General features: G+C 43.8%; 4 protein-coding genes across 10 annotated transcripts; 2 read left to right on the top strand and 2 right to left on the bottom strand.

The window, feature by feature from the left end:
• The first annotated feature begins 34,740 nt into the window (after positions 1 to 34,740).
• Positions 34,741 to 43,510, top strand: LOC115194295 (tumor necrosis factor ligand superfamily member 12). The gene is made up of 6 exons (XM_029753909.1): positions 34,741 to 35,510; positions 37,156 to 37,237; positions 40,448 to 40,504; positions 40,730 to 40,753; positions 41,792 to 41,922; positions 42,080 to 43,510. The coding sequence occupies exons 1-6, from the start codon at positions 35,310 to 35,312 to the stop codon at positions 42,344 to 42,346; spliced, it is 762 nt and encodes a 253-aa protein (XP_029609769.1). The 5' UTR covers positions 34,741 to 35,309; the 3' UTR covers positions 42,347 to 43,510.
• Positions 43,511 to 48,397: 4,887 nt separating this feature from the next.
• On the bottom strand, positions 48,398 to 108,957 carry chd3 (chromodomain helicase DNA binding protein 3). 6 transcript variants are annotated; one of them, XM_029753908.1, is made up of 39 exons: positions 108,622 to 108,957; positions 106,465 to 106,601; positions 106,085 to 106,264; positions 105,847 to 105,971; positions 105,305 to 105,594; positions 104,819 to 104,982; positions 98,547 to 98,679; positions 98,133 to 98,314; positions 94,332 to 94,604; positions 93,957 to 94,160; positions 93,512 to 93,729; positions 93,083 to 93,214; positions 92,757 to 92,853; positions 92,385 to 92,576; positions 92,037 to 92,237; positions 91,725 to 91,862; positions 84,740 to 84,861; positions 84,027 to 84,200; positions 83,643 to 83,784; positions 80,968 to 81,099; positions 80,733 to 80,850; positions 80,384 to 80,508; positions 77,420 to 77,651; positions 76,903 to 77,120; positions 76,325 to 76,502; positions 75,881 to 75,967; positions 75,338 to 75,426; positions 71,424 to 71,557; positions 71,043 to 71,187; positions 70,488 to 70,686; positions 67,614 to 67,771; positions 67,135 to 67,516; positions 66,835 to 66,972; positions 63,931 to 64,039; positions 63,400 to 63,532; positions 61,558 to 61,753; positions 60,845 to 61,008; positions 59,725 to 59,851; positions 48,398 to 48,907 (listed from the first exon to the last, which is right to left on the bottom strand). In XM_029753908.1, exons 1-39 carry the CDS (start codon positions 108,785 to 108,787, stop codon positions 48,804 to 48,806), a joined length of 6,438 nt encoding a protein of 2,145 aa, XP_029609768.1. In that variant the 5' UTR covers positions 108,788 to 108,957; the 3' UTR covers positions 48,398 to 48,803. The 6 variants fall into 6 exon arrangements, with proteins under 6 accessions (XP_029609768.1, XP_029609764.1, XP_029609762.1 ...); XM_029753904.1 differs by lacking the exon at positions 48,398 to 48,907 and adding an exon at positions 56,594 to 56,864 and having other exon boundaries at positions 106,465 to 106,598; positions 108,622 to 108,945; XM_029753902.1 differs by lacking the exon at positions 48,398 to 48,907 and adding an exon at positions 56,597 to 56,864.
• A 1,243-nt stretch (positions 108,958 to 110,200) lies between these two features.
• Positions 110,201 to 112,556, bottom strand: cyb5d1 (cytochrome b5 domain containing 1). Its single transcript, XM_029753899.1, has 4 exons — positions 112,231 to 112,556; positions 112,087 to 112,163; positions 111,764 to 111,982; positions 110,201 to 110,509 (listed from the first exon to the last, which is right to left on the bottom strand). The coding sequence occupies exons 1-4, from the start codon at positions 112,349 to 112,351 to the stop codon at positions 110,279 to 110,281; spliced, it is 648 nt and encodes a 215-aa protein (XP_029609759.1). The 5' UTR covers positions 112,352 to 112,556; the 3' UTR covers positions 110,201 to 110,278.
• Positions 112,557 to 112,805: 249 nt separating this feature from the next.
• LOC115194292 (N-alpha-acetyltransferase 38, NatC auxiliary subunit) lies at positions 112,806 to 115,277 on the top strand. 2 transcript variants are annotated; one of them, XM_029753901.1, is made up of 4 exons: positions 112,812 to 112,882; positions 113,440 to 113,603; positions 114,339 to 114,516; positions 114,811 to 114,950. In XM_029753901.1, exons 2-4 carry the CDS (start codon positions 113,571 to 113,573, stop codon positions 114,933 to 114,935), a joined length of 336 nt encoding a protein of 111 aa, XP_029609761.1. In that variant the 5' UTR covers positions 112,812 to 112,882; positions 113,440 to 113,570; the 3' UTR covers positions 114,936 to 114,950. The 2 variants fall into 2 exon arrangements, with proteins under 2 accessions (XP_029609760.1, XP_029609761.1); XM_029753900.1 differs by lacking the exon at positions 113,440 to 113,603 and having other exon boundaries at positions 112,806 to 112,882; positions 114,811 to 115,277.
• The last annotated feature ends 4,415 nt before the right edge of the window (positions 115,278 to 119,692 follow it).

Below are 119,692 nucleotides of genomic sequence, written 5' to 3'. Positions count from 1 at the left end.
ATAATGACAAAGTGAAAACATGGTCAAATATTTTTGGGCACATTTCTTGAAAATGAAATATCTCATTTTCATAAGTATTCACACCCCTGAGTCAATACTTTGTAAAAGCACCTTTGGCGGTGATTATAACTTTGAGTCGTCTTGGGTATGATTTCCTCCCATTCTTCCTTGCAGATTTTCTCAAGCTCTGTTAAGATGGGTAGTGGCGGTGAACAGCAATCTTCAGGTCTTTCCACAGATTTTCAATTGGATTCAAATCTGGACTTTGATTGGGCCACTCAAGGACTTTTACATTTTGGTTCATTTAGGTTAGGCTATTTGATCGGAGAAACCTGCATAATAAATAAATACATTGTCATACATTTTATCTCCAGCCTGTAGGCTACAGAAGGGGCCACATACTCTTTCTACCATATACTATATCTGCTACATGATTTATGTTAGATAAATATTTTGGACGGAATGTTGGTGGAGCTCTGCAGAGTTGCATCTCTCCAACAGCACCCTGAAAGGCGTGGTGGGAATGGACAAGAAATATTTTGCGTCCCTGCAAAATCCCTGCGTCCCTGTGAGCGGTATCAGTGCTCACCTAAAAAGCCCATATGTCACTGGTTGAGAGAAATTGTAATTGTTTTTAGGCAGAATTATGTGAGGTTTTATGTGTTGTCTTGACCAGTTTAGCTCAGAAAATGTCACCGTAGGCGGCAGCCTAATCCTGCCTAATGAGCAGGCCGGCCCTGCCTCATCACAATTCTATTTCGGAGATCTATAGACAGTTCCTTGGACCTCATTGTATAGATTCTGCTCTGTCAACTGTGGGACCTTTTATAGACAGGTGTGCTTCTTTCTAAATCATGTCCAAACAATTGAATTGGCCACAGGTTGACTCCAATCAAGTTGACTCCAATCAAGGGTGAACAAAGGAAATTGGATACACCTGAACTCAATTTGGAGTGTAACAGTAAAGGGTGTGTGAATACTTATGTAAATGAGATATTGCTGTATTTCATTTTTTCATAAATTAGCAAACATTTCTAAAAACATGTTTTCGGTTTGTCATGATTGGGTATTGTGTGTAGATGGGTGAGAAAAACAATCTATATAATACATTTTCTAATTCAAGCTGTAACAATAAAATGTGGAAAGGTCAAGGGGTATGAATACTTTCTGAAGGCACTGTAAGCAACTGCAGTAGCCTAAGCCCATAAGAACATCTGAAAACCACTACTGCTAATCAGTACATTGCGTCACTCATAGCTGGTGGTGTATTGCTATAATTTTTAGGTGCGGGAGCGGCAAAAAAGTACATTATGCCATCATTTCTCAATCGAAGTTTGTACCGACAGATGTAGCCTATTAAATATTATTATAGAATATGCATAAAATGCATCCTCCAATTGCATAGTCTGCCTATGCCCACACGTATTGTTTCTAGCACTCTCATTTGTCACTGTCAATCGTGAATGAGAATTGTTCACGTTTTACCAGTGAAATGTCCAAACTGCATCTCCGGGCCAATCATTTGATCTCAATCAGTTACATGGGAATATGGATTCAGATCTTCTTGAATGTCTGTTTGGTGAGCGAATCAGAGCAGATGGTGTTAACAAACTATTAGCGTTCTTGTATTTTGCTTCAATCAAAGCATATGTCCTGTCTAGTGATGCGCGCAGTTGAGTTTTGGACGCATGAGAAACGAAATGTAACTATTCAGCTTACCATCCTAAAATCTCACTAGAAATGAGTAGGTGTTTTTGGTGTAACAGTAACGTTGTATGCCTATTAGGCCGGTATTCGGTTCTGTTTTGTAAAATCCTCATTCATCATTATGTGATCTTGCGGGACACGGATTAAGATTTAGATATTTTTTTCTCCAGAAATAGTTTCACCAGCTCTGTGTATTCTCAAATTGCGCCGCTCCCTCGCCCTCGGTTAGCACTACAATCCTGCTCATAGCCTCTTGCTAATGTGGGTCGTTAACCCTAGTTTCTCTGTTCTATTTCATCTGTTTATGTTGGGGGCATGAAGGAAAACACTAAACGGTTCCGTGTGTGTGTGTGTGTGTGTGTGTGTGTGTTTCAGAGGGGAACAGTGTGCCCCTGTCTAATTTGGGTTTGGCCCTAATTTGGTTTTGGCCCAGCAGGAACTGTTGAGGTTTGGACGTCACACCAACCAAAGTACCTTACAGAACACAGTGGAACTATTATTGTGTACCAATGACGCAATGTGCCAACTACCATCGTATGCCTATTTGCCTATCATAGCAAAGTGGGCGCTATTATTGGGCGCTGATATCTCTATGTGCCAACTACCATCGTATGCCTATTTACCTATTTGGCTCTCATACCCACCCAACCAAACTAACAGGATTTAAGCTCTATCAGGGAAATAGAGCAGAACTAGCTAGGCTGTGAATTGACAATCCGAAAAATAGGGGTGTACGTAATGGGTGAAAGATGATCTTAGTGGATCGAAGCTTTCAGGAAACTCACACCAGAGTATTTGCTGGTTGAGGCTGGTTGCGATGGGTGGCTAAATCCATCCTGAGACCCTGTCTATACTGTAGTCAAATGAAGGTGAGTAACCTCTGTTTTTGTTTCCATCTCTTATCAGCCGCTTCTTCCTGCATCTCTGAAGAAGAACATAACAAGATGGAAGATGGCGGTATAACAAGAAATCTCAGACTTTTTTTTGTTTAGCACCACATTGTGTCTCATTCTAGTGGAACAGTATGTTAACAAGACGTGTAGATAAAAACGAGTCCCTTCGATGCCTACGGTAGCAGCAGTGAACCCAACAATCTAGTAGGCTGCTATCTCATGCCCCTATCGATACATTGTTGGACATCAGTGCATGAAGAACATACCAAGATTGTTGACAGAAGGGAACAAAACTGTAGCCTCGTAAATGCCAGACGGATTACCGCTGCGCTTGCAGCAACATTCATGCAAGCTCGAAGGATCAGGCAGGTTTGCGAGGCTAATAAATCTAGCCCTAAGTTTTATCCCAAATCCACATATTTGGGACAATCAGAGCATCCTCCACCCTTTTATGCATTCAACGTCCAGTTATCAAGTGGAAGTTTGATCTCAGATGTTGGCTTTTGGGAAAGGACAGGGAAAAATATCGCAAACAAAATGGAATATACATTTGACCTGGGCACAATGGCACTAGTTTAGTTGATGTGGTAATTACATTTCAGTTGATTAAGAATGACTTGAGATAAACATTGATTAATGTGTGAATTGACACACCCTGTTAAAATAATCAATGATTTCAGTTTAATCATTGTACTTCCCTACCCATCAACAGCCTTTTATGACAAACAAACACTACTTTCAGCAAAGTCATCATGTCAACCAATAGCAGTCTAGAATCATGTTATGGTTCAGTTAACACAACACCATGTTCCCACCATGCATGTTTTCTTACAAATGAGTTACTGAAAAGGGGAAGTTTGATAAGGCTCAGAGGTGGAAACAGCAATAGCCACTATGATTTGTAACACAACACACCATACAGTGACTATGTGTTTACTTATCGCAAAGTGTGTGTTGATAGAAAATGTTCTGTACTAGGTGGTGTGTGTCACAGGAGGCTGCTGAGGGGAGGACGACTCATAATAATGGCCGTAACAGAGCAAATGAAATGGCATCAAATACCTGGAGACCATGTGTTTGATGTATTTGTTACCATTCTGCTCGAGTCATTCTCCACAATTAATACACCACCAACTTCCTGTTGTGCGTGTAAAAACACCTGTGTCAGACACCATACAATTGTTTTACCTTTATTTAACTAGGCAAGTCAGTTAAGAACAAATTCTTATTTTCAATGAAAGCCTAGGAACAGTGGGTTAACTGCCTGTTCAGGGGCAGAATGACAGCTCAGGAATTTGAACTTGCAACCTTTCAGTTACTAGTCCAACACGCTAACCACTAGGCTACCCTGCCACCCTGATAATATAGGTTGTTGTAATGTTGCATTACTCTGCTCTGCCCTAAACAGAATACACAATGTGTCATGCCCTGATCTGTTTCACCTGTCCTTGTGATTGTCTACACCCACTCCAGGTGTCGCTGATTTCCCCCAGTGTATTTATCCCTGTGTTTCCTGTCTTTCTGTGCCAGTTCGTCTTGTATGTTTCCAAGTCAACTGGCGGTTTTCCCGTTCGCCTGCTTTTTGCATTCTCCTTTTTCTAGTCCTCCTGATTTTGACCCTTGCCTGTTTCTGGACTTTGCCTTGACCACAAGCCTGTCTGCCACTCTGTACCTCCTGGACTCTGATTTGGTTTTGACCTTTTTGCCTGTCCACGACCATTCTCTTGCCTACCCCTTTGGATTAATAAACATTGTAAGACTCCAACCATCTGCCTCCTGTGTCTGCATCTGGGTCTCGCCTTGCGCCTTGATACTATGTTCATGATGTGTTTGAGATACTATGCATTTAATGACTGGAGGAAAATTATCATGGGCCACAAGTGTATGTGTGTATTCACTCAGCAAAAGAAGAAACATCCCTTTTTCAGGACCCTGTCTTTCAAAGATAATTCATAAAAATCCAAATAACTTCACAGATCTTCATTGTAAAGGGTTTAAACACTGTTTCCCATGCTTGTTCAATGAACCATAAACAATTAATCAACAGACGGTAGGCAATTGAGATCACAGTTATGAAAACTTAGGACACTAAAGAGGCCTTTCTACGGACTCTGGAAAAACACCAAAAGAAAGATGCCCAGGGTCCCTGCTCATCTGCGTGAACGTGCCTTAGGCATGCTGCAAGGAGGCATGAGGCAATAAATTGCAATGTCCGTACTGTGAGACACCGAAGACAGCGCTACAGGGAGACAGGATGGACAGCTGATCGTTCTCTCAGTGGCAGACCACGTGTAACAACATCTGCACAGGATCTGTACATCCGAACATCACACCTGCGGGACAGGTACAGGATGGTAACAACAACTGCCCGAGTTACACCAGGAACGCACAATCCCTCCATCAGTGCTTAGACTGTCCGCAATAGGCTAAGAGAGGCTGGACTGAGGGTTTGTAGGCCTGTTGTAAGGCAGGTCCTCACCAGACATCACCGGCAACAACGTCGCCTATGGGCATAAACCCACTGTCGCTGGACCAGACAGGACTGGCAAAAAGTGCTTTTCACTGACGAGCCGCGGTTTTGTCTCAGCAAGGGGTGATGGTCGGATTCGCGTTTATTGTCGAAGGAATGAGCGTTACACCGAGGCCTGTACTCTGGAGTGGGATCGATTTGGAGGTGGAGGGTCCGTCATGGTCTGGGGCGGTGTGTCAGAGCATCATCGGACTGAGCTTGTTGTCATTGCAGGCAATCTCAACGCTGTGCGTTACAGGGAAGACATCCTCCTCCCTCATGTGGTACCCTTCCAGCAGGCTCATTCTGACATGACCCTCCAGCATGACAATGCCACCAGCCATACTGCTCGTTCTGTGTGTGATTTCCTGCAAGACAGGAATGTCAGTGTTCTGTCATGGCCAGCGAAGAGCCTGGATCTCAATCCCATTGAGCACGTCTGGGACCTGTTGGATCGGAGGGTGAGGGCTAGGGCCATTCCCCCCAGAAATGTCTGGGAACTTGCAGGTGCCTTGGTGGAAGAGTGGGTTAACATCTCACAGCAAGAATGGGCAAATCTGGTGCAGTCCACGAGGAGGAGATGCACTGCAGTACATAATGCAGCTGGTGGCCACTCCAGATACTGACTGTTACTTTTGATTTTGACCCCTCCTTTGTTCAGGGACACATTATTCCATTTCTTTTAGTCACATGTCTGTGGAATTTGTTCAGTTTATGTCTCAGTTGTTGAATCTTGTTATGTTCATACAAATATTTACACGTTAAATTTGCTGAAAATAAACGCAGTTGACAGTGAGAGGACGTTTCTTTTTTTGCTGAGTTTATATTTACACTACCGTTCAAAAGTTTCCTTGTTTTTGAAAGAAAAGCACATTTTTTTTGTCCATTAAAATAACATCAAATTGATCAGAAATACAGCGTAGACATTGTTAATGCTGTAAATTACTATTGTAGCTAGAAACGGCTGATTCTTTATGGAATATCTACTTAGCGTACGGTGGCCCATTATCACCAACCATCACTCCTGTGTTCCAATGGCACGTTGTGTTAGCTAATCCAAGTTTATCATTTTAAAAGGCTAATTGATCATCAGAAAACCCTTTTGCAATTATGTTAGCACAGCAGAAAGCTGTTGTTCTGATTAAAGAAGCAATAAAACGTACCCTCCCAGGCCCACCCATGGCGGCGGCCCTTCCCAGTCATGTGAAATCCATAGATTAGGGCCTAATTAATTGATTTCAATTGACTGATTTCCTTATACGAACCTCAACTCAGTACAATTGTTCAAATTGTCGCATGTTGCGTTTATATTTTTGTTTAGTATATACAGTATCAGTCAAAAATGTAGACACACCTACTCATTCAAGGGTTTTCCTTTATTTTTTAAATGTTTTACATCGTAGAATAATAGTGAAGACATAAAAACTATGAAATAACACATATGGAATCATGTAGTAACAAAAAAAGTGTTAAACAAATCAAAATATATTTTAGATTTTAGATTCTTCAAAGTAACCACCCTTTATCTTGACAGCTTTGCACACTCTTGGCATTCTCTCAACCATCTTCATGAAGAATGCTTTTCCAACAGTCTTGAAGGAGTTCCCACATATTCTTAGTACTTGTTGGCTGCTTTTCCTTCACTCTGTGGTCCAACTCATCCCAAACCATCTCAATTGGGTTGAGGTAGGGGGATTGTGGAGGCCAGGTCAACTGATGTAGCACTCCATCACTCTCCTTCTTGGTCAAATAGCCCTTACACAGCCTGGAGGTGGGTTTTGGGTCATTGTCCTGTTTAAAAACAAACGTTAGTCCCACTAAGTGCATACCAGATTGGATGGCGTATCGCTGCAGAATGCTGTGGTAGCCATCCTGGTTAAGTGTGCCCTGAATTCTAAATAAATCACAGACAGTGTCACCAGCAAAGCACACCCACAGCATCACACCTCCTCCTCCATGCTTCACGGTGGGAAGCATGAATTTGAGCAAGAATGAGTTTTTCCCCACAAAAGGGCTTTTTTTACAGACAGAAATACTCCTCAGTTTCATCAGCTGTCAGGGTGGCTAGCCTTTGACGAACCCGCAGGTGAAGATGTGGAGGTCCTGGGCTGGCGTGTTTACACGTGGTCTGCGGTTGTGAGGCTGGTTGGACGTACTGGTAAATTCCCTAAAACGACGTTGGAGGTGGCTTATGATAGAGAAATGAACATTCAATTTCTGGCAACAACTCTGGTGGACATTCATGTGTTCAGCATGCCAATTACACGCTCCCTCAAAACTTGAGACATCTGTGGCATTGTGTTGTGTGACAAAACTGAACATTTCCGGGTGGCCTTTTACTGTCCCCAGCACAAGGTGCACTTGTGTATTAATCATGCTGTTTATTCAGCTTCTTGATATGCCATGCCTGTCAGGTTGATGGATTAACTTGGCAAAAGAGAAATGGTCTCTAACAGGGATGTAAACAGAAAAAAAGCTTTTTGTGCGTATGTAAAATTTTCTGGGATCTTTTATTTCAGCTCATGAAACATGGGACCAAACACTTTACATGTTGCGTTTATATTTTTGTTCAGTATATATATATATATATATACACTGCTCAAAAAAATAAAGGGAACACTTAAACAACACAATGTAACTCCAAGTCAATCACACTTCTGTGAAATCAAACTGTCCACTTAGGAAGCAACACTGATTGACAATAAATTTCACATGCTGTTGTGCAAATGGGATAGACAACAGATGGAAATTATAGGCAATTAGCAAGACACCCCCAATAAAGGAGTGGTTCTGCAGGTGGTGACCACAGACCACTTCTCAGTTCCTATGCTTCCTGGCTGATGTTTTGGTCACTTTTGAATGCTGGCGGTGCTTTCACTCTAGTGGTAGCATGAGACGGAGTCTACAACCCACACAAGTGGCTCAGGTAGTGCAGCTCATCCAGGATGGCACATCAATGCGAGCTGTGGCAAGAAGGTTTGCTGTGTCTGTCAGCGTAGTGTCCAGAGCATGGGGGTGCTACCAGGAGACAGGCCAGTACATCAGGAGACGTGGAGGAGGCCATAGGAGGGCAACAACCCAGCAGCAGGACCGCTACCTCCGCCTTTGTGCAAGGAGGAGCAGGAGGAGCCCTGCAAAATGACCTCCAGCAGGCCACAAATGTGCATGTGTCTGCTCAAACGGTCAGAAACAGACTCCATGAGGGTGGTATGAGGGCCCGATGTCCACAGGCGGGGGTTGTGCTTACAGCCCAACACCGTGTAGGACGTTTGGCATTTGCCAGAGAACACCAAGACTGGCAAATTCGCCACTGGCGCCCTGTGCTCTTCACAGATGAAAGCAGGTTCACACTGAGCACATGTGACAGACGTGACAGAGTCTGGAGACGCCGTGGAGAACGTTCTGCTGCCTGCAACATCCTCCAGCATGACCGGTTTGGCGGTGGGTCAGTCATGGTGTGGGGTGGCATTTCTTTGGGGGGCCGCACAGCCCTCCATGTGCTCGCCAGAGGTAGCCTGACTGCCATTAGGTACCGAGATGAGATCCTCAGACCCCTTGTGAGACCATATGCTGGTGCGGTTGGCCCTGGGTTCCTCCTAATGCAAGACAATGCTAGACCTCATGTGGCTGGAGTGTGTCAGCAGTTCCTGCAAGAGGAAGGCATTGATGCTATGGACTGGCCCGCCCGTTCCCCAGACCTAAATCCAATTGAGCACATCTGGGACATCATGTCTCGCTCCATCCACCAACGCCACGTTGCACCACAGACTGTCCAGGAGTTGGCGGATGCTTTAGTCCAGGTCTGGGAGGAGATCCCTCAGGAGACCATCCGCCACCTCATCAGGAGCATGCCCAGGCGTTGTAGGGAGGTCATACAGGCACGTGGAGGCCACACACACTACTGAGCCTCATTTTGACTTGTTTTAAGGACATTACATAAAAGTTGGATCAGCCTGTAGTGTGGTTTTCCACTTTAATTTTGAGTGTGACTCCAAATCCAGATAATAAATTGGATTTCCATTGATTATTTTTGTGTGATTTTGTTGTCAGCACATTCAACTATGCAAAGAAAAAAGTATTTAATAAGATTATTTCATTCATTCAGATCTAGAATGTGTTATTTTAGTGTTCCCTTTATTTTTTTGAGCAGTGTATATGTATATGTGTGTGTTATATTTGACACCTCAGTAAACCTATACTTCATTTGGAGAGTGGTTAGAGAGAAATGGGTTAGAAATGTATTGGTGTCACACGCTTATGTTGATCCGCCAACTCAATCCCAGAATCCTTCTGTGATATAATTACAGTAGTACAGGACATTGGTATTGAGTGACCCAGGCTTCCACTGACACAAATTATGCCTCTGACCACCAAGGTCTGTTGAAGATAAGAGTGCAAGTCGGGTTACCAGGTAGCCATGCAGGATAACCAATTAATCAGAAAGGTTTGCCGGATAGTGAGTGTGCCTGTGTGTCCATGTGCCTGTGTGTTTTAAAAAAAGTTTTTTTCCACCCCTTAAAAACTAATCTCAGTCAGTTTCTACATTGACTTCAGTGATAACTGTTACGAACCGGCTCAGGATTCGTAACAAAAGGGAGACAACGTGGAGACAAGGTGTATCAAAAATATATATTTATTAAATAAAGCAACTAAGAAGATAACAATGGCATGTGTAATCAGTAATCAGTAGTGTAAGTGAGTGTGTTGCATACTTGAATGTAATAATGCAGAGTGTTGAAAGGTGCCAAAGCAAATAACCAAGAAAACCACAAAACTACACAACCAAAAACAATAAGGTGTCTGTGTGGAGAGAGTCTCCTCAATGAATGGGGAAGAGGTCCATTTATCCTGGGAAACACCTGAGCCCAGGTGTTTCCCCTTCATCTGACGACCCTTCCAACTCCGCCCACCGGCCTCCTAATAAAGAAACAAGGACAAGAGAGAATACGGCAGACAGAGTGGGAGGGTCGTCACACCCCCCCCCATAAAACCGGGGACCAACAAGGACCCCGGAACAACGCACCAGCCTCTGCCTCCCAAATTGAAAAGGGGTTACGTGTTCACAGTTCCCTCTGTTACAACCAGCCTCCTCCTCCCTAGACCTCAGCAACCTTTACACAGGAAGCAACTTTTAAGAGGAAAGAAAAAAACGAGACCAGGAGGAAACAGACAGGAACGACAGAACACGACAACACCAAACAACGGTCAGTCACATAAATTTTCAGGAACAGGGCGCACGAGAGAGCGCATCAGCAATCACGTTATCAGTTCCCCGGATATGCCTCACATCTAGATGGAAGGATTGTAAAAATAAACACCATCTCATTATCCTCTGATTAGGACACATCATGGACCTGAAAAAGGTGAGAGGGTTATGGTCGTTGTAGACCACAATAGGTACTACTCCTGACCCAACATACACTTCAAAGTGTTCTAGCGCCCAAATGAGTGCTAGCGCTTCTTTTTCCATGACCGAGTAGTTCAACTGATAACGGTTAAACTTTTTGGAAAGAAACTAACAGGGCTCTTAACCCCAAATTTACACAGACCTCTGCGTCTCAAATTTACAAGAGGTTATATGTTCACCTTCCACTTGCCCCAACCAACCTCCTTCTCCCCAGTCCTCAGCAACCTTTATATATAAGGGAAGCAACATTTAAGAGGAAAGGAGAACACAAGACCAGGAGGGAACAGACAGGAAAGTTAGAACATGACAACCCCCAACAATGATCACTCACATAACACTCAGGAACAGGGCACACAAGAGACCACATTAGCTACCAACGCAAACAACATTTCCCAACGATTCATAGTCCTAAACTCATAACGAATACGAGTACAGACTAGAGGATGTAATAAAGTCAAAAATGTCATATGCCCTACTCGTCAGTGGCCCCTGCCAATGGCACAATAACCGTTCAAATTTGCTCACAACTTAGCTGCGCCGACTTGATCAACATCATCCTCCATCTAAGGAAGAGGAAATTAATCCGGCTTAGTAACTCCGTTTACATTACGGTGGTCCGTTCCATCCGTTTTACTGACCAAGATACAGGGAGAAGCCCAACTAGAGAAAGAATGCTCTGCTATCTTACTCTGCAGCATGTACCTGACCTCAGCATCCAGACAACGCAGTTTCTCTACAGAGACTCTATAGCACCGCTGACGAATGGGGTCAGCATTTCCAGTGTCAATATCATGCTCTATCAAGTTTGTACGTGTATGTGTCACAGAAAACAAACCTGGAATTTTCCGAATCAGAACAACCAGCTCTTTCCGCCCATCAACAGGTAGCTGAGTGAAAGGGCCATCCAAAATATCCAGTGTCTCAGAATTTTTTTTTAATCTACCCTGCAGTATGCAATCATCGGGACTAGGAACATTTTTTTCCTCATGCACAGACCTAGTATTAACAGAACCAAGGGAAGCAATGTTATCAGCCAAACGAACAGGTTTACCGTCCCCTATAGACACCAACTTTCTCATCAGAACATCCTCTTGGGGAAAATAACCATGTGCGACATCTCCCAACTGTTCCACAGGCACAACTTGGTCACGCAACTCTTCTAATGTGTGGTCCATCCGTGGCGCATTGTTTAGATCGGAGATGAGTACAGACAACGGAATAACAGGGAAAACAGTGAGAGACTTCTTTGTGGTATTCACATTTACCGGAGCAGGGACCATGTCACCATGGCTCATAGACCGCGTCACTGTACCCGCAGAGAACACCGCTGGGAACCTCTGCTCACTCTCATCAGGAATCCCTACAAGTGACGGTTTAGTGGAAACCACTAGAGATGGAAACACGACAGGCCACACACTCTCGCCAGCCAAGTTATTCCCAAGGATAACGTCGATACCCTCAATAGGCAACGAAGGACGCACTCCCACAACAACCTCACCTTTCACCAGTCCACAATCCAACATTAGTCTATGCAATGGAACTGACAGATTGTTCAAACCTATTCCCCTAATTAGAACACTATTCCCAGAATCAGACTCAGCAGAGAAGGGTAACACAGATTCCAACACAAACGATTCCGAGGCACCTGTGTCTCGTAGGATTTTTACTGGCACTAGGTTCTTACTTCCTAACATGGACACAAAACCCTCCGTAACGAAAGGTAAATAGCCTGGGTCAATATGAACTTTCACATGGCCCTGGGCCTGAGACAATGTTTCAGGAGTAAACTGATGTGGAACAGACGCAGCTAACGCCGTAGGCCTAGATTTAACGTTAGCACACGTACTGATTTTACCCCTAGACCTGAGAACCGGACATTCGTTTTTCCAATGACCAGAGCCTTGACAGTAGTGACACTCTTGACCAAAGTCAGTTTTACCACGGGAATCAGGCTCAACCCTAGTTGAATAAAACTCTGCCCGTGAACCAGAGTATCTCTGTGAGCGTGGTTCAAATCTCTCCGAACGCCCCCACTCACTCCAAGTACGGGGTTCTACAAAAACACTTTTGTGAGTCAAAACATATTCGTCTGCCAAAACCGCAGCTTCAGCGACAGTCTTTACTTTGCGTTCGTTAATATACGTCGCTATATAATCAGGGATTGTGTCCTTAAATTGCTCTAGCATAATCAGATCACACAGCCCTTGAAAAGTCATAACCGCAGAGGCGGAACACCAGCGATTAAACTGTGAAGATAATTTTCGCGCAAACTCAACATGAGTCTGCTTATCATCCCTTTCTAAAGTTCTAAATCGTTGGCGGTAAGCCTCAGGAACCAATTCGTAAATCTGTAACACCGCCGTTTTAACCTTATCATAACTGACACTGTCCGCTACACTAAGAGCTGCATATGCTTCCTGAGCTTTACCAGTCAGCACACACTGCAACATCAAAGTGCGATCAGAATCAGGCCAACTCCTAGCGTTAGCAACACGCTCAAACAACAAAAAGAATGTCTCAGGATCCCTTTCATTAAACTGAGGCAACAACCGTAAATTCCCAACAATGTCAAATGTGTCCGGGGCACGACCAAAAAAGGAACGATTCCTAAGTAATTCTGGGTCACCTTCCCAGAGCAAACTCTCTCCTGAGAGCTTTCCTTCCCTAACCAACTCTAGTCGCTCTTGTTGCAGCTTGATTTTAGCACGCTCGATATCCTGTTTAAATTCCAATTCCTTTTCATATTTTAACCGATCAGCAGCCAATTCCTTTTCATATTTTATACGATCGTACTCTAGCTGTAACAGAAGCAGCTCTTTCTGCTGTTCAAAAAGAAGATTACTAGGACTAACCGATGGAGCGGTAATTGGGACATATCGGGGAGACGGCGAGTCCTCAGCAGAGGCTGCCCCAGTGGTAACGTCAAGAATACCACTCTCCATCAGATTGGCCTTCAATATTAACCTAATGGAATTTTTTAGACGTTTATCACTAATTTCAATTTTGTAGTGTTCAGCAACCTTCAACAGCTGTTCTTTAGTACATAAGTCTAACAGTTAGACGCCATAGTCAGAGAGAGAGAGGAAAGGGAGAAAAAAAAAATCTCACTCAACCCCTCTGAGCACATCAGACCACAACAAGAGAAAAAACAATCACACTGGTACCACAGAAAAGAGATGAGATATGGAGCTTCCCCAAAACCTACAATAACTCAACCCTAGTCTTCATGCAGATTTGCGGTGGGTAATTATGCACTGTAGCCCGCTGGCGAGGAAGTAACCCCCCAGCACGCTGGTAGATTCCACCAAGCCACGGATGTGCTCCCGAGACAACTGCTCAGTCCACAGACACCACACAAAAATAACAAACATTAACAATGCCCAACATATTCCAAAATGAAACACGTCGCTAAGCCTATCAGGGGAAAAAGACTATAGCTCCAGGTAGTAAGTTTCACTACCCTATCCAAATCTCCCACCGAGGTACACAGCTGATTCTACTCACCTCAGACCAATGTTCCAACAGCGAGTACAACAAGTGTTTCCAGGCTGGGCAGAGGCCTGAAAACTAACCAATGTACTCTCTCCAACGCAGCACACAAACAAAACAACCAAAGGCAACCAGTACTGAGCACCAAACTCAAACTAACAAACAAAGCACCTCAAGTTAACATACCTCCACGTTTTCTCCCAAACACAAGTTCAAGATCCCGGATGAGCCCCCACTTGTTACGAACCGGCTCAGGATTCGTAACAAAAGGGAGACAACGTGGAGACAAGGTGTATCAAAAATATATATTTATTAAATAAAGCAACTAAGAAGATAACAATGGCATGTGTAATCAGTAATCAGTAGTGTAAGTGAGTGTGTTGCATACTTGAATGTAATAATGCAGAGTGTTGAAAGGTGCCAAAGCAAATAACCAAGAAAACCACAAAACTACACAACCAAAAACAATAAGGTGTCTGTGTGGAGAGAGTCTCCTCAATGAATGGGGAAGAGGTCCATTTATCCTGGGAAACACCTGAGCCCAGGTGTTTCCCCTTCATCTGACGACCCTTCCAACTCCGCCCACCGGCCTCCTAATAAAGAAACAAGGACAAGAGAGAATACGGCAGACAGAGTGGGAGGGTCGTCACATAACAATGTCCAAGGGATGGTATTTGAGATGTCTTTCTTAAAGAAAACAAAAAGTTCCCGCTCACCCAACCGAACACTCCATTCAGCAGAATACCAAGCTCCCAAAACTTCCTTATGCCTTCCCAGAAGGAAATGTTATTTTGCTTCCTGAGGAATGAGCGTAAAAGCAAATATTTAAACCATTGTTTCACAACACTTATTGTCATGTTTTTATGTTAGGCCTATTGGTCAAAACATTCAAAGGACCCCAAAAACACTCAACCTCAGAAGACAGTGTTATCTCATATTTAACAGTCAGAGGGTGTTATCTTTGTTATGGTTCCCGATACTCCCCACTTAGTTGCACACCCGTCTCTGGCCTGCATCCAAGATGGCCGCCTTTGAAGGGTATTTACTGTGAGCTCTGTTATGGAAAACTACTTCCTCAGGATGTCGCTATGCTATTTGCACCCTGGCTGTGTTCTGTGTGTTGTAACCTACAATTGTATTACTGTACGTGCATATATCACAGGCAGGCTCATTGAAATGTTTACTTCTGGGAATAGCAAGGGGGCTCTGTTTTTTGTTTAATGCTGCGTTCGCAAACCAACTAGGAAGTGGGAATTTACAACATACGACTGGGAAAAATCAACTTGAACAGCCCTCCAATTGGTAATTACTAGTGGAAACTCATCTTTCATCCTGAGCTCCCACTTCTCCACATAATGCTCTTTGACGTTACCTACTAAGGAAATCATTTTCGGCAGTTAAATGCAACAACAAAACATTATTTATAAAAAGCCATCTATTAATATGTTTTTTGAACTCTATAATTTGTTTACAAGCAAGATAGCTGTACTTTTAGTTTATGGTTTTTAGTTTAGCCAATGAGCATTTCTCAATTAGTTCAAAGCATGTGAATGCATCCAACTGGTATATATGACTTCACAACTGGTAAATTCCCACCTCCCTCTTGGAAACAAACGCAGCATTACTAACACAATCATATGGGCCACTGTGAGGCTAGTGGGAGGAGCTATAGGAGGATGGGCTCATTGTAATGGCTGGAATGGAATAAATAAATACATATAGAAACCACATTTGACTCGGTTCTATTTATTCCATTCCAGCCATTATAATGAGTCCGTCCTCCTATAGCTCCTCCCACCAGCCTCTGAGTAAATCAAATCTAATCAAATTTTATTGGTCACATACACATATTTAGCAGATGTTATTGCGGGTGTAGCGAAATGCTTGTGTTCCTAGCTCCAACAGTGCAGTAATATCTAACAAGTAACATCTAACAATACACACAAATCTAAAAGTAAAATAATGGAGTTAAGAAATGTATAGCTGTTAGGACGAGCAATGTCTGAGTGGCATTGACTAAAAAACAGTAGAACAAATACAGTATATACATATGAAATGAGTAAAGCAGTATGCAAACCTTATTAAAGTGACCATTGATTCCATGTCTATGTATATGGGGCAGCAGCCTCTAAGGTGCAGCGATGAGTAACCAGGTGGTAGCCGGCTAGTGATGGCTATTTAACAGTCTGATGGCCTTGAGATAGAAGCTGTTTTTCAGTCTCTCGTTCCCAGCGTTGATGCACCTGTACTGACCTCGCCTTCTGGATGATAGAGGGGTGAACAGGCCATGGCTTGGGTGGTTGATGTCCTTGATTATCTTTTTGGCCTTCCTGTGACATCAGGTGCTGTGGGTATCCTGGAGGGCAGACAGTGTGCCCTCGGTGATGCGTTGGGCAGACCGCACCACCCTCTGGAGAGCCCTGCAGTTGCGGGCAGTGCAGTTGCCATACCAGGCGGTGATACAGCCCAACAGGATGCTCTCACTTGTGCATCTATAAAAGTTTGTGAGGGTCTTAGGGGGCAAGCCGAATTTCTCCAGCCTCCTGAGGTTGAAGAGGCGCTGTGGCACCTTCTTCACCACACTGTCTGTGTGAGTGGACCATTTCAGATTGTCAGTGATTTGTACGCTGAGGAACTTGAAGCTTTCCACCTTTTGCACCATGGTCCCGTCAATGTGGATAAGGGCCTACTCCCTCTGCTGTTTCCTGAAGTCCACAATCAGCTCCTTCATTTTGTTGACATTGAGGGAGAGGTTATATTCCTGGCACCACTCCGCCAAGGCCCTCACCTTCTCCCTGTAGGCTGTCTCATTGTTGGTAATTAGGCCTACTACTGTTGTGTCGTCTGCAAACTTGATGATTGAGTTGGAGGTGTGCGTGGCCACACAGTCATGCATGAACAGGGAATACAGGAGGGGGCTGAACACGCACCCTTGTGGGGCCCCTGTGCTGAGGATCAGCAAAGTGGAGGTGTTGTAAACATTTATTGAAAATGTTGCAGCTATTGGCAAAACTGGTAACATAGCTTCACATTGTAAAACTGTAGGCCTGTCTTAGTTCCTATATTCTTGAAAAATACTTTTCATCAAGTCATATACTGTATACATATTCATTAATATGTTTATATATACATGCTGACAACAATCTACAGTTGTGCCTTTTGTTTCCAATGGCAACAAATTCAGATGCATGTCCATGTTATCTGTAAAGACATTTTGCCTTCTTTGAGATATTCTTCACCTTGTGCCTTATGTGGAGGTGGCCCCAGACTATATATAGGCTAGGCCTAAGTCAAGGCAGGAGGGGTGACACAGACTTTTATCAAATAATTATTGGAAGAAGGCCTAGTCTACATTTCTATACAGCCAATTCATTAGAACCTTGGCCTGTTCAAGGGCCAAATTTTAGCAACAAATACTTTATGGAAATGGCCCTGGATACATGATCAGATATACCAAAACAGGACTCACTGGGTTATTGTTTAATTTTCTCTCTGAAAGTCCAGTGTGTCAGACAGGAAGTGACCTGACCTTCTTGAGCCGCGAAGGCGGGCTAAATAAACATTGTTCGTTGCCTCTCACCCTATAGTAGGCTACTGGAGTGACACGTGACAGGACGACTACACATTTCCTAATACGGTTTACAGATGAGAGTTTAAAGTCTGTGGAGGAGAATGAGTAACTAGTGTGTGAGATTATGTCAGCTTTTTTTCTTCTCTATTTAGCCTATGTTCTCTTCGTCTTGAGACAGGGTTACATCAGGCTCATGATGATCTAATTTCCTATTTTTCCACCCAGACTACCAGACAAAGTGGTGACTGTTTTTAAGAGGGGGAGTTACAACATTTGAATAGAATAGGCTAGACTAGACTAGATTAGACTGTAATTTGAGGAGGGGTTTAAGGGGAATTCCTTCACATGAAATCACTTTTTTTTGTAATAGGCCTGCAGTAGAAATCCCTTGTTTTTTTGTTTTTATACACTCCGTTATTTCATGGCATACTCTACTGTGCTGTTTTGATCTGCCCTGAACAAGTCATCATCTATTAAATAACATTCCAAATAATAAACTATTACATTTCCCATCGGTCTATGGTAGCCTAACTCTGGTAGGAGCAATTTCATTGAGAGAGAGAGAGAGAGAGAGAGAGAGAGAGAGAGAGAGAAAGAGAGAGAGAGAGAGAGAGAGAGAGAGAGAGAGAGAGAGACTCTTGTTATGTAACAGCCTTGAGCAGAATAAATCATAATGGTCCTTTAATGGGTTCCCTTGTGGCCATTCAGTTGTATGAGAAGAACCGCCAGCCTACACAGATACACACACCAGAAGGCGTCTAGCCTCTAGAATAGTTCCCTTATCACAATGCTCCTATGTTCCCACAGTGGGCTATGTTGCTCCAGACCATGCTATCTATCCAGAAATATACTTATGGCACAGTAGGCCAGTCTATATTTAGGGCCAGGAGTTTCTCTTGTGAACCACATGACCAGACCAGGAAGGAAACAGTCTAGGCAAAGAACAAGGGTCCAGAGTTGTTCCTGGTGAGGGCACATGGTCAGGAAAAACACCTTCTTTTTCAGTTCCGCTTCCTAGAGAACGAAAAACACCTTTTCTGAAGCATTTTATGGTGGGTGGCCCTTGGACAACCTACAGTATGGTTGTATTTCATTCGTTATGAGTTATTATAAAGTGTTATGGGTAATTTAACCAGGATCCACTTTTTAACAATTGCCACTGCTTTCCAGGGAATGCTGTTATCCAGAGTGATATGACCAAAATTGGATGGAAGGAATACACAGGGGCAAGGGTAAAAATGATGTATCTATCAACCTTTCATTTGGACTAGCTTATTGGTGCCCCCTCTTTGGCCATTGTTAGATATATGTTATGACGAGGTTTAGTGATGGTGGTGATGACTGAAATGTCATGAAAATACTCCTCACAGCCCAATCCCGGTAGACTAAACAGGAAAAGGAGGCAGCTTCCTGTGTTGGCCTAGAAGGGCTCCCAAATGACTTGTGAGCGCATCAAGTCACAACACCAGACCATTCAAATAGAATAAGAAAAATCTCTTGGAAGTCAAGTTGCCCATTACAAGACAAAACATCATACGTTATTTCTGCTCAGTGAAATCAAGAATGACTATGAATGTAATTAGATAAATAGGTTTCGTTCCCTATCTAAATGAAGGGTTCTGTGCCCATATTCACAAAGAGTCTCAGAGCAGGGATGCTATTTGGATCATTGTGCTTTCAAAGGCTAAACTGATCCTAGATCAGCACGCCTACTTAGCCCCAGGACTTGGAAAGCAGTTTCAGCTCTGGGTGGGCTACATTAGTGCCCCCAACCACCAAATGTCCTGTTTTGAACAGTGCCCAAAATAAGTGACTTCTATCAGGCACGGTATGTGTAATGTGTACCTTGATTATGAGTGCAGTGAGTGAGTGCACACATTTAGTGGATTTGGCAAAGTTAAGAATAAAACCTTAAAAAAATGTAACCTAAAATCGTTTTCCCACATTGACATTCAACAGTTTGGCATTCAGGAAGCCCCAATGTTTCCAAAACGCTTTATTAGAAGTGTTAATAATGTGAACCTTATATAACGGTTGGTTGGTAGTTGGCACAGTATAAGTCTCGCTTATGAAACACCGAGGATGACGTCATCTCTACAAATCTCAGAGGAATTCATTATTTGGCCTTTTAAAATATCTACAAAAAGCATCACAAACTTCTGGGAAATAATTACTCTCAATATTGTATCACACCTATATTAGACAATATGTATTATATATTTACTATATCTTCATTACATTTGAATTAATAGTAGGCATACAGCGAAAAACAGTACCAGTCAAAAGTTTGGACACACCTACTCATTCAATGGTTTTTCTTTATTTGTACTATTTTCTACATTGTAGAATAATAGTGAAGACATCAACACTATGAAATAACACATATGGAATCATGTAGTAACCAAAAAAATGTTAAACAAATCAAAATATATTTTAGATTCTTCAAAGTAGCAACCCGTTGCCTTGATGACGGCTTATATGCCAACTTTCTACACTGAACAAAAATATAAACGCAACATGTAAAATGTTGGTCCCATGTATCATGAGCTGAAATAAAAGATCCCAGAAAAGTTCCAGTCACACAAAAAAAGCATATTTCTCTTAGATTTTGTGCACAAATTTGTTTACATCGCTGTTAGTGAGCATTTGTCCTTTACCAAGATAATCCATCCACCTGACAAGTGTGGCATATCAATGAGCTGACTACATGGCATGATCATTACACAGGAGCATTTTGTGCTGGGGACAATAAAAGGCCACTCTAAAATGTGCGGTTTTGTCACACAACAGATGTCTCAAATTTTGAGGGAGCCTGCAATTGCCATGCTGACTGCAGAAATGTCCGCCAAAGCTGTTGAATGTTAATTGAATGTTAATTGCGCTACGTAAGCCACCTCCAACTTAATTTTAGAGAATGTGGCAGTATGTTCCAACTGGCCTCCCAACTGGCCTCACAAACGCAGACCACGTGTATGGCGTCCTGTGGGTGAGTGGTTTGTTGATGTCAACGTTGTGAACAGAGTGCCTCATACAGTAGGTGGCGGTGGGGTTATGGTATAGGCAGGCGTGTTCCAGTTCCCGCCAATATCCAGCAACTTTGCACAGCCATTGAAGAGGAGTGGGACAAGATTCCACAGGCCACAATCAACAGCCTGATCAACTCCATGGGAAGGATATGTGTCGCGCTGCATGAGGCAAATGGTGGCTGACTGGTTTTCTGATCCACACCCCTACCTTTTTTTAAGGTATCTATGACTAACAGATGCATATCTGTATTACAAATCATGTGAAATCCATAGATTAGGGCCTAATTAATTTCTATTTTATTCCTTAAATGTACTGTAACTCAGTAAAATCTTAGAAATTGTTGCATGTTGCGTTTACATTTTTGATCAGTATAACTCTGTCCATAACTTTTGGACTTTATAGCACTCCCAGAAGGCATGAACTATTGAGTCATTGTTAGTTTACACTTAAGATATGACTCTGCCTTGAGCTGTATAATTTTTTTCTCTCTCTCTTTTATAATAAATTCTATACATTAGTTTATACTGGATTAAGCGTAGATATTCGTTAACTGTAATTTTGTTAGTTATGTTCCAACACTCCCTCCATCTTGAGCCAACCCATTGTTCCTCGATAGTGCATTTAACAATATGTCTGAAGTAAAAGCCCTGGGTGGCAAGTTGATACAATTAAAAGTCTGGAAGGTCAAAACCACCCTCACACTTAGGGAGATGTAAAGCCTTACTTTTTATTCTGAGTATTATTTGCCCATATAATGTATTTTATACTTTTTTTTAAAGAATGTCTTCAGTGGGGTAATTGGTATTACCGAGAATAACGAAAGTCTATTTTTGCTTTAGGATATTTATATAATATTTGTATGATTTTTTTTCCCAGCTGGAAAGTTGAAGGCTTCCAAAGTTTTGAATAGAAAAAGCCATTAAGGATGGTCGAAACCCTTTTCGGCATAATTTAGCGTATTGTTTTATACTGATTGATATTCTCCAGACTTATTCTGGTAGGCTACTTTTCATTTTTCTTCAATCCGATCCTGACCTATTATTCATTATGACTTACTCTGTATCCCACGGAAAACTCCCCTTTTTTCTTTCTCTCAGTCTTCTTACTCACTGTTCATACCCGTATTCTTTACAATGTTTCCATTTCTAACTGCCTGACTTCTCTAAAGTACGTCTATACAAACCGCCAAGGGTGTCGAGCGCTCGTCATCAGAGCAGGGACCAGAGATACTGATGAAAAGTGGCAAGCCCTGCTTTTGCTTACGTCGAGTGAAGAAAGAGCCGTCTAGTACGTCTTGTGTGCCAAACCGCCTCTCTGGCTTGAATGTATGTATCATTTTTAGACACAAGTCAGGGTAGAATCTTGTAATGACGACTTCGAAGCCTGCCACTCCCTCTTACCCGTTTCCTCCCCGTACTCCTTATTTTACCTTTATTTAACTAGGCAAGTCAGTTAAGAACAAATTCTTATTTACAATGATGGCCTACCAGGCCAAACCCTAACCCGGGCTACGCTGGGCCAATTGTGCGCCGCCCTATTGGACTCCCAATCACGGCCAGTTGTGATACAGCCTGGAATCGAACCAGGGTCTATAGTGACGCCTCTAGCACTGAGATGCAGTGCCTTAAACTGCTGCGCCACTCAGGACCCCCAAAATGTCCTGGACTGTGAAAACACTCCAAATCTATTTATAGCTCCAATCACCAACCCTTTTCTATTTTTAGGGCTTAAGTCACTGTACTTTGTCACTGTTATGGTCCTAATATTTAACCAGGTGATGATATGCCAAGTGGAAGGGTTATAAAATTACTTTATTCTATAACCTACTGAACAGGTAATGGCACTAAAAATCACCACTAAACATTGTTGATATTTTTATATACTTCATATTTGATACACTTCTTGTGAGAATGAAAACTGATGGCATTGCACTTGTGTTGCACAAGTTAATGGATGTCTCACCAGACATGGAGAGAAATTTCCCATGCTAGTTGGAGTCCGTTAGAGATTGATGAGATCATTTTATGGGTTAGCCTATTTCTGGCACTGAAGGAAGTCACATGGCTGTTTTGTGCGTCATTACAAACTGTTTGAAGAAAATCTAAAAGAGAAACGGTTCTGTAAAATGCAAGGCTTATTAATTGCCATAATATCATAGACATAATATCAGCAGAGCCTTGTCTGGCAGCGAAACAGTTCAGTCCTCATTTACTGCCTTTAAAAAAACCAGCTGATTTGGTTGACTTGCAGAAATGTTGTTTCTACTGACTATTGAGATGTACAAATTATTGCATAAGGGGACGACGAGTGGAGAAGAGGCAATCCGTAATCGATGAAGACATTAATGAACGAGCTAGAACGGACATAGTCAATATAACTATTTGTTCAGCACTTTTTAAATGTACAGCAACAGAATTCAGAACATGGGCCGTTCTTACAGTATTCTCCCTGAATACACAAAGTCACAACAGTAGGATAAATAAAGGGGGTATATAAGCAGACAATGAAAGCTCTTACAGTATAAGATGATTACATTTCTCTAAAAACAGCCTATAGGCTACATGTGCACCACCAAGTCAGAACAGTAGGCTAAGTTATGAGGAGGAACGGGACCAAATTGTTAGGGTGAGGCACATGGACTACTAACAGCTTACTACACAACATACACTTAGTATTACTTTCTTAGCTACAGTATACATATCCCCCTGACATATTACATCATTTATGCAACTGCATACACAACATTTTTGGACTCACCTTGTTGTGCCGTGCTCACTTGAACAGGAAGGTGGCGCTGCAGTCTTTCTTGTGGGAACATTTTGTCATCAGAGTCTGGCATTCTCTGGATGTATGGTGCTTTCAAGACACCTGGGAACTCGGAAAAAAAACAAGGTCCAATCATGATGTCAGTGACCTTCAGGTCGGAGCATTAGAAAGAGGCCCGAGTTCCCGACTTGGAATTCTGAGGTGGCTGACCGTCCAAAAAGTATTTTCCCAATTGGAGCTCGTTTTTTAAAAACATATATACAGTACCAGTCAAAAGTTTGGACACACCTACTCATTCAAGGGTTTTTCTTTATTTTTTACATTTTCTACATTGTAGAATAATAGTGAAGACATCAAAACCATGAAATAACACATATGGAATCACGTAGTAACCAAAAAAGTGTTAAACAAATCAAAATAGATTTTAGATTCTTCAAAGTAGCCACCCTTTGCCTTGATGACAGCTTTGCACACGCTTGGCATTCTCTCAATTCAATAATTTTTTTGACATTGTTTTCAAGCTGATGTGTGGCACGTCTTAGTGACAAAATAATATGCAAAGCAGTCAGAAAAAAAACATATATACACTACCGTTCAAAAGTTTGGGGTCACTTAGAAATGTCCTTGTTTTTGAAAGAAAAGCACATTTTTCTCCATTAAAATAACATCAAATTGATCAGAAATACAGTGTAGACATTGTTAGTGTTGTAAATTACTATTTTCATGAAATAGTACCCGCAAAGCTCAGTCCCCTCCTGTACTCCCTGTTCACCCACGACTGCATGGCCAGGCACGACTCCAACACCAAAATTAAGTTTGCAGACGACACAACGGTGTTAGGCCTGATCACCGACAACGACGAGTACGTCCTGTTCCTGCTCCTCACACTAGCCTTGTAGTGCGCATTCCCAGTCCAGAGCCTCCGGCGACAGTTCCCCGTCCTGAGCCTCCGGTGACAGTTCCCCGTTCAGAGCTTCCGGCGACAATTCCCCGTCCAGAGCTCCCGGCGACGTTTTACAATCCGGAGCCTGCAGAGACGGCCTACAGTCTGGAGCCTCCAGCGACGCTCCTCAGCCCAGAGCCTCCAGTGCTCCCCCACAGCCCGGTCTATCCTGTGCCTCCTCCACGGACCAGACCTCCAGTAGGTCTCCCCAGTCTGGTGAGTCCTGTGCCTGCTCCCAGAGCCAAGCCTCCTGCATGTCTCCCCAGCCTGGTGAGTCCTGTGCCTGCTCCCAGAGCCAGGCCTCCTGCATGTCTCCCCAGCCTGGTGCGTCCTGCGCCAGAGCCGCCCGCCTGTCCGGAGCTGCCAGAGCCACCCGCCTGTCCGGCGCTGCCGGAGACGCCCGCCTGTCCGGCGCTCCGGCGCTGCCAGAGGGACCCCGCTCTAGAGGCGCCACCAAAGTGGGGTGGAGCGGGGTCTGCGTCCCGCTCCAGAGCCGCCACCGCGGAGAAATGCCCACCCAGACCCTCCCCTATAGGTTCAGGTTTTGCGGCCGGAGTCCGCACTTTTGGGGGGGGTACTGTCACGCCCCAGGGTGTGATTTGGGTGGGCATTCTATGTCCCTTTTTCTATGTGTTGGTATTTCTTTGTTTTGGCCTGGTATGGCTCTCGATCAAGGACAGCTGTACATCGTTGTTGCTGATTGGGAGCCATACTTAGGCAGCCTGTTTTCCTTTGGGTTTTTGTGGGTAGTTGTTTTCTGTCTTGTGTTTTTCACCTGACAGAACTGTTGGCTTTCGTTTTTGCTTCTTTGTTTAAGTGTTTCGTCATTTATAATAAATTATGACCACTTACCACGCTGCATCTTGGTCCCCTCTTTCAGACGATCGTTACACCCGCCAACTCCTCTTTTACGCTACTGCTACTCTCTGTTCATCATATATGTATAGTATAACCATATCTACATGTACATACTACCTCAATCAGCCTGACTAACCGGTGTCTGTATGTAGCCACGCTACTTTAAAAGCCTCGCTACTGTATATAGCCTGTCTTTGTACTGATGTTTTATTTCTTTACTTACCTATTGTTCACCTAACACCTTTTTTGCACGATTGGTTAGAGCCTGTAAATAATAATTTCACTGTAAGGTCTACACCTGCTGTATTCAGAAGAAAGTCCTTTGTTTCTGGCCATTTTGAGCCTGTAATCGAACTCACAAAGGCTGATGCTCCAGATACTCAACTAGTCTAAAGAAGGCTCAGTTTTATTTGCTTCTTTTTTCAGGACAACAGTTTTCTGCTGTGCTAACATAATTGCAAAAGGGTGTTCTAATGATCTCTTTAGCCTTTTAAAATGATAAACTTGGATTAGCTAACACAACGTGCCATTGGAACACAGGAGTGATGGTTGCTGATAATGGGCCTCTGTACTCCTATGTAGATATTCCATAAAAAATAATTTGTTTCCAGCTACAATAGTCATTTACAACATTAACAATGTCTACACTGTATTTCTGATCAATTTGAGGTCATTTTAATGTACAAAAAAAATTGCTTTTCTTTCAAAAACAAAAACATTTCTAAGTGACCCCAAACTTTTGAACGGTAGTGTATATATGTTTTTTTCTAAACAGGTGGGGCTCAAAACAGTTTCTATCTGTCCGTGCTTCCACCCTGGAAGACCGCAAAGACATCGCGAAGATGATCATGGTGAGTTTACCTATGGACCTTGTAATATACACTGAGTGTACAAAACATTATGAACACCCACTCTTTCCATGACAGACTGACCTGGTGAATCCAGATGAAAGCTGTGATCCCTTATTGATGTCACTTGTTAAATCCACCAATCAGTGTAGATGAAGGGGAAGAGACAGGTTAAAGAAGGATTTTTAAGCCTTGAGACAATTGAGACATGGATTGTGTATATGTGCCATTCAGAGGGTGAAGGGGCAGGACAAAATATTTAAGTGCCTTTGAAAGAGGTATGGTAGTAGATGCCAGGCACACCGGTTTATGTCAAGAACTGCAACGCTGTTGGGTTTTTCACACTCAACAGTTACCTGTGTGTATCAAGAATAGTCCACCACCCAAAGGACATCCAGCCAACTTGACACAACTGTGGGAAGCATTGGAGTCAACATGGACCAGCATCCCTGTGGAACGCTTTCGACACCTTGTAGAGTCCAAGCCCCAACGAATTAAGGGTGTTCTGAGGGAAAAAGGGGAAGGCAAAGATTTGCATAACTAACCCAAGATAGACCACAGTCTGTCATTTCCAATGGGAGCAAATGAATCAAAGTGGGCAGAACAAGCAAGGAGTTGGGCAGAGCCAAGCATGAGCTAGCGAGATCCTATTGGCGCGTTCCAGCATATATTTGCATATTTCCATTAGGCAATGCCTATTCTGTGAAGTGCACGTGTGCAATAAATCAATTCCCCCCCCCTCCACTCCTTCTAAAGAACAAAATCTTTTTTACGTCTACATAACTTAGTCCACTCTGTTCATAACAGATTTTAGTTTTTGAAAACAATTTTTTAAAGAGATGAAATGTTTCATCGATGACAAAATTAGCAGAATGTCAGCCAAAATCCATCTCATTCCATCTTCTCCCACTGCCAGCCACTGGGCTTCCTCTCATCACCATATTTGGTAGTGAGTGGAAACGTCAACCGGATGCTTCACATTTATACATCCGGTGAAATATCTGGCTACAACTTAATATTCGGAAGGATTTCTTAATGTTTTGTACACTCAGTGTGTAAAGGCAAGGGCATGCTTGGAATTTGGTGAACAATGAATGACATTTGCATATAAATATTATGTCAGTATCTACATAGATCTCTATTCATCATCATGTGAAATTAAATATTTTGTTTGAAGCTGCTGTTACGTTGTGCAAATTCTTTATCTCGCAAAAGCTAGGCGTATCCTGTTATTCGATAGGCTGCAAAAGCCATGGTTGTACAGTTGGAGTGATACAAATGTTTAATCAAACCTGGGCCATGTTCAGTTGCCAAATGTTGTCGAAATACTATGAATAGATTCCTTGGTCTACATGTCAGAGAGGCATATTTGTTCTATATTACAGATTTCTAATGGAACGTTCCAAAACGTTGTGTCCTGCTGAACGTGCCCATGGTGTGAGATTCTTGTATACAAGCTCTCTATGATTGTCTCAGTGACCCTGCTGGTCATCTATCAACGTTTGAACATCTTGAAGAACAATCTGGCCTTATTGGCCATGTACTCTTATAATCTCCACCTGTCACAGCCAGAAGAGCTTGGTTCCTCTCTAGGTTTCTTCCTTGATTCCTGCCTTTCTAGGGAGTTTTTCCTAGGCACCCTCCTTCTACATCTGCATTGCTGTCTGTTTTGGGTTTTAGGCTGGTTTTCTGTATAAGCACTTCGTGACATCTGCTGATGTAGACATGCCTTTATAAATATATTTGATTTGATTTGCTAAATCAATGTTATTATGTTTGGAATCAATAACACTAATTACATTTTGTTGGGGCTAATGTGAATTTTTTGTCCTCGGGAACTGGCTGAATACGAGAAAGTATTGGACCAAATGAAAGTTACACAGAAAGGTAGAATAATTCAACCTAGCTATTAAAGAAATATCCATCCATTTTTTTTCTGAATCGATGTGCTATTAAATCAGTACTTTCTCCATCACTCAAGCCCCCTAATGATGAGTTCAGTTCTAGCTCTGTAAACAGTTTACAACGTTAACCCTTTCTGTCCTGTGTCTTTGTCAACTTTCCCCTCCAGATTTGGAGCAGGATGCATTCACACAAAAAAACATTATTTCACGGTATCGTTGCAGAAGTACCCGAACATCAGAGGGTGAGAGAACAACTAACCATCTTCTCAATCTATCCTCCCCATCATAGTTACCAGGCTGGCTCCATATGTTCATTCGCTCTCTTTCTGCTACTTAACCGTCAACCGTCAGTGCTGACTCTGCTCTCTCTCTGGCCACTCATTATGTAAGAGGCCTAACATATTTTTATGAGACCACCAGAATGAGAACATTATGCATTTCAACGACTGCCAGTCTCTCTTTTCCTTCCATGACACGTCTCTTTTTCCACATTCAGAGCAGAAGCCGCCTGGTTGCCGTTGGCCACCTGGTTAATATTCCTAACAGCCACCTCTTCACATCTATTACTCTGTCTTTATGGATTCTCTCTCTCTCTCTCCGTGTGTGTGTGTGTGTGTGTGTGTGTGTGTGTGTGTGTGTGTGTGTGTGTGTGTGTGTGTGTGTGTGTGTGCCTGTGCACATACACTCCCCTATGTATTTATTTGAACAGTGAAGGTAAAACTTTTAGTTTGGCTCTGTAGTCCAGCATTTTGGATTTGATATCAAATGTTTTATATGAACTGAAAGTACAGAATGTCACCTTTATATTTGAGGTTATTTTCATACATACACTACCGTTCAAAAGTTTGGGGTCACTTGTTTTTGAAAGAAAAGCAAAAAAATGTTTTTCCATTAAAAAAACATCAAATTGATCAGAAATACAGTGTAGACATTGTTAATATTGTAAATGACTACTGTAGCTGGAAACGGCTGATTTTTTATGGAATATCTACATAGACGTACAGAGGCCCATTATCAGCAACCATCACTCCTGTGTTCCAATGGCACGTTGTGTTAGCTAATCCAAGTTTATCATTTTAAAAGGCTAATTGATCATTAGAACACCCTTTTGCAATTATGTTAGCACAGCTTATAAACTGTTGTCCTGATTAAAGATGCAATAAAACTGTCCTTCTTTAGACTAGTTGAGTATCTGGAGCATCAGCATTTGTGGGTTGGATTACAGGCTCAAAATGGCCAGAAACAAAGACCTTTCTTCTGAAACTCGTCAGTCTATTCTTGTTCTGAGAAATGAAGGCTATTCCATGTGAGAAATTGCCAAGAAACTGAAGATCTCGTACAACGCTGTGTACTACTCCCTTCACAGAACAGCGCAAACTGGCTCTAACCAGAATAAAAAGAGAAGTGGGAGGCCCCGGTGCACAACTGAGCAAGAGTACAAGAACTTTAGAGTGTCTAGTTTGAGAAATAGATGCCTCACAAGTCCTCAACTGGCAACTTCATTAAATAGTACCCGCAAAACACCAGTCTCAACGTCAACAGTGAAGAGGCGACTCCGGGATGCTGGCCTGTCTGTTTTCGTGTCACAGGTAAAGGTATCAGGAAGGCACTCATGAGCAAAGTAGCTCAGGTAAGTGATGCTGTCCTGGTGTTGCATTTGTCATGAAAGTATGTTTCTGTTCTTTTGATGTATTGACACCGCTAAAGCCAGTTTTCTTCTCATGCTACAGGTGCATTATTGTTGTCATTCATGTACAGTGGCTTGTGAAAGTATTCACCCCCCTTGACATTTTTCCTATTTTGTTGCCTTACAACCTTGAATTAAAATGGATTTTAGGGGGGTTTGTATCATTTGATTTACACAACATGCCTACCACTTTGAAGATGCAAAATATTTTTTGTGAAACAAACAAGAAATAAGACAAAAAAACAGAACTTGAGCGTGCATAACTATTCACCCCCAAAGTCAATACTTTGGAGAGACACCTTTTGCAGCAATTACAGCTGCAAGTCTCTTGGGGCATGTCTCTATAAGCTTGGCACATCTAGCCACTGGGATTTTTGCCCATTCTTCAAGGCAAAACTGCTACAGCTCCTTCAAGTTGGATGGGTTCCGCTGGTGTACAGCAATCTTTAAGTCATACCACAGATTCTCAATTGGATTGAGGTCTGGGCTTTGACTAGACCATTCCAAGACAAATGTTTCCCCTTAAACCATTCGAGTGTTGCTTTAGCGGTATGCTTAGGGTCATTGTCCTGCTGGAAGGTGAACCTCCATCCCAGTCTCAAATCTCTGGAAGACTGAAACAGGTTTCCCCTCAAGAATTTCCTTGTGTTTAGTGTCATCCATCATTCCTTCAATTCTGACCCTTTTTCCAGTCCCTGCCGATGAAAAACATCCCCATAGCATGATGCTGCCACCACCATACTTCACTGTGGGGATGATGTTCTCATGGTGATGAGATGTGTTGGGTTTGCACCAGAAATAGCGTTTTCCTTGATGGCCAAAAAGCTCAATTTTAGTCTCATCTGACCAGAGTACCTTCTTCCATATGTTTGGGGAGTCTCACACATGCCTTTTGGCAAACACCAAACGTGTTTGCTTATTTTTTTCTTTAAGCATTGGCTTTTTTCTGGCCACTCTTCCGTAAAGCCTAGCTCTGTGGAGTGTACGGCTTAAAGTGGTCCTATGGACAGATACTCCAATCTCCGCTCTGGAGCTTTGCAGCTCCTTCAGGGTTATCTTTGGTCTCTGTGTTGCCTGTCTGATTAATGCCCTCCTTGCCTGGTCCATGAGTTTTGGTGGGCGGCCCTCTCTTGGCAGGTTTATTGTGATGCCATATTCTTTCCATTTAAATAATGGATTTAAATGGTGGTCCGTGGGATGTTCAAAGTTTTGGATATTTTTTTTATAACCCAACCCTGATTTGTACTTCTCCACAACTTTGTCCCTGACCTGTTTGGAGAGCTCCTTGGTCTTCATGGTGTCGCTTGCTTGGCGGTGCCCTTTGCTTAGTGGTGTTGCAGACTCTGGGGCCTTTCAGAACAGGTGTGTGTATATATACTGAGCTCATGTGACACTTAGTTTGCTCACAGGTTGACTTTATTTAACTAATTATGTGACTTCTGAAGGTAATTGTTTGCACCAGATCTTAGTTAGGGGTTTCATAGCGAAGGGGGTGAATACATATGCACTCGCCAGTTTTCCTTTTTTTTTAATACTTTTTTGAAATAAGTTATTTTTTCCATTTCACTTCACCAATTTAAACTATTTTGTGTATGTCCATTACATTAAATCCAAATAGAAATACATTTAAATTACAGGTTGTAATGCAACAAAATAGGAAAAACGCAAAGGGGATGAATACTTTTGCAAGGCGCTGTATGCTCTGCTATGTCTAGCTGAGTGTGTACATGTCTGTGATTATTTATGTGCAAACCTGTCTGTTTATTTTATCCTTTTTTTATTAGCATTTCCTCTTCAAGGGACTTTCTTTGACCTTTTTCTCTCTCTCCTCTTTTCCTTCGCACGCGCACACACACACACACACACACACACACACACACCCCTACCCATGTACTGTAGTTGGGCCTGGCCGCCAGCTGCACCCAGCTCAACGTTACTGTGCTGGACTGGAATAAACCATCTCTGGATTTCTACTTTAACCAGGGGTGTTTTGACATGTTAGCAGACATGGGGTACCACTACATGAGCTCTGAGGGGAACAACTGGAACAGCTAGGCCAGGGGGACACCTACCCTCTGCAATACTGAGGTCAACCTGGAACACGTGCAGGAATAAAGAACCAACTCAAAGTTCCCGCTCCAATAGTTGAAAATGTACCTTTCCTCCTTCTTCCCTGAACTGATCTAATATAATCGAATAGGATTGAGAAAATGTGAGATTTCTTTGCATCGTCCTCGTCAGATCAGTGATTACCTTCAAGGAAATGAGGAAGACAGGATACATTTCCTAAGTATTGGAACGAGGCCAATGCAATGTAAAATGGTTGTCGATGAACCAACAAGGCCCCGACCAGTGTTTTGACATTACTTGTGTGTACAGTAATGTTTACCTGTGACCCCGTAGCACTTCTCCCTGCCTAAGCTGTTGATATTATGTGAGAAATCTGGTAAACAGGAACCAAAGACACTAAACAATCACCTGTCTGAAACACCAGCCAGATGATGATTATGATGATTAAGTACTGTACAATTGTCTTCTTGATGAAGCACAATGTGATTTTTTTTTTTTAACTGATACTTGTTTCACCTTCAACAATATTGAATGCCTGTTCAGGTTAGTTTATCATTTCTGGATCTTAGGCTGCTACTTTAAGCAAATACGACAAACCAAGGCTTGCAATTTGCAATGGTGATTTATGAACAAAGTGTTTTATAGTAAATTGAGCTATTATGCCTTCTGGGGATCTGGCTTGGAGCCCAGTCCACAACATCATCATCATTACTCTACACTGGACAGCTCTCTAAGTTGTTACATATCCAGACGATCATCTTGGTACATTCATATAATAGGTAAGATTGATCTTTAATCTACTTGTAGCTTTATCACTGAACTGAATTGCTTTGCTTGATTGTTTTTGCTTGGTTTCTAGGTTGATGGTGAATAACGTAATTTATTGTTGATGGAAAATGACATTAACAGAACTGTGAGCGAATGCCATTTTTAGTTGACCTAAGTGTTATTGCACATCATCCATTCATCTCTAGATTTCAAAAAAATAAAGATCAAACATATTTTCATTCAAGAAATCTATAAAACATTGGCGTTTTAAACAAAATCCAGTCGTCCGTCCCCACTTCTTTTGTCACTAAGTAAAACTGTCAACCTGTTACACTTTGAAATCACCGCAAGAACCTTAGTGTTGCATTGCATACTACTTAAATAAGATATTTGTTGTGTATGTTACACACTATTGAATAAAGTGGTGTGCCAATAACTTTATTGTAAAATGGTTTTATCATTCTATATATTCTCATGGCCCAAATCCAGCTATTGATAAATACACTATATATATCCAGAAGTATGTGGACACCCCTTGAAATGAGTGGATTAGGTTATTTCAGCCACAACCGTTGCTGACAGGTGCATAAAATCGAGCACACAGCCATGCAATCTCCATAGACAAACATTGGCAACAGAATGGCCTGACTGACTTTCAACGTGGCATCATCATAGGATCCGATCCCACTTTCCAACAAGTCAGTTCTGCTCTGCTAGAGCTGCCCCGGACAACTGTACATGCTGTTAGGGTGAAGGGGAAACGTCTAGGAGCAACAGCGGTTCAGCAGCGAAGTGGTAGGCCACACAAGCTCACAGAATGGGACCGTCGAGTGCTGAAGCATGTAGCGCGTAAAAATCGTCTGTCTTCGGTTGCAACACTGACTACCAAGTTCCAAACTGTCTCTGGACGCAACGTAAGCACCAGAACTGTTCATCGGGAGCTTCACAAAATCAGTTTCCATGGCCAAGCAGCCGCACACAAGCCTAAAATTACCATGAGCAATGCCAAGCGTCGGCTGGAGTGGTGTAAAGCTCGCCACCATTGGACTCTGGAGCAGTGGAAATGCATTCTCTGGAATTATGAATCACGCTTCACCATCTGGCAGTCCGATGGATGAATCTCGGTTTGGCAGATGCCAGGAGAATGATACTTGCCCTAATGCATAGTGCCAACTGTAAAGTTTGGTGGAGGAGGAATAATGGTCTGGGGCTGTTTTTCATGGTTTGGGCTAGGCCCCTTAGTTCCAGTGCATGGAAATCTTAACGCTACAGCATACAGTTACATTCTAGACGATTCTGTGCTTCCAACTTTGTAGCGACTGTTTGGGGAGGACCCTTTTCTGTTTCAGCATGACAATGCCACCATGCACAAAGTGAGGTTAATTCAAAAATGGTTTGTCAAGATCGGTGTGGAAAAACTTGACTGGCCTGCACAGAACCCAGACCTCAACCCCATCGAACACCTTTGGGATGAATTGGAACGCAGACTGTGAGCCAGGCCTAATCGCCCAACATCAGTGCCCGACCTCACTAATGTTCTAGTGGCTGAATGGAAGCAAGTCCCCGCAGCAATGTTCCAAAATCTAGTGGAATGCCTTCCCAGAAGAGTGTAGGCTGTTATAGCAGCAAAGGGGGGACCAACTCCTATCAATACCCATGATTTTGGAATGAGATTTTCAACGAGCAGGTGTCCAACTACTTTTGGTCATATAGTGTATATTCCTTGTCATCAAATACACAATGACATAGAGTTATTCTGTAGAATAGGCTATTTTGACAGAATAGCCACAAATATTTACACCTATCTACTGGTATAATGGGCTGCTCACATTAGACCCTGTGGTATATGGTACTTGCACTCTACACCTAAATATATAGTTCCATTGATAGACAATCTATTTTTGGCCATGATACACACAAACACTCATTGAAGGTTGAGAGTGCGATCCAGAGGTATAACCACTAGAAAAGAAACATAATCAAACGGAACGAAACTGGGAGGGACCTACCTGAATTAGTCCAATAGAAACTCTTATTTTCGTTGCAAACACGCAACTGTTTGTAACGGTTTGGACTAATGACTACACCCCAGGTCACGTATAGCCTGCGGGTAGCACCTTGCCCTATACAACAGAGCCACCTTGTGGACACTTGGATTAGTTCAGTCCATCGGTATATTCTAATAGCCTACAGTTCTTCCCTGCCTGCAACAAGTTGATTCAGCTCGGTATTTTGATTTGGGCAATGAAGCAAATATAGTGTGACTAATGTTTTAACAGTTACTTAGTGGCTTTTGAGAGTGCATCCAAGTTGTGGGCTGAGGCTTTGCATTCGTGCGAGCGTCTGGCACACGACGGGTGCACTGCACTGAAATCTCTTTCCTGGAGAAGAAAAGCTCATGAGAAAGTGTGCAAGATCATACGTGGTCTATGCCAGAAATGACCCCCGGGAAGGCTGCAAAGGCAAGGGGAAGACAAGGAAGTTGACTCAACGAATCAAGTGGCAGAAGGATGCAATCCTAGTGGATGTAAAATACATATTTCGTTGCACCCTGGCTGCATATTACTCAACATTGCGCATTTGAATACGACCTGCAAGCCAGACAGTCCACGATATTTCGTCTGATTAAATGCATTGATTAAAGCAACATGAATGGCTATTTAATTGTTGATTTGAAACCCATGGAATGATTTAATCTTTCACATGACTTGAACTTATCAATAGGGCTGTTGAGATCTCATTTGTTACTGCGGGCAATAACACTTGCGCGCCTTGTCGAAAATGTGAGCATTTGGATTTGATTTCACCAAGAAGGGAAACATGTGAAGTTGAAGTTAACATGAACACTTCGAATAGTCTGCAATGATAGCCGGGGAATGTGGAACGACCATGCATCGAATTCTGCAGAGGAGAAAAGTGCGCAAACTTCGCTTCGTCTGGGTATTCATGGCCATGGTGGCTCTGTCGCTCGCCGCCTGCAGCGCACTATTTACGGCGTGGACCTGGAGACAGACGCTGGACCTGTCCCAGTCGGTTAAAACTCTGCAAGACCGATTGGAGCAAGTAAGTAGCCATGGCTATGTCATTATTATACTTTTGTACAATTTTACGAAGTAAATGTGCATTCCATGCTTTCCACACTATCATCGGTTATTTAAGTGATAATGCCCGAGAAGCCGGTGTTTGGAGAATATATTGTCACGGGTGTTGTTAGGCCAACATGTGTAATACATGTATATTACACATTCGGATTTTGTAGCAACGCTAACGTAGCATGTGTGCATCAATTCGTCTTGGTCTTGCCATTGTAAATTACGCACGCTCTCACTCTGTAGGCCTACTCCAAGTTATTATTTCCATAATAACAATTTGAAGCAGTTGAAGTGACTGTTACACAACTTCTTTGTCTCTGCTGACCGGTGGTTACGGGAACCCTCGTGGGGGCTATGGAAAATGCAAAGCCACAATTTAATTCCCCCCTCCTCTACGCCCAAGCTTTGTGGCGTTAAATTGTACACAAATAGCCGGTGACCTGGTGACCTGCGCATTCTGGGGACTGCGCTAGAGGCAGCTTTATTGCGTACAAATAAGTGTGCTCAAGCCGTGGAGTTATTGCTTATAGTTTCTCTGCCAAGTTTAATCGTTCTACTGCCAGTTGTGTTCCAATTTTAGCCCAATTTACTGGAATCCCTTGACTTCTTGGCTCGAGCGCGCATTATAGCCAACTGACTTTGCACTGAACTGAAGCATTTAACTGCGTAAAACAGAGTAGACCTTACTGTGGTTAAGCGATTTGCAACATGTAAAGCCTACTAATTGCAGGTAGGCTAGGCTACCACAGGTGGAAGAATTCTGCAGGTGAAAGTATTGCTTTCAAATGCATAGTACAATTATTTCTATACATCATTGTAATGCACCCTGCACTGGACTTTTAACACAAGTGGCTGATCTTTTCATTCATTCCAAACGCATCCTTATTAATAATACATTATGCATGTGCATCCTCAAATAGTCTACTTATGCACTCAATATCACTCATGGTGTGTCTGACAGTACTACCAGTGACCTGACTCAGCCATCTGTTCATGCTTTTTGCAAGCAGTCAATGAGCTGGCCTGGGACAGTTCAAGTCCCCAATAAATGTAACCTCTAGTCCAGGCAGACCTCCTCTGAGTACATCTAAACCACCCCATAGGCTGCACGCACAGACACACTAGCTGTATATTGAAACCTACTTCCTCCTCTTTGGCATATATATATATATATATATGGCAAGCCCCAGTACTTCATAAAGTACGAGTTCACTTTGCTAGCTTGACAGATTTTAGCACAGCGTTTTTTTTTCTTCCTGCTCAGTCTCAGCAGGGAAGTTAAGAAAGGGAGTTAAGAAATGTGAGGAATGCGGGCACTAAAAACACGCATTAGATGTCACAACCGGTTTAGGCGGAAGTGGTTGACCTATTCTAAGCCTTGGCGTTACAGCGTGATACTGCCAGATACTGGAAGACTATTTGTTTTTGTGGTTTTGCTGAAATCTTTTGTCTGTGTAAATTTGCAGCGGGAGCCAATTTGAAGACTCAATGGTCTCTCTGACGGTTCCATTCTCTCTCTCTCTCTCTTTCGCTTTCTTGATTTCTTGCTCTCTGCCTGTCTTTCTCTTTATTTATCTCGCTCTCTCTCCCTCTGTCTCGCTCTCTCTGTGCAACAGGTGAACACTCAGCGTAAGGCCATTGTCCAACTCATCATGGAGAAGAGAGAGTTGCTGGTGGGGCAAAGGGTGAAAAGAGATGGTACATGCCTGTGTGTGTGCGTGTGTGCTAGCGTGTCTGCATGCTGATGTGTGTGTGTGTGTGTGTGTGTGTGTGTGAGACTGTTTGAGCATGGAAGCAAAAAAAGGATCCAAATAGCACTACACCTCAATTACACTCTACTACAGACAATGCCTCTTTCTCTGCATCCCCATCATCATACATGCAATACGTAATCAACAATAACCAAACAGATAAGATAGATCTCATCGATGGTGCTCTGCTCTGTGTTTTTGCGGAGCTGGAGCAGCATTTAACTACAGCGACCAGACCAGGGGAATCTTGGCTCTGCATGGCACCTTGGTTAGGCCCTGTGGTCACTTGCTGCCCGCTGCTAAAAGTCGACACAGGAAACAGTAGGCAGCTGGATGACTGATGCAGAAATTACAGGTCTGCTCTGGACTGACGAGAACCTGGAGAAACCATCTGGCAAGAGGAGGGAGACAACGTTGCACGCTTCAGGGACTTAAAATGATTTTGCTCCTGACGAGACTGACAACAGCAATGATTTGGCGATTCTTTTATGATTGAGGAGTCATATATAGGCTAGGTAGTGCACATGTCATCTCTAAATAGTGTGTGTCATGAAATAATGCTGAGGATGGCCGATAGTAAACTTGGGTCAATTTGTTAGGAGTACTACTCAAGACTTAAAGACGTCCTCCAGTGATTTAGGAACTTTTCCTGTTGAGTATAAATACAGTATAATATAGTAAATGCAGTAAAGTACACACACTAAAGGGTAAAAAAAATATGTTTTGAGCAAAATACAGTTTTTTAGACAAAACTGAAAACTTCAAGAAGTAGTAGGACATTCAAGGAGTTGGTCTGATGGGAAGTTGTGATGTCATCCGCCTCCCCCTTGCTTGAGGAACAATAGAGGAGCAATAAAGATCCCCCCCCCACTTGTGCTATGTCATGACTTACCTGGACCACCTATTGAGATGTGCCTTTTCTTAAGTAAATCAGGTGTTGAATTCTGTGAAAAGGAGACTGGAGTGACACTTTAAGAGTTGATGTACAGTACCAGTCAAAAGTTTGGACACACCTACTCATTCAAGGGTTTTTCTTTATTTTTATTATTTTTGTGGCCTTCTGAGTGGCGCAGTGGTCTAAGGCACTGCATTGCAGTGCTAGCTGTGCCACTACAGATCTTGGTTCGAGTCCAGGCTCTGTTGCAGCTGGCCGAGACCGGGAGACCCGGCGCACAATTGGACCAGCGTCGTCTGGGTTAAGGGAGGGTTTGGCTGGCAGGGATGTTCTTGTCCCATCGTGCACTAGTGACTCCTGTGGCGGGCCAGGTGCAATGCACGCTGACACGTTTGCCAGGGGCATGGGGTTTCCTCCGACACATTGGTGCGGCTGGATTCTGGGTTAAGTGAGCATTGTGGCTTGGCTGGGTTGTGTTTTGGAGGATGCACGGCTCTCGACCTTCCCCTCTCCCGAGTCCGTGTGGGAGTTGCAGCAATGGGACAAGACTGTAACTACCAATTGGATACAATGAAAAAGGGATAATACATTTTTATTTTTATGTTATTTTTACTATTTCCTACATTGTAGAAAAACCCTTGAATGAGTAGGTGTGTCCAAACCTTTGACTGGTACTGTATGATAAGTTCAGAAGCATGATATATCAAATATCATCCCCAAATGGGCCAAATGATAAATGGCTTAAATTCCCAAGCCCCCCAGTGTTCAATGTTTGCTGTTTTTTCCCCCAACATAACTGATCCTATAGTGAATAACTTCTGTGAGTGAGTGAGTGAGTGAGTGAGTGAGTGAGTGAGTGAGTGTAAAGTCCAGTTCAGATACAACAGCCGACATGAGACTAGACAAAATACATTTAGAATTTTGTGTTGTACCACAGCTGATTAAAAGACAGGTCATTCAGATCAAGAAGACAAGACATGCAGTTGAGACCATTTCCACAGTAACCGTGCCTCTTTACAATGACTTGTTAAAACTATGAAACAAATTGGAGACTTGTTGTACCAAGGTGTTGTAGCAAACAAGTGTCATGAGATACATGCACCAAAAACATGGTACACTTTGTTACTTGTCAGATAAATATCAGCAAGCTAAGCTAGCTATGTGCAGCAAAATAGCTAGCTAGCTCTCTGTTTGTTTAGCTAGCTAGCTGCTTCGCTGAACACAGAACATTAGCGCACTGTTCTCTGATTGGCTAAATGGATCCTTCCATTCTCAAGACTTTAGCTAAAGATTTGACATGTGAATCTTGGAAACTCCAGCCGACGACATGAGACGTCCTAAAACTAGACAGTTAGGATTAAACCAACTTAGATCTAAAACTCTATAAGACCGTCACGTTGCGTATTGTCTAATGTAGTTGAAATGGGCTTAAGGCCTGGAATCACTCTCTGCAGGCCTGATACTGGCGCTAAAACAAACCTCTGAAGAACAAAAAGGCCTGTCTTACCCCTCGCCCTTCCTCTTACCCCCTCTTATCCCCCAGTTTTCAAGATAGATTTGTATTTATTGTATTTATTTGAACGGTGGCCATGGCTGTTGCTCTTGCCTGTTTTTCCTGACAGGGCCGTTACAATTAATTTGGGTCAAAGAACAGCCAAAGACCTCTCTCTATCTCTCTTTTGCTCTATCTTTCACCCTCTCTCTCTCTCCATCCCCCTTCCCTCTCTCTCTAACTCTTCCTCAGCTGTCTTCTGTCTCTCTCTCTTGCGTTCTCTCTCCTTCTTTGTGCCTCTCTTTCTATCGTCCCCCTCTGTGTGCCTCTCTCTTTCCCTCCATCGATCTCTTTCTTTCTCTCTCTCTCTTTGTCCCCCTCCATCTATCTCTTGCCCTCTCCTCCCTTTCTTACCCTGTTCTCTCGTTCTCTATGTTTCTGTCTTCCTCTACTCCAGCTGGCACAGAAAGTAGTGAGAACAGACAGAGAGAAAAGTAGACTACACTTACTGAGAACATGAAGTAAAAATGACAGATCAGAACAGAGCAGGAGAAGAGAAATGAAATCCTTCTCCATCTGTTAGAGCTGGTTGAGTATTCAGGTGGTGGATAAACAACCGCAAATTAATACATTATGGTCACCACGACACACACCACAGCTGTGACCAATGATTTTATCTCCTCTACTTGGAACAAAAAAAGTAAAACATCCCTCTGAATTGTTTTCTTCTGTCGTATTAACTCATATTCTTTCTTCCTTCCCTCTGCAAGGGGGAACTGGGAAAGGGAAGAGTGGAAATGGAAAGAAAGTGGCTTCTCAGTTTGAGAGTAAGTGACTTGGCAGATCCTCATCAAAGGTTGCATCCGAAATAGCACCCTATTCCCTATGGGCCCTGGTCAAAAGTAGTGCGCTATATAAGGTTAAGGGTGCCATTTCAAACGCACCCACAGTGTTATAATGTAGCATCTGTTGAAGTGGTTTCAATTGGACACCAAATACGATTACAGTTATAAAATCTTAATGACCCTTTTCCCTCTCTCTCTTTCCGCTAGTAACCAAAGAGTCTGTTCAGAAAGGTAAGCTTTATGAACGTAGATCAAATCAAATCACATTTTATTTGTCACATGCACCGAATACCTTACAGTGAAATGCTTACTTACAAGCCCTTAACTAACAACGCAGTTTTAAGAAAATGCTTTTTTTGTAACAGATAAGAATAACAAATAATTAAAGATCAGCAGTAAATAACAATAGCGGGGCTATATACAGGGGTACCTGTGGCTCAGTTGTTAGAGCATGGTGTTTGCAACCTCAGCATGGTGTGTGCAACGCCAGGGTTTAGGGTTCGATTCCCATGGGGGGCCAGTACAAAAAAATTTATGAAATGTATGCATTCACTACTGTAAGTTGCTCTGGATAAGAGTGTCTGCTAAATGACTAAAATGTACCTGTACAGAGTCAATGTGTGGGGGCACCGGTATTGAGGTAATATGTACATGTAGGTAGAGTTATTAAATTGACTATGCATAGATAATAACAGAGAGTAGTAGCAGCATAGAAGGGGGGGTAGCCATTTGATGACCTGTTCAGGAGTCTTATGGCTTGGGGGTAGAAGCTGTTTAGGAGCCTCTTTGACTTGGCGCTCCGGTACCGCTTGCCATGTGGTAGCAGAGAGAACAGCCTATGACTAGGGTGGCTGGAGTCTTTAACAATTTTTAGGGCCTTCCTCTGACACCGCCTGGTATAGAGGTCCTGGATGGCAGGAAGCTTGGCCCCGGTGATGTACTGAGCCGTACGCACTACCCTCTGTAGTGCCTTGCGGTCAGAGGCCGAGCAGTTGCCATACCAGGCAGTGATGCAACCCATCAGGATGCTCTCGATGGTGCAGCTGCAAAACCTTTTGAGGATGACAATTATTATAGAAAAGGGTCTTCAGGGTTTCTGGAATTGGTTTCGTATTCGTAAGATCACTGCCCCCATGACAATGATACAAACTGTACAAAATTCACCCTACACACACAAACCTACAGTATAAATAAAGAGAAAATAATATACTGCTATATTTATGTCAATGGGTGCAATGGTCCCTCCCCCTCAACATGTGTGTGTTTCAGTGGGAGCTGATGGCTTGATAAAAGGATGGACGGACTCGGAGCAGTTGAATATGAGCAAAGCGGTTAAGTACAACACAGACAGAGGCACCTTCACAGTGGAGAGAGCTGGAGTCTACTTTCTCTACTGTCAGGTGAGCCTCTGGAAGTTATAGTCCTGTGCCACCTGTCATCCAAAACTACCCGTCAAACAACACAGGCTCAATCAAACCCCCGATTGGTCTGCTCTTTTCTTCTACTTCTTCTTCTTCTTCTTCTCCATCTCTCTCTCTCCCTCCATCCCTCCCACAGGTGTTGTTCAATGAGAATCAGTCTCAGCTGGTGAAGTTGGAAGTGGCGGTGGTGAAGAGCGGCCAGCCGCTGAAGAAGCTGCAGTGCATGGAGGGCTATGGGACTACGCCTGCATCCGGATCCCACCAGTTCCACTTTCTCAAACCCTGCCAGGTGTCTGGCCTGCTGCGACTAGAGAAGGGGGCGGAGCTACAGGCCATCACAGGCGCCGGCTTCAGCCTCCACACCACGGGGAAGCACTACTTCAGCCTCTTCAAGGTCAACTGAGTTGCCGGAGAGGATGGAAATATTGGAAGGAAGGAGGGGGTGGAAAAATGTTTGAAGGAAGCTTTTTGTCCTACTCCGACCTGTATTAATGAGACACACCAACGTGACACTCCTCATTTGTTTTATTGTGAAATCTGGACCAATGATCTGGAGCATTGGAATAACTATGGATCATGTTCGCTACAGACACTCTGTATCAGAGGAGGCTGGTGGGAAGAGCTATATGAGGACTGGCTCATTGTAATGGCTGGAATGGAATAAATGGAACCGAGTCGAACGTGGTTTCCATATGTTTGATACCGTTCCTTTTATTTCCTTCCAGCCATTGCAATGAGCCTGTCCTCCTATAGCTCCCCCCACCAGCCTCCTCTGCTCTGTATGATACTTCTTCAAAGACAGAAGCTGTAAGGAAGACTATAAAGGGATACTTATGCACTTCTAGACTCTCCTAGCGATTCTACCCCTGCTTTTTTTAAGGAAAACTCATGGAATGTTGCCTGGATCAGTTGACGGTGCTCTTCTGGGGTGAAACTCATCCTCCTGACTCTTAGTTCACCGTGACTTCGCCTGAACATAGCAGGGAACTGACCCATGATGCACCTCTCTGAGGCGCTAAGCTGGTGGACTACTGAATGAGAAGGATTCTGAGTAATGAGCTGGACGGATACGTTGAGCTATGAGTCTCTCATCCATTGTAATCCTTGCCCATGTTATCTCAGCAGTTGGGTTGTACATGTCTTTCACACACAGGACCGTATAAAAAAAAACTATCCTATGATCTTACCAACTTCTCTCAGTTTAGAGACTCTTTAAGACTATGCGTTTCAATCTTTTAAACTGAATCTCTTAACATTATAGGCCTATCATATATCATTTTAGATACAGATATTCAATATGTTCTGTCGAATCACATTGCAATATGTTACATGATTGTCAGTTTCAGACTGTACATCGAAGCACTAGGGCCGGGATTCATTCCAAGACGCGCTATAGAGCAACACTCTAAACAGCCGACAATGAGTCTTTTAAAGACATTTTCCCCAAAATTCACAAAGATCGCATCCACAGTAATCGCTGCACATGTTGGCTCAAGAGCAAATTACCGTAATTTCCGGACTATTAAGCGCACCTGAATATAAGCCGCACCCACTGAATTTAAAAAAATATATTATTTTGAACATAAATAAGCCGCACATGTCTATAAGCCGCAGGTGCCTACCGGTACATTGAAACAAATTCACTTTACACAAGCTTTAACGAAACACGGCTTGTAACAAAAATAAATAGGCTTTAACGAAACACGGCTTGTAACAAAAATAAATAGGCTTTAATGAAACACGGCTTGTAACAACAACAAAAAAATTTGCAGTAAGCTTTAGTTGTCTTTTTGCACTGAGTCAATTCCTCACGCTGCTGTTTCCAACGTCTTATCATCGACTCATTAAGACCAAGCTCCCGTGCAGCAGCTCTATTTCCTTTTCCAACAGCCAGATCAATCGCCTTCAACTTGAAAGCTGCATCATATGCATTTCTCCGTGTCTTTGCCATGATGAGGGTGACAAAATGACTACCGTAATCAGAATGATGGGAAGTTTGAGAGCGCTCGATTTAATCTAAACAGTAAACAAAAAAGTTGTTTGACCTTAACCTGTTCGGCAATTTCATTGGTCTAATGAAAGCGTCATGCCGCCAAAAAACGGAGCACGTCACAGAATGTGTTTTTTAGGAGAAAAAAAATTTGAAAGCGGGAAAAATCCATATATTAGCCGCGTCATTGTTTAAGCCGCGAGGTTCAAAGCCTGGGAAAAAAGTTGCGGCTTATAGTCCGGAATTTACGGTACCTTCAAAAGTCCATTATAGTGAGCTGTGCTATGAGACGCATTGGATTGAATCCCGGCGTAGATGTGTAAATAAGGCTTAGCCTGTCGAGATACAGTATATCATGGTGGAAATATAAATGATTTTGTATATTGTAATCACAATACTTGTACTCATTCCAAGCTCTCTTACGTGCCATTTGCAGCAATATGTTTTGAACACAGACAGTACAAACAGAGTATTTCTAGCAGGTGGTTTGGTTTAATGGTTTAACACTCCTACTCTGGTTTATAAGTAGTGTGTGGGTGACCACATTGGCTTCTCCTCAGCAATTTACACAGATACACACAAATACACCACAATGCAAAAGTCACATAATTCTGGTTTTCAGTTCAAAACAGTCCTAATTTCTCATCATTAGATGGAAAGTACCTCATTTGTAAAAAGAGGTCTATTTGTGAGTCAAACCCGTAGGTCAAGGTTGAAGAACCAGTGAGGGGGTATTGTGTGTGCACGTGTTTGCGAAATTATGTCTGCAATGCTGGTTGTTGTTCTAAACTCACTTCCCCAAAAGTCAAATAATTCTGGTTTCCAGCTCAAAAGAGCTGTAGTTTGTCATCATTAGATCACAAGTGGAAAGTGTGTTATTGTGTTGTAGACATATTTCCTGTCTGATTTCCTAATCCTTCTCCGCTTCCCTTTTGCACCTCACATTTACCCCGTTTTGCATTTAACATTTCCCTTTCAGAACCCATGAACACACACACACACACACACACACACACACACACACACACACACACACAAAAACACACACAGCTCTCACTTCCTGAATCCAACCCGAACCAAATAGCTGAACGCTTTTGAGGAATCAAATTCCTAACACTTCACTCCCTCAATTCCTATTTTTTTAAATGTCAAAGTTTATTGCCAACTTAAAAAGCCTTATTTGGCACAAAGAGGCCTGTCTGTGAGAAGTCAAAAAAAGTAGGTCAAGGTTGAAGAACCAGCAAGTGGATATTGTGTGTGTACGTGTTTGCGAAATGATGTGTGCAATGCTGGTTGTTCTAAACTCACTTCCCATAAAATGGTAAACCTTTTTTAACCCTTTTAATATCTCCTTGTGTTCGCTTTCAACTCAGGCCAGGGACGACTACTGCTCTATGATACAATATGACAAACAAAAAATAGAAAATCTTCTTACCCGTCCGTTATTCTCCAGCTTCCCCCAATGACATCACTGTATTGCTAAATAGAATGTGTGGAACGCTGCACTATTCTGGTTCTTTAATCATGACTCACATACTACTGTGTATTGAGTCGTCCCCACCTGTGATTCATACTTCTGTAGCTCAAGGTCTGGAGTCAGTACAACACAGTGCAGACAGACTGGGATGACCTCATGTGAGGTCTAGAGGAGGCGATTCAGCAGCCCGATGTGCGCGTGTTTTCCTGTGTTGCTATTCAAGCATCCATCCACGAATCACATCATTTTGTTGAATTTAATTTGATTTTATTACAAACAAAACTCCAAATAAAAAGAGATGCATTATTATTGACATGTTTAACTGCCACTCATCGTTTTATCGATCGGCACCACCACAACGTACACAGTGACACGAAATATCGAGGAATTAAAAACAAAACACAAAATCTGAAAAAAAGAACAAGAAAAGAGAGAGGAAGTGCCTGATTTGACAGTGTCCATTGTAGTTAAGGGGTTGCAAAACACTTCCTACGAAACATAATCAGTGAAATGTAGTTTAGACTCTTCACTTGGAACACCAGTGTGAAGTATTCAGGGTTTTAAGGAAATACATGAACTTTTTGTACTTTAATTATTTGAAATATGTCCAGGGAACTAACTAAAAGTGGTCTATTTCAACTAGCATGTAAAGAGTTTACATCTCCCGATTAATTCAGACTTAACAGACTTAATTCAGACTTAACTTCTTTACACTTATATCAGCTACGTTATGTTTAAGGCTGTTTGTGGATACAGTATATAAAGTTGACTTGATTCTACTAACAGTCTCTGAGTTTCCAGAGAATAATGAATTGATGTACTTTAACTGATGTTAAGATAGTACACTGTTTAATTTTGTCTTAACGCATTTAGGGTTACATATGTAGTATCTTATATAGGTTATTTGCAAGCCCCGAATCTAGAATGTAAGCAAGAAATGTATTTGATCTTTTTCTGAAGTTATCTCAACCTCTTCGCTTTTCTTTATGTTCCGACTATAAGACGTCTGATATAAGAGGTGCATTTGTGCACCAAAACGTACGATTTTATTGTTTTCTCAATCTCTCATTTGGTAGAAGCTCTTTTTTTCAATAGCAACAGCAAAGACAACAGCAACGTCGACAACAACAATAATAATCATGGTCGCAGTAAGTTAACGAGTAAAAACACAAGAGAACACGAATGAGCCAAGTTTAAATATGCAAAGAATATCACAGAATTCGTAGAAAGAAGGAGAAACTCAAAAAAACTAACAAGAAAGAAATGATTGATCGAGAGGAGGAGGAGGAGGATGAAGAGAAAGGGAGATATAGTGCATTCGGAAAGTATTCAGACCCCTTGACTTTTTCAATTTTTTTCCCATTACAGCCTTATTCTAAGATGGATTAAATAAAACAATTTCCTCAGCAATCTACACACAATTCCACATAATGACATGAATGAGAAAACAGGTTTTTAGAATTTTTCGCAAATTATTTAAAACCAAAAAACAGAAATACTTTATTTACATAAGTATTCAGGCCCTTTGCTATGACACTCGAAATTGAGCTCAGGTGTTTCCATTGATCATCCTTGAGATGTTTCTACAACTTGATTGGTGTTCACCTGTGGTAAATTCATTCAAATGGACATGATTTGGAAAGGCACACACCTGTCTATATAAGGTCCCACAGTTGACAGTGCATGTCAGAGCAAAAACCAAGCCATGAGGTCGCAGGAATTGTCTGTAGAGCTCAGAGACAGGATTGTGTCGAGGCACAAACTGGGGTGAAGGTTCACCTTCCAACAGGACAACGACACTAAGCACACAACGAAGACAACGCAGGAGTGGCTTCATGAGAAGTCTCTGAATGTCCTTGAGTGGCCCAGCCAGAGCCCGGACTTGAACCCGATCTAACATCTTTGGAGAGACCTGAAAATACCTGTGCAGCAACGCTCCCCATCCAACCTGACAGAGCTTGAAAGGATCTGCAGAGAAGAATGGGAGAAACTCCCCAAATACAGGTGTGCCAAGCTTATAGCATCATACCCAAGAAGACTCGAGGGTGTAATTGTTGCCTAAGGTGCTTCAACAAAGTACTGAGTAAAGGGTCTGAAAACTTATGTAAATGTGATATTTCAGGGGTTTTTTTTTTTTATAAATTAGCAAACATTTTAAAAAATATATATTTTTTGCTTTGTCATTATGGGGTATTGTGTGTAGATTGATGAGGGAAAAAACTATTTAATCAATTTTAGAATAAGGCTGTAACCTAACAAAATGTGGAAAAAGTCAAGGGGTCTGAATACTTTCAGAAGCTTTACGTAGGGGGTCAAAGAGCAAGGGGAGACGACTGTAGTTGAGGGTGGTCAACACTGTATGACTTGCCTATGAAAGGTTATGACCAGTTCTATGAGTTTGGCCTATCCTGAACAAGCACTGTGTACCCTGGTCTGTAAGAACATCCTCTGGCATACCAGCTATAACTCATACAGTCAACATAATACTAAGTTGGGTTGGACTGACTGACATTTCAGTATTTCTACATGTACAATCAGGTCAACATGAAAGGGAAATGGGCTGAGAGTTTCCTGACAAGTTTACAGCCCCGAGTCCTGTAATACTTCACTCAATCAATTCTCCAATGGGGCGATTGATGAATGGTTTGCGGCAAGCTTCGGAGATAAAACCAGCACTAGAAGAAATACTGTAGGCACAGCTTGCATGATAACGCCATTTTTTGGTGAGTTTTAGCACAGCATGCTTCTCAGGACGAATGGCAGGAATGGTGTCAAGAGCAAAATCTTCACAATGTTATATCATGCAGTTTCATGTCACTGGTGCGACCCCTGGGGGGGTCAAGGGTCAGGTTTGGTAGCAGTTATTAGTTCTAGGTATTGGGGGGGGGTCTGTGAGCGATGCTAGGATAGAGAGGGAGGTTCTAGATTACAGAACCATACTGTTCTGGAGGGGAGATATTCTATGAGTAGGCTGCTTGTGAGGAGTATTGGTTGGTTTGAGGCAGACAACAAGCGATTGAGCAGGTGAGTATGTACGTGACAGCATGGACCACAAGTGTGTGTGTGTATTCATAGGGAGTGTCAGTCTGTGGAGTGTGGATACTGTACTGTGTGTGTTGGTGTGTGTATGTTCATGTGTGTGTGTGTGTGTGTGTGTGTGTGTGTGTGTGTGTGTGTGTGTGTGTGTGTGTGTGTGTGTGTGTGTGTATTTTCATAGGGAGTGTCAGTCTGCGGAGTGTGGATACTGTACTGCGTGTGTTATGTGTTGGTGTGTGTGTGTGTGTTGGTGTGTGTGTGTGTGTGTGTGTGTATATGTTTATGTGTGTGTATATGTTGATGTGTGTGTGTGTATATATGTTGACGTGTGTGTGTGCGGTCAGTGAGTGATGTTGTTCAGTCGTCGATACAGATGACCTCTCCACGGCGCTGGTCTCTCCTGCTCAGGAGCTGCTCTGTTTCCCTCTCCTTCTTCACTGACACAGGAGGACCGTTCAATACTAGGGGGAAGAGAACACACACATGAGCATATAAACTGAGTGTACAAAACATTAGGAACACCTGCTCTTTCCATGACACAGACTGACCAGGTGAATCCAGGTGAAAGCCATGATCCCTTATTGATGTCACCTGTTAAATCCACTTCAATCAGTGTAAATGAAGGGGAAGAGACAGGTTAAAGAAGGATTTTTAAGCCTTGAGACAACTGAGACATGGACTGTGTATGGGTGCCATTCAGAGCGTGAATGGACAAGATAAAAGAGTTAAGTATCTTTGAACAGGGTATGGTAGTAGGTGCCAGGCGCACCGGTTTGAGTGTTTGATTTCTAACTTAAAATGTTTCTCCATTCCATGATTGACAGAGGTTAAGGCATGTTGTGCTGAATTAAACTGCAACACTGCTGGGTTTTTCACACTCAACAGCTTCCCGTGTGTATCAAGAATGGTCCACCAGTCAACTTGACACAGCTGTGGGAAGCATTGGAGTCAACATGGACCAGCATCCCTGTGGAACACTTTCGTTACCTTGTAGAGTCCATGCCCAGACCAATTGAGCCTGTTCTGAAGGCAAAAGGGGTGCAACTCAATATTAGGAAGGTGTTCCTAATGATTTGTGCACTCAGTGCACATGCATACGGTATACTCAGAAACAATTGGACAAACACACGCGCAAACACACACACACACACACACACACACACACACACACACACAGAGAACACATCAAACCCTGCACTTTGTTTGATGTCCGACTTAAAATGTTTCTCCATTCCATGATGAACAGAGGTCAGGGCATGTTGTGCTGAATCAAAGCCCCGTCCTCCACAAGAATGATCACAATGTCACACTCTATCACTCTCTTAATCCTTACCCTGGACACTCAGCATCAGGAACGTGGGAAAGAGAAAAAAAATCGAGATAGAGAGAGAGAGGGAGAGAGGGGGAGAAAAAGAGAGGGATAGAGAGACAGCACATACTACACTGATAAACAGCACGTATAACCTTTTTAATGAGCGAACTGGCATATACATTCAGGATATCAGAAACCACAGCTGAAGTCGGAGGTTCACATACACCTCAGCCAAATACATTTAAACTCAGCTTTTTCACAATTCCTGACATTTAATCCTAGTAGAAATTCCCTGTCTTAGGTCAGTTAGGATCGCCACTTTATTTTAAGAATGTGAAATGTCAGAATACTAGAGAGAATGATTTATTTCAGCTTTTCTTTCTATCATCACATTTCCAGTGGGTCTGAAGTTTACATATACTCAATTAGTATTTGGTAGCATTGCCTTTAAATTGTTTAACTTGGGTCAAACGTTTCGGGTAGCCTTCCACAAGCTTCCCACAATAAGTTGGGTGAATTTTGGCCCCTTCCTCCTGACAGAGCTGGTGTAACTGAGTCAGGTTTGTAAGCCTCCTTGCTCGAACACGCTTTTTCACTTCTGCCCACAAATGTTCTATAGGTTAGAGGTCAGGGCTTTGTGATGGCCACTCCAATACCTTGACTTTGTTGTCCTTAAGCCATTTTGCCACAACTTTGGAAGTATGCTTGGGGTCATTGTCCATTTGGAAGACCCATTTGCGACCAAGCTTTAACTTCCTGACTGATCTCTTGAGATGTTGTTTCAATATATCCACATAATTTCCCGTCCTCATGATGCCATCTATTTTGTGAAGTGCACCAGTCCCTCCTGCAGCAAAGCACCCCCACAACATGATGCTGCCACCCCCGTGCTTCACGGTTGGGATGGTGTTCTTCAGCTTGCAAGCGTCTCCCTTTTTCCTCCAAACATAACAATGATCATTATGGCCAAACAGTTCTATTATTGTTTTATCAGACCAGAGAACATTTCTCCAAAAAGTACGATCTTTGTCCCCATGTGCAGTTGCAAACCGAAGTCTGGCTTTTTTATGGCTGTTTTGGAGCAGTGGCTTCTTTCTTGCTGAGCGGCCTTTCAGGTTATGTCGATATAGGACTCGTTTAACTGTGGATATAGACACTTTTGTACCTGTTTCCTCCAGCATCTTCACAAGGTCCTTTGCTGCTGTTCTGCGATTGATTTGCACCTTTCACACCAAGTACGTTCATCTCTAGGAGACAGAACGTGTCTCCTTCCTGAGCAGTATGACGGCTGCGTGGCCTCATGGTGTATATACTTATGTACTATTGTTGTACAGATGAACGTGGTACCTTCAGGCATTTGGAAATTGCTCCCAAGGATGAACCAGACTTGTGGAGGTCTACAATAATTTTTTCTGAGGTCTTGGCTGATTTCTTTTGATTTTCCCATGATGTCAAGTAAAGAGGCACTGAGTTTGAAGGTAGGCCTTGAAATACATCCACAGGTATACCTCCAACTGACTCAAATTATGTCAATTAGCCTATCAGAAGCTTCTAAAGCCATGACATAATTTTCTGGAATTTTCCAAGCTGTTTAAAGGCACAGTTAACTTAGTGTATGTAAACTTCTGACCCACTGGAATTGTGATACAGTGAAATAATCTGTCTGTAAACAATTGTTGGAAAAATGACTTGTGTCATGCAGAAAGTAGATGTCCTAACTGACTTGCCAAAACTATAGTTTGTTAACAAGAAATTTGTGGAGTGGTTGAAAAACAAGTTTTAATGACTCCAGTCTAAGTGTATGTAAACTTACGACTTCAACTGTATGTGTAATGGTAAGAATAATAAAACAAAACCGAACATAAAAACAGCTTATATAGTAGATGTTTAATGGGGGTCTGCTTGAGGAATATGGGTCTGGCATACACTTACAAGTGTTGCAAAACACACGCATACACACACAAACACACACACTACACCAATAGGTAGTGGAACACCACAAATCCAGAGGAAGGACCGTGTTGAAGCTTCCACCTTGCCAAGTAGATATGTAGCCTCAACCCAACACGTGTGTCTCGGAGCAGACTAGAATCTGCTAAACTGAGGTATATAAAGTCTGCTGCTACTGTCCCTTCACCTCCATCCAACATGCTAACCGCGGGGACACCACAAAAAACACACATGTACTCGTACACACACACACACTGCTTGTCATTAGTTAGCGCCGGGAAACCTACAACAAGATATACATCCATTTCCCTTTAGATTCACTGTCATAGTTCTAAACGGATGGTAGCCGTGACCTCAAACTCACTCCTGGAGGCTAAACTCTCCTGGAGGTGGTGGTCTATCACAAACAGACCCAGGCCTGTCTGCTTTGGCTGGAACGGTCTCTGGCCCCGGAGAGGCATACATTGTCATAACACCCGCTGTCGAGATCAAAGCACTGATAGCGTACTGTAGGAGAGCAATGGGTGTGATGATAATGATAACTACCGCTGCTGTGGCTGTAGCTGCTGTACGTCCAGCCGGAGAGAGACAACGGGGGCGGGGGGGGGGGGGAATACAGGGACACCGTATGGCATGTGGCCCAGTGGAGGCCAATGGAAGGGAAGGAAGGCAGACGGACTACTTCACTTAGAGCTGTGTGACTGTGTGTGAGTTCAAATCTGATAACGAATAATACAAATAAAGCTGGAAAGTTGGAGAACGAGGAGGGGAGGGGAGTGAGAGAGAGAGGCGAAGAGAGAAGGAAACAGAGGGAGAGACAGGGAGATGAGAGATGTAACAATTTAGAGAATAAAAGAGAGAAAAAGATGAAGAAAGACAGAGGGAGGTAGAGAAGGAGAGAGAGAGAACGAGAATGTGAGTGAGGAGAATGTAACGGATCACTTGTGCTGTTACAAGATAAAGGTTTTCATATCATATACTTCACACATCTCTCTTTCTCTCCCTCCCTCCTCCCCCTTTCTCCTTTTCTCCCTCTCCTCCTTCTGTCTCTCTCTCTCTGACTCCAAAGTCAGCCTGTTCACCAATCCAGCACTTTCACAACTTCACTCCCCCTCCTTCTCTCTCTTTTTCATCTCTCCCTCCTCGGGAGTGTAGTCTAATCTCTTGTTCATTCTGTTCTACCTGTGTTTCCTTTGTTCAAGCGGCTGTTTCTGGCCGATCAGAGAGAATGAGAGAGAGTGAGAGAGGGGGGGAGAAGAAGAGAAAGGGGAGAAGGCGAGAGAGTGTTCTGTCCTGCTTGTCTAAACAGACACTGCGCTGGTGCATCTATCATTCACCTCAGAGAGAAATTAAAACCATGAACAGAGGAGGGGGAGAAGACCTGGCAACACAAATGAGCGCAGGCAGCAGAGGTTTTGGAGTTCACAGGGATTTATAGTTGTCCATTTAGGACGAGAGCAGTCTTGGAGAGAGACTTGCAGCTCCACTTAGGATAACATACAAGAATATCCACAATTACACTGTCAGAGATGTGTGATGTATGGATTTGTGTGTGTGTGTGTGTGTGTGTGTGTGTGTGTGTGTGTGTGTGTGTGTGTGTGTGTGTGTGTGTGTGTGTGTGTGTGTATGTGTGTGCATGCCCATGCATTTTCATGTGTGTGTGTGTGTGTGTGTGTGTGTGTGTGTGTGTATTCACATATACAGTGCATTCTCAAAGTATTCAGACCCCTTCACTTTTTCCACATTTTGTTACGTTACAGCCTTATTCTAAAATTGATTTAATATGTTTTTTTAAAGCAATCTACACACAATACCTCATAATGACAAGGAAAAAACAGGTTTTTAGAAATGTTTGCAAATTTAAAAAAAAACAGAAATACCTTATTTACATAAGTATTCAGACCCTTTGCTATGAGACTTGAAATTGAGCTCAGGTGCATCATGTTTCCATTGATCATCCTTGAGATGTTTCTACAACTTGATTGGAGTCCACCTGTGGTAAATTAAATTGATTGGACATGATTTGGAAAGGCACACACCTGTCTATACAAGGTCCCACAGTTGACAGTGCATGTCAGAGCCATAGAGCTCAGAGACAGGATTGTGTGAAGGCACAGATCTGGGGAAGGGTACCAAAACATTTCTGCAGCATTGGAGGTCCCCAAAAACACGGTGGCCTCCATACATACAGAACTTTGGAACCCCCAAAACTCTTCCTAGAGCTGGCCGCCCGGCCAAACTGAGCAATCGGGGGAGAAGGGCCATGGTCAGGGAGATGACCAAGAATCTGATAGTCACTCTGACAGAGCTCTAGAGTTCCTCTGTGGAGACGGGAGAATCTTCCAGAAGGACAACCATCTCTGCAGCACTCCACCAATCAGGTCTTTATGGTAGAGTGGGCAGACAGAAGCCACTCCTCAGTAAAAGGCTCATGACAGGCCACTTGGAGTTTGCCAAAAGGCACCTAAAGGACTCTCAGACCATGAGAAACAAGATTCTCTGGTCTGAAGAAACCAAGACTGAACTCTTTGGCCTGAATGACAGGCGTCACGTCTGGAGCAAACACTCCCCATCCAACCTGACAGAGTTTGAGAGGATCTGCAGAGAAGAATGGGAGAAACTCCCCAAATACAGGTGTGCCAAGCTTGTAGCATCATACCCAAGAAGACTGGAGGCTGTAACCACTGCCAAAGGGGCTTCAACAAAGTACTGAGTAAAGGGTCTGAACACTTATGTAAATGTCATATTTCCGGTTTTTATTTTTAATACATTTTCAAAACATTTCAATAACCTGTTTTTGCTTTGTCATTATGGGGTATTGTGTGTAGATTGATGAGGGGAAAAAAACAATTTCATCAATTTTAGAATAAGTCTGTAACATAACAAAATGTAGAACAATTCAAGGGGTCTGAATACTTTCAGAAGGCACTGTATGTGTATTTGTGTTTGTGCACAGGCATGTCCTATATAATATCACTTTCCCTTCTTCAGATCAAACCTAATCTCTTTGTAATGTCACTCCATTAAGGAATTTGGGTGGACAAGTCGAGCCACGCTTTGTGCTTTGAGGCACAGGAAACGCCAGCTCAGAACTTTTTCACACAAACACACTTCATGACACTACACTCTTCGAACAAAAGGTGCTATCTAGAACCTAAAAGGGTTCTTTGGCTGTCCCCATAGGAGAACCCTTTGAAGAACCCTTGTTGGTTCCAGGTAGAACCCTTTTGGTTCCAGGTAAAATATATTTTGGGTTCCATGTAGAACCCAATAGCCTCGCTATTGTTATTTTACAGCTGCTCTATAATTATTTTTATAATTTTTTTTTAGTAATTTTTTACTTAACACTTATTTTTCTCAAAAACTGCATTGTTGGTTAAGGGCTTGTAAGTGAGCATTTCCCTGTAAGGTCTACACCTGTTGTATTCAGTGCATGTGACAAATACAATTTGATTTGATTCCCACAGAGGGTTCTACATGGAACCCAAAAGGGTTCTACCTGAAACCAAAAAGGTTCTCCTTTGGGGACAGCCAAAGAACCCTTGTGGATCCCTTTTTTCTAAGAGTGTACACTACATCCTCATCCCGATACCAGACCCCCGATTGCCCCTGTTTCCTTCTTACATCCATCAAGATAAAGTGACCTCATATAAAGGTGCTACAGTAAGTATGATTGGTCAATACAGTACAAAGATTATATGTTTCTACACCAAGCTCTCTTCCCATTGGGCGCTGTCCTCTCAACATCTCATGTTGATTGGTTCATTACAACGACAACAATATAAGAACAGGAAGTTGTTTTTGTCTCTACATCTATGCTCCTTTACGGTTGGTCGGGGGTGGAATGCCGAGGGGTGACAGAGTTCAGGGAAAGGAGTGTGTTATATTTAGAAGTCATTCATTTCTCCTGCTCTGATGGTTGAAATGAGAAACTCCAGGATGGTCCACTTTGGCTTGCATTTGCATCCAAGTGTCTTGTATTGAACAGAGGAGGGTGGCTACGGAAAGAGACAGTAGTCTTAATAGGTTTATAGGTCCTGTTGTGTGTGAGGTCTGTGGTGTTTGGGAGTGTGCGTGTGTGTGTGTGTGTGAGAGAGAAAGAGAGAGGGAGTGGGGGATGAGGAGGTGTGCAGGACTGAGAGAGGAGTTGAGGAAGAATAAAGGAGGGCAGGGTCAGACTTGTTCACTCTGCCATTGGATAAAGAAGGATTCCGGAAGGGAAACGTTGCGGCCGGGCTCGGGAGCAGAACGGGCCAGTAGATTTGTCTGACACAGGGAAGGAGGGATGAAAAAGGACAAATCTACCCTTTCTTTGCATTTTTTGTTCTTTCAGCTGCTCATACCTACATTCTCTCTTGATTACATTAACATACTCTCGTTTTTTTTCTCTCTGCCAACATTTCTCCTCCACGGTCAGCTTTCAGGCCTCTTTCCTCCCCTCTTTCTCCCTCTATTTTTGGGCCAGACAATTCACCTCTCCCCCCCCTTCTCTGTGCCTCTCCATTCCTACCATCCTCAGTGCTTCTCTCTCTCTCTCTCTCTCTCCATCCTCAGGGTTTCTCTGTACTTCTCCATCCCTCCATCCTCAGGGTTTCTCTGGACTTCTCCATCCCTCCATCCTCAGGGTTTCTCTGTACTTCTCCATCCCTCCATCCTCAGGGTTTCTCTGGACTTCTCCATCCCTCCATCCTCAGGGTTTCTCTGGACTTCTCCATCCCTCCATCCTCAGGGTTTCTCTGGACTTCACCATCCCTCCATCCTCAGGGTTTCTCTGGACTTCTCCATCCCTCCATCCTCAGGGTTTCTCTGGACTTCTCCATCTCTCCATCCTCAGGGTTTCTCTGGACTTCTCCATCCCTCCATCTGCAGGGTTTCTCTGGACTTCACCATCCCTCCATCCTCAGGGTTTCTCTGTACTTCTCCATCCCTCCATCCTCAGGGTTTCTTGGGCCGTCCATTGCGGGGCAGGTTCTCCACAGTGTTACTGAGACGGTACTTGACGATGATGCTGTGCACCGTGGACTTAGGCATCCTCAGCTCCTGCCCTATGGACCCCTCCGACTTGCCGTCCTTCCACAGGTCGACCACTCGCTGCCGCTGAATGATGTCGTGCTCCTTGGTCTTCAGGAAGCCGACACCGCCGCCACCTGGGGCTTCTGTGGGGGCAGACAAGCGGCAGAGCTGTAGAGACTGGGTGGGACTGGGAGGGAGAGGTAGGGGTGGCCACGGCAACGGCACGGTAACACGAGTGACAGTCAGGCAGTTCAGGCAGTACCGTAGCAGAGACAACACTCTGTCTGGCCCTCAACACTCCAATACTGAGAGGGTCAGTTTCCTCGAGGTGTCATGGAAACATCGACAACCACGGTTATACTTCCCAGAGGGGAATGCATTTTGGGGGACTTTCAATGTTGTTGAAAGTTTGTGTTCCCACAATTCAGGACTGTTGAAAAGCACAGAAAGTGACTGGTATGAGAGTCCAAAATGTCATGCGTTTTTTCTTGGAGTTCACCAAATGTAGCTTAAAGTTACGTGATGAGAAAAGAAGCAGGGCAGACAGACACTGTTTACTTTGAGACAGCAGCAGCTTTGCGTACTCAGGACTAGGATGAGGTTAACAGACTGTTGAGGTTATTAGGAGGTTATTATGAGGTCACACAAGTGTTTGCTTGTTTTTTTCATTCCCAGTTGTTCTCCCTCACCCTCTCTCTATCCCCCTCTCATATCGCTCCTCTCCTCATCTCCCTCGACCTTTCTTGCTTCTCTCTAAAAAGGGGTAAGTAGCAACATCCAAGACAACAAACCCAATGCGCCCCCATGTACCAAATATGTATAGCTCTCTCCAGAGAGAGAGAGAGAGAGAGTTCAGCGCGTTCGTCTGTGCGTTCAGACAACATTCAGCTTGGCACGGTCCACTCAGACTCAACACCCACGGAGAACAGACGGCGCGCGATCTAGCGACTATTTCTGAACACCAGCGTTCAGCCCAACATTCAGCTCGGTCTAAGAGGGATCTAGTTTACAAGTCCCAACAAGGAGTTTACACAAGTAACTTCTGTGTGGTTTAGTGTCCTCTTAAAATACCTTTGTACAAAAGTCCCTGGAGACTGAATTGTATCTTGGCACCGCAACTCGGTACGAAATTGCACTGCAATGAGATTTTCAGAAAAAGCTCCCAAAAATACTATGTCTCTGACAGACGGGTCCCTCTGCAATTACATAAATCAAGACGTTGGAATAGAGACAGAGCCCACGCTACAGACAGACCGGACTGGACAGCACACTGGGTCAGGCCAATTACAAGGTAATACCAGTCGAGAGTATCAGATTTCGCCACATATCTCTATTACATTACAAAACGTCTTGGAACACAAACACACCCCAGTGCAGACGTATCTGGTCAACATCTGCTGGAGCCAAACTAATGGAGGGAAAATAAATTCCATCATTGGCAGCTGATGAGGACTAAGAAAGACCGAAGGAGCTGGATAATAAGCCAACAAACCTTTGAGGTGGAGAGTTTAGGAGATTTTAATTAAAAAGCACTTTAATGAGTACAATAAACCTTTAGGAGGAAAAAAATAAACATCTGCAAATATTCTTCCAAAATTGTCAGTGGGTTCCAATGTACTAGAATCCTTAATATTTTTACTAGCTTTGTTCATAACATCTGATAGAAAACCGTTTGTAGGGTTTTTTATAACGATCGAGTTGAAAAGATAAAGGAGGGAATCCTAACTTGCACCTACATTGAATTCTTAAATCTCCCATTGCCATCAACGCATGACGCGAAGTGACAGTTCAATTTAGGTGGAAGTTAGGATTCACCATAGAAATAGAATGATATCGTTACAGTTCTGGGGGGGGGGGGGGGGGGGTCGTCTGCCCCAAAGTGATCTAAAAATAGTCTGACATCAGAGATTGTGATTGGCTGTGAACCTGACTACTTCAGGTGGCCATCTGTCAACAACAACGACGACAGAGAGGAAGATCAAGTGGATCACGTGGATCTCCCTGATCTAAGTGTCTCCCGCATTGGCAGGTTATATCATGACAGACGTGGGTAAGACGTACTCAACTCTGTTTTCTTCAATAAACAGTGCTTAGGAGGGTGTTATAAAACATGGAGTAATCCCACAGCGCCATTTGAGAACAAACTGCTGATTACTACACAGAAGCACTAACCTCACCATAATGATTTATATATAGCAACAGCTGCAAATATTTCACTACATTATGTCTCACTACAAAATGTATGACCATATAAAGATACTACATTCCCCATGCATATCTGGAACAGATTTGACCCATCTGTCCAAGTTGCCAAAGCCAGAAGCCAATGCATTCTGAACTGTACCTTATTAGGTCTACATCAACACAAATATAGTGACATACTTCTCCATCCCTCCATCCTCAGGGCTTCTTGGGCCGTCCATTGCGGGGCAGGTTTATATCGGTTACGATTGACTTTAAGGGTGGCTACTCTGCAGCAGCTGCAATGTTCTCTGAAATCATTCATGGACTGTCTATAGTCAACAATTCACTAGAAACCCTTCATATCAGTGGTGCTTTGGAAGAAGAAGAAACGTGTCTGTGTGTGTGTGTGTGTGTGTGTACTGAGCTAAATTGATCTGTTTACTCCATTTGGACTGTACAGACCACCTACTTGGATCGAGTACACACACACACACACACACACACACACACACACACACACACACACACACACACACACACACACACACACACACACACACACACACACACACACACACACACACACACACACACACACACAAACGTTTCTTCTTCTTCCAAAGCACCACCGATGAAGGTTTTCTAGTGAATTGTTGACTATATCAGACAGTCCATGAATGATTTCAGAGGACATTGCAGCTGCTGCAGAGTAGCCACCCTTAAAGTCAATCGTAACCGATATAAACAGTGAATCCTTCACCAGTAGTTTTGGAAAGCCCTTCTCAGTGAATGGGTATATGTACAGTATGGGCCACTGACCTGATACGAAGGATCCAGGAGGCATCTGGCTGTAGTTGGCTCCTCCCATGGGTAAGACTCCCGGAGGGGTGGGGGTGAAGGGGGGCCCAAAGTTCTGAGGAGTGGCGTAGGGTCCTGGAGGGATGGTCTGGAGGGAGAGGGGACAGATGGTTAATTTGAGTGGTGTGGGGGCTGTGCTTTGGCAAAGTGGGTGGGGTTATATCCTGCCTGTTTGGCCCTGTCCGGAGGTATCATCGGATGGGGTCACAGTGTCTCCTGACCCCTCCTGTCTCAGCCTCCAGTATTTATGCTGCAGTAGTTTATGTGTCGGGGGGCTAGGGTCAGTCTGTTATATCTGGAGTATTTCTCCTGTCTTATCCAGTATCCTGTGTGAATTTAAGTATTCTCCCTCTAACTCTCTCTCTCTCTCTGTCTCTGTCTCTGTCTCTCTTTCTCTCTTCTCTCGGATGGCCTGAGCCCTAGGATCATGCCTCAGGACTACCTGGCATGATGACTCCTTGCTGTCCCCAGTCCACCTGGCCATGCTGCTGCTCCAGTTTCAATTGTTCTGCCTGCGGCTATGGAACCCTGACCTGTTCACCGGACGTGCTACCTGTCCCAGACCTGCTGTTTTCAACTCTCTAGAGACAGCAGGAGCGGTAGAGATACTCTCAATGATCAGCTATGAAAAGCCAACTGACATTTACTCTTGAGGTGCTGACTTATTGCACCCTCGACAACTACTGTGATTATTATTATTTGACCCTGCTGGTCATTTATGAACATTTGAACATCTTGGCCATGTTCTGTTATAATCTCCACCCGGCACAGCCAGAAGAGGACAGGCCACCCCTCATAGCCTGGTTCATCTCTAGGTTTCTTCCTAGGTTCCTGCCTTTCTAGGGAGTTTTTCCTAGCCACCATGTTTCTACACCTGCATTACTTGCTGTTTGGGGTTTTAGGCTGGGTTTCTGTACAGCACTTTGAGATATCAGCTGATCTAAGAAGGGCTATATAAATACATTTGATTTGATGAAGAATCTTAAATCAAGTCATCAGAAGCCAGAGTATCTTAACCAGTGTGGGGTTATATATGTGTGTGTGTGTGTGTGTGTGTACGCTTGCATGCGTGTATGCTCACTGGGGGCGGGTGTGTGTCAGTGCCCTTGCTGGCCAGCCTGCTGAGGATGCTCCTCTCTGACATCTGCAGGCGTGCGGCGATGGGCGGGACCCGGGACAGCGTGGCGGGGAGCCGTGTCACGTCAGCCTTCATGTCGCTCAGCAGCTCCTCCAACTGGTTCAGCACTGACATTACACCAACACAACGGTCAGTTTCCAGTTAACAGGCACCTCTTCATTTATTATTATTATTAAGTCAACCATCAACCATCTACTATTCAGTTCCACTGGGTTCGGGGTACTTTATCCACTAGAAGTGGGACACATAGCAAACGTGAGTCACGGTGCATAGAGAATCCGGTGTGTTGGTGCTGCACTAGAACCAAAGCCTTCAAACTCTGCAGTCTGCCAGTATTGAACATTCCTTTTTCAACATCATTTAACAGTTGAAAATGTACCAAGTATGTTGTCCTTTCAAATTAACAGTACAAACATACCAACTCCTCTGAGATTGTAACTCTATGCTGATGATGACATTGTGAAATGTTCGCCTCTGGCAGCAACAGCTCTGTGAGGCTTACTGGACAGATTTAGGTCAAAGAACCTTGAAAAAATATAGCCTGGGGGGGCCTGTGCTTCTTTATCACTGATATAAATGCGTACAGACACACACACACACACACACAGACACACAGACACACACACACACACTATCCTCCTTCCACCCCCCCTCACCTTTATGCAGCACGGCGTTGGCCGGTTTGTTCCCGGCCAGGGACTCCTTGCTGAGGTGTTGGTGGGACTCGGCCAGACACTCCACCTCGGCATAACGGGCGTTCAACGCCATGGCGGGGTGGACCGGGTCCTGGGTCATATTCAGGTAGGCTGCCCGTCTCAGTTGTTCCTCTATCACCAGGGCCTGCTCTAATAACTGGGGGGAGAGCGGGAGGGGAGAAGGGGGAGAGAGAGGGAAGGGGGAGACAAGGAGAGTCAGTGTCACGTGTGCTCCCTCTCCGGCCTCTAGGTCACCAGGCTGCTCGTTATGGCGCACACTTGTCAGTTGTCGTCAGACTCACCTGGACTCCATCACTTCCCTGATTACCTGCCCTATATATGTCACTCCCTTTGGTTCCTTCCCCAGGAGTCGTTGTTTCTGTGCGTTCTGTGCGTTGTTTGAGGTTCTTGTTTTGCATTATGTTCCGTTTATTTTATTAAAATAATCACTCCCTGAACTTGCTTCCCGACTCTCAGCGCACATCGTTACAGTCAGTTCTTTCCTTTTTATTTAACTAGGCAAGTCAGTTAAGAACAAATTCTTATTTACAATGATGGCCTAGTGGGTTAACTGCCTTGTTCAGGGGCAGAACGACAGATTTTTACCTTGTCAGCTCGGGGATTCGATCTAGCAACCAAACGGTTACAGGTCCAATACTCTAACCACTAGGCTACCTGCCGGACCATCGTAAAACTCTTCTGCTTTTTGACATACACTATATCTACAGTATCTACTGCACTTCATGGCAATACAGTTCTATTGAATTTCATTGATCTGAACTGTAATGAGGAAGATGTTAGAGATAGAAAGGAAGAGAGAGCAGAGAGATACCGTATAGGTGGGTGTGGGGTGAGGAGGAGGAAAACGATAGATTACATGTTTGGACAAATTATAGACATTATATTCATATTTACAGTTTTATTTTAGCCAGCGGTGATTTATTCAACACCATCATTTGTGATGTTACTCAATTCAGGGGCAGAGCGAAAGAGAGAGACAGAGAGAACTAGAGAGAGGGAGAGAGACAGAAAGGAGAAAGAGAGAGACAGAGAGAGAGTGAGAGAGAGAGAGAGAGAGAGAGAGAGGGAGAGAGAGAGAGAGAGAGAGAATGCGGATGTTGAGGTCAGGGTATGAAACATGTGAGGCCGTCAAAAACAGGATGAGTGCCATTTCACAAATGCACCGGTCAGCAATACCAACCCGGTCTGTCAACCCAATATCTGTCTCTCATAGGGTCTGTCTTGTTCTTACATCCTTCAAACAGATGTTTTCTATTAGATATTATAAACTGGGAAGTTCAAGCCCTGAATGATGATTGGCTGACAGCCATGGTATATCAGACCGTATACCACGTTGGTAACCAGTTTATAATAGCAATAAGGCACCTCGGGGGTTTGTGATATACGGCCAATATCCCATGGCTAAGGGATGTATCCAGGAACTCCGCGTTGCGTCGGACATATGAACAGTCCTTAGCCGTGGTATATTGGCCATATACCACACCTCCTCGAGCCTTATTGCTTAATTGAATAGTACAAAAGCATGTCCTGAATCCTGACAGTCTTGTCTGTGTCATGGTTGGATTTTGTTGTGTCATAGTTATGTTATGGTAATGTTATAGTATGTCATGTGATGTGTAGGGTCCAGAGTGTTTCCAGGCCTTCTAGTTATGCTATGCTATGAAGGTTATACCATGCTACACTGTTATGCCATGTCATGTTTTTTCACGCTATGTCATGCCATGTTATGTCATGTCATACTATGTCATGTTGTGTCACATGTATTGTTACGTGGTGTCGCACCTTGAAGCGGCGGGCCAGGAACTTGTTCTTCATCTCAAGGAAGTTTCCCTTGTTGGCCTGCGACTTGAAGGGCTCGTTGACGATAGCGAACTGGGGATCGTTCTGGATGTCCTGCCACCGTGCATAGCCATGACTGATACGCAGGGGTCAAGGGTCATACAGCTCAATACACCATTAGCCAAAGCAACACCTAGTCTGTCAGTAGCATTAAGTATTTTAGCACAACTCCTATGAATAGGGCTACCCTCATCCAGCGTATTCCTATCGAATCCTTTCAGATCTTTATTGTTTCTTGTGGTAGGAGGGCTAGGGTTGGATTCGATATTTGGCATTCTAGTAAAAGTCATACAAACAGAACAGAATGGACTGTTCCAATCTCTATTCCATGTGTAGATTTCTGCAGATACAATCGAATACCTCTCTGCTACACAAATGCACCGGCGAGTGGACTTCACACGAAGCCACTGCCGCAGTATGACAGATAAATAAACATGAAAAGACGGTCTCCGCAGCAACCACAGTCAAGGATACAGTACGATTCCCGCCAGCAGCCAGAAGTCGTGTCGCCGGTGCCAGATCTCATTCATCTTCCCGGAGGAGATGGCCGCCCGCTCCTCGTTCTGCCACAGCGTATGCAGCTCTGCAGGGTGAAACGTCAGCATAATCTTGGGCCAGTGTTATAACATCCACGTAACGTTGTGTCAATGTCATAACAACCAGTGATACGGACTCAGTGTATAATGCCACAGTGTATGTTGCTCAGCACAAGGGACAGCAGCATAACGCTGTGTCAATGTTAAAACAATGTTAAAACAACATCTGATACTGAGTGTGATCCGCCACTGTGTGTGGAGCTCTTTGTGGGGGATCATCAACATAACTTTGTGTGTCAATGTTATAATAGCAACCTGTGATACTGAAAACATTGACGTTAAAACAACCCATGATACAAGCATTTCGCTACACCCGCAATAACATCTGCTAAATACGTGTCTGTGACCAACACAATTTGATTTGATTTAATACTAAGTCACTGTGTGCGGAGCTCTTTGTGGGGGATCATCAGCATAACGTTGAATTCATGTTGAAACCAAAGGTCGACCGATTATGATTTTTCAATGCCGATACCGATTATTGGAGGACCAAAAAAGCCGATACCGATTAATCGGCCGATTCTTAAAAATGTATTTGTAATAATGACAATTACAACAATACTGAATGAACACTTATTTTAACTTAATATAATACATGAATAAAATCAATTTAGCCTCAAATAAATAATGAAACATGTTCAATTTGGTTTAAATAATGCAAAAACAAAGTGTTGGAGAAGAAAGTAAAAGTGCAATATGTGCCATGTAAGAAAGCTAACGTTTAAGTTCCTTGCTCAGAACATGAGAACATATGAAAGCTGGTGTTTCCTTTTAACATGCGTCTTCAATATTTCCAGGTAAGAAGTTTTAGGTTGTAGTTATTAAAGGAATTATAGGACTATTTCTCTCTATACGATTTGTGTTTCATATACCTTTGACTATTGGATGTTCTTATAGGCACTTTAGTATTGCCAGTGTAACAGTTTGCTTCCGTCCCTCTCCTCGCTCCTACCTGGGCTCGAACCAGGAACACATCGACAACAGCCACCCTCGAAGCAGCGTTACCCATGCAGAGCAAGGGGAACAACTACTCCAAGTCTCAGAGCGAGTGACGTTTGAAACGCTATTAGCGCGCACCCCGCTAACTAGCTAGCCATTTGACATCAAATACACCAGCCTAACCTTGGGAGTTGATAGGCTTGAAGTCATAAACAGCGCAATGCTTGAAGCACAGCGAAGAGCTGCTGGCAAAACGCACAAAAGTGCTGTTTGAATGAATGCTTACGAGCCTGCTGCTGCCTACCACCGCTCAGTCAGACTGCTCTATCAAATCATAGACTTAATTATAATATAATAAACACACAGAAATATGAGCCTTAGGTCATTAATATGGTTGAATCCGGAAACTATCATCTCGAAAACAAAACGTTTTTCCTTTCAGTGAAATACGGAACCGTTACGTATTTTATCTAACAGGTGGCATCCCTAAGTCTAAATATTCCTGTTACATTGCACAACCTTCAATGTTATGTCATAATTATGTAAAATTCTGTCAAATTAGTTCGCAACGAGCCAGGCGGCCCAAACTGTTGCATATACCCTGACTCTGCGTGCAATGAACGCAAGAGAAGTGACACAATTTCACCTGGTTAATATTGCCTGCTAACCTGGATTTCTTTTAGCTAAATATGCAGGTTTAAAAATATATACATCTGTGTATTGATTTTAAGAAAGGCATTGATGTTTATGGTTAGGTACAGTCGTGCAACGATTGTGCTTTTTTCGCAAATGAGCTTTTGTTAAATCATCCCCCGTTTGGCGAAGTCGGCTGTCTTTGTTAGGAAGAAATAGTCTTCACAGTTTGCAACGAGCCAGGCAGCCCAAACTGCTGCATATACTCTGACTCTGTTGCAAGAGAAATGACACATTTTCCCTAGTTAAAAGAAATTCATGTTAGCAGGCAATATTAACTAAATATGCAGGTTTAAAAATATATACTTGTGTACTGATTTTAAGAAAGGCATTGATGTTTATGGTTAGGTACACGTTGGAGCAACGTGTACCTAAGCGATTATATCCAACGCAGGACAGGCTAGATAAACTAGTAATATCATCAACCATGTGTAGTTAACTAGTGATTATGATTGATTGATTGTTTTTTATAAGATAAGTTTAAATCTAGCTAGCAACTTACCTTGGCTTCTTACTGCATTCGCGTAACAGGCAGGCTCCTCGTGGAGTGCAATGTAAAGCAGGTGGTTAGAGCGTTGGACTAGTTAACCGTAAGGTTGCAAGATTGAATCCCCGAGCTGACAAGGTAAAAATCTGTCGTTCTGCCCTTGAACAAGGCAGTTAACCCACCGTTCCTAGGCCGTCATTGAAAATAAGAATGTGTTCTTAACAGACTTGCCGAGTTAAATAAAGGTGTAAAAAAAAAAAAAGATATATATTTTTTTTAATTCATCGGCCAAATCGGCATCTAAAAATACCGATTTCCGATTGTTCTGAAAACTTGAAATCGGCCCTAATTAATCGGCCATTCCGATTAATCGGTCGACCTCTAGTTGAAACACCCCAGGAAACAGTGAGTTCTGCCTCTAAACTGGGTGGTTCGAGCCCTGAATGCTGATTGGCTGACAGCCATGGTATATCAGACCGTATACCACGGGTATGACAAAACATGTATTTTTACTGCTCTAATTACGTTGGTAACCAGTTTATAATAGCAATAAGGATTCTCAGGGGTTTGTGATATATGGCCAATATACCACGGCTAAGGGCTGTGTTCGCTCTAATACACAGTACCAGACATGACAGGGGTCATATGATAGGGCTCATTTACCCGTGAAGCCCCCGTCAGCGATGTTGAACATGAAGCGCCGTCGCTCGGGGGTGGTGATGGGGGGTTTCGGTAAGGCATCTTTGGCAACCTCCTCCTTCGCCACTTCTTTCCCAACATCCTTTTCACCTTTTACTTCCTCTGTGAGCAGTAAAAACACAAGCCAGTTCATTCAGATAAGTGGATGCCATTGAAATATACCTAATAGTGTATACCTTTCTACTAGTGACTAGTCAGTCAGTTACTAACTAACTAACTGACAAACTGACATGTACAGACGGACGGACAGGTGAGGTCACTCACCTTTCATCACGTCAGAGGGTTGCTGTCGCTCCATCCTTTCCAGGTTGTCTGGCCCTTCTGTGGAGACAGGGGCCTCCTCACTCTTCTCCATGTCCTTTTCCTTGTTGTTGTCCTTCTCTTTCTCCTCCTCCACCTTCTCTCCAGGCGAGAGTGTTACACTACCTGGTTTCTCATCTTTGACCTCCGACCCTTGCTCAGTTGTTTCTCCGGAGGACCCCTCCTCCTTACTCTCCTCCTCAACTTTCTTCTCCTCCACTAGGGCCGGAGGGGTGTCAGTCGTTTTGGTTTCTTTCCCCTCCTCCTCTTTTGTACCCTTCTCTTCCTTGTCTGTTGTTGTGCAAGGGGATAATTCTTGTAGTGCTTCTTTGGTAGAGATTGGAGGCTGGGGACATGACAAAACATAATGTTCAGTGACAGTTATTGGTAGCAAGATTTATTAAGAGTGTCAACTGTGTAATTAATAACGTTCAATCTCTCACCTCTTCAGAGTCTGCACTCTTGTTGCTCTCTTCCTCCTTCCCCTCGTCCTTCTCGCCATCTTTCTCTGGCTCAGATGAGGCCTTACCCTCTTCATCTTCCTCCTCCTTCTCTCCATCTTTCCCGTTCTTCTCTAGTTTGTCCGACGGAGCTGGGGTAGCTGAACACAACACACAGGCAAGGGGGTCATTTCCCTCGCACACGCACACTCGCACACACGCGCACACACACACACACACGTAACGTACACACACACACACACGCACGCACACACGCACACACGCACACACACACACACGCACACACACACACACACACACACAGGGAGAGATGATGACCTTCTTGGACTCTGTGATTCAGACACATCGGCGACTGGCTGGCGCGGGAGCACAGCGTGATGATTCAATCACAATTTATGATATTGTCCGGATAGATGGCCACATGTTTGCACTTCAAAGAGCACGGTACATCCTGAACTCGTACCTCCAACCCTCGACAGGACAGCGGCCTACAGGCACTTCCATTTGTCTCCTGGAAAGTGATTAAAACTGGACCTGATGTTGTGAATGTTTGTGCGAATTCAATTGTTGTGTTTGGTTTGTTTCAAGAGATTAGAAATGCATTATATCCATTCATTTTGATATGTCTTATTGCAATGTACAGTTGAAGTCGGAAGTTTACATACACCTCAGCCAAATACATTTAAACTCAGTTTTTCCACAATTCCTGACATTTAATCAAAGTAAAAATTCCCTGTCTTAGGTCAGTTAGGATCACCACTTTATTTTAAGAATGTGAAATGTCAGAATATTAGTAGAGAGAATGATTTCTTTCTTTCATCACATTCCCAGTGGGTCAGAAGTTTACATACACTCAATTAGTATTTGGTAGCATTGCCTTTAAATTGTTTAACTTGGGTCAAACGTTTCGGGTAGCCTTCCACAAGCTTCCCACAATAAGTTGGGTGAATTTTGGCCCCTTCCTCCTGGCAGAGCTGGTGTAACTGTGTCAGGTTTCTAGGCCTCCTTGCTTGCACATGCTTTTTCAGTTCTGCCCACAGATGTTCTATAGGATTGAGGTCAGGGCTGTGTGATGGCCACTCCAATACCTTGACTTTGTTGTCCTTAAGCCATTTTGCCACATCCATTTGAAATATGCTTGGGGTCATTGTCCATTTGAAAGACCCATTTGCGACCAAGCTATAACTTCCTGACTCATGTCTTGAGATGTTGCTTCAATATATCCACATAATTTCCCATCCTCATGATGCCATCTATTTTGTGAAGTGCACCAGTCCCTCCTGCAGCAAAACACCCCCACAACATGATGCTTCCACCCCTGTGCTTCACGGTTGGGATGGTGTTCTTCGGCTTGCAAGCCTCCCCGTTTTTCCTCCAAACATAACAATGGTCATTATGGCCAAACAGTTCTATTTTTGTTTAATCAGACCAGAGGACATTTCTCCAAAAAGTAGGATCTTTGTCCTCATGTGCAGTTGCAAACCAAAGTCTGGCTTTTTTATGGCAGTTTTGGAGCAGTGGCTTCCTCCTTGCTGAGCGGCCTTTCAGGTTATGTCGATATAGGACTTGTTTGACTGTGGATAAAAATACTTTGTACCTGTTTCCTCCAGCATCTTCACAAGGTCCTTTGCTGTTGTTCTGGGATTGAGTTGCACTTTTCGCACCAAAGTACGTTCATCTCTAGGAGACAGAATGTGTCTCCTTTCTGAGCGGTATGATGGCTGTGTGGTCCCATGGTGTTTATACTTGTGTACTATTGTTTGTACAGATGAACGTGGTACCTTCAGGCGTTTGGAAATTGCTCCCAAGCATGAACCAGACTTGAACCAGTATACAATTTTCTGAGGTCTTGACTAGTTTCTTTTGATTTTAGCATGATGTCAAGCAAAGAGGCACTGAGTTTGAAGGTAGGCCTTGAAATACATCCACAGGTACACTTCCAATTGACTCAAATGATGTCAATTAGCCTATCAGAAGCTTCTAAAGTCATTACATCATTTTCTGGAATTTTCCAAGCTATTTAAAGGCACAGTAAACTTACTGTACGTAAACTTCTGACCCACTAGAATTGTGATACAGTGAATTATAAGTGAAATAATCTGTCTGTAAACAATTGTTGGAAAAATTACTTGTGTCATGCAAAGTAGATGTCCTAACCGACTTGCAAAAACTATAGTTTGTTAACAAGAAATTTGTGGAGTGGTTGAAAAATGAGTTTTAATGACTCCAACCTAAGTGTATGTAAACTTCCGACTTCAACTGTATGTATTCCGTGTTGATGGATTTTCAGAGCGACCAGTTTGACCGGTTTCAGGCACATTCCTGTTCTCCGGTCATAACATTCAAATTGAATTGAGTTGATTAGACTCATATCTGGGTGTGATGTCATGCCTTATGTTTTTCAACAGCAGAATGCTAAGTCACGTTTATTTAGGTTGGGGGTGACTTAAGTTTTTTCCCTGGATAAAAGGTCAGAGTTTTCTCTGGTAAAATATGCCAGTATTACAATCTCCTGGTATACGCAGTATGCTATATACTTAGACTTGGTTTATTTCATCGATATTTCATCGAGCTCCATGTGTGTACAGACGCATTCTCTCAGAGATTATTCTGAACTGAAGACACGTGTAACCACGTTAAGTCTTAGCCTATTGGTGATAGTCATTTACTCTGTGTTATTTTGTAACGTATCACGCATTTCATGTAGCATTTCTCCACATAATAATGGAGTCAGATTGATGAATGTAGCCTACTGTAGTTTCCACACACAGTTATCACAGTCAGACTTGAGTGCTCTCTGCTGGGCATCCTGTGAGCTGCGTGCCTGCATCTGCGCGCGTGTCTTTGTTCACCCACCTGGTTTTGAGGTGCAGGGGGTGTTGTCTGAGGTGCAGCTGGGGTCAGGGGTGGGCGTAGCGGTCTTCATGGTCCCCCCGGGGGAGGAGGCTCTGGAGGAAGAAGACACACTGACCTCTGGTCTCAGGGCCTCTGGCTTCATCTCTGGCTTCAGTTCTGGAAGACTCCACCGCCCATTGATGTGCTCAAACTCCTGGATCTGAGGAAGGGGGTTGTGACAGAACCAAGCAATAAAGTATTTTATTCTGTTCTGTTCTAATTCTATTCTAGCCAACAGTCCCTTTTCCCTTGGAAAGAAATTGACCCTAATGTTCTGTCTATTCATTGATTTATCGTTATGTTACAAGGAAGTCACAGCCTGGGAAAATGTCTTAGTGGAAACGAAAGAAGTTGAATAACTGTGAAATATCTGTATTTCCTCATATGATTCTGGTCTGACAGGTCTGAATCAATTAAAGCTTTGCCAAAAAACAGACAATTGCTATTGGTTGATATGTAGCTAGCTAGCCTGTTAGCTTAGCATTGTGGTTTGTAAGATACACTTTGACCCCTGACCTTCTTCTTGACCAGGGACATGACCCCGATGCGGGTGAGCACAGGCTGCCGACACAGGCCCTCCCTCGGCACGCCGTCGGCAAACGTCTCGGCACCGTCGGCCACGGGCTCACACAGGTGACGCATGAACAGGGAGACATACGCCCTGGAAAAAGAGAGAGGAGAGAGGGAAGAGATTGATACATAAGATGAGATAAGTGAGGGAGAGAGAACAAGGCAGAGAGGCAGCAAAAAAGGGGGAAGAGAGAAAAACAGACGACAGAGAGGGAACAGACCGGCAGCAACATTGTAGCATGAAGAGCTCAGTGTAAGCTCATACTGTAGCCTGCCTATGACTCAAACAATAAGGACCCCATGTCATATCAGTCCCACTCCACTCACTTGAACTCCTTCTCACTCTTGCCCCTCAGGTCTCTGACCAGCCACTGGCAGGAGAAGGCGTCCTGTGCGGGCATGCCCCAACGCATCACCGCGTTTAGGAAGGCTTTCCTCTGGCGCGTGTTGAAGCCCAATACCTAGAGGGGAGAGAGGACATAAGGACTTCATAACACATTCATAGCCATACACTACCGTTCAAAAGTTTGGGATCACTTAGAAATGTCCTTGTTTTTGAAAGAAAAGCACATTTTTTGTACATTAAAATAACATTAAATTGATCAGAAATACAGTGCAGACATTGTTAATGTTGTAAATGGTTATTGTAGCAGCTGAAAACAGTTGTCCTGATTAAAGAAGCAACAAAACTGTCCTTCTTTAGACTAGTTGAGTATCTGGAGCATCAGCATTTGTGGGTTCGATTACAGGCTCAAAATTACCAGAAACAAATAACTTTCTTCTGAAACTAGTCAGTCTATTCTTGTTCTGAGAAATGAAGGCTATTCTATGCGAGAAATTGCCAAGAAACTGAAGATCTTGTACAACACTGTGCACAACTCCCTTCACAGAACAGTGCAAACTGGCTCTAACCAGAATAGAAAGAGGAGTGGGAGGCCCCGGTGCACAATTGAGCAAGAGGACAAGTACATTAGGGTGTCTAGTTTGAGAAACAGATGTCTCACAAGTCCTCAACTGGCAGCTTCATTAAATAGTACACGCAAAACACCAAACTCAACGTCAACAATGAAGACGTGACTCCGGGATGCTGGCCTTCTAGGCAGAGTTGCAAAGAAAAAGCCATATCTCAGACTGGCCCATAAGAATAAAATATTAAGATGTGCAAAATAACACAGACACTGGACAGATGAACTCTGACTAGAGCATACAGCGTTGTATGAGATCTTCAGTTTCTTGGCAATTTCTCACATAGAATAGCCTTCATTTATCAGAACAAGAATAGACTGACTAGTTTCAGAAGAAAGTTATTTGTTTCTGGCCATTTTGAGCCTGTAATCGAACCCACAAATGCTGATGCTCCAGATACTCAACTAGTCTAAAGAAGGACAGTTTTATTGCTTCTTTGATCAGGACAACTGTTTTCAGCTGTGCTAACATGATTGCAAAAGGGTTTTCTAATGATCAATTAGCCTTTTAAAATTATAAACTTGGATTAGCTAACACAATGTGCCATTGGAACACAGGAGTGATGGATGCTGATAATAGGCCTCTGTACGCCTATGTAGATATTCCACAAATAATCAGCTGTTTCCAGCTACACTAGCCATTTACAAAATTAACAATGTCTACACTATTTCTGATCAATTTTATGTTATTTTAATGTACAAAAAATTAGCTTTTTTTTCCAAAACAAGGACATTTCTAAGTGACCCCAAACTTTTGAACGGTAGTGTACATACTGTCTACATAAGGAAATGAAGGGAACCTACATAAGAAGATGGGTGCTACTTAAGGAGATGAAGGGAACCTACATAAGGAGATGAAGGGAACATACTTAAGGAGATGAAGCGAACCCACATAAGTAGATGAAGGTAACCTACATAAGGAGATGAAGGGAACCTACATAAGGAGATGAAGGGAACCTACATAAGGAGATGAAGGAAACCTACATAAGGAGAGGAAGAGAATGTACATAAGGAGATGAAGGGAACCTACATAAGGAGATGAAGGGAACCTACATAAGGAGATGAAGGGAACCTACATAAGGAGATGAAGGGAACCTACATAAGGAGATGAAGGGAACCTACATAAGGAGATGAAGGGAACCTACATAAGGAGATGAAAGGAGATGAAGGGAACCTACTTAAGGAGATGAAGGGAACCTACATAAGGAGATGAAGGTAACCTACATAAGGAGATGAAGGGAACCTACATAAGGAGATGAAGGTAACCTACATAAGGAGATGAAGGGAACCTACATAAGGAGATGAAGGGAACCTACATAAGGAGAGGAAGAGAATGTACATAAGGAGATGAAGGGAACCTACATAAGGAGATGAAGGGAACCTACATAAGGAGATGAAGGGAACCTACATAAGGAGATGAAGGGAACCTACATAAGGAGATGAAGGGAACCTACATAAGGAGATGAAGGGAACCTACATAAGGAGATGAAAGGAGATGAAGGGAACCTACTTAAGGAGATGAAGGGAACCTACATAAGGAGATGAAGGGAACCTACATAAGGAGAGGAAGAGAACGTACATAAGGACATCATAATATATAGTTGAAGTCGGAAGTTTACATACACAGGTTGGAGTCATTAAAACTCATCTTTCAACCACTCCACAAATTTCTTGTTAACAAACTATAGTTTTGGCAAGTCGGTTGGGAATTGTACTGTGTGCATGACGCAAGTAATTTTTCCAACAATTGTTTATAGACAGATTATTTCACTTATAATTCACTGTATCACAATTCCAGTGGGTCAGAAGTTTACATACACTAAGTTGACTGTGCCTTTAAACAGCTTGGAAAATTCCAGAAAATTATGTCATGGCTTTAGAAGCTTATGATAGGCTAATTGACATCATTCGAGTCAATTGGAGGTGTACCTGTGGATGTATTTCAAGGCCTACCTTCAAACTCAGTGCCTCTTTGCTTGACATCAAGAGAAAATCAAAAGAAATCAGCCAAGACCTCAGGAAAAAAAATTGTAGAGCTCCACAAGTCTGGTTCATCCTTGGGAGCAATTTCTAAACGCCTGAAGGTACCACATTCATCTGTACAAACAATAGTAAGCAAGTATAAACACCATGGGACCACGCAGCCGTCATACCGCTCAGGAAGGAGACGCATTCTGTCTCCTAGAGATGAACGTACTTTGGTGCGAAAAGCGCAAATCAATCCCAGAACAACAGCAAAGGACCTTGTGAAGATGCTGGAGGAAACAGATACAAAAGTATCTATATCCACAGTAAAACGAGTCTTATATCGACATAACCTGAAAGGCCGCTCAGCAAGGAAGAAGCCACTGCTCCAAAACCGCCATAAAAAAGCCAGACTACGGTTTGCAACTGCACATGGGGACAAAGATCATACTTTTTGGAGAAATGTCCTCTGGTCTGATGAAACAAAAATAGAACTGTTTGGCCATAATGACCATTGTTATGTTTGGAGGAAAAAGGGGGAGGCTTGCAAGTCGAAGAACACCATACCAACCGTGAGGCACGAGGGTGGAAGCATCATGTTGTGGGGGTGCTTTGCTGCAGGAGGGACCGGTGCACTTCACAAAATAGATGGCATCATGAGGATGGGAAATTATGTGGATATATTGAAGCAACATCTCAAGACATGAGTCAGGAAGTTAAAGCTTGGTCGCAAATGGGTCTTCCAAATGGACAATGACCCCAAGCATACTTCCAAAGTTGTGGCAAAATGGCTTAAGGACAACAAAGTCAAGATATTGGAGTGGCCATCACAAAGCCCTGATGTCAATCCTATAGAACATTTGTGGGCAGAACTGAAAAAGTGTGTGCGAGCAAGGATGCCTACAAACCAAAATTCACCCAACTTATTGTCGGAAGCTTGTTGAAGGCTACCCGAAACGTTTGACCCAAGTTAAACAATTTAAAGGCAATGCTACCAAATACTAATTGAGTGTATGTAAACTTCTGACCTACTGGGAATGTGATGAAAGAAATGAAAGCTGAAATAAATCATTCTCTCTGCTATTATTCTGACATTTCACATTCTTAAAAGAAAGTGGTGATCCTAATTGACCTAAGGCAGGGTATTTTTAGTAGGATTAAATGTCAGGAAGTGTGAAAAACTGAGTTTAAATGTATTTGGCTAAGGTGTATGTAAACTTCCGACTTCAACTGTATAATATTCATAACCCCTATGCAGAATTTATAAATTCTTATGTCAACAAGAATAGCAGATGAGTTGTTGTTTCTAACCTCCAAGTTTCCCCCTACTCTGGCCAACAGGGGTGGGAGTGGCTTGTCTCTCTCGTTCCTCATCTGGCGACGGGACTGTCGGCGAGAACCTGGATAAAGATAGAGAGAATATGAAGGGGGGGAGTGTGAGAGAGAAAGAGAGAGAGAGAGAGAGAGAGAGAGAGAGAGAGAGAGAGAGAGAGAAAGAGAGGGGAAATCAGGAGAGTAAGCAGCATAGTCATTATGGTACTTGAGTGAAGCAGACATAACATCTGAAATCTAATCATCCATCTGTTACAGGGGTGTCAAACTCAATTCCTGGAGGGCTGTGTGTCTGCTGGTTTTCGTTATTTCCTTTCAATCTCTGTCCAATTAGCCCTAGGCAACCTGGTGAGGGGAGTTCCTTACAATGATCTTAATTAATCAATCAAGTACAAGGGAGGAGCTAAAACCAGCAGACCTTCGGCCGTCGAGGACAGGAGTTTAACACGTGATCCATCTCAACACATTCAACAGAAGAGGCTTCATTCCAAATGTGTGTGTGCCTTGTGTACTTAGGCATACCTTCTGGCCTCTCATCGAAGTCTTCATCCTCCTCCTCAGAGCCCACAGAGTACTCGGACTGGTTATCTGAAATACCAGCATGCCACTCTGAAACAGCACATGGTGTACCGTCAATAGGCTAGGCCCACTGGCCCCATGCGGCTACCATTAGCAATACCTTAGCAATACCTAACGTATAGCACAGAGACCATATTACATGATCTAATTCTAGCAAAGAGCACAACTTTCATTTAAAACAATCATGGATGAACCAATATATGGGCCAATACAAAGTAGGAGGAGTCCAACCCTTCTTTAATTATAAAAAAGAAGAAGTTATTCAGAATGCCTAAGGTGTGACAGTACAAAATGGCCCATGTTGTCATAGTGATGCATGCTAAAAAAATAAACGACACCTACATCCATCTCCATGACAACCAGGACTGATGGTTACCAACTACCTACCTTGGTCCTCCTGTGCTGCGTCGTTATAGTTGACAGGCTTGCGGTTCCTCTTGCCCTTGCCCAGTTTACTAGCCAGGTCCTCCTGTTGTTGCTCATAGTGATGTCTCAGCAGCTTCTCCCAGTATTCTGGGTCCACACACTCCTCCTGCTTAATGATCTCACGCTCCACCTCCTCAATCTGGATACACACATGCAAGAACATGGAAGTACAGTTTACATACAACCCGTGTGATATAATCTACTTATAAACCCGTATATAGCTCAATGGACAGTGTTAACAGTTTACACATAGATACATATTTTTTAAAAGTACACTAAAGTGCCATACACGTTTTTGTATACATTAAAGCATACAAAAACAGTAATGTTATCTATCACTTCTCTCTCGCTCTCTCTCCAACACCTTCTCTCCATCGCTCTCTCTGTACATCACCTTATCCTCTCGAACTATGTAGCCAGGCACTTTGAAGGAGCTGAGGTATTCCCCAACTGCCCCCCCCCCTCAAAACCTCACCTCTCCCTTCCCTCTCTCTCTCTCTCTCTCTCTTTCCCTCTCTCTCTCTCCTTCCCTCTCTCACCTTATCCTCCTCTCTGACCATGTAGCGGGCCACTTTGAAGGAGCTGAGGTACTCGTTCATGTTCTGCATGTCTGTGTCGTCTGTAGCGTCCTGGCTCCGGTCCAGCAGTCTCTCGATGGCTGAGCTGTCGTAGTGGATCACACTGCCCTCATCATCCCTGTTGTCCCCCGCTGGACAGCGTAGGGGAGAGAGAGTGGACATACGTGGTGGTGAGAGGACTTTGGGGGAATAGAAAACGGTGGTGAAACACAGATTAGGATGTGACTAAAATCTATCGATATAAAGATGTATGTAACAACCCACAAAATGCAATGTATATTCCAGAATTTTCCTAAATCTCTGACATCTAAACATATATACAAAATAAATGTCCTATCCTCGCATTTCTCCCTCTGAAATCCCTCCATCCTCCTCCTGCTCCTCCTCTATTCTTCCACCTCCCCCTTTCTCCTATCCTCCTCCCATCCCACACAATCGATCATCAATCAAATCAAACCAATCAACAAATGTCACTTACATTCGATCTCGTCCTTGAAGAGTTCCTCGGTGCCGAACTTGAGGATGTCGTCCAGCTCCTGTTTGGACATGGATCCAGCCTTGGAGCCCAGGCCGGGCCTCACCACCAGGTGGGTCAGCATCATCTTCCTCTTTGCCACCTGGGTGATGCGCTCCTCCACACTGGCACGGGTCACGAAACGGTAGATCATCACCTTGTTGGCCTGCCCGATGCGGTGTGCGCGACTGAACGCCTTGTGAGGGAGACGGAGGGAGAAGAGGAGGGAGGAAAAGAGTGAGACAGGTAGAGAATGGACACAGAATGAGGGAGAGAGAAAATTGTATTTGTCACATGTGCCGAATACAACAGGTGTAGACCTTACAGTGAAATGCTTACTTACAAGTCCTTAACCAACAATGCAGTTTTAAGAAAACACCTAAAAGAAGTAAGAGATAAGAATAACAAATAATTAAAGAGCAGCAGTAAATAACAACAGTGGGGCTATATACAGGGGGTACCGGTACAGAGTCAATGTGTGGGGGCACCGGTGTCGAGGTAATTGAGGTAATATGTACATGTAGGTAGAGTTATTAAAGTGACTTTGCATAGATAATAACAGAGTAGCAGCAGCGTAGAATAGGAGGGGAATAGTGCCTTGCGGTCAGATGCCGAGAATTTGCCATAACAGGTAGTGATGCAACCAGTCAGGAAGCTGGTTGCATCATGGTGCGGTTGTAAAACCTTGTGAGGTTCTGAGGACCCATGCCAAATCTTTTCAGTCTCCTGAGGGGGAATAGGTTTTGTCGTGCCCTCTTCACGACTGTCTTGGCGTGCTTGGACCATGTTAGTTTGTTGGTGATGTGGATGCCAAGGAACTTGAAGTTCTCAACCTGCTCCACTACAGCCCCGTTGATGAGAATGGGGGCGTGCTCGGTCCTCCTTTTCCCGTAGTCCACAATCATCTCATTTGTCTTGATCACATTGAGGGAGAGGTTGCTGTCCTTGCACCACACGGTCAGGTCTCTGACCTCCTCCCTATAGGCTGTCTCATCGCTGTCGGTGATCAGGCCTACCACTGTTGTGTCATTGGCGAACTTAATGATGGTGTTGGAGTCGTGCCTGGCCGTGCAGTCATGAGTGAACAGGGAGTACAGGAGGAGACTAAGCACGCACCCCTGAGGGGCCCCCGTGTTCAGGATCAGCGTGGCGGATGTGTTGTTACCTACCCTTACCACATAAGGGCGGCCCGTCAGGAAGTCCAGGATCCAGTTGCAGAGGGAGGTGTTTAGTCCCAGGGTCCTTTAACTTAGTGATGAGCTTTGAGGGCACTATGGTGTTGAGCTGTAGTCAATTAATAGCATTCTCACATAGGTGTTCCTTTTGTCCAGGTATGAAAGGGCAGTGCGGAGTGCAATAGAGATTGCATCATCTGTGGATCTGTTGGTGCGGTATGCAAACTGGAGTGGGTCTAGGGTTTCTGGGATAATGGTGTTGATGTGAACCATGACCAGCCTTTCAAAGCACTTCATGGCTACAGAAGTGAGTGCTATGGGTCAGTAGTCATTTAGGCAGGTTACCTTAGTGTTCTTGGGCACAAGGACTATGGTAGTCTGCTTGAAACATGTTGGTATTACAGACTCAGACAGGGAGCGGTTCAAAATGTCAGTGAAGACACTTGCTAGTTGGTCAGCGCATGCTCGGAGTACACGTCCTGGCAATCCGTCTGGCCCTGCGGCCTTGTGAATGTTGACCTGTTTAAAGGTCTTACTCACATTGGCTGTGGAGAGCATGATCAAACACTCGTCCGGAACAGCTGATGCTCTCATGCATGTTTCAGTGTTGCTTGCCTCGAAATGAGCATTGAAGTTATTTAGCTCGTCTGGTCGGCTCGTGTCACTGGACAGCTCTCGGCTGTGCTTCCCTTTGTAGTCTGTAATCGTTTGCAAGCCCTGCCACATCCGACGAGCATCGGAGCCAGTGTAGTACGATTCGATCTTAGTCCTGTATTGACGCTTTGCCTGTTTGATGGTTCATCTGAGGGCATAGCGGGATTTCTTATAAGCTTCCGGTTTACTCCTCAATGCAATCGGAAAAATCCCGGAGCATATTCCAGTCTGTGCTAGCAAAACAGTCCTGTAGTTTAGCATCTGCTTCATCTAACCGCTTTTTTATAGACCGAATCACTGGTGCTTCCTGCTTTAATTTTTGCTTGTAAGCAGGAATCAGGGGGATAGAATTATGGTCAGATTTGCCAAATGGATGGCGAGGGAGAGCTTTGTACGCGTCCCTATGTGTGGAGTAACGGTGGTCTAGAATTTTTTCCCTCTGGTTGCACATTTAACATGCTGATAGAAATTAGGTAAAACTGATTTAAGTTTCCCTGCATTAAAGTCCCCGGCCACTAGGAGCGCCGCCTCTGGATGAGTGTTTTCCTGTTTGCTTATGGCGGTATACAGCTCATTGAGTGCGGTTTTAGTGCCAGCATCGATCTGTGGTGGTATGTAGACAGCTACGAAAAATACAGATGAAAACTTTCTAGGTTGATAGAGATACTCTACCTCAGGCGAGCAAACCCTCGAGACTTCCTTAGATATCATGCACCAGCTGTTGTTTACCTATATGCATAGGCCCCCGCCCCATGTCTTACCAGAGACTACTGTCCTATCCTGCCGATAGAGTGTATAACCCGCCAGCTGTATGTTCTTAATATCGCCGTTCAGCCACAACTCGGTAACACATAAGATATTACAGTTTTTATGTCCCGTTGGTAGGTATATACATGCTTTCAGTTCGTCCCATTTATTTTCCAGCGATTAAACGTTAGCTAGCAGGACGGAAGGCAAAGGCAGATTAGCCACTTATTTACTGTTTGTATGATGTTTAAAGAGCAAAAATTAAGTGCATGGAAATTGATGTAAATTCTACATGAACGTCCTTAAGACTTTCGATAATGGACATTATTTCAACATTCAAGAGACAGTCTACCTGGATGTCATTGTGGGGGTTCCAGTCTGAGTCGAAGATGACAACAGTGTCTGCTGTAGCCAGGTTAATACCCAGACCCCCTGCCCTGGTGGACAGCAGGAAACAGAATTGAGGAGCACCAGGAGCTGAGAGAGCGAGACAGAGAGAAAGAGAGAGAGAGAGAGAGAGAGAGAGAGAGAGGGAGATAGAGAGCGTGAGAGAGGGAGATAGAGAAAGTGAGATGGGGAGAGAAATAAATTGCATTAGACACTGATAATGAGAAAAATTAAAAATAAATCGTAATGTTCCCTTTCATCTAAATGGTTGTATTGGTTTCTAGAACCTGCAGTAGACTGAGTGTCTGCCTCACCATTGAACCTGTCTATGGCCTCCTGTCTCAGAGCTCCTGTGATTCCTCCGTCGATCCTCTCGTACTTATAACCCTCAAAGTCCAGGAAGTCCTCCAACAGGTCCAACATCTTAGTCATCTACCAGGGAGAGAGGAGAGAGTGGGAGGAGAGCAGGAGAGAGAAGAGAAATGGTTACGGAAGTGCTAACAGTGTGCATGTTTGTGTTTGCGTGTGTGTGCGTGTGTGTGTACCAACCTGTGAGAAGACTAGCACGCGGTGTCCCTGGTCCTTCAGTTTCCTCATCATCTTCTGCAACAGAGTCAGTTTCCCAGAAGCCTTTGTGAGGTCCGTGCCCTCGTACGCTCCGCTCGCCGTCTTACGGGCTTCCTAATACCACGGTAAAGACAACACACCATGGCCATGTGATGACATATAACTCATACATTATACAGATATAACTTCTTTATTGAACGTGAATAACTGAAAGAATGTAAACTCTTTCATTTCCATGAACATTTGTGGTCATGTTTACATTAATACATATTCCTAGATTTGTTTCCCCCTTAGACTGTAATAATAGGCTATTAGGCTGAATACATTTGTAGCTATACTACTCAAACCTACCAGAATGTGTCACTGTTGTGCAATTCAGAGGTGAATTACAGTGTCCTTACTGTGGAAAATGTGACTATAATATCATTGCCCCAATGTTGATATTGCTGTAACATGAGATAATATACACTAATATTGAGTTGCACCAACTTTTGCCCTCAGAACAGCCTCAATTCGTCGGAGCATGGAGTACTAGGTGTTAAAAGTGTTTCACAGGGATGCTGGCCCATGTTGACTCCAATGCTTCCCACAGTTGTGTCAAGTTGGCTGGATGTCCTTTGGGTGGTGGACCATTACTGATATACACGTGAAACTGTTCGGAGTGAAAAGCCCAGCAGCATTGCAGTTCTTGACACACTGAAACCGATGCGCCTGGAACCTCCTACCATAACCTGTTCAAAGGCCACTTAAATATTTTGTCTTGCACAGTCACCGTCTGAATAGCATACATACACAATCCATGTCTCAATTGTCTCAAGGCTTACAAATCCTTCTTTAACCTGTCTCTTCCCCTTCATCTACACTGATTAAAGTGGATTTAACAGGTGACATCAACAAGGGACCATAGCTTTCACCTTAATTAATGAGTCTGACGCGAAGGATATAATGTTGCTCCCAGACAAGGCCCAAATCCCGGTCATTCACATGAAGAAAATAAGGTAATACGGGGGGCGCAGATCAGGGTGCCTTGTGAGAATTCGTCGGCAAGTGGGTAACCCACCTCGACCATCCGTTCGAGACTATCCTACCAACGAGACATTAAAAACTGTAATATCTTATGTTTCACCAAGTCGTGGCTGAACGACGGCAGGACAGAACAGCTACGTCTGGTAGGGGTGGGGGTTTGTGTCTATTTGTAAATAACAGCTGGTGTGCTATTAAGGTAGGCTCGAGGTATTACTTGCCTGAGGTAGAGTACCTCATGATAAGCTGTAGACCACACTATCTACCAAGATAAGCTGTAGACCACTCTATCTACCATATTTTTCATAGCCGTCTATTTACCACCACAAACCGAAGCTGGCACTAAGACCGCATTCAACGAGCTGTATAAGGCCATAAGTAAACAAGAAAATGCTCATCCAGAAGCGGCGCTCCTAGTGGCCGAGGACTTTAATGCAGGCAAACTTAGATCCATTTTATCTAATTTCTACCAGCACGTCACATGTGCAACCTGAGGGGAAAAAACTCTCAATCATCTTTACTCCACACACAGAGACACATACAAAGCTCTCCCTCGCCCTCCATTTGGCAAATCTGACCATAATTCTATCCTCCTGATTCCTCCTTACAAGCAAAATCTAAAGCAGGAAGTACCAGTGACTCGCTCAATACGGAAGTGGTCAGATGACGCAAATGCTACGCTAAAGGACTGTTTTTCTAGCACAGACTAGAATATGTTCCTGGATTCATCCAATGGCATTGAAGAGTATACCACCTCAGTCACCGGCTTCATCAATAAGTGCATCGACGACATCCCCCCCACAGTGACTGTACGTACATATCCCAACCAGAAGCCATGGATTACAGGCAACATCTGCACCGAGCTCAAGGCTAGAGCTGCCGCTTTCAAGGAGCGGGACATTAATCCGGAAGCTTATAAGAAATCCCGCCATGCCCTCAGATGAACCATCAAACAGGCAAAGCGTCAATACAGGACTAAGATCGAATCCTACTACACCGGCTCTGACGCTCGTCGGATGTGGCAGAGCTTGCAAAGTGTTACGGACCACAAAGGGAAACACAGCCGTGAGCTGCCCAGTGACGCGAGCCTACCAGACGGGCTAAATACCTTTTATGCTCGCTTCGAGCCAAGCAACACTGAAACATGCATGAGAGCACCAGCTGTTTCAGACGTCTGTGTGGTCACGCTCTCCGTAGCCAATGTGAGCAAGACCTTTAAACAAATCAACATTCACAAGGCCACGGGGCCAGACGGATTACCAGGACATGTACTCAGAACATGTGCTGACCAACTGGCAAGTGTCTTCACTGACATTTTCAACCTCTCTTTCACAGAGTCTGTAATACCTACATGTTTCAAGCAGACCAGCATAGTCCCTGTGCCCAAGAAAGTGAAGGTAACCTGTCTAAATGACTACCGACCCATAGCACTCACGTTGGTAGCCATGAAGTGCTTTGAAAGGCTGGACATGGCTCACATCAACACCATCATCCCGGAAACCCTAGACCCACTCCAATTCGCGTACCGCCCCAACAAATTTGATATGATTTGATTCACCTGGTCAGTCCGTCACGGAAAGAGCAGGTTCTCCTAATGTTTTGTACACTCAGTGTATCATTATGATCATAGTTACCATGGAGGCGACGGGGAAGAGGTAGGGGTGGTTGGCACACTTCTTCAGGTCCATCATGATGTTGAGTAGAGACACCTGGTTACCTCCTCCTTTAGAGTTCAGAGCCTCAAAGTTCCTCGTCAGAATCAACTTGTAGTATTTCCTGTTATAATACATCAATGAAGAAAGACACAGTTAGTGTGTGATTGTTTTTATGATTAACTTGTTAACTACTCCCTCACTCTCTCCTTTTCAGTCTTTATCTACCATACGCCTTCCCTCCTCTCTTCCCTCACTCTTTCACTATTGCTGTCCTTTCGTCGTTCCTCTCCTCTCCCCCTCCATGCATCCTCCCCCACACCCTCCCCCACTCTCTCTCCACCCCTCCAACCCGCTCCTCCTTACTTCTGCATGGGGCTTAGTTCCACTCGTACGATGAGCTCAGTCTTGGCCGGCATGTTCTTGAAGACGTCAGCCTTCAGCCTCCTCAACATGTGGGGACCCAGCAGGTCATGGAGCTTCTGGATCTGGTCCTCCTTGGAGATGTCTGCAAACTCCTCCAGGAACCCCTCCAGATTACTACAGAGGGAGGGAGGAGGAAGATGGAGGAAGGGAGAGAGAGAGAGAGTGAAAGAATGTCTGGTGAATGGAGGATATTTAGGTTGAAACATGCAAATAGAAGTACAGATGCATGACTGTGTTGTGTGTGAGTGGTTTGCATGCATATATGGCTGCGTTTAGACAAGCAGCTCAATTCCAGTAATTGGTCTTTTGACCAAACACATCAGATCTTTTCACGTCAGCTCTTTTTCAGAGCTGATCTGATTGGTCAAAAGACCAATTTGTGGGAAAAAGAGATCAGAATTGGGCTCCCTGTCTAAACGCAGCCTATGAGTGTGTGCATCTATACATCCACATACGTCCAAGTCGGTGCCAGTCTATATGTACATGTTATGTGTATGTGTTTCTATGGCTGTGTTTACTGTGTTTACACAGAGAGCCCAATTCTGATATTTGGCCTAATTATCAAAATACCAATTAGTGACAAAAGATCAGAATTAGTCTGTCTGTGTAAACGCAACCATTATGTGAATATGTGTGTGCGTGTGTTCCCATACTTGAAACGGTTGGGAGTGAGGAAGTTGAGCAGGTGGAACAGCTCCTCCAGGTTGTTCTGTAGAGGAGTACCAGTCAGCAGCAGCTTGTGGTCAATCGTATAGTCATTCAGACGTCTGAAGAACTGAGGAGAAAAAACACAGGCAATAATTAATTGATTGATTAAACGATTGATTGATTGATTGATTGATTGATTGATTGTTGACGTTTATTGTCTCTCAAGAGGAAATTCTGTAAGGTTTCAAGTTTTATTTGTTAAGTTTTCAAGTTTTATGATTAGCGAGAGTCTTCCTGGATGGCTCGGTATTGTCTGCCTCGAAGCGAGCATAGAATGTGTTGAGCTCGTCTGGGAGGGAGGCTTCGGTGGTCACCGCACAACTGGATGTGCCTTTGTAGTCTTTAATAGTCTGTAGTCCTTGCCACATGCAAAGTGAGTCTGAGTTGTTGAACGTCAATTCAAGTTTGAGTCTGTACAGTCGTGAGCAAAAGTTTTGAGAATGATACAAATATTAATTTTCACAAAGTCTGCTGCCTCAGTTTGTATGATGGCAATTTGCATATACTCCAGAATGTTATGAAGAGTGATCAGATGAATTGCAATTCATTGCAAAGTCCCTCTTTGCCATGCAAATGAACTGAATCCCCAAAAAACATTTCTACTGCATTTCAGCCCTGCCACAAAAGGACCAGCTGACATCATGTCAGTGATTCTCTCGTTAACACAGGTGTGAGTGTTGACGAGGACAAGGCTGGAGATCACTCTGTCATGCTGATTGAGTTAGAATAACAGACTGGAAGCTTCAAAAGGTGCTTGGAATCATTGTTCTTCCTCTGTCAAACAATGTTACCTGCAAGGAAACACATGCCGTCATCATTGCTTTGCACAAAAAGGGCTTCACAGGCAAGGATATTGCTGCCCGTAAGATTGCACCTAAATCAACCATTTATCGGATCATCAAGATCTTCAAGGAGAGCGGTTCAACTGTTGCGAAGAAGGCTTCAGGGCGCCCAAGAAAGTCCAGCAAGCGCCTGGACCATCTCCTAAAGTTGGTTCAGCTGCGGGATCGGGGCACCACCAGTACAGAGCTTGCTCAGGAATGGCAGCAGGCAGGTGTGAGTGCATCTGAACGCACAGTGAGGCGAAGACTTTTGGAGGATGGCCTGATGTCAAGAAGGGCAGCAAAGAAGCCACTTCTCTTCAGGAAAAACATCAGGGACAGACATATTCTGCAAAAGGTACAGGGATTGGACTGCTGAGGACTGGGGTAAAGTCATTTTCTCTGATGAATCCCCTTTCCGATTGTTTGGGGCATCCGGAAAAAAGCTTGTCCGGAGAAGACAAGGTGAGCGCTACCATCAGTCGTTTGTCATGCCAACAGTAAAGCATCCTGAGACCATTCATGTGTGGGATTGCTTCTCAGCCAAGGGAGTGGGCTCACTCACAATTTTGCCTAAGAACACAGCCATGAATAAAGAATGGTACCAACACATCCTCCGAGAGCAACTTCTCCCAACCTTCCAGGAACAGTTTGCTGACGAACAATGCATTTTCCAGCATGATGGAGCACCTTGCCATAAGGCAAAAGTGATAAGTGGATCGGGGAACAAAACATTGATATTTTGGGTCCATGGCCAGGAAACTCCCCAGACCTTAATCCCATTGAGAACTTGTGGTCAATCCTCAAGAGGCGGGTGGACAAACAAAAACCCACAAATTCTGACAAACTCCAAACATTGATTATGCAAGAATGGGCTGCCATCAGTCAGGATGTGGCCCAGAAGTTAATTAACAGCATGCCAGGGTGGATTGCAGAGGTCTTGAAAAAGAAGGGTCAACACTGCAAATATTGACTCTATGCATCAACTTCTTGTAGTTGTCAATAAAAGCCTTTGACACTTATGAAATGCTTGTAATTATACTTCAGTATTCCATAGTAACATCTGACAAAAATATCTAAAGACACTGAAGCAGCAAACTTTGTGGAAATTAATATTTGTGTCATTCTCAAAACTTTTGGCCATGACTGTATTGTCTTTTTGAGTCCCTAATGGATAGCTCGTACCTGCTTGCCTTGTACTCGTATACATTGCGCACAAAGCCAATGAAATTAAATGCTTACTTGCAGGTTCCTTCTCGACAACGCAACAACAATAAGAAATAATAAAAGATAAGAATACGAGCATAAAGTAAATAACCCAGTAGAATAGAATAAACATTTTAGCACAAGTATAATACAGGAAGGCACCATTTATAGTCCAATATTTACACGTGTATTGGGGACAGGGGGTTTGGGGGGGCAGTGTATAATCTCGGTCGTCGTCGCCGGCCTACTAGCTGTCACTGATCTATGTTTCTGTGTCTTTTGGTTATGTCTGTTTAGGTCCGCACCTGTTTTGTGTTAGTCAATTAGTGGGGTATTTAGTTTGTCTGTTTCATTTGGGGATTTGTGTGGGATTGTTTATGTGTCATGCCTTTTGGGCACGTAGGGGTATATTGCATTTTTCCTATTTACGCTGCGTGTTTTAGGCATTAGGGTTGCCGGGCTGCGTCCCGTCCTTTAGTATTTTTGGAGCTGTTCTCCTACTGTATTATTGTGCACCCTGCCTTGTTGCGGCATTTTTTCAATAATTATTAAATGTGTGTTTCACGGACCTCAGTCTCCTGCGCCTGACTTCATCTCTCCTGCTGTCGAAGTGTTTCGTGACAGTTACGGCCATGTGAATAGCGATGGAAATGCCATCTTCCGTGGATCTGTTGGAGCGGTAGGCAAATTGGAGTGGGTCCAGTGTGCCTGGCATGCTGGCCTTGATGTGGGGCATGACCAGCCTCTCGAAGCACTTTGTGAGGACAGGGGCGAGCACGACGGGCGATAGTCATTTGGGCATGTCACCTTGTTTTTCTTGGGCACTGGGATGATGGTGGTCTCCTTAAAGCAGGTGAGGACTACAGCCAGGGAGAGGGACAGGTTAAAGATGTCAGAGAAGATGCCTGCCAGCTGGTCAGCACACACTGAGGACACAGCCAGGGATGCCATCTGGGCCGGTGGCTTTGGGAGTACTCACTCGTTTGAGAGTTTTCCTCACGTCACCCTCGGAGAGCGAAAGCACCTGGTCGTCTGGAGCAGTCGTCTGGATGGCTCAGCACTGTCTGCCTCGAAGCGAGCATAGAATGTGCTGAGCTCGTCTGGGAGGGAGGCTTCGGTGGGCACCACACAGCTGGATTTGCCTTTGTAGTCTTTGGTAGTGTGTAGTCCTTGCCACATGTGGAGTGAATCTGAGTTGTTGAATGTCAATTCAAGGTTTGAGTCTGTATTGCCTTTTGCATCCCTAATGGATTTGCGGAGCTCGTACCTGCTTGCCTTGTACGCGTCGCGTGCCACCGAGTCATCAGGGTTCGTTCTGCTGACATTGAATGCTGCAGTACGGGCTATCAGCGTTGTACGGATATCTCCGTTCATCCAGGGTTTTTGGTTGGGGCAGTGGTGTAGTGGTGCCTGGAAATGTAGGTATACTCTAACTTTGCCAATTTCTTTCCAAACGGCCTGTCCGGTGAAGGAAGGGCACCCTGTCTGAAAAATTGAACCTACAATGATAAATCCCATATTGGTCTTTCACAGTTAGGCCAACCCAAGCTGAACTGTGCAGTAGGCTAATAGTAGACCTACTATTGAAACTGATAAACTGAGTCAGAAAATCACAGGTTACAGATTTCCCCCAATTTTTCAAAGTCACACTTTTTTTTACAGAAAAACAACATAATTGTATGTTCTAAGTCAATAACAATGCTTAAACCACATCAGGAGACCACTTTTGAGGTCTGGGAAAATCTAAGAAATGTTGATTTTTGAGAGTAGTTACCCTTTACTTCACGTGTGCAGGCACCTAGCACTATTGTTTGATTAGCGTGTTTCTAGCACATGAGATGGAGTTTGCAAAGGAAATGGCCACTGGAATGATGTTTCTGACAGGTAGGCTACTTTGTATCTAGTTACCATTTAATAGAGAAGGTTTTTGGGAAAGCATTTCAATCTACCAGAAGACGTGTTTGCCTATCATTAGCATCACTATATTTTTCCTGTTCCTTAATTGTTTGAAACCTGGACGTTTTACTTCATATTATGAGGCATGTCTTACCTTGCTTCAAAGTAGCATGTAGCTAAAATCCACCATACTGTAGAAACATGGAGGCAATTATTTTTTATAAAGACTTCCTCATATGTGTTCTCCTGTTCTATTGGTTTTCTTTCAACTTTGTTTCATTGTCTAGCGGCCAAAGGCATTTTCCAAATCATGTTAGCATCTCATGTTGCTATGCCCTCCGACGAACCATCAAGATCGAATCGTACTACACTGGCTCCGATGCTCGTCGGATGTGGCAGGGCTTGCAAACTGTTACAGACTATAAAGGGAAGCACAGCCGAGAGGTGCCCAGTGACACGAGCCGACCAGACGGGCTAAATAACTTCTATGCTCACTTCGAGGCAAGTAACACTGAAACATGCACGAGAGCATCAGCTGTTCCGGACAACTGTGTGATCACACTCTCCGCAGCCGATGTGAGTAAGACTTTTAAACAGGTCAACATTTACACGGCCGCAGGGCCAGATGCATTACCAGGACGTGTACTCTGAGCATGCACTGACCAACTGGCAAGTATCTTCACTGACAAGTTCAACCTCTCCCTGTCTGAGTCTGTAATACCAACATGTTTCAAGCAGACCACCATAGTCCCTGTGCTCAAGAACACTAAGGTAACCTGCCTAAATGACTACCGACCCGTAGCACTCACGTCTGTAGCCATGAAGTGCTTTGAAAGACTGGTCATGGCTCACATCAACACAATTATCCCAGAAACCCTAGACCCACTCCAATTTCATACCGCCCCAACAGATCCACAGATGATGCCATCTCTATTGCACTCCACACTGCCCTTTCACACCTGGACTAAAGGAACACCTATGTGAGAATACTATTCACTGACTACAACTCAGCGTTCAACACCATAGTGCCCTTAAAGCTCATCACTAAGCTAAGGACCCTGGGACTAAACACCTCCCTCTGCAACTGGATCCTGGACTTCCTGATGGGCGGTCCCCAGGTGGTAAAGGTAGGTAACAACACATCCGCCACACTGATCCTCAACACAGGGCCCCTCAGGGGTGCGTGCTCAGTCCACTCCTGTACTCCCTATTCAATCATGACTGCACGGCCAGGCATGACTCCAACACCATCATTAAGTTTGCCAATGACACAACAGTGGTAGGCCTGATCACCGACAACGATGAGACAGCCTATAGGGAGGAGATCAGTGACCTGACCGTGTGGTGCAAGGACAACAATCGCTCACCAATGTGATCAAGACAAAGGGGATGATTGTGGACTACAGGAAAAGGAGGACCGAGCACGCCCCCATTCTCATCGACGGGACTGTAGTGGAGCAGGTTGAGAGCTTCAAGTTCCTTGGCGTCCACATCACCAACAAACTAACATGGTCCAAGCACGCCAAGACAATCGTGAAGAGGGCACAACAAAACCTATTCCCCCTCAGGAGACTGAAAAGATTTGGCATGGGTCCTCAGATCCTCACAAGGTTTTACTGCTGCACCATCGAGAGTATCCTGACGGGTTGCATCACTGCCTGGTATGGCAACTGCTCGGCCTCCGACCGCAAGGCACTACAGAGTGTAGTGAGTATGTGTAGTGCATACGTGTAGTGCGTACGGCCCAGTACATCACCGGGGCCAAGCTTCCTTCCATCCAAGACATCTATACCAAGCGGTGTCAGAGGAAGGCCCCACAAATTGTCAAAGACTCCAACCACCCCAGTCATAGACTGTTCTCTCTGCTACTGCAAGGCAAGCAGTACCGGAGAGCCAAGTCTAGGTCCAAAATGCTTCTAAACAGCTTTTACCCCCAAGCCATAAGACCTCTGAACAGGTCATCAAAAGGCTACCCAGACTATTTGCATCCCCCCCTTCTACGCTGCTGCTACTCTCTGTTATTATCTATGTACAGTCACATTAATAACTCTACCTACATGTACAAATTACCTCAATTACCTCAACACCGGTACCCCGCACATTGACTCTGTACCAGTACCCCCTGTATATAGCCTCGCTGTTGTTACTTTACTGCTACTCTTTAATTATGTGTTACTTTTATCTCTTACTTGTTTTTGTATTTTCTTAAAACTGCATTGCTGGTTAAGGGCTTGAAAGTAAGCATTTCACTGTAAGAGGTACACCTGTTGTATTCGGCACATGTGACAAATAAAATGTGATTTGATTTGTTGCATCTTTAAATCCCCCCTCTTTGGATAGTTCCATCTCTGTCCATGAAACCGCTTGTATGTGCAGTGCTCATCTTTACAACTTGGTATTTTCCCGCAAATTGCATTTTGGAACGTTCACACGTAGGCCTACTTCAGTGTGTACATAGCTGCGCCTAAAATGTGATGAAATAATAGTTTATCAACATTTTAAACTAAACATTCCAATCTGTTCCATCAGCCCTATTAGTCGATATGGCGTAAACCTCCACTACCTTGATACCTATCAGGGGGGGATTCAGAAGTGAGTATACAGCAATGCCCACTGAAAAATAAGTGGGTATGTGGTGTGTACCTGCGTATACCCTCCACTACACCACTGGGTTGGGGTATGTCCGGATTCTTATTGTGGGTACAACATCGTCAACACATTTCCTAATGAAGCCTGTGACTGACGATGTATATTCCTCAATGTTGATGGATGAGTCCTGGGTGGATGAATCTTTGACCGTATTCCAATCAGTATTCTCAAAAAACTCCTGCAGCATTGAGCCTCTCTCCTCTGCCCAGCGCCTCACTATTCTCTCTGTTGGTGTCTCCCTCTTGAGTTGCTGCGTGTAGGCGGGGAGTAGGAACAGAGAGACGCGATCTGATTGGCCAAAGTTAAATACAGTACAAACGCACACACACACACACAAAACCAAACAGGTGCAGCCTACCTTGCTCTGGTTGTTCTTGAGGCGGTGGGCTTCGTCCACCACTAGACAGGCCCAGTCTATAGACTTCAGGGAGGTCTGGTCTATCGTCACCAGCTCATAGGACGTCAACAGGACATGGAACTTTATAGGGGCTTCTCTCTGGAGAGGAGAGAGAGGAGGAGGGGGATAGAGAGGGGAGAGGGGGAGAGGGACAGAGAGAAACAGAAGCAGATATTTAAAAAAAATGTATGTAAGGATGGGATGAACAGATCTGAGCTTTCTCTCATGTCGTTCCTCTGCCCCCTCCTCCCCTCCTCTTCCCTCCGTCCTCACCCTCAGTTTGAAGGTTTTCTTCCCTCCTCGTACGGCCGTGTCGTCGAAGGTCAGCTCGTTCTCTCTGATGATGGCTCTGCTGTCCTTGTCCCCTGTGTAGGTCACCACGTAGAAGTCAGGGGCCCACATCTCAAACTCTCTCTCCCAGTTAATGATGGTGGAGAGGGGGGCGCTCACCAGGAACGGGCCCCTTGTGTGGCCCTTGGTGGGGGGAAGACGGGAGGAGAGAGATTTTTTTTTACAAAGATGAATAGAATAATTTATTATTCTATTAAAATGACCACATGATACTCAAGAGGGAATTTGCATAGCACACAGAACACAAGGCTCCTAACGGTACCGTCCTACCTCTTTGAAGAGTGAGTAGAGGAAGACGATGGTCTGGATAGTCTTGCCCAGCCCCATCTCGTCTGCCAGGATGGTGTCAGTGCCCTGTGCCCAGGAGAAACGCAGCCAGTTGAGCCCCTCCAGCTGGTAGAGGTGCAGAGTGCCCCCCGTCGCTGTCACAAAGTCTGGCTGCTCCTCGTACTTTATCGTAGGCTGGAAGATAAAGAGAAAGAGGGATGGTGATGTAAAGGGGGAAAAAGGAGATAAACATCATTGACATCCTTGTACAGAATGACACTAGAGTTTTGACTTGGTAGTGAGAGTTGATCGGCTACCGGAATGACGACCAATAGATGTGGCTGTTACGGAGTGAGTGAGCCAATCAGAACTCACGTCGTTGACAGGTGATCTGTGGGGGTCTTCGCTCTCTTCCATCCTCATCCTCCTCATCCTCCTCGGCATGTCTGGGGCCTCCTTCATCACCTCATCCCTGAATCAATCAATCAATCAATCGATCCATCAATCAATCAATCAATCTATCAATCATCAATCCAGTGTCCCTGAGCTATTTACAACAGCATACAAGGTTCGCCAAACTTGGTTTGTGATGTAGAACTGTGATGTTCACCATGTTGACACTGACATTATTAAGACAGATTCACTGTAGTAGTGTTTAGTGCCAACATGGATGCCATTTGGCAAGGACAGTAGTCCAGTACCTGTGTGCCCAGTAGTTGGCCTTGTGAATGACAAACTCTGGCATCTCCAGATCGTCTCTCTCCCATGTGCACTGGTCGTAGGTCAGGTCTCTCCACTTGACCAGGTAGTGGTATATCCCTTTCTTGTCCATACTGGGAAACATACACACGCACACACACACACACACACACACACACACACACACACACACACACACACACACACACACACACACACACACACACACACACACGTACGTACACATTATGGCCAGAACTGCCGACAATCAATAAACTAGCACACACACACATATACACACCCCCCGCCTCACACACACACACCCCGCCCACTCACCCCCATCTCACACACCCCAACCCGCCCACCCCCCATATCACAGACACACACAAACCCCCCCCCCTCTCCCCAGCACACCCCACATGCAGACATACCTGTGGTTGATGATGCGGTGGACCATCATCCATTCAGGCTTGATGCCGTATTTATAGAACTTGTCATCCAGGGCAGCATAGTCTGGGTCTTTCAGCCTCCTCTTCTCACTCTTAAGACTCTCCTCCTCTCCCCCCGACCCATAGTCCAGACTGGGAGGCTCATCCATATCTGTCTTCCTCTGGTAGTTACGGAACATCACCGAGTGGAAGATCTCCAGCTAGAGGGATGGAGGGATGAAGAAGAAGAGAGGAATAGATGGAGGAAAGAGGGAATGTGTTGAATGAAAACAAGGAAGGGAAGTGTGTAGGATACTTGAATGCTAAGTCTCTTGTCGTTTTTCATATCATTACATCAGCCTCTTCTCCAACTGTTTCACTCTCTCTCTCTCCCTCTCTCCCTGCCTGCCTACTTCTCTCTCCCTCTCCTCTCATCTCTCTCTCTCACCTGTAGTTCGGTGATCCAGGTACAGTGCCAGTAGGACTGTCCGGTCAGCTTGACAAAGAACTCCCTCTCGGCCCTGCCCTTCATGGGGGGTGGCGGGGGAGCATCAGGAGGGGTATCGGGGGCAGGGGGCACGGGTACTGGATCAGGGGGCTCGCCCCATCGCCAGTGGAGGATCCTCTGTACCCTGCCCTTGATAGCAGGACACTGGGGGTAGAAGACGAAAATGAAGAATCAGAATAGATTAGAGTAAGGTAAAGTAGAGTAGATTGAATAGAATACAATAGGAAAGCTTTATTGTCCACACAATGTGGACATTTTGCATTTGGCCTCATAGTGGCATTGTGCACATAATGATAACAAACAAACAAGACTTACAGTGCAGCGTGGACACAGCCACTCTCCGTTGGGGATCTCAGGCAGGGGCGGGTTGAGACAGTGGATGTGGTAGGAGGAAGTGCAGGTGTCACAGCATAATAGTTCCCCCCCATCTTTACAAACCCTGCAGAACTCAATGTGGTCATCCTCCTCTTCCTCCAGTCCTACCAGCAGTCCAACCCCAGGTACCTCTGGTACCACCATGTCCTCAATCTCCTCCTCAAACTCCTCAAAGTCCTCATCCTTCGCTTCCCACTGGATCCCCTCTTTCTCCTGCAGGAGAAGAGGAGAGGAAGAGGACAGGAGAGGAGGAGAGGAAGAGGACAGGAGAGGAGAAGAGGGGAGGAGGAGGAGAGGAGAAGAGGAGGAGGAGAGGAGAAGAGGAGAGAAAGAGGACAGGAGAGAAGAAGAGGAGAGGAAGAGGACAGGAGAGGAGAAGAGGAGAGGAGGGGAGGAGGACAGGAGAGGAAAGGGGAGAGGAGGAGGACAGGAGAGGAGAAGAGGAGGAGGACAGGAGAAAAGAGGAGGACAGGAGAAGAGGAGGACAGGAGAAGAGGAGAAGAGTGCATGTGGAATTAATAGGTAAATAAAATAATTTGATCCATTACCCATTATCATCATCATTGGTAGGGTTTATAAGTCTGATGATACCTTACAGTGCATTCAGAAAGTACTCAGACCCCTTGACTTTTTCCATACCCCTTCTGTTACGTTACAGCCTTATTCTAAAATGTATTAAATAAAAAAAACTATCTCATCAATGAACACACAATACCCTAAAATGACAAGGCAAAAACAGGTTTTTAGAAATGTTTGCAAATGTATAAAAAAAAAAATCAGAAATACCTTACTTACATAAGTATTCAGAGCCTTTGGTATGAGACTCGAAATTGAGCTCAGGTGCATCATGTTTCCATGAATCATCCTTGAGATGTTTCTACAACTTGATTGGAGTCTACCTGTGGTAAATTCAATTGATTGGGCATGATTTGGAAAGGCAGACACCTGTCTATATAAGGTCCCACAGTTGACAAAGCATGTCAGAGCAAAAAACAAGCTATGAGGTCAAAGAAATTGTACATAGAGCTCAAAGACAGGATTGTGTTGAGGCACAGATCTGGGGAAGGGTACCAAGATAGTTCTGCAGCATTGAAGGTCCCCAAGAACACAGTGGCCTCCAGACTCCGCCGGGCCAAACTGAGCAATCGCGGGAGAAGGGCCATGGTCAGGGAGGTGACCAAGAACTCGATGTTCACTCCGACGGAACTCCAGAGTTCCTCTGTGGAGATGGAATAACCTTCCAGAAGGACAACCATCTCAGCAGCACTCCACCAATCAGGCCTTTATGGTAGAGTGGCAAGCTGAAAGCCACTCCTCGGTTTTTCAGCAGCAGGGACTGAGAGACGAGTCAGAATCATGGGAAAGATGAACAGAGCAAAGTACAGAGAAATCCTTGATGAAAACCTGCTCCAAAGCGCTCAGGACCTCAGAATGGGGCGAAGGTTCACCTTCCAACAGGACAACAACCCTAAGCACACATCCAAGACAATGCAGGAGTGTCTTCGGGAAAAGTCTCTGAATGTCCTTGAGTGGCCCACCCAGAGCCCAGACTTGAACCCGATCGAACATCTCTGGAGAGACCCGAAAATTGCTGTGCAGCAACGCTCCCCATCCAACCTGACAGAGCTTGAGATGATCTGCAGAGAAGAATGTGAGAAACTCCCCAAATACAGGTGTGCCAAGCTTGTAGCGTCATACCCAAGAAGGCTCGAGACTGTAATCGCTGCCGAAAGTGCTTCAACAAAGTACTGAGTAAAGGGTCTGAATACTTACATACAGTTGAAGTCGGAAGTTTACATACACTTAGGTTGGAGTCATTAAAACTCGTTTTTCAACCACTCCACAAATTTCTTGTTAACAAACTATAGTTTTGGCAAGTCAGTTAGGACATCTACTTTGTGCATGACACAAGTAATCTTTCCAACAATTGTTTACAGACAGATTATTTTACTTATAATTCACTGTATCACAATTCCAGTGGGTCAGAAGTTTACATACACTAAGTTGACTGTGCCTTTAAACAGCTTGGAAAATTCCAGAAAATTATGTCATAGCTTTAGAGGCTTCTGATAGGCTAATTGACATCATTTGAGTCAATTGGAGGTGTACCTGGGGATGTATTTCAAGGCCTACCTTCAAACTCAGTGCTTCTTTGCTTGACATCATGGGAAAATCAAAAGAAATCAGCCAAGACCTCAAAAATATTTGTAGACCTCCACAAGTCTGGTTCATCCTTGGGAGCAATTTCCAAACACCTGAAGGGACCACGTTCATCTGTACAAACAATAGTACGCAAGTATAAACACCATGGGACCACGCAGCCGTCATACTGCTCAGGAAGGAGACGCGTTCTGTCTCCTAGAGATGAAAGTACTTTGGGGCGAAAAGTGCAAATCAATCCCAGAACAACAGCAAAGGACCTTGTGAATATGCTGGAGGAAACAGGTACAAAAGTATCTATATCCACAGTAAAACGAGTCCTATATCGACATAACCTGAAAGGCCGCACAGCAAGGAAGAAGCTACTGCTCCAAAACAGCCATAAAAAAAGCCAGACTACGGTTTGCAACTGCACATGGGGACAAAGATTGTACTTTTTGGAGAAATGTCCTCTGGTATAATGAAACAAAAATAGAACTGTTTGGCCATAATGACCATTGTTATGTTTGGAGGAAAAAGGGGGAGGCTTGCAAGCCGAAGAACACCATCCCAACCGTGAAGCCCGGGGGTGCCAGCATCATGTTGTGGGGGTGCTTTGCTGCAGGAGGGACCGGTGCACTTCACAAAATAGATGACATCATGAGGCAGGAAAAATATGTGGATATATTGAAGCAACATCTCAAGACATGAGTCAGGAAGTTAAAGCTTGGTCGCAAATGGGTCTTCCAAATGGACAATGACCCCAAGCATACTTCCAAAGTTGTGGCAAAATGGCTTAAGGGCAACAAAGTCAAGGTATTGGAGTGGCCATCACAAAGCCCTGACCTCAATCCTATAGAAAATGTGTGGGCAGAACTGAAAAAGTGTGTGCGAGCAAGGAGGCCTATAAACCTGACTCAGTTACACCAGCTCTGTCAGGAGGAACGGGCCAAAATTCACCCAACTTATTGTGGGAAGCTTGTGGAAGGCTACCCGAAATGTTTGACCCAAGTTAAACAATTTAAACGCAATGCTACCAAATACTAATTGAGTGTATGTAAACTTCTGACCTACTGGGAATGTGATGAAAGAAATAAAAGCTGAAATAAATCATTCTCTCTACTATTATTCTGACATTTCATGTTCTTAAAATAAAGTGGTAATCCTAACTGACCTAAAACTGGGCATTTTTACTTGGATTAAATGTCAGGAATTGTGAAAAACTGAGTTTAAATGTCTTTGGCTAAGGTGTATGTAAACTTCCTACTTCAACTGTAAATGTGATATTTCCGGGTTTTTTAAATAATTTATTTAGCAAAAATGTCTAAAAAAACATTTTTTTCTTTGTCATTATGGGGTATTGTGTGTAGATTGAGGGGGGGGGGACGATTTAATCCATTTTAGAATAAGGCTGTAACGTAACAAAATGTGTAAAAAGTCAAGGGGTCTGAATACTTTCCCGAAAGCTCTCTGTGAATAGAGTACACACTAAAAGTAGCATTACACGCAGCTCTGTCTGTAATGCTGACATAAACAATCAGTCAAATAGGCAGACTTGAGGATTATTAACACCAACTTTGAGGATTACGGTACGGTACTCACACAGTGGGGGCAACTCCACTTGCCCTCGGGGGCCTTCTCCAGCTCAGGCTCCAGACAGACCAGGTGGTAGGCCCTAGGACAGGTGTCACACAGAATGATCTCCCCTCCCTGCTGGCACACCTCACAGTAGTCCTGGTGGTCTGTCTCATAACCATCCCCCTCCACCTCACCCTCATCCAGCACTGCGAGAGAGAGAGAGAGAGAGAGAGAGAGAGAGAGAGAGAGAGAGAGAGAGAGAGAGAGAGAGAGAGAGAGAGAAATTGGGGCGGGAAAAATGAGGAGGGAAAAGGGAACGGGATAAGAGGGGGGGTGACAGAGAGGGAGAAGGAGAAAAGACAGAGAGACATCACATACTGAGCATAAGTCAAACAGATTCAGAGTTTATAACTTTTTTTTAAGGAACATTTTGTTTACTTTTCTTATTCTTCTTGGCCGGACGTCCTCTCTTGTTCTTCTTGACCTGGGAGGAGCTGTCGGAGCGGACCGAGGAGCTGTGGACACTGGAGTCCTCCTGCAGCGAGTCCTCCTCATCAACATCATCACAACTCTGATAGGAAGGGATGGAGTTAGATATATACATAAACTCGGCAAAAAAAGAAATGTCCCTTTTTCAGGACGCTGTCATTCAAAGATAATTTTAAAAATCCAAATAACTTCACAGATCTTCATTGTAAAGGGTTTAAACACTGTTTCCCATGATTGTTAATGAACAAGCACCTGTTGAACGGTCGTTAAGACATTAACAGCTTACAGACCGTAGGCAATTAAGGTCACAGTTGTCATGACGTTGGCCTCTTTGGGTACAGGGAGGACAGTTGGCCCCCTCCCCTTTGTACCATCCCCCAACCTACCTTCCCCCCAACCCAGGCCCTGTGTGAAAGGGTTGTAAAAACTCTAAGAGGAGAATCTCCTACCACGTTGTTTCATAGAGAGACAAAGGAAATTCTTCCAACTCATAGAATTGGAGAACCGAGCGACATGTGTGTACTGGAGAAGGTATGGAAGATTGGTGAAGAATCCAGCTACAAACTGGTCCGCTTGGTACAATTTTGTGATACTCAGAAGAGACAATATAGCCATATTACCATAAAACTGTTTATATAATAGCCTCAGCGATGAGACTTGCATCATAATGGTTGTATAAAATGTATTAATAAGGATAAAGCTATTTGTAATACATTGAGATGCTATGTACTGATGTTAATGTGATAGAATTGGATTTCTGTACCAAGCTTCACTCAGCCATCGGCACGCCCCCCAAGGGACACAGACAGGACCAGGCGTCATTTGACAAGCCTGTTCAAGGGTCACTATAAAACTATACCCTGATTTACATTTCTTCAGACCAGGCCTCCACTCCATGGCCAATAGGTTTTACCATCCAATTCCTCTACTGAAAGTGAACTATACCACGTGGTTAACTTTTAGATTATTGAGACCGACAGAATAAGAACAAGTCTTTGATATTAATTATTAGTCTGCAGCTAAGTAAATTATATCATCGAACGCGAAGAACAACGAAACAACCATTCTATGATGACATTAATGAATGTCGCTTTGAAAGATCCATTCTAACCGAGAGAGAGAGAGAGAGAGAGAACTCTCCATCAGAACGACGCTCGAACAAGGATCCCGACGACACTGAGCGTAAATATATATTGATTGCAATTGTTCCCGAATGAGTGAGCCTTCAATTGTCAATTGTTAATATTGATGAACTCTGTGTACCTCCTCAGCTGACCGTTTATGACCCATTGTCTAACAGACCAGCCATGCCTGTTAGCCATTAGGGCACATTACACCATACCAATCCTTTGTGACGATAATTACTGTTTGTATGTTTTCTGTTGATTACTTAGTGTAGTAAATAAATGATTTTAAGACAATTGATGTATGGATGATTTTAGTAAAGACTGGGTTCGTGCAGATACAACAATTTGCGACGTTTGGAATGAGACTGAACGCGAGGTAAAATACACCATTTAAACCAGAAGATAATCGGCCTATATTATAATATAGGAAAGTTATATTAGGAAAATTATAACTTTGTAATCTGAATATTCTCCTTGGTGCCCCGATCTCCTAGTTAATTACAATTAAACGATTAATCAGTTTAATCGCGTGATAATAATTACAGGGAGTTAATTGATAAACATGTCTTCAGTTTAATGGTACCCCAAAGACACGACACAGTTATGAAAACTTAGGACACTAAAGAGGCCTTTCTACTGACTCTGAAAAACACCAAAACAAAGATGCCCAGTGTCCCTACCCATCTGCGTGAACATGCCTTAGGCATGCTGCAAGGAGGCATGAGGACTGCAGATGTGGCCAGGGCAATAAATTGCAATGTCCGTACTGTGAGACGCCTAAGACAGAGCTACAGGGAGACAGGACGGACAGCTGATCGTCCTCGCAGTGGCAGACCACGAGTAACAACACCTGCACAGAATCGGTACATCTGAACATCACACCTGCGGGACAGGTACAGGATGCCAACAACAACTGCCAGAGTTACACCAGGAACGCATAATCCCTCCATCAGTGCTCAGACGTTCCGCAATAGGCTGAGAGAGGCTGGACTGAGGGCTTGTAGGCCTGTTGTAAGGCAGGTCCTCACCAGACATCGTCGCTGGACAAGACAGGACTGGCAAAAATGGCTCTTCACTGACGAGATGCAGTTCGGTCTCACCATGGGTGATGGTCGGATTCGCGTTTATCGTTGAAGGAATGAGCGTTACACCGAGGCTTGTACTCTGGAGCGGGATCGATTTGGAGGTGGAGGGTCCGTCATGGTCTGGGGCGGTGTGCCACAGCATTATCGCACTGAGCTTGTTGTCATTACAGGCAATCTCAACGCTGTGCGTTACAGGGAAGACATCCTTCTCCCTCATGTGGTACCCTTCCTGCAGGCTCATCCTGACATGACCTTCCAGCATGACAATGCCACCAGCCATACTGCTCATTCTGTGCGGATTTCCTGCAAGACAGGAATGTCAGTGTTCTGCCATGGCCAGCCAAGAGCCCGGATCTCAATCCAATTGAGCATGTCTGGGAACTGTTGGATCGGAGGGTGAGGGCTAGGTCCATTCCCCCCAGAAATGTCCGGGAACTTGCAGGTGCCTTGGTGGAAGAGTGGGGTAACATCTCACAGCAAGAACTGGCAAATATGGTGCAGTCCATGAGGAGGAGATGCACTGCAGTACTTAATGCAGCTGGTGGCCACACCATATACTGACAGTTACTTTTGATTTTGACCCCCGTTTGTTCAGGGACACATTATTCCATTTCTGCTAGTCACATGTCTGTGGAACTAGTTCAGTTTATGTCTCAGTTGTTGAATCTTGTTATGTTCATACAAATATTTACACGTTAAGTTTGCTGAAAATAAACGCAGTTGACAGTGAGAGGACGTTTCTTTTTTTGCTGAGTTTATTATATACAATATAAGGTTGAAGTCGGAAGTTTACATACACCTTAGCCAAATACATTTAAACTCAGTTTTTCCACAATTCCTGACATTTAATTATAGTAAAAATTCCCTGTCTTAAGTCAGTTAGGGTCACCACTTTATTTTAAGAATGTGAAATGTCAGAATAATAGTAGAGAGAATTATTTATTTCAGCTTTTATTTCTTTCATCACATTCCCAATGGGTCAGAAGTTGACATACACTCAATTAGTATTTAGTAGCATTGCCTTTAAATTGTTTAACTTGGGTCAAACGTTTTGGGTAGCCTTTCACAAGCTTCCCACAATAAGTTGGGTGAACTTTGGCCCATTCCTCCTGACAGAGCTGGTGTAACTGAATCAGGTTTGTAAGGCATCCTTGCTCGCACACACTTTTTCACTTCTGCCCACAAATTTTCTATAGGATTGAGGTGAGGGCTTTGTGATGGCCACTCCAATATCTTGACTTTGTTGTCCTTAAGCTATTTTGCCACAACTTTAGAAGTATGCTTGGGGTCATTTGGAAGACCCATTTGCGACCAAGCTTTAACTTCCTGACTGATGTCTTGAGACGTTGCTTCAATATATCCACATAATTTCCCATCCTCATGATGCCATCTATTTTGTGAAGTGCACCAGTCCCTCCTGCAGCAAAGCACCCCCACTACATGATGCTGCCCCCCCTGTGCATCACGGTTGGGATGGTGTTCTTCGGCTTGCATGCCGCCCCCTTTTTCCTCCAAACATAACAATGGTCATGATGGCCAAACAGTTCTATTTTTGTTTCATCAGATCACAGGACATTTCTCCAAAAAGTACGATCTTTGTCCCCATGTGCAGTTGCAAACCATAGTCTGGCTTTTTTATGGCGGTCTTGGAGCAGTGGCTTCTTCCTGGCTGAGCGGCCTTTCAGGTTATGTCGATATAGAACTCGTTTTACTGGGGATATAGATACTTTTGTACCTGTTTCCTCCAGCATCTTCACAAGGTCCTTTGCTGTTGTTCTGGGATTGATTTGCACTTTCGCAACAAAGTACGTTCCTCTCTAGGAGACAAAACGCGTCTCCTTCCTGAGTGGTATGACGGCTGCGTGGTCCCATGGTGTTTATACTTGCGTACTATTGTACAGATGAACGTGGTCCCTTCAGGCATTTGTAAAATTGCTCCCAAGGATGAACCAGACTTGTGGAGGTCTACAAATATTTTTGAGGTCTTGGCTGATTTATTTTGATTTTCCCATGATGTCAAGCAAAGAGGCACTGAGTTTAAAGGTAGGTCTTGAAATACATCCCCAGGTACACCTCCAATTGACTCAAATGATGTCAATTAGCCTATCAGAAGCTTCAAAAGCCATGACATCATTTTCTGGAATATTCCAAGCTGTTTAAAGGCACAGTAAAAGGCACAGTAAACTTCTGTCCCACTGGAATTGTGATACAGTGAATTATAAGTGAAATAATCTGTCTGTAAACAATTGTTGGAAAAATTACTTGTGTCATGCACACAGTAGGTGTCCTAACCGACTTGCCAAAACTATAGTTTCTTCAACAAGAAATTTGTGGAGTGGTTGAAAAACGAGTTTAATGACTCCAACCTAAGTGTATGTAAACTTCCGACTTCAACTGTATATATAAATAAATAAATAAATAAATAAATAAATAAATACATATATAAAGAGAGAGAGACAGACTCTGCATGCAGAATTCTGCAAAAATATCCTCTGTGTACAATGTAAAACACCAAATAATGCATGCAGAGGAGAATTAGATCGATACCCGCTAATTATCAAAATCCAGAAAAGAGCCATCTACAACAACCCAATAGGAAGTGATTCTCAAACCTTCCATAACAAAACCATCCCCTACAGAGAGATGAACCTGGAGAAGAGTCCCCTAAGCAAGCTGGCCCTGGGGCTCTGTTCACAAACAAAAACAGTCCCTGCAGAGCCCCAGGACAGCAACAAAATTAGACCCAACCAAATCATGAGAAAACAAAAAGATAACTACTTGACACATTGGAAAGAATTAACAACAAAAAAAACAGAGCAACCTAGAATGCTATTTGGCCCTAAACAGAGAGTACACAGTGGCAGAATACCTGACCACTGTGACTGACCCAAAATAGAAGGAAAGCTTTGACTATGTACACACTCAGTGAGCAAAGCCTTGCTATTGAGAAAGGCCGCCGTAGGCAGACCTGGCTCTCAAGAGAAGACAGGCTATGTGCACACTGCCCACAAAATGAGGTGGAAACTGAGCTGCACTTCCTAACCTCCTGCCAAATGTGTGACCATATTAGAGAAACATATTTCCCTCAGATTATACACACCAACAAAGAATTTGAAAACAAACCCAATTTTGATAAACTCCCATATCTATTTGGTTAATTACCACAGTGTGCCATCACAGCAGCAAGATATGTGACCTGTTGCCACAAGAAAAGGGCAACCAGTGAAGAACAAACACCATTGTAAATACAACCCATATTTATGTTTATTTATTTTCCCTTTGGTACTTTAACTATTTGCACATAATATGAAATATCTTTATTATTTTGGAACTTTTGTGAGTGTAATGTTTACTGTACATTTTTTATTGTTTGTTTCACTTTTGTTTTTGATCTATTTCACTTGCTTTGGCAATGTAAACATGTCACATCCTGACCAGTAAAGGGGTCATTTGTCATTGTAGTATGGTCAGGGTGTGGCAGGGGGTGTTTGTTTTGTGTGCTTTGGGGTTTTTTGGTTCTAGGGGATTTTGTTTCTAGTTTTCTATTTCTATGTTTCTTTTTCCATGTGTGGCCGAGTATGGTTTCCAATCAGAGGCAGGTGTCGTTAGTTGTCTCTGATTGGAAGCCATACTTAGGCAGCCTGTTTTTTTTTCCTGTGGGTTGTGGGTGGATGGTTCCTGTATAGTCTGAGAACCTTACGGAACTGTTGATTGTCGGTTTATTAATTGTGTTTAAGTGTTCACTTTATTACGATAATAAAAGAAGATGAGCACTATACCCGCTGCGCTTTGGTCCCCTTTCATCGACGCTTGTGACAAAACATATGTTTCCCATGTCAATAAAGCCCTTGAATTGAATTAAATTGAATTGAGAGAGAGAAAGAGAGAGAGAGAGAGGAGGAGAGGACAGAAACATCGATCTTTCGTCTCTCATACAACAGCATGCTCCACATACATTGGCCTACACAGCACATCTATAGATCCAAATTCACAGCATTATAATACTTACAGAGCTGCTCTTCTTCCTCTTGTTGCCTAAGGCCCCCAGTTTTATGCGTATGGGGGACATCTTCTTGGCTTTAGCTACTGAAGCCGCTACTGCTGCTGCCACCGCCTTCTTCCTCTCAGCCAGAACACGAGGACTCTTACTGCGACTCTTTTTATACCCAGGGCCTGAGAAACAGGGACAGTGTGAAGTCAAGATTTCTACTAGTGCTCTAGCGCGGGATTTCCCAAACCTCTCCTCGGGGTCCTCAGACGTTTCACATATTTGTTCTAGCCCTAAACTGGCACACCAGATTAAATTAGTCGACTATCTCCCAAACCCTTGACGAATTGCATCAGGTGTGCCAGTTCAGGGCTACAACAAAAATGTGAAATGTCTGAGGGTCCAGACAACAATTTGGGACCAATTCCATTTTAATTCAATCAGTCCTTGCAATTCATGCTACACTCCACCACTTCACCACTCCACCCTTCTCTCTCATCCTCTGACCTTTGCCCTCTTTGGTCTTGGCCTTGCGGAGCGGGGGAGGCGGGGGTGGCGGCGGGGGGGGCGGCCGTGGGGGTTGGGGCTGCTTCCGGGGTGGAGGCGGCTCCGGGGATGGGGTTGCCGCGGAGACCTGCTCGGCGACGGCGATGGCGGCGGCGGCGGCTGCAGCTGCCACGGCTGCAGCACCGGAGCCCTTGAAGGGGTTGTTGGAGCTGAACTCCCTCCACTTGACCCCCAGGATGGTCATCATCTTAGACATGGGGATCTTAGGGTTCTTCTTGGCGATCATGGGCCTGGGAAGACGAAGAGGAAGGTGAGGAAGAAGAGCTGAGTGTTTGATGTACAGAAAAGTAATGACAATTGATTTTGAACAGTGGCAAATATCTTGAACTTGAAAATAAACTTGAACTAGAAATTGTTGTTTCTGAGGGATTGTGAATGGAGGGAATTGTTCCACGGTTGGTAGTGAACTACACAACTGAAATAAACAATAATTCATTGAGTCATCTCGCTGACAGTTAATCACTACAGCAGGCCAACTGTACCTCATGGACTGGCTGAAGGCTTTGTAGTTGGTGAGTGTGCGGTAATCGTCTTCAGTGAATTTATGATCCACATCCTCCAGACCCCAGTCCATAGCCAGCTGGGCCGACGTCTTCTGCTCTATTGGCTGCAGGAGAGAAACAACCAGTCAGAGAGCTGGACGACTTGAGCCATCAGAATGTGTAAAAAATGAAGCAAAACAACAACAACAATTGCACTTTCTTGTTGTGTTCTTCTTACCTTTGTTGTCTCCTCGTGCGTGCTGTCCCCCTCATCTTTTTTCTTCTTCTTGGTTTTCTTCTCCTTCTTTTCCTTGTGTTTCTTCTTCTTCTTTTTCTCGCTAGAGAAGTCACTCGCTGCGCTGTCGGAGTTCTCACCATAATCTCTCTCTCGCTCCGAGTCTCTCTCTACATCACTTTCCTGAGAGGGGGAGAGGAGAAAAGGGAAGAGAGGGAAAGTGAGGAAGAGAGAAAGAACAGAAAAGAGAGGGTGAGGATGCTCAATCAATATGTAATGTCACAGATAGAAAAAAACTATGACTTCAATTAAGCAAATGAAATAGAATGACGTGTCATCAGAATGTATGGCGGTAGATGGACCATAATGATCGAGAAGCTTACAATCTTTTTCCGTTTTTTGGCTTTAACCGGTTTTCCTTCTTTCTCTTTCTCCTTCTTCTTTGTCTCCTTCTTCTTCTTGGGCCCTCGTTTCTTCCTCCCTAGACTGGCCCTGTCTGATGCTTCCCTTTCTTCCTCTACTGGGGATGGAAGAGAGAAAGAGAGAGATGTGACTAAATGATATTGACTATAATCATCTTTGAAGGCTTTGAATTGTCGATCTAATCACTTCTGAACACAATTAAGCACAACAACAGCCTCTCACCAACACACTGTCATGTGTGCGTTGACACCAAATGTGTCATATGGGAGAGTAGTGTCTTAACACAACCTTCGAGATTGACTGAATTGTGACATGCTGAATTAGTTCCAGTCAGTGAGTTTGACTGATAAGTGGAATTGACAGCAGCTTGGTATCAGTTCAGTGAAAACCAAATCCATATCTGGCTAATTTGTTAATGAATGCCTCACAACACACAAGAATGTTGTTCATGGTGGCATTGAAAATGTGAGTCTGAGACATATGAAAGTAAGGCCTTATGTAGGCTACATGTTACACAGTGCTTTAGGGCTTCTAAAACGTTATGTCCATGGCAATATATATTTCCCGCAATAATGAATTGGGACAATAAAATCCAATCAAACATGTAATAGATGTATTTCGAAGACACGACATCCCACATTTTGAGGGTCAGTAAGTGATAATGAGACGTTCATCCCTGTATTCAAGTTTTTCCCCTGGCAAAAAGTGAGACAGCACCCTACCCTATTGGAGAGTGAAGCCTATGTTTTGTCAGGGGGATGAAGAGAAGGGGGGGAAAAACATCACCAAAAAAACTATCGCTTGCGGCCGCCATTGCACTTGGTAGAAATTAGTTCGATTTAATGGTGTCTTTGTTGGTAGGGCAACAACACGCAGCGCGCGCCCAGACAAGGTCTCCGCATATTTCTGCTGCAGAGTGCAGCCAGGGGCGGCATTAGCATCACGCGGGGCTCGGTGATTCTGAGGCCGCAAGCCAGTCTGTCTCGAAAGGATGAACTCAAACGACTCCCTACCCTACTTCTTCGCAATTAATTCCAACACCTGAGTCCCAGCCACAACAGCAACAACCGCCAGCGCAGGCCGCGGGGGGTTTAGAGCCGCTGCGGGAAGCGCACTAATTGATACGCGGCTCTTGTCTCGAGACAGGCGACATAGTTTAGGCTAGTAGTTCAGAGTGATGCTAAAATGTCCCTTGTTGAATATCCCAAAATCATTATATGCAATATCTGATGTCACTATTGAATACATGCAAATTAATGTAATTGTATTAATTAAAATGTAAACATGTTCATGGTGTGGAACCAGGTAGGCCAAATCTGTAATCCCTCAACAAAAAAAACTTATTTGGAGTAAAATAAGATTTCTGTTGATCGTATTTTTCACATGAAATTGTTGTAGGCAAGTCCTTTCTTTAATTAGGCTTCACAGTATAGTTTCTAGGCTTTGTGTATTATAGGCCTACGTGTTACATGTGTTAGTCTGGTATGACATCGAAAAGACAGTGGGAACAAAAGCCCTGTAGGCTACACATAACGGTTCTATTCAGAACTTGGGAGTAGAGCGTCAGTGTCCTATCATGAACCGTCCCTGTCAGTATGACAGTGGAGACCGTCATGGGGTAGGAGGCAAGTTTATTTACACTGTCATACCAGCACTTACTCTATCATCCGGTTTTAACGCTCACGCCTCGGGAACAGACATCACAGCACTATTCTAAAGATCACAATCAGAAAGCTTATTGCTGGGGAGTCCATGTTTTCTGCCAGTGATGTCGTGAGATGTACACTTCACATCGACCTATTAACATTGAGATATTATTTACATCTATGAATATGGCAGCATTGTCTGGATGAAAAGCAACGTTGAGGAGGATCAACTTTGTGGAATTGTTTATAAGTTGGAATCTTCCCAACTCTTTCTATTTCAAAGCTGCGCTATCCTTTGGAGCAACGGGCGCGCAACTAATTATATTGCAGCAACAGATAACTATTGAGATGAGCCGCACAGGGCGTCCTGGCGTACTTTTAAAAAAAATATGGCGTATGTGTTTCTATTTTGTGTGCGCGCTCCCGAGTCTTTCGCCAGTGTCTCTTTCGACTGTTGCTAATATAGCCTACCTGGCGCGGCTAGTGTTGCAGTTTCTCGAGGCGCCGCCGGCGAGTTTATGTCGCTTGCGTTTTCGTCTAGATCTCCGTCGTCCTCGTCTTCTTCATCAAAATCCACTCCCTCGGAATTAACCAACATGCCCTGGTCTTCCTCACAGGACCGGAGAGGAGAGGACATTATATTCCTGTCATCGGCTCCGTCCTCGAAATCAGAAACCCTCCGGAATTATGATATTTATTTAATATTCAAATATTCACCAGAAAAAAGTGGGGGCCGTTTTGGAATATTTTACACTACAAGGCAGGGAAACAAAGATGGCCGCTCTTATATTTATTTTTTAACAACCCCCCCAATAAGAAAAATCCCCTTACATAAAAAATGGCTGACTATATTATTGCAGAACGCTCCCCCCTCTTCTTTTCTCTCTCTCTGCCTCTCTCCGCGCACCCCTCCCTCCTCAAAAAACATGTACATTGTTACAAGAAACAAGAAAGGGGGTGTTTGACTGCTTGTAATGTTACTGCACCCCATGATCAGCCATGCCAGCTAACTGTCTCTAGATCACACGCAACAAAACTCCCTTTCTGCACTGAAAAACGCGATACAAATCTATCAAATATGGCCACCTTAATATTCTTAAAGGCCCCCACCGTGGTATAAAATGATACGTGTGCGAGAGAGAGTCGGGGAGGTAGCTTGAGAGTGGGGGGGTTGGGAAAATCTGCCGCAGCCATGCCCAGATTTACATCAGATTGGATTGCTTAAAAATTAACCACTTGTGGTAGGGAGAAAAATCTATGCAATGTGCAAACTGGCATTTTTTTCAACTGGAGATTATTTGATAATAATAATAGAAATTGAATATATTTTTTTCAACATTCTGAAAGCATTAAAATGAAAGAGGATACATTTTAAAATCATCTTGCACACTTTCACTAGAGTCCCTTTGATATAGGTGGCAGTAAGGCCATGGGAACCTCTAGTAGTCAGACAATGGTTGGTCTCCCTTCAGGCAGCTCAGCTTTGACAAAGGGGTCTATGGTCAGCCATACATACATACAGTATGCACATTTTAGAGTAAAAAATGTGTGTCTAATTGTGAATAATGATAAATAGCCTAGATATTGGTAACAATGACAGGTCACTGATTAATAGAACTATGGATAACATTTCGCTACACTCGCAATAACATCTGCTAACCATGTGTATGTGACCAATAAAATTTGATTTGATGTTATATATCAGACTGACTAAACCTGATATTGCTACTATTATAGTAGATTTGGTTTCCTGCCCAACTGGAAATCTTAACCCAGCAGAGCCACAAAGGCGCTGTTGAATATCACATAAACAATTACCATGGTTACTATGCTATTTTATGTAGAATGTTGGCATGAATTTATGTAGGCCTATTGTAAAGATGCAAGAAGCTTTGAAGGAATGACAAAAGGATGACACTGGGATAGAATGACAGGAAAGGAACAGGTTAATTGTGAGGTTACCAGTTCAAGTCCTTTTTGGGTTAAATTGGCTATAATAAAATTGCTACAACAATATCATAACGCAAACAAATAACACATACAGAAAATGTATTTTGTGAGTCAACATTTTAATAGATTGTCTGCTTGTATTGCTCACCACCATTTTCTAACATCCTTACATATGGGGTCAAAGTTCAGTGAGGTCGTCGTTGAAGTATAGGCAGATGGACTGGGAGAAGAGGTCGCGGTCCATGCGTGTGTTGTAGAAGTCCTCGTCCTCGTCGGGGATGCCGTTCGCCTCCAGCGTTCTACTCATGTCCAAGTTGACACAGTTGTGCTTCCAAGTGTAGCTGGCGGCGTGAGAGTTGTAGCGGAGGTACCGCTGGAGAATCTCATTCAAGGTCTCCTCGGAACACACCTGGGGAAAGAGAGAGAGGAGGGAGAAGTTGCAGTTTTTTTCTTCTTTTACTTTTCCAACCCATGTACAGTAGTTCCTGACTTCCCAGGGGATATATTGACTGCAGCTGAAATCTGTTGCAGCTGTTTCAGATCTAGAACCTATAGGTATGATCAGTCAATGTCATCAGCCATTGTATTTTAATAGTAAAAATATATATTTTCCATTGTTTTTCCACCTGAAACTCATTATGTGGGCTATGGGCATGTTTTGCAACTAGCCGTTAAACCACTCTAGCTTGGCTTCCAGGAGCCCCCCCAAAAAATAGAATAATAAGTTGTTTATGCAGGGTGCAATGGGCACACTTGCCAAGAACCAGAAAGTGTGTGTGTGTGTGTGTGTGTGGGGGAGGGGGGGGGGGGGGGATTTGTGTGTGGTGTGTGCGTGAGTATTTGTGACTGTATCAGAGAGAGAGAGCATGTGTCTGACTGTGTGAAACACCCACACTAAGCTTCTGGCCCAGTAGAAGATTACTAGTGCCAGCTGGGGCAGGTTGGCGGGAAAGCCTGCTTTCCCACCGCGCTGGAGAGGAGAGGCATGCTCTGCTGTGGGTGTGAGTGTGTTGTGTGTTTGTTTGTGTGGGCTGCGGGGGGAATGAGCGAACCAAGCCAGGACTTGCTCACAAACCCCCCAGCGCTTGACAGTGACATACTGCACTACTGTGCTACTCACTCCCCCTCCCAGTGTCCTTTTGGTCCCTTTGGAAGCTAGTCACATGCAGGCCAGGGCTCCCTAGAGTGCAGTGTGATAACCCATATTTTATTCAGCCAGTGACACACAGAGTAAGGGAGACACAGCACCTGTGTTCCAGTCAGTGATATTATGCAGTGTGTGTGAAACAGTGCCAGCTGAATGGATACACTCATAATAGACTGCTTGCTGATAAGGCGGTTGAGGGGGAGGTGGGAGGATAAGGCTTGAACAGCTACAATAGTATGCATGATGGTTACGTATAAATGGTGCATGTATGCATGAAGGTGACATGTATGTGTGCAGAATGATGTTGGTATGATGCGTGCATATCTATAGCATATGTATAATACATGCATGCAGCATTTATGATATCTATGTATGGCACTAGCCCCACTTGCCAGGGGATGGTGTCTTGCTTTGTGAGATTAGTATGATAACACATGTATACATGTGTCATGTACATATGCAGCCTCTTATGATCTATGCATGACATTCTCCCTGATCAGAATAAGGATGACTTACCTCCAGACCCTGCTCCTGGGATGTGAGGGTGTTGATGATGCGGATCCACCTGGTTTTGACAGAAAGTAGTCCCACCTCATATTGCGTATCTCTCCACCAGGGTCGCCCAAAGTCATTGGTCCAGTCAGTACGAGGGCAAGGAGGCGGCACGTGCACAAAGCGCCCCCTAGGGGTGTAGTATTTCACACACCCAGATAGTGGGTCAATGTGGGTCAGAATCTGAAAATACAAATAGGGAATTAGCCTACTCATCATCAATATAATGAAAAAGAAAGACAAATATGCTACATTCTTGATAGACGTCTGATTATTTTCTCACTCACATCTTTTGTCTTTGGGTCAAACCAGTGACTGATGTCCTTTCCTGCACACTCAATGATAGGCTTCAGAAGTACATCCCCTGAAAAAAAGTGTGTTATTTATTAAACTGTTGTAACCTAATAGCCTATTTGCATTCGACAACTTACCTTTAAATTCATTGACCAATGGTGTTAAGTCGTACACCTTGCCCAGGTATGACACCCACAGGTCGCCAAGGGTGTTATGAAGGGACACCTCTGTTGGGGTGAAATACTTGGTTGGCCGCATTTGTATTACTTCCAAAAATTTACCCAATTTATGTAGAGCTATAAAAGGTAATGTCAGATATATAAAAAGTAACGTATCTTGTTTATGTGCAAGCTCACTCGCTATTGTACCAACAAGTGTACACACGAACAGCTGGAGCTCCGTTACTGTGGTAACCACGGAAGCGTCTGGTAAAGAAAGCACGACACTGAAATCAGCTTTGCTGCATCTCACACGAGTGGTTGCACAGTCAATAAATCATGACACACATTTGACCAATTTTATTATAGAATTAAGAATTACAATACTTTGTAATTTAATATGATCTCTATTAACTGAATGAAATATTAAATGCTCCAAAACTAAATAGGTGCAAAGTTTTACCAAACCTCTGGCTTTACCTACCTACATTGCATACTACAATACCCACAATGCACCGTATTCCCTAACGAATTTCCGCCTGTACAACAGTGAAATAATTCCTCGAGAAAAATACGATCAAGAAAGGGTGGAATGGCAACAATGATTGAAGAAAATGGTCCATCAACTCATGTAGGGGTGATATACATTTAATATTGTCGTATTTGAAACACTTCTAACACATAATATTCACTTTGCCAAACTGTAAGGAGAGCGTGCATAGTTGATCCATACATTTCGTGGGCAAGTTGGATCCACTCGCTAGCTAAGCTAAAGTAGCCCAAGATGTACTCTTAAAGAGCCTACCGTTAACATTACTCCTTGTGTTTTTTTCCCCAGAGAAAGACTTGATCTGGCAGCCAAAACAGCCAAATACTTAATCTAAACGTCAATCGATTCTCATTTGCGATACGGTTCTAGAAACATAAAGCCCTTTACTTTCGTCAAAATCATTTCACAAACGCAAAATGTACTATTACTGTACACCACAGGAGGTTGCTGAGGGGAGGACGGCTCATATTGTCCGAAACAGAACAAATGGAATGGCATCAAACATATGAAAACAGTGTTTGATTTATTTCATACTATTCCACTAATACCACTCCAGCCATTACCACGAGCCTGTCCTCCCCAATTAAAGTGCCACCAACATCCTGTGCTGTACACTGTTTTAACCGGCTTTATCACAGTTGCAGGCAACAGTATTTTTCAGTGGCAATACGTTTCTGGCAGCCTTCCATTAAACACAGGTGTTCAGAACATGCTATATAGCAAATGAACACTGGTGGTCCTTCTGTCTTCCGTAAACACCTGCTGTAACATGGATGTATGGCCGTGTGGGAACCCTATAAAGGTGTGTATCAATGTATATATTTTTTTTTTTGCTGATATGAAAGATAAAGTACTTGTGCTTCCAAAACCGTACCGCAAGCTATGCGTGTTAATGTTCAGACTGAGTGTTGGGGCTCTTAACAAAACTCCCCCATACAGAAGATGCCTCATATGTAATGGAACTGAGAGTCATGATCAAGGGTTAACGTGGCTAGCTAGCATTATTTCAATAGTCTAAAGTAGCTTCCTCTCCGACGTTAGCTCTAATCTAGCCTGAACAGCCGTTATTCATATGTACAGGTAAACACGCCTGCTTCAACACCCTGGCATCGTTTTATTTCCTTCATAGAGGATATCTCAGATTTTGTCTAGTGACTGGCTTCAATATACTTTCGTTACCAAAGTAAAGACGTTGCTATAGTGCCGATAAACGTTTCTCTGTATGTACAAGCTGTCGTCTCTTCAAAATACAAATAAACACATGTTGAGCATTTTGTTTACCGTCAAATTAGCTCTGGTCCAAGCGCATACGTCACTATGATCTGCTTGCACACATCCGATGTATGCACAAGGACCAGAGCTAGGCAAATAAAGTGTTCGAAAGTCGTGTCTCCTTGACAACCTTGCCAAGGGGAAGTTTAACAAGTATAGGCTACAAAGAGAGCAAGCCACTTTAGACGGTTGAGATGCACCCAGTATCACCATTATGCTTCCGTTACAAGTATAGTCCTATCATCTAATTTCTCCCTATTTCTAGGGGCAGGGCGAACTGTCATCTTACTCCTCCAGAGGGCGTCAGAAGCTGGAGAGCCTGCTGAACAAAAACATGAGAATCAGAATGACAGACGGACGGACACTGGTGGGACTGTTCCTGTGCACAGACAGAGACTGCAACGTCATCCTGGGGTCCGCTCAGGAGTTCCTCAAATCCTCAGGTAACTACAGTACTTATTAGGCTCAGCCCACATACTCTAGTAAGCTCACTGCTACTCACCCGTTCCTGCAGAGCAGTGGGTGCAGGGTTTTGTCCAAACCCAGCACTAACAAACCTGATTCAGCTAGCAAATGTATTGCTTAGTTTATTTGCTGTAAAAACCTTATAGCTCTCTGGGACTGGAGTAAACACATGATATCCATATTCTGCTTTGTAACAGTGTAACATTGCCGTTAATGTACTGTGTACGTGTTCATTTTTAAAATGTATTTTGTGCGTGTCTTACTTGCAACAGACTCCTTCTCCCAGGGTGAGCCCAGAGTGCTGGGGTTAGCCATGATTCCTGGCCACCACGTGGTCTCTATCGAGGTGGAATCAGACAGCCTTGTCGGCACACAGGGGTTTGGGTCCAGCCAATGAGGAACAAGATCAGCTCGCCCAAAGCTGGAGGAAACTAGCTAACATCCTGGCTAGCCAGGTCTATGTCTCAGCAGCCTATAAGATGTTACAGTACAGACTTGAAATTGAGAATTCAATCAAAGGAGAATTCCAGATGCAGCTGATCTCTGGTGCCAGTGTATTTGGTTTAGCAGGCTGCCATGGTGTATGTGAGATCTAACCAGGCACTCCCAGTGACATTACAGTGTGTGTGTGTTAAGTTAATATACTGAGTACAACGTTTATTCATGGACTGAGCCAGGCTGTACAGTATATGCGTTTGTGTGGAATATGGATAAATGTTTTCCAATACATTTCAGTATCTAAACCTGTCTGATCTGTTAATGAAGAATGATGCAGACTGTCCTTATATACTGGTAGTGCAGCAGTTACAGATGGTTCAGAGTATGACTAGCTAAAGTTCGTGACTTACTTGACTTAAACACCTGAACTAGCCTGTACCCCTGCACACTGACTCGGTACCGGTGCCCTCTGTATATAGCCTCGTTATTCTTATTGTGTTACTTTTTATTTTAGCCTACTTGGTAAATATTTTCTTCTTCTTGAACTGCACTGTTGGTTAAGGGCTTGTAAGTAAGCATTTCACAGTAAAGTCTACACTTGTTGTATTCGATGCATGTGGAAAATAAAGTTTGATTTGATTAAACCCTTATCTCCTATTAGCAGCATAGGCCGTTGACAAACGTCCTCCATCTCACTCGTTTCGGGACACGTCCAGGTCACACCAGTTGAGGCCATCAGTTAAAGTGCACGTGTTACTAGGAAAAGATGTTCAGTTATGAGGTATTTTTTTTTTTTTACCCCAATTTCATGGGATCCAATTGGTAGTTACAGTCTTGTCTCATCGCTGCAACTCCCGTACGGACTCAGGAGAGGCGAAGGCCGAGAGCCATGCGTCCTCCGAAACACAACCAGCCACACTGCTTCTTGACACAATGCCCACTTAACCCGGAAGCCAGCCGCACCAATGTGTCTGATGAAACACCGTACACCTGGCAACTGTGTCAGCGTGCATTGCGCCTGGCCCGCCACAGGAGTCGCTAGAGTGCGATGGGACAAGAACATCTCTGCCGGCCAATCCCTCCCCTAACTCTGATGACGCTGGGCCAATTGTGTGCCGCCCCATGGGCCTCCCGGTCGCGGCCGGCTGCGACTCGAACCAGGATCTCTAGTAGCACAGCTAGCACTGCGATGCAGGGCCTTAGACCACTGCGCCACTCGGGAGGCCCCAGTACGAGAGTTACATGATGACGCATGATTGCAAAAGTTTGCCATTATTTCCTGGTAATGTGTATTTGTATACATTTTTGCCCTTGTGGGGTTTGCGATGCAAATGCCCCCACTTACATCTTCAACATTTTTCTTATTTAGTGCGCAACTCCTCTTACACCGTTTAAGCTAAAAATGCCATTCAAACTTCAAACGTGTAGACTGGTCTGGGTTGAGTTGCTCGTATTCAACTTTTTGATATTTGATACTTTTTAAACTATTCAACTTTTTGACTTTTTTTTCAACAATCTCCCCCATTGTGACATCACTTCCAACATTCCATTCACTCTAAATGCAACAACAACTTTTGACCCAAATCTACTACTTCGAATACTTTGCCAACACTTTAGACAAAAAGTTAGACTAGGAAATCTTCCTCTACTTCACTGCTTTTAAAATCAGAAAACGGATTAGGAATAGCTTCTTCAAATTAATAGATTGAGCTGTTTTAGTAACACATCAACTGCTTTCATTATATATGCAATTATTCATGTCAGACGCTAACAGATTCATTACTTACCAACAGCAGTAAATTCCAATACAACTAAGTCACATTTTGAAGTTAATTCCTTACTTTGTATAACAACATTATCATGAATCTATCAAAGACGTTGTGGGTCAGAGTGCAGCATTTATTTAGTTTCAAAGCACAAACGTTTGTTAGCATGTTTAACACCATGTTTTTTTTCAACACGTGCCTCGGAGGGAGACAATGTCTTCATAACAAATTCCCATGATTCAGAATCTGTTTCGGACCAAACAGCTTGCACTAATATTTTGAATAATTCTCCGGTCTGAACTACCTGGAATGACAGAGGATTTGTAATGCTCACTAGCTTCGTCCTCAGGATTGTGCTCTAAATAACTCAACTGGCTAGTTTGCCTATCTGTAAAGAGAAGGGCGGGCTGTACGTTGATCCGGTTGCGCTGATTGGATAGAGCAAAGCTGTCTCTGTTCACTCACTTCATATTTCACCCGATAACTTCTCATTGCACTTCGTTCAGTTTTCACACGCAACAACTGTAGTTTAGACTCTGAACCCCACCAGAATCATAGAAAAAAAGGTTCTGGATAGAACCAAAAAGGGTTGTAGGGTTCTTTGATCAGAACCCATTTGGTTCTTCTTCACTGAACCAAAATTGGTGCTATATAGTGTTCTATATGGAACCAATTTCAGGTCTATATAGAATTAAGGGGTGCCATATATGAAGCAAGCAGATTACCCTTTTTGATTCTTTCCAGAACCTTTTTTCCTAAAAGTGCACACAACTACTGACCACAACCACACAACTATTTACAGCAACTATTGCACCACACAACTACTGATCACAACTACTGACCACAACTACAGACTATAACTACTGATCATAGCTACTGACCACAACTACTGAACACCAACCCTGACCACAATTACTGACCACAACCACAAAACTATTTACAGCAACTATTGCACCACACAACTACTGATCACAACTACTGACTATAACTACTGATCATAGCTACTGACCACAACTACTGAACACCACCCCTGACCACAACCACAAAAATACTGACCATAACACAACTACAGACCATAACTACTGACCACAACTCATGACCACAACCACACAACTACTGACCACAGCACTACTGACACACCATACGACTACTGATCAACACTACAGACCATAACTGACAACTACTGAACCACAAACTACTGACCACAACCACACAACTACTGACCATAACTACTGAAAACTACTGACCACAAGCACACAGACTGACCACAACTACTAACCACAACTGAACAGAACCACACACATACTCACCAAAACTACTGAACACTACTGACCACACGTACTGAACACACAACTACTAAACCACACAACTACTGACCACAACCACACAACTACTGACCACATCCAACCAACTATTGAACACAACTAGAAACAATTCCTGACAATATCCACAGAACTACTGACCACAACTACTGAACCACAACTACTGACCACTACTACTGAACCACACACCTGCTTAACACAACTACTGACCACAACCACACAACTACTGACCACAATTACTTATCACAACCAACTACTTACCACACAACTACTGACCACAACCACACAATGAGATCACAACTTCTGACCACAACTCCAGACCACAACCACACAGCTGCTACTGACCACAACTACTAAACCACAACTACTGACCCCAACCATACAACTACTGACCACGACTACTGAACCACAACTACTGACCACAACTACTGAACCAAACAACTACTGACCACAATTACAACCACACAACGACTGACCACAACAGCACAACTACAGACCACAACAGCACAACTACAGACCATATCTACTGACCACAACCACAAAACTACTGACCACAACACAACCAGAGACAACAACTACTGACCATCACTACTGACAACTTCTGACCAAGACTACTGACCATAACACCACAAGTACTGACCACACTACTACCACAACCACACAACTACTGACCACAATTACTAACCACAACACTACTGACACACCACACAACTACTGAAAACAACTACTGACCACAAGCACACAACTACTGAAACACAAAACTACTGACCACAACCACACAACTACTGATCACAAGCACACATCTACTGACCACAACTACAGAACCTCAACTTACCACAAAACTACTGACCACTACTGAACCACACACCTCCTCACCAAAACTACTGAACACGACTGACCACACAACTATTGACCAGAACCACAGAGACCACATCTCCTGACCACAACCACATGATTAATGACCACAACCAACCAACTCCTGACCACAACCACTGAACCACAACTACTGACCACTACTACTGAACCACACTGACCACAACCAGAAAACTACTGACCACGACTGACCACAATTACTGATCACAACCAACTTACCACACAACTACTGACCACAACCACACAATGAGACCACAATTCCAGACCACAACCACACAGCTGCTACTGACTACAAAACTACTGACCAATCATACAACTACTGAACCACACACCTACTTACCAAAAGTACTGACCACAACCACACAACTAATGACCACAACCATGCTACTGACCACAACTACCGAACCACACAACTACCAACCACAATTACTAACCACACAACTACTGACCACAACCTCTGACCACAACACAACTACTGACCACATTACCAGAAATACAGACCACAACACCAGAACTACAGACCGTAACTGACCATAGCTACTGACCACAACCACAGAACGACTGACCACAACTACTGAACCACACACCTACTTAACAAAACTACTGACCAAAACCACAACTACTGGCCACAACCACACAACTACTGACCACAACTACAGACCACAACTACTAAACCACAACTACTGACCCACACACCTACTTACCTACTGACCACAACTACTGAACTACACACCTACTTACCAAAACTACTGACC

This window comes from Salmo trutta, chromosome 5 (genome assembly GCF_901001165.1).
Source record: "Salmo trutta chromosome 5, fSalTru1.1, whole genome shotgun sequence".
Classification (NCBI taxonomy): Eukaryota; Metazoa; Chordata; class Actinopteri; order Salmoniformes; family Salmonidae; genus Salmo; species Salmo trutta.
The sequence above is the reverse complement of the archived record's forward strand: the minus strand, read 5'-3'. Positions and strand labels throughout refer to the sequence as shown.

Bases quoted from the DNA above. Each gene is read 5' to 3' on its own strand.
- cyb5d1 (XM_029753899.1), bottom strand. From the start codon at position 112,351: ATGCGGCCAACCAAGTATTTCACCCCAACAGAGGTGTCCCTTCATAAC. The intron at 112,164-112,230 runs GTAAGTTGTCGA...ACTTTTTTTCAG, and splicing joins ATTGGTCAATGAATTTAAAG to GGGATGTACTTCTGAAGCCT. The intron at 111,983-112,086 runs GTGAGTGAGAAA...TTGTATTTTCAG, and splicing joins TTGACCCAAAGACAAAAGAT to ATTCTGACCCACATTGACCC.
- chd3 (XM_029753902.1), bottom strand. From the start codon at position 108,787: ATGTCCTCTCCTCTCCGGTCCTGTGAGGAAGACCAGGGCATGTTGGTT. The intron at 91,863-92,036 runs GTGAGGACGGAG...TCTCCTCTCCAG, and splicing joins AGAAAACCTTCAAACTGAGG to AGAGAAGCCCCTATAAAGTT. The intron at 75,968-76,324 runs GTAGGTAGTTGG...GTGCTGTTTCAG, and splicing joins CGCAGCACAGGAGGACCAAG to AGTGGCATGCTGGTATTTCA.
- LOC115194292 (XM_029753900.1), top strand. From the start codon at position 112,844: ATGGCAACAATGATTGAAGAAAATGGTCCATCAACTCAT. The intron at 112,883-114,338 runs GTAGGGGTGATA...CCCTATTTCTAG, and splicing joins AAAATGGTCCATCAACTCAT to GGGCAGGGCGAACTGTCATC. The intron at 114,517-114,810 runs GTAACTACAGTA...TACTTGCAACAG, and splicing joins GGAGTTCCTCAAATCCTCAG to ACTCCTTCTCCCAGGGTGAG.
- LOC115194295 (XM_029753909.1), top strand. From the start codon at position 35,310: ATGATAGCCGGGGAATGTGGAACGACCATGCATCGAATTCTGCAGAGG. The intron at 35,511-37,155 runs GTAAGTAGCCAT...TCTGTGCAACAG, and splicing joins TGCAAGACCGATTGGAGCAA to GTGAACACTCAGCGTAAGGC. The intron at 41,923-42,079 runs GTGAGCCTCTGG...TCCCTCCCACAG, and splicing joins TCTACTTTCTCTACTGTCAG to GTGTTGTTCAATGAGAATCA.